The sequence below is a fragment of the Oncorhynchus tshawytscha genome, linkage group LG20 (genome assembly GCF_018296145.1).
Source record: "Oncorhynchus tshawytscha isolate Ot180627B linkage group LG20, Otsh_v2.0, whole genome shotgun sequence".
NCBI classification, from domain to species: domain Eukaryota; kingdom Metazoa; phylum Chordata; class Actinopteri; order Salmoniformes; family Salmonidae; genus Oncorhynchus; species Oncorhynchus tshawytscha.
Window position 1 is genome coordinate 41380199 of NC_056448.1, and position 144179 is coordinate 41524377.

Below are 144179 nucleotides of genomic sequence, written 5' to 3' on the forward strand. Positions count from 1 at the left end.
CTGGATAGAACGGGCCCATGTTATGACTTGAGCGGGGGGGGTTGGACACAGCCCGACTTCTTGGATAGATATGGGCCCATGCCCTCCAATCCAACACCAGACGAAGATCAGAGCGTTCCTAGCACCATTAACTTCATTACCAGATCATAATACACCAAGCTTGGCATGGGATTTCATATTACAGGGATGACAAAAAATAGCCAATGAAATATGATCATTTGATCCCGTTAACATGCAGAGAGTGCCCTGTCTCCATAGGGCTTAGTGTTAGCCTTGAAAAGGAGTGTGGCCAAGGGGGGCTTGGCAGAGAGACAGAGAGGCAGGGATACAGAGCTGAAGTGGCAGAGGGAGGCTCGGCAGAGAGAGAGGCAGGAATAGAGCGCTGTAGTGGCAGAGGGAGGCTCGGCAGAAAGAGAGGCAGGGATAGAGCGCTGTAGTGGCAGAGGGAGGCTCGGCAGAAAGAGAGGCAGGAATAGAGCGCTGTAGTGGCAGAGGGAGGCTCGGCAGAGAGAGAGGCAGGGATAGAGCGCTGTAGTGGCAGAGGGAGGCTCGGCAGAGAGAGAGGCAGGAATAGAGCGCTGTAGTGGCAGAGGGAGGCTCGGCAGAGAGAGAGGCAGGAATAGAGCGCTGTAGTGGCAGAGGGAGGCTCGGCAGAGAGAGAGGCAGGGATAGAGCGCTGAAGTGGCCGAGGGAAGCCCGGCAGAGACAGAGAGCCGAAGCTCTTGCCACACAACAGGGGATCCTTTTCACAAAAGATAACCTTTGATTGCGGATGACATTTAGCAATTATACACACATGAAGTTGTGATGAATGTTTGTTTGATTTGTCACTGACACCGACACATAGACTAGTTGACAGGCTTCCCCCTCGAGGATTGACACAGCTAACCAGTGCCACTGTGTGAACACACATTCTGGAGCTTTCCAAAGGGTTTCATATCAAGCTGCACAGCAGTGGAGTAGGATAGTGTAGGGGTGGAAATTACACATTCTTGAGGACATGAAACCTTGAGCTTCAGAATGCCTCTGTTTGAAGACCGTATGCACCTACCAGGCTCCAAAAGTAGTGGGTGGGGCATTGGGGGGCTAGGGTCCCACAAACAAAAGCTATTCCCACACTCCCCACCCCAACTGAATCTGACAGATTCTGGGCCAGGGTCCCAAACCCGGTCGGACAGATGCCGCATCCACATGCAAGAGCTTAATACGCCCAGCGTGAGTTGTTCCTTGGGACAGAATAATTGGGATTTGGATTTTATGGGGAATCAGTGCATAGTTGAACATGACCAGAAAGCATTCATCAAGAGGCCATCACGCAAATTGAGTGCATTTGACACACAGAGGTTAAAGACATTTGTGTGGTTGTCAGGCCAGCGCACTGGTGTGAAATCAATGCCAAATCACATGGAATGAGTGGCATGTCTTTAGGGAAAAGCCGTTGCTCAACACAATGAAAATGGTGAAACATTTTTTGGGACATTGGCATTGGGTTTGGTGTTTCTCAGAGAAGGGCGATGACGGGGTGTCGGCTGTTGCCCGGTATAGAACTTCAATTACTTTCTGAACCCCAAATAAACCTCAATGTCACCAGAGAAAGGAGGAGAAATGTATCATGAAGCTATAAAGAATTTTCTGATGATGTACAATGCGTGACACAGGGTCTGCAAAATGTATATAGCTACTGCGCTAATAGCATTTTCCCACCAAAAACCAATGTACACCAAAGTAGCTGCAGCATTCTTTACATTTCAGGCTGGGAGTAGACAGACCTACATTGATTTTCATTGGTTTTCGGCTAGAAAATACAAATATTTAGAGTTGGTGACAGCTTAGATAATAGATAAACAAACTCAAAGTGTGGAGATTGCAATCTCTATTTTTACATAGACTGTGTTCAAGCTAAGGAAACATTCAAAATGTATTTTGAAATTTGGGTGAACTATCCCTTTAAATAAATTATTATCTGCATTGAATCTTGATTGGTCTAAATTCGTTCAGTCATACTGTGTGTAGTGTAAACACAAATGTCACTTGACAGTTGTGCAATTTACCTTTTATGAACATGTTCCTAAACTTTAATATTTGATGGTATATTAGTTACAGGAAACAAACCTGACAAAGGAAGGTAGAGAATGCAGGATCTCAAACAGTCCCACAAACCTTCCAACTGTATGCCAGCTATGTGGTAGTAGTGGGGTTTTGCCCCACCTCAGGACAATGTGGTCGCGTTCATTAGTCACCAAATGGAAGAAAGTGGACTAAAATAGGCAAGGACCGCCTGGATTTGCAATGTTTGTTTTCCACTGCAAATCAAATTTGATCAAATCTCACTTGTCACATGCGCCGAATACAACAGGCGTAGACCTTAAAGTGAAATGCTGAATACAACAGGCGTAGACCTTAAAGTGAAATGCTGAATACAACAGGCGTAGACCTTGAAGTGAAATGCTTACTTACAAGCCCTTGCAGTATTTAGAAAAATAAGTGTTAAGTAAAAAATAATAATAAATTAAAGAGGAGCAGTAAAATAACAGTAGTGAGGCTATATACAGGGGGTACCGATACAGAGTCAATGTGGAGACTATATACAGGGGGTACCGGTACAGAGTCAATGTTGGAGACTATATACAGGGGGTACCAATACAGAGTCAATGTGGAGACTAGATACAGGGGGTACCAATACAGAGTCAATGTTGGAGACTGTATACAGGGGGTACCGATACAGAGTCAATGTGGAGACTATATACAGGGGGTACCGATACAGAGTCAATGTGGAGACTATATACAGGGGGTACCGATACAGAGTCAATGTGTGGGGGCACTGGTTAGTCGAGGAAATTGAGGTGACATGTAGGTAGAGTTAAAGTGACCATGCGTAGACAATAAACAAAGAGTTGCAGCAGCGTAAAAGAGGGGCCTGGGCAGATGGCCATTTGATTAGCTGTTCAGGAGTCTTATGGCTTGGGGATAGAAGCTGTTAAGAAGCCTTTTGGACCTAGACTTGGCGCTCCAGTACCGCTTGCCATGCGGTAGTAGAGAAAACAGTCTATGACTAGGGTGGCTGGAGTCTTTGACAATTTTTAGGGCCTTCCTCTGACACCGCCTGGTATAGAGGTACTGGCAGGAAGCTTAGCCCCAGTTAAGTACTGGGCCATACGCACTACCCTCTGTAGTGCCTTGCAGTCGGAGGCCGAGCAGTTGCCATTCTAGGCAGTGATGCAACCATACTCTCGATGGTGCAGCTGTAGAACTTTTTAAGGATCTGATGACCCATGACAAATCTTTTCAGTCTTCTGAGGGGGAATAGGTTTTGTCGTGCTCTCTTCACGACTGTCTTAGTGTGTTTGGACCATGATAGTGTGTTGGTGATGTGGACAACAAGGAACTTGAAGCTCTCAACCTGCTCCACTACAGCCTCGGTCCTCCTTTTCCTGTAGTCCATAATGATCTCCTTTGTCTTGATCATGTTGAGGGAGAGGTTGTTATCCAGGCACCACACGGCCAGGTCTCTGACCTCCTCCCTATATGCTGTCTCATTGTTGTCGGTGATCAGGCCTACCACTGCTGTGTCGTCTGCAAACTTAATGATGGTGTTGGAGTCGTGCCTGGCCATGCAGTCATGGGTGAACAGGGAGTACAGGAGGGGACTGAGCATGCACCCCTGAGAGGCCCTGTGTTGAGGATCAGGGTAGCAGATGTATTGTTACCTACCATCACCACATGGGGGTGGCCCATCGGGAAGTCCAGTATCCAGTTGCAGAGGTTGGTGTTTAGTCCCAGGGTCCTTAGCTTAGTGATGAATGCTGACCTGTAGTCAGTGAATAACATTCTCACGTAGCTGGGAAAGGACAGTGTGGTGTGCAATAGAGATTGCATCATCTGTGGATCTATTGGGGTGGTATGCAAATTGGAGTGGGTCTAGGGTTTCTGGGATAATGGTGTTGATGTGAGCCATGACCAGCCTTTCAAAGCACTTCATGGCTACAGACGTTAGTGCTACGGGTCGGTAGTCATTTAGGCAGGTTACCTTAGTGTTCTTGGGCACAGGGACTATGGTGGTCTGGTTAAAACATGGTGGTGTTACAGACTCAATCAGGGACATGTTGAGAATGTCAGTGAAGACACCTGCCAGTTGGTCAGCGCATGCTCGGAGTACATGTCCTGGTAATCCGTCTGGCCCTGCGGCCTTGTGAATGTTGACCTGTTTAAAGGTCTTACTCACATCGGCTACGGAGAGCGTGATCACACAGTCATCTGGAACAGCTGATGCTCTCATGCATGCTTCAGTGTTGCTTGCCTCGAAGCGAGCATAGAAGTAATTTAGCTCGTCTGATAGGCTCGTGTCACTGGGCAGCTTGTGGCTTTGCTTCCCTTTGTCGTCTGTAATAGTTTGCAAGCCCTGCCACATCCGATGAGCGTCGGAGCCGGTGTAGAACAATTCAGTCTGAGTCCTGTATTGACGCTTTGCCTGTTTGATGGTTCGTCGGAGGGCATAGTGGGATTTCTTATAAGCGTCCGGGTTAGAGTCCCGCTCCTTGAAAGCACAGCTGTACCCTTTAGCTCAGTGTGGATGTTACCTGTAATCCATGGCTTCTGGCTGGGGTATGTACGTACAGTCACTGTGGGGACGACATCATCGATGCACTTATTGATGAAGCCAGTGGCTGATGTGGTGTAATCCTCAATGCCCTCAGAAGTATCCCGGAACATATTCCAGTCTGTGCTAGCAAAACAGTCCTTCCTGTAGTTTAGCATCTGCTTCATCTGACCACTACTTCAACTGACCACTTTTGCTTGTAAGCAGGAATCAGGAGGATAGGATTATGGTCAGATTTGCCAAATGGAGGGCGAGGGAGAGCTTTGTATGCGTCTCTGTGTGTGGAGTAAAGCTGGTCTAGAGGTTTTATCCTCTGGTTGCACATTTAACATGCTGGTAGAAATGAGGTAAAACGGATTTAAGTTTCCCTGCAGTAATATCCCCAGCCACTAGGAGCGCCGCCTCTGGATGAGTGTTTTCCTGTTTGCTTATGGCCTTATATAGCTTATTGACTGCGGTCTTAGTGCCAGCATCGGTTTGTGTTGGTAAATAGACAGCTACGAAAAATATAGACAAAAACTCTCTTGATAAATAGTGTGGTCTACATCTTATCATGAGATACTCTACCTCAGGCGAGCAAAACCTTGAGACTTCCTTAATATTAGATTTCGTGCACCAGCTGTTGTTTACAAATATACACAGACCACTACCCCTTGTATTACCGGAGGCGGCTGTTCTATCTTGCCGATGCAGCGTAAAACCCGCCAGCTGTATGTTATCCATGTCATCGATCAGCCTCGACTTGTTGAAGCATAAGATATTACAGTTTTTAATGTCCCCTTGGTAGGATATTCGTGATCGTAACTTGTCTATTTTCTTATCCAATGATTGTACGTTGGCTAATAGGACTGATGGTCGAGGCAGTCTGATCCTTACAACGCACCCCGACCTACGTCCCCTTTGTCTCCGTCTCTTTCTCATGCGAATGACGGGATTTGGGCCTTGTCGGATGTCTGAAGTAAATCCTTCGCGTCCGACTCGTTAAAGAAAAATTATTTGTCCAGTACGAGGTGAGTTATCGATGTCCTGATTTCCAGAAGCTCTTTTCGGTCATAAGAGACAGTGGCAGAAATATTATGTAGAAAATAAGTTACAAATAACGCGAAAAAAAACACACACAATAGCACAACTGGTTGTGAGCCTGTAAAACAGCAGCCATCTCCTCAGGCGCCATCCATTTTCTGTTGCGTGCCCTAATGAACATGACTGTCTTGTTTGCGCTTGGAAACCTTTGGCTTGACTACACCCCAAAGTATTTGGTCCCAGATTGAAGCAGCAACCGTGGGACTGAAGAAGATACAGTATGTGTGGTTGGTGATATGGTGTGACAAACTAATAGACAAAACCTGTTGCATTTGTACCTTATGTGAACCACTGGCTGATGAAGAATGACAGTGAGGGTGACCACGGTCGCTGTGGCCCAGTCTTTTTTTAATACAAGTAATTTGTCGCTTAAGGATGCCAAGTCAGTGTTTAATCTGGTTCTCCCCTAACTGAACCAACATTGTACTGTACCTGTAGCTTGGTCCTTATCCAGTAGGATGAAAACGTTCTGAAGCGGGAGGCTACATCAACTTGTCAAAAAAAAAACAACAACACAGATTTCTGCTTTATGCTGTGTGTTGAGTGAGTTGTTACATTCCAGGGCCTGGTATTAATACCATACCCAACCGTAGTGAGAAAGGTAATTGTGAGGCATTTCACAGGTTTTACAAATGTCCAGGGCCCGGTTTCTCAAAAGCAGTTTAAGGGTACATTCGTCATTAGAACCATAGGATCCGATATGGCTCTAAAATGAGCGTAGCCTTAAGATACTTTTTCTTGAGTTTGTACTTCAGACTAGAAAAGCCTTTGTCATTTGAGGGTTGTTGTTAGTAATTGTCTGAGGGTACAGTTTTACAGTTATTTTTCAAATCGCATCTGACAATATAATGGTAAACATCAAAATTCCATTTATAGAAAAGTTAGCGGCCATACGCACATCCTTAATTATGTGCTGGTGAAAAATATGGTTAGGGTTGTAGAGAATCGAAGGACCATGAATGTAATAAGAAACCTTAGGTGCTGGCTAAAGGCTGGTAGCAACCACTACAGAATGTCTGCTCAGAAGAAGGATGAGGCGGTTGTCCAGATTAGGGGGAGTTTAATTGAAGAAGATGTCCACATTCACACATCACACACACATCTGGCCACTCACGGTTCAGATAACTGAGAGTCATGCCCAGTGAGAACTGACATTAACTATGGTTCTGAAAGGAAAGAGGAGAAAGAAAACTATAGCACTGCTATATTATGAATGACATGGCTGTATAAACTAGCACAGGTAAGTATATAACAGCAAGGGCTATATACTACAGCAGGTATGTAAAAGGCCTAGTCACATGGTATCATGTTTCAGATAAGACCCAAAAGCAGACTGTTTTGAAGTAACAATGCATATTACAGCAACAGGGGCAGGCAAATGACAGGTCAAGGCAGGCAGGGGTCGATAATCCAGAGTAGTGGAGCAAAGGTACAAGACGACAGGCAGACTCAGGTCAGACAGAGGTTGGTAATCCAGAGTAGTGGGGCAAAGGTACAGGACGTCAGGCAGGCAGGCTCAGGGTCAGGGCGGGCAGAAAAGGTCAGAACTGAGAAAAACAGGAAGAATCAATAGACAGGGAAAAGCGCTGGTAGGCTTGACAAAACAAAACCAACTGGCAACATACAAACAGAGAACACAGGTATAAGTACACAGGGGATAATGGAGGAATGGGTGACAGCTGGAGGGGGGTGGAGACAAGCACAAGGACAGGCGAAACAGATCAGGGCGTGACACATGGCAATAGACTGAACAGCCTACTGGACTTCTAAACCTGAAACTCAGGCAAATGTGCTCAAATAAACATTACAGTAATGTTAAAATATATACATAATATAATTACAATGAGCATGAGTGATATATATATATATATATATATATATATATATATATATATATATATAGATATATATATATATACAGTGCCTTGCGAAAGTATTCGGCCCCCTTGAACTTTGCAACCTTTTGCCACATTTCAGGCTTCAAACATAAAGATATAAAACTGTATTTTTTTGTGAAGAATCAACAACAAGTGGGACACAATCATGAAGTGGAACGACATTTATTGGATATTTCAAACTTTTTTAACAAATCAAAAACTGAAAAATTGGGCGTGCAAAATTATTCAGCCCCTTTACTTTCAGTGCAGCAAACTCTCTCCAGAAGTTCAGTGAGGATCTCTGAATGATCCAATGTTGACCTAAATGACTAATGATGATAAATACAATCCACCTGTGTGTAATCAAGTCTCCGTATAAATGCACCTGCACTGTGATAGTCTCAGAGGTCCGTTAAAAGCGCAGAGAGCATCATGAAGGACAAGGAACACACCAGGCAGGTCCGAGATACTGTCGTGAAGAAGTTTAAAGCCGGATTTGGATACAAAAAGATTTCCCAAGCTTTAAACATCCCAAGGAGCACTGTGCAAGCGATAATATTGAAATGGAAGGAGTATCAGACCACTGCAAATCTACCAAGACCTGGCCGTCCCTCTAAACTTTCAGCTCATACAAGGAGAAGACTGATCAGAGATGCAGCCAAGAGGCCCATGATCACTCTGGATGAACTGCAGAGATCTACAGCTGAGGTGGGAGACTCTGTCCATACGACAACAATCAGTCGTATATTGCACAAATCTGGCCTTTGTGGAAGAGTGGCAAGAAGAAAGCCATTTCTTAAAGATATCCATAAAAAGTGTTGTTTAAAGTTTGCCACAAGCCACCTGGGAGACACACCAAACATGTGGAAGAAGGTGCTCTGGTCAGATGAAATTTTTGGCAACAATGCAAAACGTTATGTTTGGCGTAAAAGCAACACAGCTCATCACCCAGAACACACCATCCCCACTGTCAAACATGGTGGTGGCAGCATCATGGTTTGGGCCTGCTTTTCTTCAGCAGGGACAGGGAAGATGGTTAAAATTGATGGGAAGATGGATGGAGCCAAATACAGGACCATTCTGGAAGAGAACCTAATGGAGTCTGCAAAAGACCTGAGACTGGGACGGAGATTTGTCTTCCAACAAGACAATGATCCAAAACATAAAGCAAAATCTACAATGGAATGGTTCAAAAATAAACATATCCAGGTGTTAGAATGGCCAAGTCAAAGTCCAGACCTGAATCCAATCGAGAATCTGTGGAAAGAACTGAAAACTGCTGTTCACAAATGCTCTCCATCCAACCTCACTGAGCTCGAGCTGTTTTGCAAGGAGGAATGGGAAAAAATTTCAGTCTCTCGATGTGCAAAACTGATAGAGACATACCCCAAGTGACTTACAGCTGTAATCACAGCAAAAGGTGGCGCTACAAAGTATTAACTTAAGGAGGCTGAATAATTTTGCACGCCCAATTTTTCAGTTTTTGATATGTTAAAAAAGTTTGAAATATTCAATAAATGTCGTTCCACTTCATGATTGTGTCCCACTTGTTGTTGATTCTTCACAAAAAAATACAGTTTTATATCTTTAATGTTTGAAGCCTGAAATGTGGCAAAAGGTCGCAAAGTTCAAGGGGGCCGAATACTTTCGCAAGGCACTGTATATACACATATATATATATATATATATATATATATATAGAATAGGAAACAGCCTAGCACCATAAATGAGCAATGCTTAGAATATGGTAATCGCTGACAGTCATTCTAAAATGCTCATGCATTCCAATGCAAAATGCTAACGGTACTGCTAACGCTAGTCGGAGTGCGAGCTAGCTAACAAGCTATAAAATAAACCACAAAACTTAGCTCCACTTAACATGACAGAGATCTCAAAGCACTTACGTTTAGATGCACGCACAATTTAACATGAGACATACAGGGATTCAGTCCACAGGAGGAAAAGTTCAGCAGGAGGGAAAACTGTGGAAGTGTCACGCACTGACCTTAGAGAGCCTTTTTATGTATCTATTTGGTTTGGTCAGGGTGTTATTTGGGGTGGGCATTCTATGTTTTGTTTTCTATGATTTTGTGTTTCTATGTTTTGGCCGGGTATGGTTCTCAATCAGGGACAGCTGTCTAAATCAAATCAAATCAAATTTATTTATATAACCCTTCGTACATCAGCTGATATCTCAAAGTGCTGTACAGAAACCCAGCCTAAAACCACAAACAGCAAGCAATGCAGGTGTAGAAGCATGGTGGCTAGGAACAACTCCCTAGAAAGGCCAAAACCTAGGAAGAAACCTAGAGAGGAACCAGGCTATGTGGGGTGGCCAGTCCTCTTCTGGCTGTGCCGGGTGGAGATTATAACAGAACAGAACATGGCCAAGATGTTCAAATGTTCATAAATGACCAGCATGGTCAAATAATAATAATCACAGGCAGAACAGTTGAAACTGGAGCAGCAGCACGGCCAGGTGGACTGGGGACAGCAAGGAGTCATCATGTCAGGTAGTCCTGAGGCATGGTCTGAGGGCTCAGGTCCTCCGAGAGAGAGAAAGAAAGAGAGAAAGAGAGAATTAGATAATTTAAATTCACAGGACACCAGATAGGACAGGAGAAGTACTCCAGATATAACAAACTGACCCTAGCCCCCCGACACATAAACTACTGCAGCATAAATACTGGAGGCTGAGACAGGAGGGGTCAGGAGACACTGTGGCCCCATCCGATGATGGGACGGGGCCAAACAGGAAGGATATAACCCCACCCACTTTGCCAAAGCACAGCCTCCACACCACTAGAGGGATATCTTCAACCACCAACTTACCATCCTGAGACAAGGCCGAGTATAGCCCACAAAGATCTCCGCCACGGCACAATCCAAGGGGGTCGCCAACCCAGACAGGAAGATCACATCAGTGACTCAACCCACTCAAGTGACGCACCCCTCCTAGGGACGGTATGAAAGAGCCCTAGTAAGCCAGTGACTCAGCCCCTGTAATAGGGTTAGAGGCAGAGAATCCCAGTGGAAAGAGGGGAACCGGCCAGGCAGTTGTCTCTGATTGGGAACCATACTTAGGTAGCCCTTTTTCCCTCCTTTCGTTGTGGGTAGTTAACTTTGTTTGTGGCACTAATACCCTGTAAGCGTCACGGTTGTTTTTTTCTTTGTTGTTTTGTTGCCGACATTTTGAAATAAAAAGGAATATGTATGCTCACCACGCTGCACCTTGGTCTACTTTCAGCAACGGCCGTGACAGAACTACCCACCACCAAAGGACCAAGCAGCGTGATAAAGAGGACTCCTGGACATGGGAGGAGATCCTGGACGGAAAGGGACCTTGGACGCAGGCCGGGGAGTCTCGCCGTCCGAGGGAGGAGATGCGGGCAGCTAAGGCGGAGCGGCGGCGATATGAGGAGGCAAGTCAGCGAAGCAGGCACGAGAGGCAGCCCCCAATTTTTGGGGGGGCACACGGGAAGATTGGCATAGTCGGAGGTTAGACCTGAACCAACTCCCTGTGCTTACTGTGGGGAGCATGTGACGGGTCAGGCACTGTGTTATGGGGTGATGCGCACGGTGTCTCGAGTGAGCATTCACAGGCCGGTGTGCTCTGTGCCAACGTCCCGCATTTGCAAGTGGGCATCCAGCCAGAACAGGTTGTGCCAGCTCTGCGCTCGAGACTGCCAGTGAGCCTTCACGGCCCAGTGTATCTGATGCCCGCCCCACACACCAGTCCTCCTGTGTGTCTCTCCAGCCCGGTGAGTCCTGTGCCTGCGCCCAGGTAGAAGCCTCTAGTGATGATCCATGGCAAGAAGCCTCCAGTGATGATCCATGGCACAAAGCCTCCAGTGATGATCCATGGCAAGAATCCTCCAGTGATGATCCATGGCACGAAGCCTCCAGTGATGATCCAGGGCACGAAGCCTCCAGTGAGGAGTCATGGCACAAAGCCTCCAACGATGGCCTCCAGTCCGGAGCCTCCAGCGAGGGTGCCCAGTCTGGGGCCCGCAGCGAGGGTGCCCAGACCGGGACCCGCAACGAGGGTCCCCGCACCAGAGGTGCCACCAAAGTGGGGTGAGCCAGTGGTGGAGCGGGGTCTGCGTCCCGCACCTGAGCCGCCACCGCGGATAGATGCCCACCCAGACCCTCCCTTATAGGTTCAGGTTTTGCAGCCGGAGTCTGCACTTTTTTGGGGGGGGTTACTGTCACTCCCTGACCTTAGAGAGCCTTTGTCTCTATTTGGTTTGGTCAGGGTGTGATATGGGGTGGGCATTCTATGTTTTGTTTTCTATGATTTTGTGTTTCTATGTTTTGGCTGGGTATGGTTCTCAATCAGGGACAGCTGTCTATCATTGTCTCTGATTGGGAACCATACTTAGGTAGCCCTTTTTCCCTCCTTTCGTTGTGGGTAGTTAACTTTGTTTGTGGCACTAATGCCCTGTAAGCTTCACTGTTGTTTTTTGTTGTTTTGTTGACGACATTTTGAAGTAAAAAGGAAAATGTACGCTCACCACGCTGCACCTTGGTCTTCTTCCAGCAGCGGCCGTGACAGGAAGTACTCATCAGGATGGGGAAAGCACGTTTCTGACCACACAGCGTGCTTTGAAATCAACAACAAAGGGCAGCAAGGGTAGACGGTCACTGAGAGGAATGACGTGAATACATGTGGTCCTCCAGATAGGAATAAATGTAGAACAGAAGGCCTGTCTTTTGGTTTACCAGCCGCCCCGCCACAAAAGGTGCTTGAGGTCACCAGATCAAAGCGAATGATACTGTGGAGGCCAGTTCAGGCTGTGAAGCAGCGCTGGATGAGGGGAGCCAACAAGATGCGGTGGTGGATCCGGTGACGGCTGCCCCCTCTGCCTAGGAACAGGCAACAGTAGTACCTCAATGGTGAAGGCTTTTAAGACCCCCAGGGGAGGAGCAGGAGTCCTATTGACCCCTGGCAAGGTGTCAGCTGAAGACACCCGGACTGAAGACTGCAGAGCCACAGTGGCAGATATCATTACAGTGACCTAAACATCGATATTACGAAATTCATTATTATGTTTCTCATAAACATATAAGTTAAATTGTCATGTTTATTTAGTATGTTCACTATATAAAGTTCTTAAGAAGTTGAAGCACCTGTTGAATAAATTAAAATAAAGGTAAATGAACACAAATGCATCAAGGTAACCTGCCTAAATTAATATCGCCCGTAGCACTCACATCATTCATTCTAAGGTATTAACATGGTCCACACAGTTGTGAAAAAGGCATGACAACGCCTAGACTGTTCTCTCTGCTACCGCACAGCAAGCGGTACCAGTGCACCAGGTCTGGAACCAACAGGACCCTGAAAAGATACACCCCAAGCCATAAGACTGCTACCGCTTACACATGGACTGGTACCCACACACATAACATGCTCACACACACACACACACACACACACACACACACACACACACACACACACACACACTCACTTTCACACTCACCACATACACTGCTGCCACAGCTCAGTCTATTGTCTATCCTGTTGCCTAGTCACTTTACCCCTACCTACATGTACATAGCTACCTCAATGACCTCGTACCCCTGCACATCGACACAGTACCGGTACTCCCTGTATATAGCCATGTTACTTTAACTCGTTATTGTTATTCATGATTTATTGTGTATTTATTCCTCATGTGACTATTTATATTTTATATGTTTTCTCTTTAACTCTGCATTGCTGGAAAAGGACCCGTAAGTAAGCATTTCATTGTTAATCAACACCTGTTGTTTACAAAGCATGTGACAAATAATGTTTCATTTGATTCTACCCTGTCAATGATCAAACGATGACACCTTTGTAAGCCTCAATGACCAAAGCAACCCTGGTATAAATTATCATGAGTGAGGAGGTGTGTGGGCATGTTTCATGTGTTCAGGCCCACGTGAGCAGGACGTGTAGAAGCTACAGGAAGACTGAGTGGCTATGAATAGCGCTTGGTGATGGATTGAATCCACATTGACAGGAAATTGTTTTCTCCCCAGTGCTCAAAGATCCACTCTGCTCTCTGTTTTTTAGAAAGAAAATAACCTGCTTGCCCAACTACCGGTTTCTGGGAAAACAAACTTTTTTTTGCTGAGTTTGCAGTCTGAAATCACAGTCTGAAATGGTCCATATTCAAGAGTTTCTGATTGTTATATAAAGATAGCTCGGCATTGACTTTCATGTTTGTGGAGATAATGTTTTGGGGGGGAATTTGATACAGAATTTTATACAACAGAACACTGAATAAGGAGTACTCATCTATGTGATGTATTTGACACCAATCCCTGAATACCATGCACTACAGGTCATAATAGCACATACTATTCATACATAAAATCATTTGGTGTAACCTACATGTAATGCATTCTGAATCAAGAAGAACAATCCCTTTATATCAAGAGGAAAACCATATCAACGGTTTCATTTGAGGGCTGATATTTTCAACAATGTACATGACATGAATACAGTGTTGGGAAAAATACTGTATTTCCAAATAAGAATGTACTTCACATGATGTTGGTCTGTGTTGAAGCCTTCAAGCCCAATCGTTATTGGCTGTTAGGATCTTAAACTCAATTGTGCCATTATATAACTTGAATAACAAAAGATAGATTCAGGGGGACATGCAATTTGCAGGTTCACAAAGCTGACACTCTGCCCAGACCAACGGTTGCCCTAGAAAAAGAGGAACACACTGAACTGGTTGGTCATGGCCAGAGACCTCCCTAGTGCTTTGGGACAATCTCTGCAGTTTATACTGATAAGTAAATATCAGAACAGAATACTAATGTATTCAAAAGATAAGTAATTATTTTACTAGTTATAAGTTCTGTTTTTTTTGTTCATTTATGTAGGCCTTACCATATAACAACAATAAGAATCCTATCCATCTTTATTCAAAGTATTTATGTATTCAATGTAGACCTATGTTTGTTTTACTCAGTCATTTATGAAACTTCCAGTTAGTAGGCCTAATTTCCCATCCGTTTACAACCTTTACAAGCACGTGTTCATTAAGTGTTTCTTGTTTTCTATTGGTTGAGATTATTGGTGGCCAATAGACATGTGTTGTTATTGCGCCAAATAGCTAATTTTAAATAGAGCCGTGTTGTTTAAACAGGCAGCACAATTCTGATATTTTGCCTAATTTTTGGCAAAAGAGCAGATCTGATTAGTCAAAAGACCAATTAGTGCAAAAACGCTCAGAATTGAGTTGCCTGTGTAAATGCAGCATTCTTGTGTCAGTTTTGTGTTGTGTTTCATGTATTTTAACCTGAGTGTTCCCTGGGTGTGTTTTCAGCTACCAATGGTTTGTAGTAATGTATGGTTTAACTTTCTCTGCAGTTTTTTAAATACATCTAAAATAAAACTAATAACTTTATTCTGAATCATAATTTTACGCGTTTTGAGGTGGTATCACATGCTGCCTGTAACAGGAGTCACGTATAATTTATTGTCAATCTTATTTTGAGAGATTTGGAACTTGCGTAAAGTTGCGCAAAATACGCCAACTGAAGCGCCTTTTACGGTCGAATGTAAACACCACGATTCTCTCGCTCCTCCCTCCCGACCATCCCCCAATGCCCTCCACTCCCTCTTCATAGAACCTAATAAGTGATAAACTCCGGGACTGAAAATGGCGACGGCGGGGAGCCGGACCTCGTCGTCGGGAATATACGAGTCGAATAACAGCACAAACGTTGAAAGCTGTCTTCAAGGAAATTCAAGCACCCCTAGTCTTCCAAGCAGTCACGGTAAGGCGAAGAGTAGTACAGGGGAAAACTCACAATGGAGACGTAAAGATCTACGCAAAGTCCGAAGTGTGGATCTGGATAAACCTGAGTCGCTGCTCCTATCTCCTGAGACTGGGACGGCTCCGATATCCGCGCAGCTTCACTTCTTGTCCATTTCCTCGCCTGGTGCGGTCCAGGCTACTTTATTACAGAAAACACCCCACATTCAGCAGAGCAACTCACTAACTGATCACCCTCTCTCGGATAAAACGACTAATAGTTTGTCTACAGCCGCTCAGGAATTGTTGAAAACTTCTTACAAAAACAGCAGCGACCATCTCAGTCCGGATAATGGTGCAACCGTAACTTCAATAGAAGTTAATACTACACAAAATAGGTAAGCTGTACATACAAGATTGACTCTCACTGCATGGATTGTTTGATAATCGTTATACTTTTTATCTTGTTGGTTGGATTCTGTCAGTTGCAGAGTTCTATATTAATTTGTGAGATTTCCTCATCTTGGCGCACGTTTCTATCAGTTTTTGAAACTTGCAATAGCGATTTATGAAATGCAAGTGCGTGTTTACTGTAAGCATTGTTTTTATGACAATACAACGTTTTTATTGGTTTATAAATAATTAATTAATAATGGTTCTGGGTCTTTTATGTAGGCTTTTTCAAAAGCATATGTCAAAATATCAAAGACAAGAAAATTCAAGGTCGGTAATTGTCCAACTTGTATCAAATTGTAATTGTCACATGCTCCGAATACAACAGGTGTAGTAGACCTTACCGTGAAATGCTTACTTACAAGCTCTCATGTAGAAGGACCATTTGTGTAGGCTATGTGTATTTTGGAAGTAGAGGCTAAAGTGTCTATTTACAGATGTGCCACGGTCAGCAGCACTAGGTTGCACTACCAATAGGTTTTCTGAGAGTAAGACATTTCAATGTCATCACGGTACACACAGAAAAACAGCTTATGTTTTAACGGAATTGTTTATTATTAAAAAGTTAATTGTGAAAGAAATTCTGTGTGACAACCTTTACAGTAGGTCAAGTGCTTTAAGCAGGTATCCCGTTCTGCTGTTTTTCCATTTATAGAACATCCTTTGTTATGCAATGTTCTACAATTCAAATGAATTTGTCCTGTGTACTGTGATCACACACACTTCTGTGATGGTTGCTATTAAAAATCAGCCAACTTCTATACATTTCCTTTTGTGAGTAGTGTTTAACAATCAACATCTTAGTGTCCATTATTTTTATTTAACTAGGCAAGTCAGTTAAGAACAAATTATTATTTACAATGACGGTCTACCGGGAAACAGTGGGTTAACTGCCTTGTTCAGGGGCAGAACGACAGATTTTTACCTTGTCAGCTCAGGGATTCGATCCACCAACCCACCAACCTTCTAACCGCAAGGCTACCTGGTTCATGGTGGGGTTGGTGTTCTCCTAAACTAACATGGAATTGTTTTAAGATGGTCATACCATGGATCATTTGGCTATTTGATTTATAATTTTAGGACCCCTGTAAGTATCAAACAAAATATTTAAAATGCTTTTGATAAAATATTGCATTTGGCCTTTATTGCTATAGCCCATAGAAACAAATTGAATAGCACATTCATAAATGGCAAAACAGACACAAGGATTTGAAGTGTCTGTCCTATGTCTAGGAGATATAAGAAAGCTAAGCAAATATTTTAGTTTTTTGGACACTCATTTTACCACCATCGTGTTTGTGAGAGTCTTCCCTTTCCATAGTGGAGTCATATTAGTTTGGACACTACAGACAGGAGATCACATGTTGGCGGTACCAACTTCAGACAAGTCCTGTGGGGTTTGTGGGGGTTGTAGAGCAGAATGGAGGACACCATCGTGGTGGTCATAGTTAGTAGGCCAAACCATTCAGATGTTAGACATTTTTCATGATGACCCCTGGTCTGACAAACAGTGTTGTTAAAACTAGCAGATTTTGATGGAGATTTTTGTATTATGCTAAATAGATTGCTGCACGGGTGCGTCAATAGACTCTTAAGGGTTAATGAGTGACATAGGCGTATTAACAGGCAGCCAAATTCTGATATTTTCAGATCTTTTCACATCAGCTCTTTTTCAGAGCTGAACTGATTGGTCAAAAGACCTATTAGTGAAAAAAATATATCAGACTTGGGCTTCCTTTCTCAACACAGCCATATAACGTAAAGATCAACCCGGGATGAATGACAGCTTTTTAGAAAGGAAAGATTGTGAGATGAGAATTTGTTGCAACATGAGACATTGGCTTTTGGAACGGTACAGATAATGAAAGATGAATAGGACGTTGAAAGCTAAAGAAATGGATGGAAAGAGAGCTGGATCCCATTGTGGTGTTTCTTGTCCAGGATAATGGGCTAAGGCAAACCATCAGTATCCCCTCACCGCACAAAGGTAAAATTCCAACAAACTCAACTCCACTGTTGGACCTCAGAGGCCCAAGCCCTTTTCTGCACACAATAGTTTCCCGGTTGAACTTTAGTCCTCTCTCTACTGATCCTTGGGCCAATGAAATATAGAGACAATAATGAATGTTAAGTATATATTATACCCTTTTTTTTCGTTTAGTAGAGCAAGACATCACAAGCCAAACCCATAATTGGCATGTTTTATTTAGTGAGGCATCATTGTGTCAATAGCTTGCAGGGACTTGCATTACAGAATGCATAGCAGTAAACACAATCCCATATCAGATATTTTATTACACTTAAGCTGAAGAAGTTGAGGGAAATATCTTAGTCATGGGTTTGTCAGAGTTTGCATAGATATGCACTACATGACCAAAAGTGTGTGGACATCTGTTCATTGAACATCTCATTACGAAATCATGGGCATTAATATGGAGTTGGTTCCCCATTGCTGTTATAACAGCCTCCACTCCTCTGGGAAGGCTTTCCACTAGATGTTGGAACATTGCTGTGGGGACTTGCTTCCTTTCAGCCACAAGAGCATTAGTGAGTTTGGGCACTGATGTTGTGTGATTAGGCCTGGCTCGCAGTCAGCGTTCCAATTCATCCCAAAGGTGTTCGATGGGCTCTGTGCAGGACAGTCAAGTTCTTCCACACCGATCTCGACAAACCATTTCTGTATGAACCTCGCTTTGTGCACAGGAGCATTGTCATGCTGAAACAGGAAAGGGAGTTCCCCAAACTGTTGCCATAAAGTTGGAAGCACAGAATCGCCTAGAATGTCATTGTATGCGGTAGCGTTCAGATTTCCCTCCACTGGAACTAAGGGGCCTAGCCCGAACAATGGAAAAACAGCCCCAGACCAATATTCCTCCTCCACCAAACTTTACACTTGGCACAATGCATTACTGTAAGTAGTGTTCTCTTGGCATCTGCCAAACCCAGATTCGTCTGTCGAACTCGGCAATGGAAAACAATTTCATGAACCTCCTGACGAACAGTTCTTGTGCTGACGTTGCTTCCAGAGGCAGTTTGGAACTCGGTAGTGAGTGTTGCAGCTGAGGACAGACAATTTATTTTGGCGTCCCGTTCTGTGAGCTTGTGTGGCCTACCTCTTCACAGCTGAGCCGTTCTTGCTCCTAGACCCTTCCACTTCACAATAACAGCGCTTACAGTTTACCGAGGTAGCTCTAGCAGGGCAGAAATTTGACTGACTTGCTGGAAAGGGGCCATCCTATGACGGTGACACATTGAAAGTCACTGAGCTCTTCAGTAAGGCCATTCTACTACGAATGTTTGTCTATGGAGATTGCATATATGTGTGCTTGAATTTTATACACCTGTCAGCAACGGGTGTGGCTGAATCCACTAATTTGAAGGGGTGTTCACATACTTTTGTGTATATAGTGTAGTTTCAATATTAGACATAATTAGGCTAATGCTCAGGCAAATGCCTTTAGGCTTCCACATCCTATTGAAATGCTCTAGCTGGACATGTTGTGTGCTTTCAAGGACGGCTGGTGTGTTGTACTCCACCCCAGCACTCACATATTGTAGAATCTACATCGTGATTTTGAGTCAGATAAAGCGAAACGCCTCGGTTTGCGTCTGCAAACTGAATCACTCACTGACATGTTGCCTCAGGAATATCAAAGAGTGTCGTGGAGATATTCATAGCTGTGTTGTCCTCCCTGAACAACCCTTGCTGGTAGAAGATGAGCCATCCGACAGGTGTTGCCGATGTTTCAAAAAAGCAGGTGTGTTAAGTCAGAACCTCTGACTACTCGTAAACTACAGTTGTCTTACTGATGAGCGATCAAAAGAGAATTTAGTCAAATGTCTCTTTCTCCTCTGGCTGACACAGTTTCTTAGGATTTAAATAATTCAAAGGCCTGGATTGCTTCTTCCCTTGCTATCTACAGTGACGGTTACACATTAAGGTCAGGTGTTTCTTTGAACTCTATTTGTATGCTTCACACTTACTACAGGGAAGACTCGATTGGGCACACTTGAATGTCTCATGTCTCGCAAGGTCCCTTATTTAAAGATGCACTATGCAGAAATCGCTCCGCCATTTCCTGGTTGCAAAAATTCTAATAGTTAACTTAATTTCAGTTTGTGACAAAACCAAGCAATATTTAGTGTAGAGAATCATTGTACCATCTAAACCACTGTGAAGTATAATTTCCATAACCAAAACTGTTGTTTTTCAGCTATTTGAAGCTGGTGTACAAGAAGCAAAAACAAAACTTAAGAACCGAAGCATAGAAATAGTGCACATAGAACATATCTACCGCTTCTTAGACTTGCTTTCAATGAGACTGAATGATCTATAACTCACATTTCTATGTGAGTTTTGGTCGAGTCACCCCAAAAAGTTCCAAATTGCAGCTTTAATTCATAGAGGTCTAATCAAAGTTAGTATTTGAGGGAGATGATGTAATGGTAGGTACGATACATTATGTGGCCCACCCTTTTTGGAGAAGTTTCATGGCTTCACAGTGTATGTTGATTTATTTATCCAGTTGGTGCCCTACATATCCTGTCTACATTGTGAGGTTGAGGTCTAATGGAAGAGAGAAGCTATCACTTGCACTGCCTCGGGCCAGAACATCCCCCAACCACGTCCTCAACCGGTCACTCAAACAAGAAAAGCTGCACCTTCATTGGCCTTTCGTCCATATTTTCTCTGCTTGGCCATTTTTACGTTATTGGAGCTCTTGCTTGGCTCTGTGGTATGTTTACAATGAAACTGGACACAATTGACCAGGGCCTTCACCTCAACTGACCAGTTGGCACTTGAAAGGCTGATCGTAGTGGAACCTGACTATTGTGCTTTTTGCTTCTGAAGGACAGAAGTTTCCTTTGGAAAAGAAGCTGGTATGTGGCCAATGGGTGTTCCCTACCCACGGGGTCGCAATTAATTTGTTTGCATTTCCAGCGGATGTGGCAGGAGTTCTGACGTTGTGGTTTACAGTAGACCGACAGTCTGATGCAGGATAAGATATGTCCTCCCCTGGAAAAGTGTATGCCCTACCATCATGTGTCCAAGCACTCTGCGTTGCGTCGTGCATAAGGACTTAAATATACCACGGCTGTCATCCAGTCAGCATTCAGGGATCGACTAACCCAGTTTATAAAGTAGCCTATATCTTGTACTGTGGTCGTTTGTACACCTCGTTTAAACTCCCCATAACCTTGGCTGGTAGCTTGTATTCTTAACTGCACAAACCCCTTGCTATTATCGGCAGTCTCATCAGACCAGAGGTAATTTGTGAAGTACACTTCCTTTGGACTACACCCCTTCCAAAAATCACCAAGTAGACATTTCTGGAAAAAAAAGACAAAGTCCCCTCTGCACATTGCTTAGGATCCATAATTGAGAGTTTCCTGAAGTAATTTCATCTCACATTTTATTTAGCTGATGCTGTTCAGGGCTTAGGTTTCAAACACAGCTTGACTCAATTGTCAAGCTGGTGGCGATGTTGAAGATTTCAAGAAATATTTGGGCTTAAGTCATGTTTGTCTTCAGTCGTTTTCAGCCTGGGGGAATCATATCATTAACATCTTGTTATCCTGTCATCGTGATAGAATGAGTCATCGTGGCTCCAACACTGGGATGGTCACTGAACAGCTGGGGGGAGCAGCTGTTTTGGAGTCAGATTAGTAGCTGGTTAACATCTGGATGCCCAATGACTCCATGGGTGAAGAGGGAAAGCCTATGAAGAACAAACCCCATGGCCCTTCAAAGAGTATGCCCTCACGTCATCTCAAAGACTGTGGGTGTCAGTGAAGTCATATGGAAAAATGATACCAGCATGGGTGTGATTTCTAGAAAGAGCTGCAAATGTTCACTTCAGACAGAAAGTCAGGTCAATGCTCATCAACCAAAGTTCTAGATAGGGCTGGGATGGTACCAGTGTTGCGATATGTTATCCATGTCCGAAATGAAAACACGAAGCAGATCCAGCTCTTTGGTCCTTTAAAAACCTGCTGTATGTAAAATATTGTGTGTTTATAGCTTGAAAAATAAATACATGTGACTCAGGATGACAACACAATGATGTTTGTTTCCAACGTCAGGACTGTTTTCCTAAAGAAGTTACATCCGCTTCATGTTTTGTTTCCTTGCCACAATACTAAGGAGTGTATGGTGATACTGGTGTCGTCCCGGTGCTAGTTCTAGATCTTCCAAAGTCGTGGAGAGTGGTCCTATGGATCAGTTTCTTATGTATCATATGTTGTTAACGTCAGCTCCTTTGACATTGAGGGGAGAGGGGACCAGACCAGAGGATCTTCTCTGTACTCGCTTACTGTCCAGTGTTCAATGCAGGGTCTGCAAGTAGCGTTTGAGTGTAAAATGAGGCACTTTACTTCTCGGGGATAGTATGGAGCCGTTGGAGTCAAGGGGAGCCACCGATCTCCTCCCACCGAATCACATGACTACTGCTGAGTGCTTTGATCTGGTCATCCAGAACTGGTTTGACCGCAGCCCCTATGTCCTCTGCCAACTCCACCATCAAGGTATGTTAAAAGGCGCTATGTTTATGTTTTGTGGAGGAGATGGCCGCAGACAGATCGGTTTTCAATGACTCAGCGTAGCTTTCAACATTTTTTTGTTTTTACTGAATCATTTTAATCCAAGGATTGGGATTTTCCAGACAGATTTTTTTGCAGAGAGGATTGGTTTTTACTAGTATTTCTTTGACAAATATTCACATTCAATATATTGCCCTGTTTACACTTCTTCTTCTAGTATCTAGTGGGAAACACGTCTGTTTTTCAGGGTTTGATTCAGAGCTGTTCTAACTTCTACATTTTATAGTGATGGACGTGAATTTTTTTTAAATCACACAACGCAACTTTGAGTCAGACACTGTTATTGAAAAGTAGATCTCACCGTTATCCATTCCATAAAACTCCTGGCCAAGGTTCAAGACTTGCCTGGGTAAATGCAAAGCTTTTATAAAGACATGGCAATGTTTATAACGAGCAGTCACTTCAAGACTGGAGCAGCCCGAAGCATCTGAAATGCACTGTTGCTAGGCAGACCAGGGGCTGGAATGCTCTCAAATTCTATTCTTCACATATGTGGGGGGGGTCAGAAGCCAGCTTTTGTCCTTCTCCACTCTCCAACTCGTTCTGAAAAAGCCTAATGCTATTTGTGATAATTGGTATATGATTTAAGACTGGGGAGCCAATACTACTGTGTTCACTGAAAACACATGTCTCACGCTTGACGTGTGCGGCGCTACAGCATCATCAGCATGAACGACGATTGCTGGATAATGTTTGACTGTGGTTTTGGAACAGAAGGGATGTTCTTAGAAGCCCATGTTAATGTATCATCTTTTAAATGGATTTGGGGGCAAATGTCTTTCATTTTAATGGCTGTCTTTTAATTAAGACCTGATAGCTGTTGGGTTTCCGATGGTAATGTGTTGTTGAGAGAGAGGCCTAGTTGTAGGTCTGTTTTCTATGGCCCTGCCCCAGTGGGTTGTGGGTTGGCCCTGGACTCCAGAGGGTTGGAGGCTGAGTTTGACTGTTTTGTCTAACCAGCCTGCCTGGGCCTCTCCACGTTCACCAGAACTGGCTGTTTAAAGCCCGGGGTTAGCTCAACACTCAGAGCTGGAGGCCGCTAACAAAAGGCCCGGATATTTCCATCCCCATTAGGCGTGTGAGCAGGCCTAGGGGTCCCCTCCCAGATTCTGTTTAGTTAGCAGCAGGACGAGGCAAGCTGGAGATTACATGTGAAAAGTAAACACATGGGTCCCTGCCTAATCAGGGCCAGATTACCAGTTAAAACAACGGGTCTCCTGCAGGCCCTCATATATGCATTCAACACACAGCCAACATACACACAGACATCGATGTGTACATACACACACACACACACACACTTTCACATGACATGTTCTGAAAACAGACCTCCAAAAATCATATGTCGCTAACACTACACACGACTTCAAAGTTGAAGCAGCAAGTAAGTATACACTGATATGATATAAACTGAACAACAAATATAAACGCAAAACTATTGGTCCCATGTTTCATTAACTGAAATAAAGGTCCCAGAAATTGTCCACACGCACAAAGCTTATTTCGCTACAGTTTTGTGCACAAATTTGTTTACATCCCTGTTAGTGAGCATTTTCTCCTTTGCCAAGATAATCCATCCACCTCACAGGTCTGGCATATCAAGAAGCTGATTAAACAGCATGACCAGTACACAGGTGCACCTTGTGCTGGGGACAAAAGGCCACTCTAAAATGTACAGTTTTGTCACACCACACAATGCCACAGATGTCTTAAGTTTTGAGGGAGCGTGCAACTGGCATGGTGACTGCAGGAATGTTCACCAGATTTGTTGCCAGAGAATGTTAATTTCTTTACCATGAGTATTTCTGTCTGTAATAAAGCTTTAAAACATTTTGATTGGTTAGATCAGGGCCTAATTTATTTATTTCAATAAACTGATTTCCTTCTATGAGCCGTAACTCTGTAAAGTTGTTGAAATTGTTGCATGATGTGTTATATTATTGGTGTGTTCTAGAGGCTTACAGGGGGGAGAAGGGTAATCTTGAATGCTGATAAAGAATGCATGGCTTGTAGTTTTGGTTTAATATTTTCCAGAAGGTGGGGTCAAGGACAGCTAAATATTGACCAGTGCCTCTGACAATTAGCTGCCAAGCTCCTAACAACATTCTGTTCATGTATTGCTCCACTTCTTTCTTCTGCTGATGTGCTAATGTATAGTGGCAGAGAAACAAACAAGTTGTGCAATCTCTGTTTCTCCCAAAGCAGTTTATATGTCCATTTTATTCGTTGTATGAGGACCTTGCTTTGAATTTGCTGTGTTAAAATAACGTCCCCTGGCTGGCGTGTTCATCTCGAGCGGCCCTCCCATTTGTTACAGTCAAAGCTGTTTTTGGAAGGGCTTAGAAATGTTTACTTAGCCACGCCTTTCTTCCACCGTGCCTTCATCCGGGCAGCTGCCTTGGCCTCCACACACTCCCCTAGGGTCACTGTTCCACACTTGTTTTCCTTTTTTGTCTTTTTGTGCTTTTCAGGTCAAGTTGTTTTTGTTTCAAGCCATGTTTCCTCAAGCAGCTGAAAACGCTGGCTTGTGATTGGCTGAATGCAGCCGTATGCACCTTTTCTGCCCTCATCGGAGTATCCCTGCCCTTCGACCACAGAGATGGTAGCACTTTTCTTCAACTATCCACGAGCCAGTTTGAATGAGTCTCGGAAGAGATTACGTCAGTGGAGGCTGCTGAGGGGGAGGACGGAACTGAGCGAATGGACTGGCATCAAACACATGGAAACCATGGAAACCATGTGTTTGGTGCATTTGATACCATTCCACAGATTCCGCTCCAGCCTTAACCATGTGCCTATTCTCCCCAATTAAGGTGTCACCAACCTCCTGTGGACTACATGTGTTGTCGGAGGCTCTTGTTAGCATCTCGCGATCTTGAAGGTCAGGAACCTGTCTGACCCCCCCTGTGACGGTCAGGAACCTGTCTGACCCCCCCCTGTGACGGACAGGAACCTGTCTGACCCCCTCCTGTGACGGACAGGAACCTGTCTGACCCCCTCCTGTGACGGACAGGAACCTGTCTGACCCCCTCCTGTGACGGACAGGAACCTGTCTGACCCCCTCCTGTGACGGACAGGAACCTGTCTGACCCCCTCCTGTGACGGTCAGGAACCTGTCTGACCCCCTCCTGTGACGGACAGGAACCTGTCTGACCCCCTCCTGTGACGGACAGGAACCTGTCTGACCCCCTCCTGTGACGGACAGGAACCTGTCTGACCCCCTCCTGTGACGGTCAGGAACCTGTCTGACCCCCGTGACGGTCAGCTCCACAGTTGTGGCCGTGCCAAAGCTCACCTTTCCTGGAACTAACTGTCAAAATGCCAATGCTGAAAGCGACGTCCAACTGATATTTTGCAATGATGTTCTTAGTTAGGCACAAGGGCTATTTGATCACCGAATAAAAATACTTCAGCGCCGTGTATCTATAAAAGTATGAGCTAAATGTGATTGCATGAAAATATCCAAGGCAGGAATAGCCAGATGCACTTTCTAGTGGCCTAGACGTAGCCAAGAAACATAATGGATGGAGAGAACTAGGCAGTTCTACTACAGTGCCAACTTTGCATATTTCTTGCGTGCGCTCTCTCTCTCTCTCTCTCCTTCACTCCCTACCTGTCAGTGGTGCACGAGGAGAGGCCATGCATGTGATTCTCTGGACAGATTTGGACTCTAGTCGCTTTCACATGTGACTGGGGAGGGCCCGCAGAAACCCTGTGAATTGCGCTGTTGCCTCTGCTCACAGCGGGGACGGATGAGTTGAGCAAGAGAGAACGTAAGAAAGAGGGATATTTAGAGGGGTGGGGGGGGGGTGCAGACCCCTGCCACCCTTGACCTGAGAGGGGCTCCCATGGGCTTCTAGCTTTTGTGTTAAGAATTATATTTTTAGAGGGAGAGGTGCTTTCATCGTGTACCCACTATGGGCCGTGTGATTCATGGTATTACCCCCCCGTGGGTCCGTGTGATTCATGGTGTACCCCCCTGTGGGTCCGTGTGATTCATGGTGTACCCCCCGTGGGTCCGTGTGATTCATGGTGTACCCCCCCCGTGGGTCCGTGTGATTCATGGTGTACCCCCCCCGTGGGTCCGTGTGATCATGGTGTACCCCCCCGTGGGTCCGTGTGATCATGGTGTACCCCCCCCGTGGGTCCGTGTGATCATGGTGTACCCCCCCCCGTGGGTCCGTGTGATCATGGTGTACCCCCCCCCGTGGGTCCGTGTGATCATGGTGTACCCCCCTCCCCGTGGGTCCGTGTGATCATGGTGTACCCCCCTCCCCGTGGGTCCATGTACCCCCCCGTGGGTCCGTGTGATCATGGTATACCCCCCCGTGGGTCCGTGTGGTTTAAGGTGTCAGCTTGCATCGCCAGTGAAAGATCCTGCTGTGTACGAAGACAGCGGCTCCAAACATCTCTGATCTCTGCTCATGACTGCAGCAGCCAGTATCTCAGGCAAAGTCATGGACAGTTCATGAACTATATTCTACAGACTCCCATGCTAGCTACACTGCTGTCCATCTCCAGCCTAAGAGTACTCTAACTGTAATATCCTAGGCAACAGTGTCCTAGGCAACAGGAACAGTGTCCTAGAGAGCAGTGCTGGGGCTGGAAAGGGCACCACCTTGGTTTAACTTGCTGAGACTGTGATACTACCACACTTGGATGTGAAGGTTGTAAACGGTCGACGCATGGGCTCTTTTTACGGTATGAGCAATGTGTCATTTTGAGTTGGACTGGAAATGTTCTGCAAACTGTAAACCTGATATAACAGCTGGCCAGATGGTTGGAGAGTTACGGTCAAAGTCGGACCATTAAACACAAAAGTCCAATAAGAAAACGGCAATAAAAAACCTCCTTTGATATTCGCTGAACACTGCATGTGTTTTTACGAACTTTGTTCCACTTGTGTCTGGTGAAAATATTGATTAACTTGGGTAAATCACATGTGTCTAAGTTTCCACTCAGCTCTATGTTCTGAGACAGCAGAGTGAATATTTAACACCTTCCTCTGCCTACTTCAACCCCAGTGGGAAAGAGCGATACCCCAGTCAGTTGTACAACCTGAAATGTGTCTTCCTCCATTTAACCCAACCCCTTTGAATCAGAGAGGTTTGGGGGGTCTTCTTCGGTGCCCGGAGACTCGCAGCAGAGGAAGCTATGATGCTTAATTTAAAGACAATTTCACAAACAAAAATTAACACCTAAATGCATAAATACATTGTTTTTGAACACTTTAGACCAAGGTTGGCCTCCAGTACAGGTTTCTATGGTGGTTGTGTTTATCTTTGTCTAGAATGTTCCGGAGACCTTGAGATTTGGAATCTTTTAGCATCGGAGAAGTAACATCAGTTGAGAGATCTGATGGTGTCATGGCTCATAGTTGTCAGATGCTTGGGTTTCTGTGTATTCTATGTCATCAGGAGACTCATTGAATGATTTTCCAGGGAATGGCTACTTTTCATAGAACCTCTCTTCGCGGCTGCCGTAGGGATGTGTTCCATACCTGCGTTTGACAAGTGCGTTGGGATTGGCCAAGCCACGGTTGAAAAGGGAGAGCGATATTAAGCTCACCGCTCCTCCTAAAACCAGTGTTCATCCTGCCTCACCGCTCCTCCTAAAACCAGTGTTCATCCTGTCTCACCGCTCCTCCTAAAACCAGTGTTCATCCTGCCTCATGATTCCCCCTTTTCTCCTCCTCCCCGGAGGCCATGCTCCACTTCCAGCATGTTGGCCAGTGGGACATTAATGGAGTGTCTGCTCGTTGGGGCACTGTGCACAATCGCACTGACATGCTGGGGGGGGGAGGGAGAGACACCTCATCCACATCAATTCTCACCAAGCAACCAAGCCTTTTCAGCTCCATGATGATTCATGCTGCAGAAGTTAAGCTTTTTTTTTTTTCCTCCCTGAAAGTTATTTTATCATCACTGAAAGTAGTCTGGTTTGGGATGAGGACGTGGTGTGTGTGTGAGAGGCACCAGCAGTACTATTGGTCTGGTTTGTGGCTTGATGAGAGAGCTGAGGGCTCCCGGGAGAGGTTAATGGGGCTTCCCCTGCTCAGAGGGAAGATGGGGAGATGGTGGGGTCCTGACCTCTTCCAAATACCCCCATCACAGTGGGGGCCAAGCGCTCTGAATAACTCTGGGTGGGAGGAATTTCTCTGCATTCCATCTACATTCCATAGCCAAGCAGTGGGCACTGAACTAAATGACACGCACACACATTGTTCACACACATGCACACAACACTCCCACTTGCCATCAGCAACTGCTATAGTGGTATGAAACAAACTGATTGTGTAGCTACTTTTGTGACTTTAAATTGTTTATCAGACATGTATATAGCAGGCGAGACCATGGTATGTTGCCTCTACTAGCACTAGGCCTAAATTCAGCACTAGGCCTAAATTCAGCACTAGGCCTAAATTCAGCACTAGGCCTATATTTAGAAGCTGGCTGCACTAAAACGACGGCTTCAGATGACCTGCGAAATAAGCTCTCTATTCAGACATGTCCTGTTTTGGAAGGTATCCGGTAAGATTCATTTGAATGAGTTGACTCGAGCAGCATGCCATTAGAGGTGAAGAAAATGTTATGCTAATGCAGGAAGACGGGTTCGAACATGTTTAAACGAGTCTTCCTCCATAGGCCAAAATTCTAATGTGGAGAATGTGAATACCTAGTGCGTTTAGTTAGTCAGCGGCCTACATCCTGTATGTGATCATCACACGTTATTATGAACTAGATAGACATTTCAAAGTCAGGGCATCCCAGCTTTAGTCCGTTTGATACATTTCTACACTTTTATTTGTTTAAAATAAAAGCTAGAGAACTTTGCTACCAAAATGTTGGCAAACGAACTTAATTGCTATTAAATTGGTAGACCTGTCATTGTTCAAATGTAATTGGGCATAAAACTCTCAACTGTGAATTGAACATGTTTTCTTGTCCAATGACGCGATACTGAAGTTTTCCATCTAGGGATGTTCAATTGCCGTAAACTATTTCCCAGAAATGACCTTATTGGACAGAGTCACACCTCCCAAAAGGGCGCTCTGAATGGTACACCAGAGTCCAGTTTCCTGTGTTGCGTAACATTCGTCATGAACTTTTATCTCTTACATGGTGACCCAGTTATCCTCCAATCAGGAATGGGATTTGGACCTAAACCTCTTCAGGCAAGCAAACCAAACAGCAGGTTGGAGAGGGACAAAGCGAGAGTCTGTGCAGATGTCCCGCCACACAGGTCCCGTGTAACTCAGTTGGGAGAGCATGGCACCAGGGTTGCGGGTTCAATTCCCATGGGGGGGGACCAGTACGAAAATGAATGCACTCATTACTGTAAGTCGCTCTGGAAAAGAGTTTCTGCTAAATGTCTCGAATGTTAAATATAATGTCCAACTGACTCTCTGATCCGACATCATCTTTATGGTTAGGGTCTTCATAGTGGTGGCTGTGTTTGTTACCTTTTTAGAAATCAACTCATGTGACTACCAATGGTAATTCTACCCAATGACACCACCACTGTCTGTGGTTTAACAAAAAAAAGCTCACAGTCAGAGAAAGCTGATTTCCTTTCTTTGCATCGGGCTGCTATTGAGGCTCTGATATAGTCTTTCCTCTTCCTTTCTGACCAACCCTTTATCTGAATTGACAGGTGGAGGTGGATGGTTTCAAACCGCCAACCTGCGAAATGCATATTTTCTAAATCTTGCGAAACAACATCCCAGGTCGTGCTGTTGTTTTATTCCCCCCCCCTCGCCTGCCCACATGATCTGAAACCGAAATGGGGAACTTCTCCTCTTGGTGGACCAGTTTCCGTCCGTCCGGCACATGTGGCGGATATCCGCTCGGAATCTAATTTCTCCTCTCCGACCATAAGCTGCTGGCTTGCCTGAGAGGAAGTTCACGCCAAAGACGCAGAAACTTCAACACAACTAGTGATGTGTCCCTTCAGCTCAGGTTTATTACAGCGGATGATAATTCTCATGTTCGTCTAGGTCAGGTGGGCCGTTTTTGTTTCTGTTGGAATGAATAAGAATGATAGGGCTTCCTTTTCCCCTCCCATTTTTCTTTTTAATCAATATGTCAATGAGATTGTTCCCTGGCCCTCTTGTTTCCCTAGAGAAAGTGATGGATACTCCCCTTCCACCCCACACACAGTCCCAGGCAGCTCTAGATGGTGCTGAATGTGTCAGCACTGGGCAAGGCTACCTGATGCTGAAGCTAACAGTCAGTGTAGGGCCGGGGCAATACCAGTATCGCCATACTCCTTAGTATCGTGGCAAGGAAACAAAACGTGAAGTGGATTTGACTTCTTTAGGAAAACATCCCTAATGTTGAAAACGCGTATAATTTATGTTTTCATCAAAATTCACATTTATTTTCTATAGCACACAATATTTAACATTCAGCAGGGTTTACAAAGGACCAAAGAGGGTAGTCTGCTTCATGTTATCATTTTTGCAGTGGAAAAATTATTGCGGTACTGGTATTGTCACAGCCCTAATTTAGAGCAGAAGAATTCCCCCCTCAATGTTTCAGTGGGTACTGTCTCCTCTCCGGCCCCATGTTTCTATTGGGAGTACTGCAGCACTTTGTCTAAATAGTTCTTCCATGGTTGGTTCTCTCATAGAGGGAAACATTGGGCAGAATCTTGCTTTGAAACATTTGATTTCTCTGGCTGTTTACAGGCAGCATTGACTGCACTTTGAATCCGCATTAATACGACTAAGGGGTTTCAAAGCTGCCAGATTCATCAGGCAAATGGCTTAAATAACATTGATTTGAAAGAGCTCATTTAAAACGTCATTCCCATTTCATTTACACTTAAAATTTCTCCATCAGGTTGCTTAGTCTCATGACTTGGCAAGTTGTTGTGAGGATTGCCCTTTTCACTTCTGTGTCTGCATTCTAACCGGTTCACTTCTGTTCGTTGCTAATAGTAGAACTATTGTCTCAAATCTCTGGTCAACTTTTATTGGTCTGTCGAGGAGATTTCTCCCGGGATTAGTTGACCATCGGTTGTTGGCTCAGGGGGTCTCTCAGGGGGTCTCTCGGGTCCGTGGAGTTAGATCATCAAACTCATGGTCATGATGCAAGCCGGTTGTAATAAGGTTTCAGTTAAGCTACCCCCTTCCCTCCAAGGCACTGGGGGGCTGAGCCAGAGAGTTACAGCGATATGGCCCTCACAGCATTTAGTGATGGTTATTAGTTTCATGTCAGCATTAGATTCCACTCACTATGAAGAGGTGCTGAATCTCATTGTGTCATTGATTAATTTGTTTACAGAGAGCCGGCTCTTTCCATATGTTAGTCAGAGCAGTTGACCTTTTGTTTTGTTGGTTTAGTCATGTGGATATGTTTCTTTCCCTTTTTAAATGTTAATGTTTATTTTGTCAGGAGAAATTCAACTGCTGCCTTTTTGTATTGCCTGAAAGGTTAGCAATGCTGTGTCTGTTTTTGAAGTTGTTTATGGTTGTTGTTGAGTCTGCTCAGCCTTGTTTCGACCAGAAACACCAGGCTCCGTCTGTCATTATACACTGTTGAGCAGCCCTGGCTCCTCTGTTCCCTCCAGCAGAGGCAGGGATTGTGTGAACCGGTAACCTGAGTTTTTGGGAGCATTGAAGCCCATGAGAAAGGGTGTGTGCCCAGCGAGCTTGGCTGTGTGTGTGTGTGTGACGCAGTCTCTGCTTACGTGGAGGTTTGAAATGGACTCCCAGCCTGCCGGCCCTTCCAGGTCCCACCTGCACAGCCCCACAATGCCCTTTTGTTCCCAGCCCACGGCCCTGTGGGATAGCTGTTATTTAAGAGGCGAGGGGACTGCAACACCACTGACTCTTTATTCAGAGGAAAGATGGTAAACTCCTATCTGGTTCCATTGTCAGTGGGGACTGAATAGGCGGCCTCGGTCTCTGGCAGTGGGGACTGAATAGACGGCCTCGGACTCTGCCAGTGGGGACTGAATAGGCGGCCTCGGACTCTGCCAGTGGGGACTGAATAGACGGCCTCGGACTCTGCCAGTGGGGACTGAATAGACGGCCTCGGACTCTGCCAGTGGGGACTGAATGGGCGGCCGCTCCAGTTGTTTTTAACTGACTTTCACACTGCTCATTGACACAAGTCTATTTTGGAAGGTTTGAGATCTGTAAAAATTAAGGAGTTGGGCTACATTGACTTCTCTTTTCATTTGCTGGCTTGACAGAACATGGCGTGTAGCTAGGAGCTATGGTGCCCAAATTTGTATATTTCTTCTCCTTAGTGAAGCTGAAGGCACTTGCGCTATGCTAACGATCACTTATACAGTACAAGGACATTTTGGAGACATGCACTGTGATCATTTTCAAAGAGCATGCCGCAGAACAGCATTGCTATCAGAGTTAATCACAGACAGTTTAAACTTTAAGGAAAATCTACTGAAGGATGTATATGTAACATTTTAAGTTAATTCTCAGAAAATAACTTGTTTTGAGAGTACTCCTAATGAACAACAAGACCGCCCACTAGCCCTCCCACTAGCCCATAGGAAGCACACTTGAGCCCCCCTCTGTTTGCACCCAACACATCATCCACAGATAAAGTCTAAACACATGGTAGCTAAGCTGACACATGAAGTATTTTATTTTACCAGGTAAGTTGACTGAGAACACATTCTCAGTTACAGCAACGGCCTGGGGAATAGTTACAGGGGAGAGGAATGAGCCAATTGGAAGCTGGGGATGATTTGGTGTCCATGACGGTATGAGGGGCAGTTTGGGAATTTAACCAGGACACTGGGCTAAACACCTCTACTCTTACGATAAGTGCCATGGATCTTTAGTGACCACAGAGAGTCAGGACAGCCGATTTGACGTCCCATCTGAAAGACGACAATACAGGGCAATGGTCCCAATCACAGTAAGTCATTCCACCAACGATTACAAAGCATCAACCCCACATAAACGTTACCCTGTAATGTTGACTTAAACCCCAGTCTACTTCCTAGTTGCTACATCTTCCGCTTCAAATGTTTCTACCCCCTTCGGTGCTCAGAACAGGAAGACTCCTCTCTTCCTGTTCCCCCAACCAACCCAACCGCTTGTTATTGTCGAACTGACAGCGTTCGTTAGCCGCAGAAAGTCTCCTATTCAATCGACCAACGGAAAAGGCCTGAAGGGGGTAGAAGCATTGATCACAGCATCAATTAAAAATGGCTGGTTTCCACAGCTGGCCCTGGCCTGCATGTGACTCCCATCGGCCCGCCGGGTGAGTTCTTTTCAGGCCCGTATATAGGGAACAGGGTGCCATTTGGGATGCAGTGAGGTCTGCTAAACAACTATATATCCAGTAGAGGAATCTTTCCTCTCAGAGGTTGATATAATTGTTGTAAGGAGGTCTTTCACCCTCCGACTTTAATCTTCTGACTGACGACCATAAGGGCACAGACACACCAATAGCTTTTGCTGGTCGAGAGTATCTAGCCCCTCTGAACGTACTTTGCGAACTGAGTGCCCACTGACTTTTTACATGTAGAATCTAGTGAAAAATGTCAACAGTCAGACATCAACAGTGGGTGGTCCCTAAAACAGAGCACGCTGAATGATCAGCAGGCATGCTAAATCCACATTTGATGTGACGTGTGCAATTCTTAAGAGAGGTTTTGTCTGAGACTTTTTGAAGTTCAGTTCAGCTCCCGGTTGTGTTCGCATGATGTTTAAGCTAGTTGTGGTATTTTTTGTTGTTGTCTGAAGATATTGATATTGTAGTCTTCAGATCTTTGTAAGTTGGAGGTCTTGAATGGTAACCAAAGTTATTTTGTTTGTTCAAGGACTTTGTAGTTCTATGGACTTTATAGTCCTTTTTCACTTTTTCTATGACTCATCAAACTGAGAATATACCTTTTTATTGAAGTGTAAGATTTGTGAAAATAGTTAATGAACTCTATCCTTTGATAAGAGCAAGCTTCATGCACAGTTGACTGGTGAGCAGCCCCCACCTCCAAGTCCAGCCAATGGAAAAAGACTCCAAGGTTGTTGTAGTGAAGCGATGAATTGACCTGACCACAGCACTCTGAGGTCTGACTAGAGGGGTTTGTAGGCAAAACATTTTTTTTAAAGGCAAAGTGTTTGGGAGCTGAAAGGAGAGGCTCATTCACAAAGCAGCATTGGGAGGGCAGCGAACAAGGCTGTCAGTTCCCATTTGTATGATGTACTGGAACTCTAACGGGCTCAGACTGCTGCCTCCTTATCATAACATCCTCTCGTGTGAGGCGGAATATTTGTTCTGAAGCACTCTGATCCGACAGCCTTAAACACAGACTGGCCAGGGGTGGGAGGAGGATTTGTTTGCTCTCGGTTGTATGGTGCAGTATACAGAAGATCACATAATACTAGGAGCCCCAGAGATCACAAGATCCATGTTTAAATGCTCTTCAGATTTCCTATGAATTAAATAATGTGCAGATTGTCAATATATGAAGTGTAAATAATATGGTTGTTTGTATGATTTCTAAATACTGTTCAAATTTCCTATGAATTAAATAAAAATGCCACTTGTGTCTATCACCTACAATACAGTCCTAATATGTGAATTGCCATTAAATATGGAGAAAAACATCATGGTGATGTATTGGCTTTTGAGTGGCGCAGTGGTCTAAGGTGCTGCATCTCAGTGCTAGAAATGACACTACAGACCCCGGTTCTGTATTACAACCGGCTGTGATTGGGAGTCCCATAGGACGGCGCACAATTGGCCCAGCCTCGTCCGGTTTAGGGTTTAGCCGGGGTAGGCCGTCATTTTGTAAATAATAATTTGCTCTTAACTGACTTGCCTTGTCCTTTAAGTGTTCTGTAGACCTGTTAGACGAGGTGAAATGTATATTGCGTGAACATCAATGGAATATTATGTTCAACCTAAAACCGATATGCTATGAATGTCATGAAAACATCCTTTTTTCATTCTTACCACATTAAGGGAATGTCCTGTGCAACCTAACATAAACATTGCCTGAATGACATCACAACTGAGCATATTTTGTGTTTTGGGAACTTCTCTTTTAATGTACTCACACTGTTCCCACAACCTAATTATAGTTAAAGTCGGAAGTTTACATACACCTTAGCCAAAAACATTTAAACTCAGTTTTTCACAATTCCTAACATTTGATCCTAGTAAAAGCTCCCTGTCTTAGGTCAGTTAGGATCACCACTTTATTTTAAGAATGTGAAATGTCAGAATAATAGTAGAGAAGTATTTCTTTCAGCTTTTATTTATTTCATCACATTCCCAGTGGGTCAGAAGTTTACATACACTCAATTAGTATTTGGTAGCATTGCTTTTAAATTGTTTAACTTGGGTCAAATGTTTCAGGAAGCCTTCCACAAGCTTCCAACAATAAGTTGGGTGAGGTTTTGGCCCATTCCTCCTGACAGAGCTGGTGTAACGGAGTCAGGTTTGTAGGCCTCCTTGCTCGCACACGCTTTTTCAGTTCTGCTCACAAATCTATAGGATTGAGGTCAGGGCTTTGTGATGGCCACTCCAGTACCTTGGCTTTGTTGTCCTTAAGCCATTTTGCCACAACTTTGGAAGTATGCTTGGGGTCATTATCCATTTAGAAGACCCATTTGTGACGAGCTTTAACTTCCTGACTGACTTGAGATGTTGCTTCAATATATCCAAATAATTTTCCTACCTCATGAAGCTCTCTATTTTGTGAAGTGCACCAGTCTCTCCTGCAGCAAAGCACCCCCACAACATGATGCTGCCACCCCCATGCTTCACGGTTGGGATGGTGTTCTTCGGCTTGCAAGCCCCCTCTTTTCCTCCAACCATAACGCTGGTCATTATGGCCAAACAGTTCTATTTTTGTTTCATCAGACCAGAGGACATTTCTCCAAAATGTACGATCTTTGTCCCCATGTGTAATTGCAAACCGTAGTGTGGCTTTTTTATGGCGGTTTTGGAGCAGTGGCTTCTTCCTTGCTGAGTGGCCTTTCAGGTTATGTCGATATAGGACTAGTTTTACTGTGGATATAAATACTATAGTAGATTTTTCTTCCAGCATCTTCACAAGGCTGTTGTTCTGGGATTGATTTGCATTTTTCGCACGAGTAGGTTAATTGCTAGGAGACAGAACGCGTCTCCTTCCTGAGCGGTATGACGGCTGCATGGTCCCATGGTGTTTATACTTGTGTACTATTGTTTGTACAGATGAATGTGGTACCTTCAGGCGTTTGGAAATTGCTCCCAAGGATGAACCAGACTTGTGGAGGTCTACCATTTTTTTTTTCTGATGTCTTGGCTGATTTCTTTTGATTTTCCCATGATGTCAAGCAAAGAGGCACTGAGTTTGAAGGTATGCCTTGAAATACATCCTCCAATTGACTCATGATGTCAATTAGCCTATCAGAAGCTTCAAAAGCCATGACATAATTTTCTGGAATTTTCCAAGCTGTTTAAAGGCACAGTCAACTTAGTGTATGTAAACTTCTGACCCACTGGAATTGTGATACAGTGAATTACAAGTTAAATAATCTCTCTGTAAACAATTATTACTTGTCATGCACAAAGTAGATAGATGTCCTTAACCGACTTGCCTAAACTATAGTTTGTTAACAAGAAATTTGTGGAGAGGTAAACTTCCGACTTCAACTGTACATATTTTGGGAGTTAGAAAAGGCCGTTATGTGGCCTCCCGGGTGGCGCAGTGGTCTAGGGCACTGCATCGCCTGGGTTCGCGCCCAGGCTCTGTCGCAGCCGGCCGCGACCGGGAGGTCCATGGGGCGACGCACAATTGGCCTAGCATTGTCCGCGCAAGGGAGGGTTTGGCCGGTAGGGATATCCTTGTCTCATCGCGCACCAGCGACTCCTGTGGCGGGCCGGGCGCAGTGCACGCTAACCAGGTCGTCAGGTGCACGGTGTTTCCTCCGACACATTGGTGCGGCTGGCTTCTGGGTTGGATGCGCGCTGTGTTAACCTCTCTGGCCAAAAGCCAGAGAAAATGCAGAGCGCCAACTTCAAATAAATTACTATAAAAATCAAACTTCCATGAAATCACACGTAAGATACCAAATTAAAGCTACACGTGTTGTGATCCAGCCAATCCAGCCAACATGTCAGATTTCAAAAAAGCTTTTTGGCAAAAACCAATGATGCTATTATCTGAGTAGCACCTCTGTAAACAAAGAGAGAACATATTTCAACCCTGCAGGTGCGACACAAAACGCAGAAATAAACATATAAATCATGCCTTAACTTTGAGCTTCTTCTGTTGGCACTCCAATATGTCCCATAAACATCACAAATGGTCCTTTTGTTCGATTAATTTCTTAGAAATCTGGGTTCCCAATGAAAACCCATTGAAATGAGTGACCTAAAATAATAATATATGAATGGTTTTTCCTCAGGGTTTCACCTGCTTAATAAGTTCTGTTACACTCACAGACATGATTGAAGTTTCTAAAACTGTTTGAGAGTGTTTTCTATTCACATCTACTAGTAATATGCGTATCTTATCTTCTGGGGATGAGTAGCAGGCAGTTGAATTTGGGCATGCATTTCATCCGGACGTGAAAATACTGCCCCCTGTCACCAAGAAGTTAAGAAGCAGTGCGGTTGGGTTGTGTTTCAGAGGACGCATGGCTTTCGACCTTCGTCTCTCCCAAACCCATACGGGAGTTGTAGCAATGAGACAAGATAGTAACTACTAACAATTGGATACCATGAAATTGGGGAGAAAAGGGGGTAAAATTCAAGAAAGAAAGAAAAGGCTGTTCTGTTAACATTTTTGCAACATCAGAGGAATATTTTGTGCATCCTGATACAAACATTTTTTCTGAATGTCAGCACAATTGGACATATTCTGTGTTTTGGGAACATGCAATATCTCTTGTCATTTCCCCACAATGTTACCACAACCGAATGAAATGTTCTGGGAGCCTTTTTAAAGGACAGACGATGTGTTCTGGGAACATTCTTGGAACATCAGGTGAATGTTTTTTGCACTCTTTGTCTCATCTGCACAACTGGACAGTTTTTGTATTTTGGGAACGTACACTACCGGTCAAAAGTTTTAGAACACCTACTCATTCAAGGGATGTTCTTTATTTTTATTTTTTTCTATGTTGTAGAATAATAGTGAAGACATCAAAACTATGAAATAACACATATGGAATCATGTTGTAACCAAAAAAGTGTTAAACAAATAAAAATATATTTGAGATTCTTCAAATAGCCACCCTTTGACTTGATGACAGCTTTGTACACGCTTGGCATTCTCTAAACCAGCTTCACCTGGAATGCTTTTCCAACAGTCTTGAATGAGTTCCCACATATGCTAAGCACTTATTGGCTACTTTTCCTTCTCTGTGGCCCGACTCATCCCAAACCATCTCAATTGGGTTGAGGTCGGGTGATTGTGGAGGCCAGGTAATCTGTTGCAGCACTCCATCACTCTCCTTCTTGGTCAAATAGCCCTTACACGGCCTGTAGGTGTTGGGTCATTGTCCTGTTGAAAACAAATGAGCGTACCACTAAGCAAAAACCAGATGGGATGGCGTATCGCTGCAGAATGCTGTGGTAGCGATGCTGGTTAAGTGTGCCTTGAATTGTAAATAAATCACGACCGTGTCACCAGCAAAGCACCCCCACACCATAACACCCCCCCCTCCATGCTTCACGGTGGGAAATATACATGCCGAGATCATCCATTCACCCACACCACGTCTCACAAAGACACAGTTGGAACCAAAAATCTCCAATTTGGACTCATCAGCCCAAAGGACACATTTCCATCGGTCTAATGTTCATTGCCCGAGCAAGTCTCTTTTTCTTATTGATGTCCTTCTTAGTAGTGGTTTCGTTGCAGAAATTCGACCATGAAGGCCTGATTCACACGGTCTCCTGAACAGTTGTTGTTAAGATGTGTCTGAGGTAAAATGGCGCCAGAAGAAATGGCAGCAGTTTTACGGGCGCCCAACCAATTGTGCTATTATTGTTTTGTTTTTTCGTGTTATTTGTAACATATTTTGTACATAATGTTTATGCAACCGTAACTTATGGCAAAAAAGAGCTTCTGGATATCAGGACAGCGATCACTCACCTCGGGTTAGACAAAGATTTTTTTATTCAACAAGCAGGACGCACAGGACATTCTCCGAACACCTGACAAGGCCAACATCCCAGTTATTTGCAAGAGGAAGAGACGCAGGTACAGAGGACACAGAGCGGGGTGCCTCGTAAGGATACGCAGAGGGCTAGTGGGAAAGCTGCCGTTACCGTCAATATTACTCGCAGTAGAGTATCTTGTGATAAAATGCAGACCACACAATTTGCCTAGAGTTCTCAGCTATACTTTTCGTGGCTGTTTTTTTTACCACCACAGACGGATGCCCGCACTAAGACCGCACTCAGTTAGCTGTATAAGGAAATAAGCAAACAGGGAACCGCTCACCCAGAGGTGGCGCTCCTAGTGGCCGGAGACTTTAATGCAGGGAACTTAAAATCAGTTCTACCTAATTTCTATCAACATGTTAAATGTATAACCAGAGGGTAAAAAATTCTAGATCACCTGTACTCCACACACAGAGACGCGTAAAGAACTCTCCCTCGCCCTCCATTTAGTAAATCCGACCACAATGATATCCTCCTCATTCCTGCTTACAAGCAAAAATTAAAGCAGGAAGCACCAGTGACTCGCTCTAAAAAAAGTGGTCAGGTGAAGCAGATGCTAAACCTCAGGACTGTTTTGCTATCAGACTGGAACATGTTCCGTGATTCTTCCCATTGCATTGAGGAATACACCACATCACTCACTGGCTTTATCAATAAGTGCATCGAGGACGTCGCCCCCACAGTGACTGTACGTGCAGACCCAAACCAGAAGCCATGGATTACAGGCAACATTCACACTGAGATAAAGGGTAGAGCTGCCGCTTTCAAGGTGCGGGACTCTAACCAGGAAACTTATAAGAAATCCTGCTATGCCTTCTGACGAACCATCAAACAGGCAAACTCGTCAATACAGGGCCAAGATTGAATCGTACTACACCGGCTCTGACGCTCGTCTTATGTGGCAAAGGGAAGCACAGCCGCAAGCTGCCCAGTGACACGAGCCTATCAGACGAGCTATGCTCGCGGCTATCTGCATAGCTAACCAGGCTATCTGCATTGTGTCCCGCTACCCGCCAACCCCTTTTTTACGCTACTGCTACTCTTTGTTCATCATATATGCATAGTCACTTTAACCTTATCTACATGTACATACTACCTCAATCAGCCTGACTAACCGGTGTCATTTTTACTGTTGTTTTTATTTCTTTACTTACTTATTGTTCACCTAATACCTTTTTTGCACTGTTGGTTAGAGTCTAAGTAAGCATTTCATTTCACCTGTTGTATTCGGGGCACGTGACATATAAAATTAGATTTGATTACTTGAATTCTGAAGCATTTTATTTGGACTGCTATTTCTGAGGCTGGTAACTCTAATGAACTTATTGTCTCCAGCAGAGGTAACTCTGGGTCTTCCATTCCTGTGGCTGTCCTCATGAGAGCCAGTTTCATCATAGCACTTGGATGGTTTTTGCAACTGCACTTGAAGAAACTTTCAAAGGTCTTGAAATGTTCCGTATTTACTGACCTTCATGTCTTAAAGTAATTGCCATATTTGGACTTGGTCTTTTACCAAGTAAGGCCATTTTCTGTATACCACCCCTACCTTGTCACAACACAAATGATTGGCTCAAATGCATTAAGAAGGAAAGAAATTCCACTAACTTTAAACAAGGCACACCTGTTAATTGAAATGCATTCCAGGTGACTACCTCCATGAAGCTGGTTGAGAGAATTCCAAGCGTGTGCAAAGCAGTCATCAAGGCAAAGGGTGGCTATTTGAAGAATCTCAAATATAAAATACATTTGGATTTGTTTAACACTTTTGGTTACTAAATTATTCCATATGTGTTATTTCATAGTTTTGATGTCTTCACTAATATTCTACAATGTAGTAAAAATAAAAACCCTTGACTGTGTAGGTGTTCTAAAACTTTTGACCGGTAGGGTATCTTTTGTCATGTCCCCACAATGTTCTCACCAGACTGGTCCCACAACCTTATGAAACATCCTGGTAACCTTTTTAAAATGTTTTATAGTAACATTTTTGCAACAATATCAAATATTTTATACAAACCTTCTATAATCATCACCAGGAATGTGTGTTGTGAGAACATTTGCCGTGAGCTAAAGAATGTTCTGGGAACTTTCACAGAACCAATTTTGGTTTGCTGGGAAAACATTACTGGTACATTATTATTATTACATTACCTGGAAACCCAATGATAACTTTTGGGGGAATGTTCTGTGGTGGTTTTTATAATGTTGTGCACAATATTTTAGTGAATGTTAAACATAAAGATGTTATTAAAAACATCCTCTGAATGTTTATCAACCTAATGTAAGAGAGAACCCTAACTAGAACATCATGGGAATCTTGGATAATGTTCTGGGAATGTTTCTAGTTTGCTGGGTATTGTCAACCAAATCTACAGTTTTAGACAAAGTGAAACGTTTACTGATGGGCCCTTCCCAACAATGCAGAGAAATATTAGAAAAATAATAACACGAGGAATAAATACACAATGATTAACTTGGCTATATGGCAGGGTGAACACACGCCACCTGCCAAGTATGAGCACATTTACAGCTAAATAAATGCTGCAGTAGCTGTTTTCAATGTGTTTCTGTTGTTTTGGTTCATAGCTTGTAGCTAATCACACAAAGAACTAGGACTTATATATCTATCCATCCCGTGACACACAGCAACACCTGGCTGGGGAGCTGTACACACTGAGATGGAAGTCATTTTGGAAGTGCTGCGCACAGGCAGTAAAGTTTGTCTAATTTACTCAAGTCTACTAAAGTGAGACTTTGTCCTTCTGTGTCTTGACTATTTACATTGTTTTGTTCACGAGCTAGGTTGTTTTTCAATGTTTGATTTTTTGCTTCAACTGAAGGCACCGGCTACTAGTCAGATTCTGTGTCACTAACAACTTGAGCAGCTAGTGCCCCCATTGCCATGGTAACCTCCCGCCCTTGAAGGGAGTAGCTGAACATTTGTCTCAGTAATATTTTGGTTCAAATGTAAACATTTAGCAATCTACCACTTACTAGTAATACATTTGTTTTAGAAACATTACAAAGCATGCTCATCTGTTAAAAAAAAAACGTAAAAAAAAAAAGTGTTTGGTGTAATTATGGCAACAATCATGGTGGACCAAAGAGTTTCATGCCCTGTACACGGGTTACCAGTTCCGAGTCTGTGCAGGGGTACTTAAGGTAGATATATATGTACATACACTGAACAAAAATATCAATTCAACAATTTCTAAGGTTTTACTGAGTTAAAGCTAATATAAGGAAATCAGTCAATTTAAATAAATTAATTAGACCTTAATCTATGGATTTTACATGACTAGGCAGGGGTGCAGCCAGGCCCAGCCAATCAGGGCTTACTACAGACAAATACTCCTCAGCACCCCCCACCCCAGACAATCCCGCAGGTGAAGAAGCCCGATGTGGAGGTCCTGGGCTGGCATGGTTACACATGGTCTGCGGTTGTGAGGCTGGTTGGACTTACTGCCAAATTCTCTAAAATGATGTTGGAGGCAGCTTATGGTAGGGAAATTAACATTCAATTTTCTGGCAATAGCTCTGGTGGACATTCCTGCAGTTAGCATGCCAATTTCACACTCCCTCAACTTGAGACATCGGTGGCAATATGTTGCACATTTTAAAGTGGCCTTTTATTGTCCCCAGCACAAGGTGCACGTGTAATGATCATGCTGTTTAATCAGCCTGTTGATATGTTTCCTTTGAAACCGCCTGGTATAGAGATCCTGGATGTCGGGTAGCTTAGCCCCAGTGATGTACTGGGCCGTAAGCACTATCCTTTGTAGTGCCTTGCGGTCAGATGCCAAGCAGTTGCCATTGTCTAACTCCTCCCCCTCTGTGGTTTCTCTGTAGTCGCGACATGGAGAGTAAGGATACCCTGCGGGGTCTGCAGAAGATGGAAGACCGGCCCGAGGAGCGGATGATCCGGGAGAAGCTCAAGGCCACCTGCATGCCCACCTGGAAGCACGAGTGGCTGGAGAGACGTAGCAGGAGGGGCCCGGTGGTGAGCTGCTGCAGCCTGACACACATGGACACAGAAACAAACACGTGCACACACGGCTATAATACTACATAAACATGTAGGTCTATACATACACACACACAGAGAACACCACGTGTGTGTACTTAGCTTACTGTGCCACGCTTAACATTTATAGATCCAAGCAACTCTTAAATATTCACTACTCTAAAGATTGATTTGATACTGTTAATGCTTTGAAATAAAGGTTGTTTTCATGTCTGAAATCGAGCAGAATTGGACATGTCCAACCCTGGGCATTGCACCATTATGTTGCACCTAGTCTTTCACAGCACACACACATGCTGACCTCAAGCCCCCTGACCTCTAGCCCCCGACCTCTAGTCTTGGCACTCTTCTGAGAGGATTAGATGGATATATGTATTATGGTAATATAGCTATATCATGCCTTCCGATTGGCTGCGTGGAAATGTCAATGCTTCCACCAGATCTACAGACCCGTGTTCAGTTGACCAACGTCGCAGATAGAAATGCCATGGATAGAGCTGATACGATTCCTTGTTCTACATGTCAGAGAAGCATGCTTGTTCTACATAACAAATGTCTGTCTGAACGTTCCACTGTAAAGGGACTCTACTGTCATTTAGGCCTCATTTGGCCTACCCCAACCGCATATTAACCCCCTCTCCTTCTCTCCGTCAGGTGGTGAAGCCCGTCCCCCTGCGACCGGACGGGAGCGAGGCGGGCTGCAAAGGGGCAGAGGTCGGAGCCGATGCACCCACCAGCTCCTCCCCCCAGCAGAGCAGAGGCCGCCGCAGCCCCTCCCCTGGACCCCCCTCTTCCTCCTCCTCTTCCTCTGGCAGGGCCGGTGGGAAGCCTGAGTCCCCCGGGGTGCGCAGGAAGAGGGCCTCACCTGTGCCGGTGATTAGCCACACACAGACGTAGCGCGCACACAATGCACAGGCATAAAAACATTTTGATGATAATATAACATTGATCAAGCCTCTTCACTTGGGGTTTAAAGAACTGTAAAAACTATCATAGTAATATAAAGTCCTAAGTGACTATTTGGTGACAGTATAATATACCCATGTAACTATTGTTCTGAAGCTGTCTTGATCTGATGTTGTGTAGTTTCAGAGTGGCAGGGTGACGCCCCCTCGCCGGGCGCCCTCCCCAGACGGCTTCTCCCCCTACAGTCCTGAGGAGACCAGTCGCCGCGTCAACAAGGTCATGAGGGCTCGCCTCTACCTACTGCAGCAGATAGGCCCCAACTCCTTTCTGATTGGAGGAGACAGCCCCGACAACAAATACAGGGTGTTCATTGGTCCACAGGTAGGAAGTGCTGGAAGTCCACTCAGACCAATGAAGATTTAAACAGAATCAAGACTAATTTTCAAATCGACTCCCTCTACCCTCTATGTATTTGTGTAGATATTAAAAGGATTAGATGGGTGTTATCAGCTATTATACCGATACAGACATTTCAAACATATACAAGTGTCTAGACTTGGGGTCGATTGGGAATTGATTAAGCTGATGGAAGATTGTCAGATTCCAACTGGCAGGCTAGATTGAGGCTTGGCTGCCACAACGGCTCCAGCTTTTACCAAATTGTGTTTACAGCAATGGGGGTAGAGTAACTGTTCATTTGAAAATCTCACTTTTAAAAGTTTGTATTATGTTCACTCATACCCAAATAATGTTGTTGACTCATCTTATACTCGTATGTGTGGCCAAAGCATAAATTGGAGAAATAACAGGGCTGGGAATTGCCAGGGACCTCACGATACGATATTGTCATGATACTTAGGGGCCGATTATGTGTTGCAATTTGATACTGTGATTTTATTGCGATTCAATTTTCTTCCCCTACAGTCCTGAGGAGACCAGTGCAGAAAAAATATTACAATATTGTCAAAACGATATAATACTATATATCATCAAAAAATAATATCCCCATATGTAGTTGTACTTGTAGTTGAAAAAAAAACTGTTAAAAAACCACACCTCAAACTTGTATCTCAACAAGAACGCTTGCTATTTTCTCAGAGTATGACATCATACTCCTGAAGAGGATGAGCTGGCCAATCAGCGGTCTAAAGGAGGATGAGCTGGCCAATCAGCGGTCTACTCGCATTAATATTTTTATGACCAATATATGCCCACACTATTCTGTTGCTTTTTAACATACAGAACCTAATTACCATTTTTTTTGGAAGGAAAACCATTTTACTCGTATTGTAAGTAATTATAGGTCATATTTCATCAATCTGGAAACACTGGACAGTTACTTTAACAATTTGCTTCACTTGTACATTGGCAGGCTCTTTTTGTTTACCCAGCCATTTGCTACTGTAGCGATGGAGTGATTACCCAGCCATTTACTACTGGAGCGTTACCCAGCCATTTACTACTGGAGCGTTACCCGGCCATTTACTACTGGAGCGATTTATCGTTTGTAAATGGCTGGGTAATCGCACAATCGCTACAGTAGCAAATGGCCGGGTAATCGCTACAGTAGCAAATGGCCGGGTAATCGCTACAGTAGCAAATGGCCGGGTAATCGCTACAGTAGCAAATGGCTGGGTAAATGCTCCATCGCTAATGTAGAGATGGAGCGATGTAGAGCTTCCTCTTACTAAAGGCTTGCGTCCCAAATGGCACTACTTTTGACCAGAGCATTGTCCAATGTGGGGGAATAGGGTACTATTTGGGACAGATGGATCAGCAGGTCTGTATCGGTCTGTGTGACCATTTATGGCCATCTGTGTGTGTCTGCGCGTGTGTTTGTGAGTGCGGTGTTGGTATGTAGATACACACACACACACACACACACACGTGAGTAACCCCCCGGTCTGCTGTCCTTCTCTCCATTCACTGTAGACCTGTAGCTGTGGCCGAGGGGCGTTCTGTATCCACGTCCTCTTCGTCATGCTCCGTGTCTTCCAGCTGGAGCCCTCAGACCCCCTGCTCTGGAGGAAAACCCTCAAAAACTTTGAGGTAACCTTCCAGCAACCAACCGACATGCCCTGTAACCAATCTGTGTAATTCCCCTTTCTCCCTACTGAGCTGAGCAAACTGAGCTGTACCGTGCTTGCCTGTTTAAGGATCCACCATAGTTGCTGAAACCAGGACAATGTGAAAATGGGGATATCCGAAACCAGCACAGTATGCTTCAGGTCGAAACAATAGTTTGAGAAGGGCATACATGATTAACTAAACCCATTTTGTAATGACCAATTTCCAAAGAAACTTCAAAGCTAGAATATTTCTAATTTATGTTAACTTAACCATCTTGAATGCACGTTAGATATGCACTTGAATACGTAGATACTTTACCATTTACCACTAGTAGAGAGAATGCTAATCTGACCCAAGATCAGCGTCTAGGGCAAATTTCTCCCTACAACTGCTAACTGTGGCACTGTCTCCAGGTGGAGAGCTTGTTCCAGAAGTACCACAATCGCCGCAGCTCGCGCATCAAGGCGCCGTCGCGCAACACCATTCAGAAGTTTGTGTCGCGCATGTCCAACCCCCACACGTCCTGTCCGTCCAGCAACTCTGGCGCCTCGAGCAATGACAGCAGGTAGTGTACACACACACACACAGGGTACAGATGTTGTATTGTAAAACATTATGCAAGAAGGCCCTTGAATACCACCAAGTTGTATAAACATAAGTGGTGTCAAATTTTTTATTTGGATGTGATAGAGGGTCAAGCATTGGTTTAACACATTGGTCCAACATCCATTCCTCTTTCCCTTTCTGCCCTGGCCGTTATTTTTATATATACAGTGGGGAGATCAAGTATTTGATACACGGCCGATTTTACAGGTTTTCCTACTTACAAAGCATGTAGAGGTCTGTAATTTTTATCATAGGTACACTTCAACTGTGAGAGACGGAATCTAAAACAAAAATCCAGAAAATCACATTGTATGGTTAAGTAATTAATTTGCATTTTATTGCATGACATAAGTATTTGATACATCAGAAAAGCAGAACTTAATATTTGGTACAGAAACCTTTGTTTACAATTACAGAGATCATACATTTCCTGTAGTTCTTGAACAGGTTTGCACACACTGCAAGCAGGGATTATGGCCCACTCCTCCATACAGACCTTCTCCAGATCCTTCAGGTTTCGGGGCTGTCGCTGGGCAATACGGACTTTAAGCTCCCTCCAAAGATTTTCTATTGGGTTCAGGTCTGGAGACTGGCTAGGCCACTCCAGGACCTTGAGATGCTTCTTACGGAGGCACTTCTTAGTTGCCTTGGCTGTGTGTTTCGGGTCGTTGTCATGCTGGAAGACCCAGCCACGACCCATCTTCAATGCTCTTACTGAGGGAAGGAGGTTGTTGGCCAATCTGCCAATGACCTCCAGCAGGCCACAAATGTGCATGTGTCTGCTCAAACGGTCAGAAACAGACTCCATGAGGGCCCGACGTCCACAGGTGGGGGTTGTGCTTACAGCCCAACACCGTGCAGGACGTTTGGCATTTGCCAGAGAACACCAAGATTGGCAAATTCGCCACTGGCGCCCTGTGCTCTTCACAGATGAAATCAGGTTCACACTGAGCACATGTGACAGAGTCTGGAGACGCCGTGGAGAATGTTCTGCTGCCTGCAACATCCTCCAGCATGACCGGTTTGGTGGTGGGTCAGTCATGGTGTGGGGTGGCATTTCTTTGGGGGGCCGCACAGCCCTCCATGTGCTCGCCAGAGGTAGCCTGACTGCTATTAGGTACCGAGATGAGATCCTCAGACCCCTTGTGAGACTATATGCTGGTGCGGTTGGCTCTGGGTTTCTCCTAATGCAAGACAATGCTAGACCTCATGTGGCTGGAGTGTGTCAGCAGTTCCTGCAAGAGGAAGGCATTGATGCTATGGACTGGCCCGCCCATTCCCAGACCTGAATCTAATTGAGCACATCTGGGACATCATGTCTCGCTCCATCCACCAACGCCACGTTGCACCACAGACTGTCCAGGAGTTGGCGGATGCTTTAGTCCAGGTCTGGGAGGAGATCCCTCAGGAGACCATCCTCCACCTCATCAGGAGCATGCCCAGGCATTGTAGGGAGGTCATACAGGCACGTGGAGGCCACACACACTACTGAGCCTCATTTCAACTTGTTTTAAGGACATTACATCCAAGTTGGATCAGCCTGTAGTGTGGTTTTCCACTTTAATTTTGAGTGTGACTCCAAATCCAGACCCCCATGGTTTGATAAATTTGATTTCCATTGATCATTTTTGTGTGATTTTGTTGTCAGCACATTCAACTATGTAAAGAAAAAAGTATTTAATAAGAATATTTCATTCATTCAGATCTAGGATGTGTTATTTTAGTGTTCCCTTTATTTTTTTTAGCTGTGTGTGTGTGTATAGGTATATGTCCTTTATTTTTCTCTTTCCCATCTCTCTCTGCATCCCCCTCTGTGTGTCTCTTTCTCTCTCTCACACCCCCTCTGTCTCTCTCTGTCAGTAGTCTGAAGGATGAAGAGGAGCAGATGTGTCCTATCTGTCTGTTGGACATGCTGGATGAGGAGAGTCTGACTGTGTGTGAGGAAGGCTGCAGGAACAAGCTGCACCACCACTGCATGTCTATCTGTGAGTACTACGGTTCGCTATCAAAAGACTGCATATCTGTGAGTACTACAGTACGCTAACAAAAGACTGCATATCTGTGAGTACTACAGTACGCTATCAAAAGACTGCATATCTGTGAGTACTACAGTACGCTATCAAAAGACTGCATATCTGTGAGTACTACAGTACGCTATCAAAAGACTGCATATCTGTGAGTACTACAGTACGCTATCAAAAGACTGCATATCTGTGAGTACTACAGTACGCTATCAAAAGACTGCATATCTGTGAGTACTACAGTACGCTATCAAAAGACTGCATATCTGTGAGTACTACAGTACGCTATCAAAAGACTGCATATCTGTGAGTACTACAGTACGCTATCAAAAGACTGCATGTCTGTGAGTACTACAGTACGCTATCAAAAGACTGCATGTCTGTGAGTACTACAGTACACTATCAGAAGTTCAACTAAACTTTTGACATGTGTACAGTGTAATATTGTTCCTGTCATCTAAGCCAAGGTGAGCTCTGACATAGTCAAAATAGTTTTACCCCAGTAACACTTAGGGTTAGTTCATAAGGCGGGTATTGAAATCTGACTCTACGAGGTCCTGAGTACTGCTGGTTTTCTGTTCTACCAGATAATTAATTGCACTCACCTGGTGTCCCAGGTCTAAATCTGTCCCTGATTTAGAGGGGAAGAATACTTTTTTAAAAAGCAGTTAAACTGGCATCAAGGTCCAGATTTTTCTATTTGAGGGGCATATGGTATTCTGTTGTAGTTGCTTTTAGGAACACTATGCACATATATATCCATTATGGCACTACCACTGTACACCAACTACTTCAACTGGTAAAGAAAAGCACTAAGTGAAAACAAGACTTTCAGAGCTTCTACTCTGTCTATTTTAGTGCCATTTCACTGTATCAGCTTCTCTCAAAATACATGTTTATTCACCCCACACCTCGTCAAACAGAGGCTGACTCTGTGAAGGGGCATCTTCTAATAGGCTCCGAGCCGTTAGCGACCTCCCCTAACATCGACCGACTGACTGCTTAAGACCTGGGTCTCTGTGGCCCGGCCTCAGACATGGACTCGTCTGACATTTAGTGACTCCATGCAGTCATCCATGAAGGTTTTATAGTCCAGCAAGCACCACCACACGCCACTCCACTTACTCCCATTAAACACACAGCCCTATACAGCCCTCTCGATAGTCTGTCACGTTCGTGCCCAGGCCCTAGCCCTCTTCTCTCTCTCAACTCCAGTCTAATTGTTGCTCCATTTTATTGGCGCATTGACTTCCTTGACAGCCAGTCAGTGCATTGTCCTTTTTTCTAAACTGGGGGAGAGCTAATTCTGTTGGACCGTCTGTCTGTCTCGCAGGGGCTGAGGAATGCCGGCGGAACCACGAGACGCTCATCTGCCCCCTCTGTAGAGCCAAGTGGAAGTCCCATGATTTTTACAGGTAATTTTAACATGTGTTTGTGTGGGCTAGGAACTAGTAACTCCTGGAAAGACTCCTGGGATGGGGGAGGGGGAATGATTTGACAGCGCACCAGCTGGTATCTGGTATTGTTGTGTGAAAGACGGGGGAAGCGGCTTCACTATATTTGTGTCTGAGAGGAAAGGAAACACCTGCCTCGTCTGAGATGACAGAACAGCTGTGGAGCTTCACAAATCTCATGCAAGCTGAATGCGAGTTATGGTTAACTAACAGTTAGCTAACAATTGAATGGTTTATAAGCTGTTTATAAGCTCATAAAGTGTTAGGGATTTGGAACTGCACAATGAGTCTGTGGATTCATTGCAGGCTACGTCAGTGACACAGTAGCCCAGAGACACGTAAGAACCTTGAGTGTTAGCGGTGAGCTACGCTACAGTGCATTCGGAAAGTATTCAGGCCCTTTCCCCTTTTCCACATTTTGTTAGGTTACTGCCTTATTTTAAAATTGATTAAATCGTATTTCCCCCTCAATCTACCCACAATACCCCATAATGGCAAAACAAAAACAGTTTTTTAGACATTTAAAAAATAAAAAACTGATGTTACATTTCCATAACTATTCAGTACCTTTACTCAGTACTTTGCTGAAGCACCTTTGGCAGCGATTACAGCCTCAAGTCTTCTTGGGTATGACACTACAAGCTTGGCACACATGTCTTTGGGGAGTTTCTCCCATTCTTCTCTGCAGATCCCCTCAAGCTCAGTCAGGTTTGATGGCGAGCGTTGCTGCACAGCTATTTTCAGGTCTCTCCAGAGATCGGATTCAATTCCGGGCTCTGGCTGGGCCACTCAAGGACTTGTCCCGAAGCCACTCCTGTGTTGTCTTGGCTGTGTGCTTAGGGTCGTTGTCCTGTTGGAAGGTCAACCTTCTGAGATCCTGAGCACTCTGGAGCAGGTTTTCATCAAGAATCTCTCTGTACTTTGCTCCGTTCATCTTTGCCTTGATCCTGACTAGTCTCCCATTAGCATGTTAGTGGTGCTATATCATTCTAGGTCAAACAGGGCTATGCTAACGCAGTGTGCCAGAGCCATCACATTAGCGGTGCGCTAGGCTATATCATTCTAGGTCAAACGGGGCTACGCTAACGCAGTGTGCCAGAACATCACATTAGCATGTTAGTGGTGCTATATCATTCTAGGTCAAACAGGGCTACGCTAACGCAGTGTGCCAGAGCCATCACATTAGCGGTGCGCTAGGCTATATCATTCTAGGTCAAACAGGGCTACGCTAACGCAGTGTGCCAGAACATCACATTAGCATGTTAGTGGTGCGCTAGGCTATATCATGCTAGGTCAAACAGGGCTACGCTAACGCAGTGTGCCAGAGGAATTCCACTTAAAGCTTAATAGAAGCCAACAACTCAGCCCAGGTTGGGAGTTCAGGAATACCAGTGTCAACAACCCCATCATATATACCCCCCCACACATCACCATTCGAGACTCACCCCCCACACATCACCGTTCCCTTAGCTCTCAACCCTTACAACCAGCCCACTGTAAAACATTATAGAACTAAAAGCTATAGACATTTTAATGTCTCCACAATGTTTATCTGAATGCTCTAGTGCTGTATAATGTTACGTACCCCTGAATGAGCCCATGTCCTACCATAAGTACATGCTAAATACACTAGCCTCAAGAACTTCTTTGAACTTGGTGCCATGTGTGTGTGTGTGAGTATGCACACGTATGTTAGTGTGCGCACCTGTGTTAGTGTGTGTGTGTTCGTAGGTTTGTCGTGAGCTCGATCCCCTCCACAGTGCGGTTATGTGAGCCAGACAGCCAGGCACCAGCCCTTGTTTTGTGCGTCTGCCTGGGAATGAAATGATAGCTGTTGTTGTTTTCCCCCCCTTAAGACATGAATACTGTCAGAAAGTATCTGTTACCCCCTCCGCCCTGAAATTGTACCCAGTTGTTTTTCTACGTTTTTTTGTTGTTTGTTTGCAATTATGATGACCCGCTATCTAATTTTCCAGTTTTGCTGGGTTGATTCCTGGTGTCTTTAGAATATGATTCCCCCCACCTCCCCCTATTGACAATCCCCCCCCCCATTTCATTATATTCTGAAAGTGTACTCCTGAATCCTGACCAAGCCTGAATCAGCAAATTCGTGGCCATTCTTGATTGTAATATCAAATGCTCAGAACTACAATTCAAACTTAGTCTAGTTACCTGTCTACCACCACCATTTTGAGTCCCCCAAAAGTCGCTAAAAGCTCAGACTGACTTTGGCTTCTTTCTCGGCAGCCATGACCCCTCATCTGTCTCCATGGAGAATGCGGCAGCGTCATCGTCTCACAGTGAAGGGGGTTCAAGAGGGGGGTCATCGTCCCAGGAGGGGGACTTCACCCTGCCCCAATACGGGGTCCAGCAGATCCCCCAGACCTACAAAGAACTTGCTGAGCCTTGGATAAAGGTGAGAGGGGTGGGAAGATGGACGTGGGGGTCTATAATGTAGGGATCCTGTCTTATACTTTCAAATTCTTGAATAACCTTTTGAGCTTGCATTTTTGGGACTATTCCTTTCCCTTTGCCTACAAAGAGGGGTTTACGTGTACTTGTGTCTCTATCCGATCAGTGCCATATTCCTTTCAGACTAATTTACTGTCTCTGTCCTCCCAAGGTGTTTGGCATGGAGGTGGTGGGTTGTCTGTTCTCCAGGAACTGGAACATCAGGGAGATGGCCCTGCGGCGGCTGTCGCATGACGTCAGCGGCGCACTCCTCCTGGCCAATGGCGAACGCTCCTGGCCGGGGGCGGGGCTAGGGGCCGGGGCGGGCTGCTCTGAGGTGTCAGGTGACGTGGTGGTGGAGTCATGCTGTAGTGTCCTCTCCATGGTGTGTGCTGACCCTGTCTACAAGGTCTACGTGGCTGCACTGGTGAGACTCAACATTTAGTCATTTAGCAGATGGTCCAGAGCCACTTAACAGTTCCTGCATTCATCTTAAGTTAGCTAGGTGGGACAACCACATATCACAGTCATAGCTGATAATTAAATAGTTATCAGCGAAGTTGGTGCTAGTAAAAAAGAGCAGTGTGAGTGTTTTTAGTTCCTTATTTTCTTAAATATGACTACCATACTCCAGCTGTCAAGGAAAGCATTTTGGACCCATAAAGTCTGAAGCCCCGACCATAAACAGCGCTTCCAAAATGTTTGTCTTCCAGGAATCACCATCACTTCAAAGACAAATGATACACTGTACTGCATGTACACAGTGATTGCAATGCATAGAGGGTCAAGTAACTTCAGCTCATTGCCATGAACCCGGTGCTGAACACATGAAACGTATTGTTATCGGTACTCAGGAATTGATTAGTTGGCCCTACCCGATCTCCGCTTTCACCCCTTGGCCTGTCTCTCTCACACCACAGGTCTTGAATTGTCCTAAAGTCCACTTCAACAACAAGCTAGCCTGGCTAATCCTGAAGTCAAACCAGCAGGGATTCTCCAGGGACAGACTGAGCGTCTCTTTTTTTTCACTCCTCCAAGCTGAATTTCTTCTACTTCGTCTCTTTTAGAGAACAATATTTATTGGTGGCTTTAAAAAAAAACTGCAGAACCTCTGGGGAGCTTGACATTTCCCCCCGCGGCACTTTGCTTCAGCAGAGCTGCGGTTATGGAAAACAAAAAGAGTTCTGTCTCCTCTGGGGGCTTTCCAGCGTGTTTAACAGCAGACAGACTTTTGGCGTCTGTTTTATTCTTCATTTAAGACAAAGCAGGGGATGTTGGTAATGGCGGGGAGTGGACTAAAAATACCATGGGCACAACCAGAGTTGGAAGAGTGGGACAAAAATCAACTTAAATTGCCGTTTTGAAAAGCCTTAGAAAGTGTGCTCAGAGTCGTTGGCTACGTGCACACTACCTAGGACCTTGTAACGAGTGAAAATGCCAGAGCCACCATTACAATAACTTTGATGGGGGTCCTATTTTCTTGCCTTGTCATACCATGTGACGTGGCTTCCCCTTTGGAAGTTTTGTTTGTTTTGCTAAAATGCTTGTTTATTGATATGATCCGTCTCTCCTGAGAGTAGAGGAGGCTGTGGAGAATGTAGTAATGGAGGTTGAGGGAGAGGGAGCGACTGCGTGCGTGTATGTAGTCCTGTGTTTGAGTGATTTGTGAGTGAGTGGGATGAGGTGGTTGGAGGAAGGAGTAGCCTTGTCTGCCTGAGGGGGAGAAAGAGTCTGAGTCCCTTTCTCTCTATCGGTCTCTGGGCAGCATTCCAATGCAATGCTCTATCAGTCACCACTCCCCACACCTCTTCTCTCTCTGGGAGTAAGGGTCAGGCTGCACCGCCTGTAACCCAGCACCTCTACCCCTCTCCTGGGGGGAGCACCACCAAGTGCCCTCCACCTCCAGCCGAGGCCACAGAGGGTCTCTTATGACCTTGTGGTCAGGCCCAGGTGGACATATTCTCACAGGAATAGACGGGGTTGTAACTCGACTGGGTCAAAAGCGCAATTTCCCCAACCAGTGTTACATTTGGGCTCCAAGAGGTCTTGTGTTGCGCATTTATTTTTTAATTTGAATTGTTTTTACGCAACTTTCCGTGTCAGCATTTCCCGTGTTTGGTTTAGTCATGTAGGGCAAATTATTATTATTTTTTTTTTTTGGGGGCTTTATATAAAGTATTTAAAACTCATAGTTGACAGTAAGTTATTATACTTTAGACGGGACAATATTGTTGTCACATTCACTATCACTGTTCTTGTCTTTACCCATGTTCCACACACAGGACTAGGGATAGTGTTTGTAGTACTGACTGTATGTTTGAAGTGTTAATGTGAACCCTGGCCTCTCACCCCCTTGTTGTAGAAAACCTTGCGGGCCATGCTGGTGTACACGCCCTGCCACTCCGTGTCTGAACGCTCGCGCCTGCAGCAGCTGCTCCGGTCCGTGGTGGAGACCATCCTGGTCAAATGTGCCGACGCCAACAGGTAAAGTCGGTCTGAAACTTCAGAGTGGGATAGATATGGGAGCCTGACGACAACTGCTTGTAGCTAGTGCCCTCAGGTGGAGAATACAGGACTTGTTAGGTTTCTCCCAGTATGATCAGTGGTGAGTTCTATCGGGGATATTCACATCTGAGCCTGAAGGTCTGGAGCGCTGCTGGTTTTCTGTTCTACCTGATAACTAATTGCACCCACTTGGTGTCCCAGGTCTAAATCAGTCACTGATCAGAGGGGAACAATGAAAATCAGCAGTGGAAATGGCTTCCAGGTCCAGATATGAATTTCCATGATATACTGTATATCTCCAAGAACGGACTCAAATATGGGAACCTTTACTTGTGGTATGATAATACTGTTAGTCAACAGATTTCCATGATTCCTGTCTCATTTCAGTAGGTCTATGTTGCACACTGTATAATGTCGTTTAAGGCAGAACTAAAATGTTGCTTAATTTGGTCAGAATGTTAACGTAGTCTGTCCACAAGAGATAACATGTATAAAAGTATGAGTATGAATGATGGCCATTAGCAGTCTAGCATGGACATTCATTCTGTGTGTCGTTCCTCTTTGTCGATTCTGTGTCGTGTCCAGTCGTACCAGCCAGCTGTCGGTGTCCACACTACTGGAGCTGTGTAAAGGCCAGCTGGGAGAGCTGGCTGTAGGTAGAGAGATCCTCAAAGCAGGTAAGAGCTACAAATACCATGCAGCCTCTCTGGGGTATCAGTGGAAATGTAGTCCTCTCCCCATATCACATACTCACCAGAATTTATATATGCGACTTTGACTGTTTTTTTTCCCCCTTCTCAACAACAGTAAATATGCCACTTGTTTAATACTCAATATCCATCTGGCCATTAATACCCAGGTGCCTCGGTTCTCGACATCCAACTGGCAACTCACTGTAAGCATCTCTCCCTATCCATCTCTCTCAGGGTCCATTGGTATTGGAGGGGTGGACTATGTCCTGAACTGCATCCTGGGGCCCCAGACGGAGGCCAATAACTGGCAGGCCCTGCTGGGCCGTCTGTGTCTGATTGACAGGCTCCTGCTGGAGTTCCCTGCTGAGTTCTACCCACACATCGTCTCCGGAGGGGACTGGCACCAGTCTCAGACCTTGGGGGATAGGTACGCAATCTTATCGACTTGTTCTTGTATAGCCTGATTCACCTAGCTGCTGACTCGAGTCTGACTCCCTGGGAGAGGTAGAGGAGTGCCACAGGGATGAGTGTTGTGCCCAGTGATATTTCCCTGACTTAGTAGTTTAGATCTTGTAGTCACGTAGCCTTGAGCTCACAGCATTGAGATGGTGACCTTGTCCTGGTATAGCCTCGATCACCTAGACAAAGTTAAAACCTTGTATGTTTGAGTGCGCAGCCTTGGATACATAACGAAGGTTGAGTGCCAGGCCCATTACTCTGAATGCTTGGGAAGTTCATTAAGGCGCCTAATGTGCTATTATGGATTCTTTGGACATTGCTATTAATAAACACTACAAACTTTATTAAAATGGTGTTCTGGTTTGTAGCTTGTAATTCAGTAGTTTGGTCTGTTTTTTAGTTTTTTTACCTCCTTTTTCTCCCCAATTTTGTGGTATCCAATTGTTAGTTGTTACTGTCGTGTCTCATTGCTACAACTCCCGCACGGACTCAGGAGAGGCGAAGGTCGAGAGACATGCGTCATCCAAAACACAACCCAACCAAGCCGCACTGATTCTTAACACAGCGTGCATCCAACCTGGAAGCCAGCCGCACCAATGTGTCGGATGTTTTCACTGTACACCTAGCGACCTGGTCAGCGTACACTGCGCCTGGCCCGCCACAGGAGTTGCTAGTGCGTGATGAGACAATCCCTGCCAGCCAAACCCTCCCTAACCCGGACGATGCTAGGCCAATTGTGCGCCGCCCCATGGGCCTTCCGGTCGTGGCCGGCTCTGACAGAGGCTGGGCTCGAACCCAGAGTCCCTGGTGGCAATGCAGTGCCTTAGACCACTGCGCCACCCGGGAGTTTGGTCTGTTTTTAATGTTGATGATATTATGGTAATTAAAATATGGAGACTCGTGATGACCACACTCTGGTCTGGATAACACTTCCTTGAATCATGTCTTTATCTCACACAGTGATTTTATTGCAAGAGAGTGTACTATAGGGAATAGGAAGCTACAGCCTTTTAAGTTGTCCTTCTCATGTTCCTCTATCCAGGTATCAAAAGCTGCTCCCCCTACTGAGCTTCTCGCTGCAGTCCATCGACAACTCCCACTCTATGGTGGGCAAGCTGTCTCGCCGCGTGTTCCTGAGTGCCGCGCGCATGGTGGCCCGCGTGCCGCACGTCTTCGTCAAGCTCCTGGACATGCTAAGCGTCACCAGCTCCACGCACTATGCCCGCATGCGCCGCCGCCTGCTCGCCATCGCCGAGGAGATGGACATCCTGGACGCCATCAACCTGGGCCTGGAGAGCATGGAGCACAGCGCCAGTGAGGCGCACCAACGGGCCAACGCCGCCTTCCTTGAGCCCTCCGCACCTCAGAACTCGCCCAACATGACCGAGAGCAACACCCCGACGCATACGGTCCAGATGACCAGCGGGAAGGGAGGGAGAGGTTTCTCGGGCAATGTGGGAGCGAGTCCTGAGGATATAAGTGAGAGGTTAGCGGCCATCTCCACTAGCGCTGGGCGTCCCAATATGGCCACTTCCACGTGCGGTGGGGCCCTGGCCGAGCACCAAAAGCCCCCCGTTCAGGCACGTAACCGCCCCCTCAGCCAGTGCCTGAACTCTACGCCTACCAGCCAAGCCCCCAGCCTCCCCTCGCCCTCCGCCTCCCACCCTCCCCCCTCCTTCCCAGGACCTGACAGCAGTACCAAACCCCGGCCCCAGAGCTTCGTCCCCAGCAAGCTAGCGACAACTGCCCCCTCTGCTTCCTCCTGCTCTCCAGGCTCCCAGCGCAGGTTTCCCCAGCAGAAGCCCTTCAGCAACAAGGACCCAGAGAAGCAGCTCCCCTCCCCCTGTTTCACCCAGGCCCGACCCCTCCCCTCCAGCCAGATCCACAGACCAAAGCCCTCCCGACCCACCCCCTCCGAGGGGGCCAAGACCCTCTGCACCTCGCCCACTCCAAGAGCCTCCAAGATGGGCATGAAGCTGGACCTCCAAGGGGAAAAGCCCAGCCTCTCCACCAGCGCCTCCGGAGGTGAGGGCCCCTCCACAGGGGGCCACATGGGGGGTGCCACCACCCTCATCAGCAGCGAGGACAGCTGCTTCACCCCTGTGGAAGAGAAGTTCCGTGGACTGGACGCCTCTGCTGAGCTCAACTCCTCCATGGAAGACCTCCTGGAAGCATCTTTGCCCGTTGCCGGCGACACCACCACCGTCACGTTCCAGTCGGAGGTGGCCGTGCTGTCGCCGGAGCGGGCTGGGGACGGGCCGGGAGGAGGTGGAGAGGTGGGAATGTATAGCGAGGACGTGACGCAACACCAGAAGTGCAAGGAGAAGATGGAGGCGGAGGAGGAGGCGGCGCTGGCTGTAGTTATGGCCATGTCCGAGTCGCAGGATGCGCTGCCCGTCATCCCCCAGCTGCAGGTGGATAAAGACCAGGACATCATCATCATCCAGGCAGATGTGAGTCAACGTGCACCTTCAGGAACATATGTCCCTACAAGACTTTAGACATCCTCAGTGTTTCCTAAACAAAAGGGCAGTTTCCCAGACACAGACGAAGCCTTATGTTTCTCCATTAGGCTTCCCTTTTCTCCAGGACTAGGCTTAATTTGTGCCCAGGAAACTGCCCCAGTAACTGGCTTAATAACTAACATATAAGTAGAGAACATTGTCACACCCAAGGTCAGAGAATACATGGGAATAATCATTCATATCAACCTGCCAATGTTGACTGAAGCCCTAAATGTAACCCACAGTGTGTGTGTGGTACCAGGTCTATTGCTTATACACATGCTGGCTGTGGGAAGCCTACCACTTCATGGCTGAGCCGTTGTTGCTCCTAGACGTTTCCACTTCACAATAACAGCACTTACAGTTGACCGGGGCAGCACTAGTAGGGCAGAAATTGACGGTGCCACGTTGAAAGTCACTTATCTCTTCAGTAAGGCCATTTTACTGCCAATGTTTGTCTATGGAGATTGCATGGCTGTGTGCTTGATTTTATACACCTGTCAGCAACGGTGTGGCTGAAATAGTCGAATCCACTCATTTGAAGGGGTGTCCACATACACGTGTGTGTGTGTACAGTTGAAGTCGGAAGTTTACATACACTTAGGTTGGAGTCATTAAAACTCGTTGTTCAACCACTGCACAAATTTCTTGTTACAAACTATAGTTTTGGCAAGTCGTGTGTGTGTGTGTGTGTGTCATACTGACATGTTGTCATCCCATGCTTCCCCAGACTCCAGAGACTCTGCCTGGCCATACCAAAGCCAAGCAGCCCTACAGGGAGGGCCAGGAGTGGTTGAAGGGCCAGCAGATCGGCCTGGGGGCCTTCTCCTCCTGCTACCAGGCCCAGGACGTGGGCACTGGCACCCTGATGGCAGTCAAACAGGTGAGAAGACCGACGCATGGCAACCACAGATGTCTGCCCTGATACACACCTGTTGATGTCAGAGAAATAGATGGTTATAAAAATGAGTCCTAGCCAGTCAGAGCTCTTACCATAGTGCATATACCTATTCAATGCTTTCCCATCTACAGGAGTGTTTAGGGAATAAGGGCTAGGTGTTGTTGCTAGGTGGGGCCTATGGGTCTCTTGTGTCCCCTGGTGCAGAAACTCTGGGGATTCCATGTCAGTTGTGACTTCATTTTAGCTAGTGACCTCAAACTGAGATATTGCCCTTAAAGAGAATGTCCAGCTCTCTTCCCCTGATAACCCTGTGTATGCATGTCCTCCCCGACTATAGGTGACCTATGTCAGGAACACATCGTCGGAGCAAGAGGAGGTGGTGACTGCTCTGAGGGAGGAGATCCGGATGATGGCCCACCTCAACCACCCCAACATCATCCGTATGCTGGGGGCCACCTGCGAGAAGAGCAACTATAACCTGATGGTGGAGTGGATGGCAGGTAAGGACCACTCCTCTACTGCTGATGATGATGATATCCCACATTGAAAAAGCCTTAATTGACTTTTGGATGTTTGTTTTTTTGTTTCCTGCTTTCCTCATTTGTTCAATTTAATTTGGATTTTTTTTTTATACAAAAAACTAATGAAATTTGATAATAGTTTTCTTGCTTATATTTGGTGTGATAATTCATTATTTTGTATTTATTGAACTTTTCAGAACTGGGTACATAAAATAGTATTACTTGAACCTTTAATGAGTTAATATGTATCAGTTAACTTCCTGTATGTAAATAAGACAAGTCATGTCCAATTGGAACTAACCAGAAGATGAACTTGATAGTAGATATTGTAACACTTGACCCCATCCCTACTATAAACTATTGTCCTTCCTCCTATAACAATCACATATGTTGCCCCTGTAGAAATAGAAGAACTGGGTGTATTATTAGTAGGATAAATAGTCATTATTTCATGGGTTGATCCTCTCTGTTGTGTCCAGGTGGCAGTGTGTCCCATCTCCTGAACAAGTATGGGGCCTTCAAGGAGGCTGTGATCATCAACTACACGGAGCAGCTGCTCCGAGGCCTGGCCTACCTCCACGAGAATCAGATCATCCACAGAGACATCAAAGGTGAGGGCAAACGCATACACGCCCTCTAGCGCACAGGAAGTCCCTGCTGCTATTGAGCTGCCTGTCACAGGGTTCAAGGTGGGCTCTCAGGGAAACACTCATTCGACGTGTTTCACCTTTTAGGGGTGGAACTTTGGAGACTGTGAGTGGTAACGAACTGCTGCTGCACTAATTGTAAGACGCTCTGCAGAAGAGCGTCTGCTAAATGACAAATGTAGTGTAACAATAAGAAACTATAATAAGGGCTTGTGATTTGTACTGGACAGGTCAGGAATAATTAACTAGAGACTAACTACTCGGTTTGTACTGGACAGGTCAGGAATAACTAACTAGAGACTGACTACTGGGTGACTAGTCAGAACACACCTCACCCTACCTCACCTGTTATGGCATACAATAACTCACCTTCTCTCCCCCTGTCTCCTCCAGGTGCCAACCTGCTGATTGACAGCACAGGTCAGAGGCTGAGGATAGCTGACTTCGGTGCTGCAGCCAGACTGGCCTCCAAGGGCACTGGAGCAGGGGAGTTCCAGGGCCAGCTCCTGGGAACCATTGCCTTCATGGCCCCAGAGGTACGCCTGGATGAAAGGGAGAGAGAGTAAATCTGTGTTTAGAATTAGCGTTCTGTACCTGGCCTTTATAGTGCAATCCTTTTGACTGGAGCCATTTCAGACACAGCCTAACACACACACACACACACACTGCGTACAAGTGATGGCTCGCATAAAACTAGTAAATTCCGCCACTTAAACCTATGTCCTAAGATCAAAACCCCCCAGTCCTCTGTATCCTCTTTGTGGAGAGGGTCTGAAAGAGGAAGGAGCCGAAGCATTAGCCTTCTGTGGGGGCTGTTCGTTTTGAAGAGAGCCCTGATCATGCTGGTATTAAACTGGGCTGTCATGCTGTGGGAGGCCTGGGCAGTTGAACTCCTTCCTAATTAAACAAGGTTTTTGGAACCACTACAATAACAAGACATTAAGGGGTCGGCCTCCATTGTGGGGGTCTTCTCATTCAAAGGGGATTAAAATGCTCTTACATTTGGGAGTTACTGAGAAATCTAAATCCACTTTAATTCAGTTCTGTAGCGAACACGTGACTCTGAATGACCAGCATAATGGCGGTTGGGTTTCACTGCCGGGAAAAAAGCTTTGTCGGAAGCAAACAATATTTTAAATGGCCTTCCCCCAAATGTACGTAAGCAAGATTTGGCCTGGGAATAAATTGAAGCCATAGTCATGTGACAAATGTAGAAACAGGGCAACTAAATAGACACAAAACATAATGGCAGTCTATGGGAGGATCCGTAATACATTGAACTCCTTTTGGTTTGATGTTGTGTCCACCCACCAAAAAGTGGTCTGCTGTGTAACTATGCCACTCCTCAACAACACCCAGGCAAGTGCTATAAAATAATGACTTGCTATTTCAATCATTGCTGCTGCTATTTGCAAATGCTAGACTATGAATGGAGTAGAGTTAAGTATGTGTAGTGGGAGCGTGCAGTAAAGGCTTAAATTCAATAAACGTCACGCAGTTGTCCATATGTTGATACCTTTTTGTGTACGGTTGACTCTGTAGGTGCTGCGTGGACAGCAGTACGGCCGGAGCTGTGACGTGTGGAGTGTGGGCTGTGCCATCATCGAGATGTCGTGTGCCAAGCCCCCCTGGAACGCAGAGAAACACTCCAACCACCTCGCTCTCATATTCAAGGTGCCACCAATACAAGCACAGCCACAAAGTTAGATTATTAAGGAAACCATGTCTATTCCGTTAGATATGTGATAAATACATTTTATAAAAAAATGTGATCAATGTGTCTTCACGACCAGAAATATCCTATACCTAGAAATGTTATTAGTACTCTTTACCATTACCGTTGAATATGTGACCCACTAAAAACCACAGTCACTGTTTTACATCACTCGATAGAATTGGCACAACACTTACTGTTTTAGGATTGATGTACACGTATAGCTATAAAATACATATACCTGAAAAAGCACCCTATTGGCCTGTTTCATCCAAAGGTTGATTGGGTTTCAACAGTAGCATGACCTCACCCTCCCTCCCCCAGATTGCGAGTGCCACCACGGCGCCCTCCATCCCTCCCCAACTGACCCCTGGCCTGAGGGACGTCACCCTGCGCTGCCTTGAGCTCCAACCTGCCGACCGGCCCCCATCCAGGGAACTCCTCAAGCACCCCGTCTTCCGCCTCAACTGGTAGTCCCCAACATCCTCCCACAGTCCCCAACATCCTCCCACAGTCCCCAACATCCTCCCACAGTCCCCTAGCCTCCCTATCCCATAGTGTCTACTACTGAAGGCCCAGCCAGCCTGCCTACTTTTCTCTCTTCCTCCCACCGCTGACAATCAGACCAGCCTCCATAACACAAGACCAGCCTACCTAACCCTAGACCGACCTCCATCCACCACCGACCAGCCTCCCTAACCCTAGACCGCCCTCCATCCACCCTAGACCGCCCTCCATCCACCTTAGACCACCCTCCATCCACCCTAGACCAGCCTCCCTAACCCCAGACCAGCCTCCCTAACCCCAGACCAGCCTCCCTAACCCCAGACCAGCCTCCCTAACCCCAGACCAGCCTCCATCTACCCCAGACCAGCCTCCATCTACCCCAGACCAGCCTCCATCTACCCCAGACCAGCCTCCATCTACCCCAGACCAGCCTCCATCTACCCCAGACCAGCCTCCATCTACCCCAGACCAGCCTCCATCTACCCCAGACCAGCCTCCATCTACCCCAGACCAGCCTCCATCTACCCCAGACCAGCCTCCATCTACCCCAGACCAGTCTCCATCTACCCCAGACCAGACCCCAGACCAGCCTCCATCTACCCCAGACCAGCCTCCATCTACCCCAGACCAGCCTCCATCTAACCCCAGACCAGCCTCCCTAACCCCAGACCAGCCTCCCTAACCCCAGACCAGCCTCCCTAACCCCAGACCAGCCTCCCTAACCCCAGACCAGCCTCCCTAACCCCAGACTGCCCTCCATCCACACCAAGCTGCCCCCAGTCATGAGCGGAGGGCCTGGGATGGATGGGATACCTGGGTAATACCCTCCCGTTCCACTACTATGGCCTCAAACTGCTGTACCTTTAGCACAAAATGCAAAAAGCGAGTCGCAAAAGTTCTACTACGAAAACGGTGCTTTCTTAGTTAGTGCCATGTTGGTATACTGTAGTCTGTATTGCTCTGTTTTATCAAGCCTCTGTTCTGGTAAAGAAATGGTTCCTTTAGCACTTTGGTAGCCATTTTGCAATGGTTTCGAGAAGTTCCTCTTCCCATTTTAACCCCCCGTGAGTCAACAAATAAGTCCTTAGAACCGCAATCTGGAGACGACGGAGTAAAATGGTTTTTATCACTGTTATGTTGTAACGTCGGGTCATAAGTTTCCGACTCGGTTTTTGTTTTTAGAGTATCCTATGTGTAGAAGAAAGGCATAATGAAGCTGTTTTAATCGATTGAATTTGTTCATAACTGCATTTCTATAAAGATGCTTTTAAGATGTGCATTTTACTGTTGGGCCATAAAGCTTAGTCGAATAATCATGAAGATTACTTAAGTATTTCAGGGAGCGGTGATTTATCTACCAGAAACATTGCTAGTTTGGCTAGCATAACGCTGAATGTGAACACTTATGATGCCCGCATTGTCTCAAATGTTATTTTGTTCTTTGATTATTTTATTTTTTTGAGATAAAGATCCCATGTATGAAGTTATGATTTTTTTTATATATATATATATATATACAATAACACCCCAAAAAGATATGAATATCTTTTTTTGGTGTTATTGTATATTCAAAGCTATCCTTAAGAGATTGAGACATTTATTGTGTATGGGCGTAAGTTTGCCAAACAACACTTTGATGTCGTACCACACTGTTAAAATGAAAACACCCTGTTGGTCTCTTAACTCTCGCTGTTACAATTGAGCCATGTGCATCGCACATATTTTAGCCTTTTTTAATAATTTTATGAGCCCTAAATGCTGTGTCCATACATTCAAAACCGCTATATTCAATATTGATCTACCATTCTTCTGGTGCTGTTCCTTTGTAGAATGTCACGCTACAATTCAACAATTAAATTTTTTATTCTTTTTTATCTTGGCTCTATTTTTAAAACAAATTGTTATAAAATCCATGTACATCTGAGGTTTTCTATGACTCTTCTATTTTCCATTGTGGATACTCTATATAATGAATATAAATGCTGTACAATTTTTATTTTTGGTGGAGGGATATTTCTGATTTAAGGCTGACTTTTCTGCTTAAATGTTTTACCATCTCTTTTTGATTAGAATTCTCAAACATGTTCCTAAATGGTGTTAATTTATGAACTATAACTCTCCAAGCGGTGGTGTTCTGGTTGTAATCCATTAAAGTAAAAGGATGATAATTAAGATGTGGAATGTTTCCAAAGTCAACCTTTTTTTAAAATGGGGAATATGCATTTAATTGCTATTTTTATTTGGAATCCCTTAATGGCAAGGGTTTGAGACAATTAAAAATATATATATAATTAAGCAGAAAATGTAATCTATTTAAAACAAATCCTATTCTTTACATGGAGTACAAGCTGATCAAGCTTGAAGAGTTAAATGTAAATACATGTGAAGTTTGGTAGCTAAAATGATTGTACTTGACTGTATTTTTATACTACACTCTTCCATTTTATTTTTTTGTTCCTGCTTCGGGTTATTTTTCTTATGCCTTTTTAAAAGCTTTAAAGTTATGCACTCTGGTCTTTTTTATATACTGGAAGAAAAATCTGTTTCTGTCATTCATAAAAGCTAATCAGTATTACTTCAATTTGTCATGTCTATAGTTCTTACCAATCTCTTAATGCCTTCTGAATCCTCTTGTCCACCTGTGTCTCAGCCAGCTTGCTGGTCTTTATCTATTTTGTCTTATTTTATGCTGATGTGATGTAATCTTATGTGCTTTTTTTGGATCTAAGCTGGACTGAAATTTGTGTGAAATTGTTTCCTGTTTCCTGTGTCACTTGGTGGTACTTTTTTTATTTGTAAAGAACATCTTGCTGTTTTATTCCAGTCTCTACTACCTCAGGTGTCCTATAGTCTCTTCTACCAAAGTTCACTTTCTCTCTCTCTCTCTCTATATATATATATATATATCTATATATCTATATATCTATATATATATATATATATATATATATATATATATATATATATCCTTTTTTTGACTTTGTTTTTTTTTTTTCAAAGATTTTCAGGGCTTAAGGGCTAACTTATATTAGCACCTTTACTGTGCAAATAAACTCATGAAATCTCTGGATTAATAAAAAAAAATGGCTTAAGCTGTATCCTGTAAGTTAAAATGTATCAAGATATTTTAATTATTACAATTTTTACCCCATTCTAAGCATTTTATTGCATAAATTGGAACTTATTTTGGTGTCTGTCTTTATGGTAAATAAACAAAAAATTGGGAAAAAGGTTTCTTGTTCCTCCTGTCAATTCTTTGTCAAAGCCTCAGAACCACAACTACTGTGTTCAATTTATCAATGGGCATACAGACGAGTATCATTGACTTTACTACGAGTTAGAACAACCTCTACTTCAGAATGCCGGTGCTGTTCAGGCCAACTTGTGTCTTCCCTTTTAAAATATAGGTTAACTAAACCCTGGTCATCTGAGATGGATCCTTAACAGGTAGCCTAGTGGTTAGAGCGTTGGACTAGTAACTGAAAGGTTGCAGGATCGAATCCCCAAGCTGACAAGGTGAAAAAAATCTGTCGTTCTGCCCCTGAACAAGGCAGTTAACCCACTGTTCCTAGGCCCTCATTGAAAATGATTTGTTCTTAACTGACTTGCCTAGTTAAATAAAGGTCAAATAAATAACTAGTCAGTACAGGACAAAGCTGTGCATAACTCTTAGGTGAAGGCCTATCAAAACCATGAACATTTTCCTTGAGTACAGCGTCCGAAGCATCATGTGGTAGGACTTGTTCTGGAGGATAGAGCTAGCACAATTACCGCGGAACCGCCGGTTATGGAGGAAGACCGTCATGAAAAGAAAATAACCAGACGTTGAACTGAAGACGTTTGTGCGGTTGAGTCGGTTTTTGCTGTAACATGGACTCTTAACGTGATTAAACTTTGTTGCTCCTTGCTGAAAAGAGTGTTTGTGGAATGGGGACACTCGTTGTCTTCATTCTGTTTCTATGGCAGCACACATTCACGAGGAGAACATGCCAGTTAAGATCATCCAGAATTCCAGACTGACACAGCCCTACTGGTGGTTGTGTTGGAGATGGACCTGTCAGTTGGTTCAGTACAAGTCACTCAGTGGAATACTGGCCTAAAAGTCTATTCAACCAAGACATGCTTTGTCTGACTTCAATAATAATATATATTTTTAATTGTAACACGCTTTTGAAAAACCCAAAGTGCCACCAAAAAATGTGTATATATATATATATAAAAGTGTAAGAGCTGTTTGAAAAGACCTGAAATGTCAACCTGTTTTGTTGGGATTGAGTTTATGCCTGCCCGATGACATCACCAGGCAGTAAATGAGTTAATAGAATAAATAAGAAAAGACCGTTCCTAACCCCTCTGCCAATAACAGCTAGTTTTCAGTTTTACCACTCTGACTGTCCTAGCTAAATTCTTGCTTGAGAAATTGCTCTTTACTAAGAAGCTATTTTTGTTTCATTTCAATCTACACAACACCCCATAATGACAAAGTAGAAAGGTTTTAGAAATGTTTGGTAGTTAATAAAAAAATTAACTGAAATCATATTTACGTAAGTATTTGTATTCAGACCCTTTTCTCAGTACTTTGTTGAAGCACCTTTGGCAGCGATTATAGCCTCAAGTCTTCTTGGGTATGATGCTATAAGCTTGGCACACCTGTATTTGGGGAGTTTCTCCCATTCCTCTCTGCAGATCCTCTCAAGCTCTGTAAGGTTGGATGGGGAGCGTTGCTGCCCAGCTATTTTCAGGTCTCTTCAGAGATGGCAAATGTCCGGGGTCTGGCTGGGAAACTCAAGGAGTTGTCCCAAAGCCACTCCTGCGTTGTCTTGGCTGTGTGCTTAGGGTCGGTGAACCTGGATCAGGTTTTCATTAAGGATCTCTCTGTACTTTGTTCTGTTCATCTTTCCCTCTATCCTGACTAGTCTCCCAGACCCTGGTTGTCCTTCTGGAAGGTTCTCCCATCTCCACACATGATGCACCTGAGCTCAATTGCGAATCTCATAGCAAAGGGTCTGAATACTTATGTAAATAAGGTATTTCTGTTTTTTATTTTCAATACATTTGCAGAAATGTCTTAACTGTTTTTGCTTTGTCATTATAGGGTATTGTGTGTAGATTGCTGAGGCTGAAATGTGACAGCGGAAAGTTAAAAAAAAATAAAAAATTTGCAAATGTATTTACATAAGTATTCAGACCCTTTGCTATGAGACTCAAAATGAATCTCCGGTGCATCCTGTTTCCATTGATGATCCTTTAGATGATTTTCACAACTTGATTGGAGTCCACCTGTGGTAAATTCAATTGATTGGACATGATTTGGAAAGGCCTGTCTATATAAGGTCCCACAGTTGACAGTGAATGTCAAAGCAAAAAAAAGCCACGAGGTTGAAGAAATTGTCTGTAGAGCACCGAGACAGGATTGTTTCAAGGCACAGATCTGGGGAAGGGTACCAAAAAATGTCTGCATCATTGAAGGTCCCCAAGAACACATTGGCCTCCATCATTCTTAAATGGAAGAGGTTTGGAACTACCAAGACTCTTCCTAAAGCTGTCCGGCTGGCCAAACTGAGCAATCGGGGGAGAAGGGCCTTGGTCAGGGATGTGACCAAGAACCCGATGGTCACTCTGACAGAGCTCCAGAGTTCCTCTGTGTAGATGGCAGAACCTTCCAGAAGGACAACCATCTCTGCAGCACTCCACAAATCAGGCATTTATTGTAGAGTGGCCAGAAGGAAGCCACTCCTCAGTAAAAGGCACATGACAGCCTGCTTTGAGTTTGCCAAAAGGCACCTAAAGGACTCTTGGACCATGAGAAACAAGATTCCTTGGTCTGGTGAAACGAAGATTCAACTATTTGGCCTGAATGCCAAGCGTCACGTCTGGATGGAGACTAGTCTTGATCGAGGGAAAGATAAACGGAGCAAAGTACAGCGAGATCCTTGTTGAAAACCTGCTCCAGAGTGCGCAGGATTTCAGACTGGGGTGAAGGTTCACCTTCCAACAGGACAACGACCCTAAGCAGCAAAAACAACGCAGGTGTGGCTTCGGGACAAGTCTCTGAATGTCCTTGAGTGTCCCAGCTAGAGCCCGGACTTGAACCCGATCTAACATCTCTAGAGAGACCTGAAAATAGCTGTGCAGCAACGCTCCCCATCCATCTGACAGAGCTTGAGAGGATCTGCAGAGAAACTCCCCAAATACAGGTGTGCCAAGCTTGTAGCGTCAAACACAAGAAGACTCAAGGCTGTAATCGCTGGCAAAGGTGCTTCAATAAAGTACTGAATAAAGGGTCTGAATACTTATGTAAATGTCATATTTCAATTTTTAATGTTTAATACATTTGCCAAAAATTCTAAAAACCAGTTTTTTCTTTGTCATGTGTATTGTGTGTAGATTGATGAGGGAAAAATAACTATTGAATCTATTTTAGAATAAGGCTGTAACGTAACAAAATGTGGAAAAAGTTCAGGGGTCTGAATACTTTCTGAATGCACTCTATATACAGGGAGTACCAGTACCAGATCAATATGCAGCTATATACAGGGTGTACCAGTACCAGATCAATATGCAGCTATATACAGGGAGTACCAGTACCAGATCAATATGCAGCTATATACAGGGAGTACCAGTACCAGATCAATATGCAGCTATATACAGGGAGTACCAGATCAATATGCAGCTATATACAGGGAGTACCAGTACTAGATCAATATGCAGCTATATACAGGGAGTACCAGATCAATGTGAGGCTATATACAGGGAGTACCAGTACTAGATAAATGTGCAGATATATACAGGGAGTACCAGATCAATGTGAGGCTATATACAGGGAGTACCAGATCAATATGCAGCTATATACAGGGAGTACCAGTACCAGATCAATGTGGACCTATATACAGGGAGTACCAGTATCAGATCAATGTGCAGCTATATACAGGGAGTACCAGTACCAGATCAATATGCAGCTATATACAGGGAGCACCAGATCAATATGCAGCTATATACAGGGAGTACCAGTACTAGATCAATGTGGACCTATATACAGGAAGTACCAGTACCAGATCAATGTGAGGCTATATACAGGGAGTACCAGATCAATGTGAGGCTATATACAGGGAGTACCAGATCAATGTGATGCTATATACAGGGAGTACCAGATCAATGTGCAGCTATATACAGGGATTACCAGTACCAGATCAATGTGCAGAGGTAAGGGGTATTTGAGTTAGATATGTACATGAAGGTGGGGTAAAGTGACTCGGCACCAGAATAGATAATAATAAGCAGCTATTTATGAATGTAAAAGTGTGTTTGTGCATTTGTGTTGTTGGTATGTGAGTATGTAGTTTATGTGAATATGTGTGGGAGTGTCAATGTAGTGTGTGAGTGTGTATATATATAGTCTAATGAGTGTGCGTAGGGTCCCATTAATTGACTATATAGCAGTCATGTGGCTTGGGGGTAGAAGCTGTCTCTGAGCCTGTTGGTCCAAGAGCCGACGCTCCGGTACCATTTGCCGCACAGTAGCAGAGTGAACAGTCTATGGCTGGAGTCTTTGGCAATTTTTCGGGCTTTCCTCTGATACCGCCTGATATAGAGGTCCTGCATGGCAGGGAGCTCGGCACCATTGATGTGCTGGGTTGTCCTCACCACCCTCTGTAGCGCTTTGTGTTCGAGGGTGCTGCATTTGCCAAACCAGGCAGTGATGCAGCCAGTCAAGATGCTCTCGATGGTGCAGCTGTAGAACTTTTTGAGGATCTGATGGCCCATACCAAATCTTTTCAGCCTCCCGAGGGGGAAGAGGTGCTGCCGTGCCTTTTTCACGACTGTGGGTGTGTGTGGACCATCTTAAGTCCTTTGTGATGTGGGTGCCAATGTAACAGTATAACTTTAGACCGTCCCCTCGCCCATACCCGGGCGCGAACCAGGGATCCTCTGCACACATCAGTCACCCACGAAGCATTGTTACCCATCGCTCCACAAAAGCCGCGGCCTTTGCAGAGCAAGGGGAACCACTACTTCAAGGTCTCAGAGCAAGTGACGTCACCGATTGAAATGCCTACTAGCTAGCCATTTCACATCCGTTACACCAAATAACTTGAAGGTCTCGACCCGCTCCACTACAGCCCCGTTGATGTGGATGGGTGCGTGCTCTCCCCTCTTTCTCCTATATAGTCCACGATCAGCTACTTGGTCTTACTGACGTTGATGGAGAGGTTGTTGTCTTGGCACCACACTGCTATATCTCTGACCTCCTCGCCATAGGCTGTCTCATTGCTGTCAGTGATCAGGCCTATCCCCGTAGTGTCTTCAGCAAACTTGATGATGATGTTGAAGTGTCATGACCAGCCTTTCAAAGCACTTCATAATTACAGATGTGAGTGCTACAGAGCGATAGTCATTTAGGAAGGTTACCTTGAAGCTCCTGTTAACAGGGACAATAGTGGTCAACTTGAAACAGACTGGGACAAGGAACATGTCGGTGAAGACACTTGCCAGCTGATCTGTGCCTGCTTTGAGAACACAGCCTTGTGATCGTTAACCTGTTTCTAATGTTTCGCTCACATCGGCCACGGAAAGCGAGATCACACAGTCATGCGGAAAACGAGGGCATTCACGGAAGGCACAGTGGTATATTCATTAAAGCGAGCATAAAAGCCATTTATTTAGCTCGTTCCAGAGTTCTGCATTGCTGGGCAACTCACGACTGGGTTTCCCTTTGTAATCCGTTATTATCTGCAAGCATTGCCACATACGACGAGCGTAGGAGCCGGTGTAATAGGTTTCCACCTTCCTTTCATATTGTCCTTTTGGATGTTTGATGTCTCGTCGGAGGTCGTAGCGGGATTTCTTGTATGTGTCCATATCCGTGTCCCGTTCCTTGTAAGCTGTAGCTCAAATCACCACTGACTTTTGGACTTACAGGATCTCAAAGTGTGTGATGGTGTAAAGATTTTAGGGGTAATGGTACAGAAGGATAAAGTGCAACAGAAAACATTTTTCTCCTTCGCTGCCTTAAAAGGTTCCATGTTGCACAGGAAGACCTGGTGAGCACTTACACCAGCTACATAACCCCCCACACGATGGAGTATGTCGCTCCTGCTTGGCACAGCTCACTAACCCAGGGCCAGTCTGATGGCCTGGAGCGTATTCAGAAGAGAGCATGCCTCACCATCCTAGGAGGATACTCCGGTTATACTGAAGCCCTTCAGATCCTGTCCCTAGGACACCCCAGTTATACAGAGGACCTTCAGATCCTGTCCCTAGGACACCCCCATTGTACTGAGGACCTTCAGATCCTGTCCCTAGGACACCCCAGTTGTACTGAGGACCTTCCAACCCTGACCCTACTCCAGCTTCATGGAAGACGGACACAACTCTGTACTGACTTCGCTGTCAGCCTCCTAAAATCTCAATTCAGAGACTTGAATCAAAGTGTCAGGCAGGAACTCCCGCAGCCAAAACCCACTGACTATACCGAAGTCTGGAATGGTACATGAGGTCACCAACCCATATTTCTGCTCATTGATTGAGTCACTTTAAAGAATGCAGAACATTACTGTTTTACATTTTTTTTAAATTAGTTGTTTTTATCCATGAATATGTTGTATGCTCATGGATTTCACTTTGTAGTGACTGCCACATGAGTGTAATAAATACAACTTGAAAAGATTATTTCATTCTGTGCTGCTGAGCTAATGTCATGTCGTGGAATTCCTGGAACCTCATTTGTTATGACATAAGTAATGTTCTATCAAAATGTAATTCTTTATTACATCATAGTTTGATATAGTAATTATTCAATTTGATAGACGCAGTAAAGGGGTCAATGGAACTCAACCAAAACAATGGAAATACCATGGAAACGTGTTGGGGAAAGATCCCAAATCTCCTGATTGCCCCTCAGCAAAATGATCCTACATTTAGGGTAATATAGTGTGAAATACACATATACTCTGGTTTTACCTCAAAATAATGCTTGTATGGATGTTAAACCCAATATATGTTTATGTCATAGTGACCAATCAGCTGCATTAGTTAAAAACAACTGACTACCACCACAGCTAGCTATGCTACCAGCTTAAATTATACGAACGGGAGTTAGCATTTAGCAGTCACTTCTTCTAAACCTGAAAACGGACTACTTCTAAATGTTATGCAGCTAAAACAGCCAGATATATCCAAATCTGACTTTAGTAACTACATTGTGGGCCTGTTAAAATACACCAATCATGACCGATTTGATGACTATTCACGTTGTTAAATCAGATTTGTTTACTGTGCACCAATCTGCCGTCCTTCTATCCCCCACGGTCTGTGTTCCATTGACCTCTTTACCGCATCTATAGGCCTTTATTTTCTTTCAGTAGAAAATCACTACTTGAGACTTGATTACACTGTTAAATATGATTTATTTCAGATAAACAGAACAAAAGAAATAGACATTTTTCAAATAGATTTTTTTGTCCTCTGTGACGTCACATCAAGTGTCGTGTAATACCAAAATAATGTTCCTATTGCTAAATCTATTTAAGTTTCCCTGGACAGTTCAACGCTTCCATTTGGTCAGCCATTTTTATTCACAACACAGTTAATCAAATTGCACTCACCAGATAGCATCTGAGATGGACATGGACACAGTCCTGTTACATTAATTCATCCCTAACCCAGAACTAAAATCTTACGTAATTGTAGAAATGGAACATCTGTTAACGAGAGATTAATTAATCCCCAGAGGAGAAATGTGATGTCACCAGCAAAGACAACAACCAGAGTACTAGTGACTGATGAAACAAGTACAACTTCATGATGTTCATAAGAGACTCTGTATAATACAGTCTATAAGAGCCAAAAGATTCACTGGAATAGACTAAATCCAATAGAATCAATGGAAAAGTGTGCATCCATTGATATGTAGGCTGCGTGTACATTTTAAAAAATGCATGTAGTTCTGTCCTTGTCTAATGGCGTTCTTGTATTGTTTCATGTTTTGTGTGTGTAACAGTATAGCTTCCGTCATTCCACAAGCCCCTAGTTTTGCTGTCCTGCAGCTGACATTCCATTCCACAAGCCCCTAGTTTTGCTGTCCTGCAGCTGACATTCCATTCCACAAGCCCCTAGTTTTGCTATCCTGCAGCTGACATTCCACAAGCCCCTAGTTTTGCTGTCCTGCAGCTGACATTCCATTCCACAAGCCCCTAGTTTTGCTATCCTGCAGCTGACATTCCACAAGCCCCTAGTTTTGCTATCCTGCAGCTGACATTCCAGTTAGAGTGTAACTGGAACTACACAGAGGAGAGGGAACGTCTGTGGGCCTACATCCAACAGATAGTGCTCCTCCACCCAGCCGGCTCTCTGGAACCCTCTGGTTTCACAAGGCCTCAAAACAGGACTTGAAAGGAGCCTCTGGCCCGCTCCACCGGACAAAGCGGAATAGGAACATCCACTCTCCATGGTAATCAATGCAGATTCTGCTTTTTGGAACATTTCTGGCACTCGTGAGTGAATGCAGGACTCGTGTCTGAATGCAGGACTCGTATCTGAATGCAGGACTCGTGTCCGAATGCAGGACTTAATTATATGTGAAAGTATGCATCTTAGAAATCGTTTTCACTTTATAAACTCAGAATCTTCATTTTCAAAATCCCATCTAAACAACTGTAGCAGGTTCTCTCTCCCACCACAATTTTAAGGTGCGCTCCTTTCAAGTCTCACTCTGTTGCATAGTGTATCAGGCTCTTGCCTATATGCGGTGGAAATTGAGCCTGGGAACTTCTCATTCGGTATCTATGACACAAAGTCACTGAAGAGTTGTTTGTAATATTAAACCCTGGGTAGAGGGGCTCAGTGAATTTGGTATGGAATGTGTACAGGTGTGTCAACGTGTTAGAAGAAGAGATGCTATAGAAGGACAAACTGCCATCCGACCAAATCAGAGACACTCCTACTCTGTTGGAGCGAGAGGAGACAGATATGGCAGTGTCCTCATCATTGTGCCAGGCAGTGTATTGGTTACCATCACAATCTAGACACCAGGATTTGTCATTGTGTCCCAAAACACAGTCATCTATCTGTCCTCTTCTGCTGATTCCTTTATATGTCATACCTATTTCAACCCTATTCCCACTCCACTCGACCTCCCAGTAGCAGCGGCCAGTCAGACCCTCTCTACACAGCACCTGTGCATAGTCGTGAAATCTCTCAGGGTGATCAGGGTATGGCTGCTTCGTGGTCACCCATGTCACCTTCCTGTTCTCCTCAGACAAAGATAGATTTCTGAATGTTGTGTTTGGGTCCAGTGTGAGGTTACAGGCATCTGGTCGGGGAATGAAGGAAAAAAAGTTATCAATATTCACGTAACGACGTAAAGTGTAAGCAAGTAATTTAAACTGTGCTCTATTAAAATGCATACTGATACAGTGGACATTAATCATTAGTCTTCAAGGGGCAATCTGGAATTGGTACATCCATTTTTGGACTTAATAATTGTACAAAAGTATTAAGTCCATAATTAGTAATTGTACAAAATAAATCAAATAAAAACACGATAGCTTCAAAACATGGTTAATTAAAATGATCATTTTGATCTCATGGACGGTCAATCCTTTAATCCATATCTCCGGTCTATTTGAGAGTGGTTTCTCCAGCCCCATCCCGTAGCTGTTTCACCCCCCCAAAAAGATGCCGGACAGCCGTTTGGTTGTTTTTTGAATTACGGACTGCACATTTAAAACAACAGTCTGGGATTGGAAAAACAACAAAACAGTAGCCCCACCACCTGTTTCAGTCAAGGGATGGCGCTAGGGAAATGTAACCTTTAAAGTAAAGAACTGTCCACTTCATTGTGTTGCAACTAAATCAAGCCAATTGAGAACTTAAATATTAGGCATATCTATTTTATCAAACGAGATTGTAGTCCTATGAATTATTAACATAAATTGCCTAACTAAATGGACATTTAAGATGAAAAATTAATTTATACTGAACAAAAATATAAACGCAACACGCAACAATTTTTCTGAGTTACAGTTCATATAAGGAAATCAGTCAATTGAAATGAATTCATTAGGCCCTAATCTATGGATTTCACATGACTGGGAATACAGATATGCATCTGTTGGTCACAGATACCTTTAAAAAAGTAGGGGCCAGTCAGTATCTGGTGTGAGCATCATTTGCCTAATGCCGCGTGGCACATCTCCTTTGTATAGAGTTGATCCGGCTGTTGATTGTGGCCTGTGGAATGTTGTCTCACTCCTCTTCAAAGGCTGTGCAAAGTTGCTGGATATTGGCGGGAACTGTAACATGCTGTCGTACATGTCAATCCAGAGCCACCCAAACATGCTCAATGGGTGACATATCTGGTGAGTATGCAGGTCATGGAAGAACTAGGACAGGTTCAGCTTCCAGGAATTGGAATTGCATTATCATGTGAGGCCGGTTGGACGTATTGCCAAATTATTGTAGGGAAATGAACATTCAATTATCTGGCAACAGCTCTGGTGGACATTCCTGCAGTCAGCATGCCAATTGCACGCTCCCTCAAAACTGGAGACATCTGTGGCATTATGTGGTGTAACAAAACTGCAGATTTTAGAGTGGCCTTTTATTCTCTCCAGCACAAGGTGCACCTGTGTAATGATCATGCTGTTTAATCAGCTTCTTGATATGCCACACCTGTCAACTGGATGGATTATCTTGGCAAAGGAGAAATGCTTTAACAGAGATGTAAACAACTTTGTGCACAAAATTTGAGAGAAATAAGCTTTTTGTGCGTATGGGACATGTCTGGGATCTTTTATTTCAGCTCATGAAACATGGGACCAACACTTTACATGTTGTGTTTATATTTCTGTTCACTGAGTATACAAAACATTAAGGACACCTGCCCTTTCCATGACAGACTGACCAGGTGAATGCTATTGATGTCACTTGTTAAATCCACTTCAATCCGTGTAGATGAAGGGGAGGAGACAGGTTAAAGAAGGATTTTTAAGCCTTAAGACACCTGAGACATGGATTGTGTATGTGTGCCATTCAGAGGGTGAATGGGCAAGACAAAATATTTAAGTGTCTTTGAACAGGGTAGTAGGTTCCAGGCGCACTGGTTTGTGTCAAGAACTGCAACGCTGCTGGGTTTTTCACGCTCAATAGTTTTCCGTGTGTATCAAGAATGGTCCACCACCCAAAGGACATCCAGCCAACTGACAACTGGGGGAAGCATTGGAGTCAACATGGGCCAGTGTGTTGACACCTTGTAGAGTCCATGCATTGACAAATTGAGACTGTTATGAGGGCAAATGGGGAGGGTGCAACTCCATATTAGGAAGGTGTTCCTAATGTTTATGTAGCTTTTTCGATGTAATCAAGCACAGAGCTCTTTCTTAGTATCGTTTTAATCCAGCGCTAACATGCAGACTGAGAGCAAAGTCACCAACACACTTACATCTAACGCTGAACCAGTATTCTCCCCCAGGGTGAAAACTAGTAAGAGAAGAGCAGAATTAAGATTTTGTAATATTAGTGTTTATCACCCATTTCACAGTATGCATTGTTGTGACCCACCTGACTATATGTTGTCCAGCAGAGAGCAGCTTTACTCCTGAATCTCCTGGGTGATTGTAGCTCAGGTCCAACTCTTTCAGGTGGGAGGGGTTTGACCTCAGAGCTGTAGCCAGATAAGCACAGCCTTTCTCGGTGACTCCGCAGAGCGACAACCTGTGGAAACAGTTGCTATCATCAAATCTTCCAAAAACTCTTCTTCAGTTCACAGGTATAAACCAAAGGCTTGATAACGTTTTATTCAAGCCTACATTGAGAACACTCATACATTATAATAGCTACAGACATTAGCTAGAAGGTCTGAGAAAATTGCCCCATATAACCCAAAGCAACTGACCCCAGTGTCTCCAGTTTACATTGTGGATCATTCAGTCTATCAGAAAGCTTCTGGACCCCTGAGTCTTGTAGATTGTTGTCACTCAGGTCCAGCTTCCTTAGGTGTGAGGTGTTTGACCTCGGAGTCAGAGCTGAGGCCAATGCTACACAGCAGTTCTTTGTGAGGTTACATCTATTCAGTCTAAAAAATAAATAAAAGAACAAAGAAAGCACAATTGAACAAATAAACAGAGCCCAATTCAAGTCTAGAAATATTCACCTTAGTGTCTCCAGTTTGCAGATTGGACTCCTCAGCCCAGCAGAGAGTAGTTTCACTCCTGAATCCTGTAGGTCATTGTCACTCAGGTCCAGCTCTCTCATGTAAGAGGAGTTTGAGCCGATAGCTTTTGCCAACATTTCACAGCATCTTGCTGTAAGGTTACAGCTATCTAGTCTGGAGAATAATGTTTTTCACAGAATGACACACATGTTAAATTGCATAACTCTTTCTCATAGTGTATGCATTAAATGGTCCAATGCAGCAGTTTTGACCTCATTATCAAATCATTTCTGGGTAACAATTAAGTACCTTACTGTGATTGTTTTCAATCAAAATGTTCAAAAATAAACTAATAGCTTCTTAGCAAAAGCAATTTCTCAAGCAAGAATTTAGAATTTTGCTAGGACTGTCTGGGAGTGGTCTGAGTGGGGAGGGGGACACTGAAGCAGAATGAAACGTTTATTTCAACAATGCTATACATCAAATCACATGGCAGTATTGGCTCCTCTATTATCAACTATTTTGTGTTTAAAACATCTTATATGGTCGTTGTATCCCTCTCTGATCTATCCCTCTCTGATGGAGGTGTCTTGTATTTAAGTGATGATGCCAGAGAAGCCGGTGTTGCGGGGACATATTGGCACGAGTGTTGTTAGGCCAACCGTGCCAATATATCCTCCAAACATCGGCTTCAAGGGCATTATCACTTATATACAACGGGTTACCAACATATTCAAATAATGATTTACATATTTTCATTAAAAACGTTATTTTGATATATTTATTAATACTATTTCATCCTTCCACGAGATATAGTCGAAACACAAAATCTAGGGTTGCTACCTGAGCCGGCTGGTCGTTCGTTCTATCGGTTTGGTTGCAAGAGACGCGACCCAGCCGATCAGTCTTTATGTTCTGTATCTATGGACGCGACCCAGCCAATCAGTCTTTATGTTCTGTATCTATGGATGCGACCCAGCCAATCAGTCTTTATGTTCTGTATCTATGGATGCGACCCAGCCAATAAGTCTTTATGCTCCATTGCCATACTGGCTGACAATGTCCTTATCCTTTGCTTGCCAGCCAGCCAACTACTGCTAACATACAGTCACGTCAAACAGTTCAGCCAGAATAACAACAGTAGCAGCATTTGCATTTGTTTAACTGTTTTCTTGAGACATTTATTTGGATACATCCATAACAATGAGCTAATGATGCACGATTTCACCTGGCACAGAAAATGTGTGCTCGCATCAGGACACTGTTGTTAAGAGGAGCTAGCCAACAACATAACTAACGTAAAATCGTACATCGCCTTGGTCCGTACAATTGCCCTTATTTTAGCGCCCCAAAAACGTAATACTTCCAGATCAACTGTAATGTCAATACCATTGTAAAGCACAATTTCTCCCCTTTCCAGCAGAATCAATTACATGACCTAAACGCTGCCCGTTTCTGCATAATTCAAGCAGGCAATGAGCCTCGTCGGGTCTTTTTAAAACTGGCGGGTGGGGAAGCGAAACTAATGCGTGATAGTGAGAAGGAGAGATGTTGTGTGGGAAAATTGCTTTTTTTTCACTCGATATGTCCAACTTATAACCTTATCACCTCTAAAATGTTGTTTTTAAAGGATGAGAGAAGTGCTACACCTGGTGGAGAGAGATTGTAAGCTAGAAATAGTTGCTTTATGCGTGCTGTACGTTACGACATGACACGTTAAGATGTAACGGAGGGTCAGTTTTTTCAACTTTTCTCCAATACTTTTCTCCAATATTCACTGGCAGACTCCCCGATCTCCAATACTATAGAGCTATTACCATGTTGATCAACGCTGCACTTCGTTTCGTCTTACCTGTTTTCTATTGACATTTCCTCGTAAATGTTATATATGATGCTATATGACGTAAATGTTAAAAATGATGCTAATTCGTGATTTCAACTACCTGGGAAAAGATGCTTGCCTGTCTGTCTCGTCCCGACACATTCATTACTATGGGACAGCTGGAGATCGAATTTCAATATTGAAACAATGTTGCAAATGTCAGAGAGACAGACCGCAAGTGTTTTACAAATCTCCGCTACTGAAAACCAATTGCTAGTCTAAAAGAAATGGGAGATCAAGTTTATACTTGTCTGGTTGAGCTGATGAGACAGTGGATTGCGCAGTGAGATGGAACAGAGTAAATAGGCATTTTAACGTCATAGTTTTAGCCGGTGATAACTTCTGGTATAGACACTGGCTGGAATGCGGTTTTAACCAATCAGCGTGCAAGATTAGACCCAACCGTTGTATAAAGTAGTAGTATCCCTCCCAGATCTATCACTCTCCCTGCCTCTTCCACCTATCCATTTGTTTTTTTTATGGACAGAAAAGAGCAGAACTCTGAGCTGTCCGATCAGGTCCATTGTCTACTGAGGATCTATCACTCTCTCTGATGGAGGTGTCTGCTTTAGATGTTTACATTTTGAATGGCACATCCATGTCATTACCCGTCTGGTGGCAAGCACTTGAAATTAGCAAGGATGGTGCAATTCAATCAAACGTGAAAATGTTACTTTAACTCTACCTACATGTACTGTACATATTATCACAATTACCTTGACTAACTGGTGCCCCAGCACATTGACTCTGTACCGGTACCCCCTGTATATAGTCTCCACATTGACTCTGTACCGGTACCCCCTGTATATAGTCTCCACATTGACTCTGTACCGGTACCCCCTGTATATAGCCTCGCTATTGTTATTTTACTGCTGCTCTTTAATTATTTTTACTTTAAAAAAACATTTTATTTATTTTTATTTATTTACTTAAAACTGCATTGTTGGTTAGGGTCTTGTAAGTAAGCATTTCACTGTAAGGTCTACCTACACCTGTTGTATTTGGCGCATGTGACAAATACGATTTGATGATTTTACGGAGACCAAAATATAACTTCTGTCCCTGGGATATACAAAGATCAACTTTAACTTTAGTAGCCTACTTACAGAGCACACCTGCAGGAGGTGATGACTGCCAACAGCTTCAGGAGGCCCTCCTCTGATCTGATGTATTTCTTCAGGTCAAACACCTCTTGTGTTTCCTCAGATGTCATTAACACAAAGGTAAGTGCTGACCACTGTGTAGGTGACAGGTTATTCACTGGCAGACTCCCCGATCTCAGATAGCTCTGGATCTCCAGCACCAGAGACTCATCCTTCAGCTCACTCAGACAGTGGAACAGGTTGATGCTCTTCTCTGGAGAAAGGTCCTCTCGGATTTTCTCCTTGATGTAGCTGACTGTTTTCTCAATGTCCTCTCTGTCCTTTGTCTCTGGTAGGATTCCACTCAGGAGTCTCTGATTGGACTCCAGTGAAAGACCAAGCAGGAAGCGGAGAAAAAGGTCCAAGTGTCCATTCTGGCTCTCTAAGGCTTTGTCGATTGCCGTCTTATGTAAGTCAAACACAGATTTACAAGACTGTGGAATACAATCAAAACAAAATATTGAATGTTTCCTTGTCAGCTTTGGGAGAAGTACATTGTTGTTGTCTGTTGTGTGACAGTGGTAAGCATATAGAGCTGCAAGGAACTCTTGAACACTCAGATGCACAAAACTAAAAACTTTCTCCTCCTCCAGAAATATTTCAGTGCACACACCCGAGTACACTATAGCCACCTCAATGTCAATACCACTCTCTCGCAGGTCTTTCTCATAGAAAATCAATTGTCCTTTTTGCAGTTGACAGAATGCTAGTTTTGCTAGTTGAAGGACAGCGTTTTTACTACCTGTGGGATACTTCTGTTCTGTCATTTTATCAGTCTGGCAGAGCAGGAAGTGTTCGTACATTTTAGTCAGAGTCTTTGGCATCTCTCCACTCTTTGTTTTACCCAGGATATCATTCAGAACAGTGGCTGAAATCCAACAAAACACTGGTATGTGACACATAATGTGGAGGCTCCTTGAAGACTTTATATGGTTGATGATTCTGTAGGCCTGGTCATCATTACAGAATCTCTTCCTGAAGTACTCCTCCTTCTGAGGGTCATTGAAACCTCGTATCTCGGTCCACTGGTGGATGTAGTTTCGATCAATCTGATTGGCTGCTGCAGGTCGGGAGGTTATCCAGATGAGAGCAGAAGGGAGGAGCTGTCCTGTGATGAGGTTTGTGATCAGGACGTCCAGCGGAGCTGTTTTTGTGTCTTTAGCCACATCTTTATTATGATTAAGGGCCAGAGGGAGCCGACTCTCATCCAGACCATCAAAGATGAACAGAACCTTAAAACCTTCCTCCAGAGTATTGATTGGTTCCATGAAGGGGAAGAACTGATGAAGCAGGTCAATCAGACTGCAGTCTTCTTCTCTTATTTTATTGATTTGGCGAAAAGGAAGTGGAATGATGAAGTCAATGTCCTGGTTCTCCTTTCCTTCTGTCCAGTCAAGAATAAACTTCTGTACAGAGACAGTTTTTCCCACGCCAGCGATGCCCAGTGAAAGCACTGTTCTGATTCGTTTCTTCTGATCAGGCTGGGGTTTGAATATTTCACTGAGCTTAACGGTCTCTTCTGTGGCTGGTGTTCTGGAATCCAGACATCTGACCTCATGATCACCACTGACCCCTCCCATGGCCCCATCTATCACGTAAAGCTCAGTGTAGATCTTGTTTAGATAGACAAAATCCCCTTTCTTTGATGTCCCCTCATATATTTGGTCATACTTCTTCTTTAGGTACGATTTCAGTTCATCTTCAATTGCAAGGGAAAACAAAGATAGATTCAGTTTATTCTTTACACTTTTAGTCTATAATAAAACACATGCATCTTTGATCACATTTGCAGACCAACACCAGATAAATTCCAGACAGTAGGCTAATAAGTAGCCTCGGCTAGATTTGGTTTCCAAAACTGATAAGCCTGTAGTGTAGATAATATGTTCTAGGCCAATATGGGAAATGGCCCAGGTAAAAGCTAGGACTCATCAACATAACCTGTGGTAACTCCCATGTGCCATCCAAACGAAGCCCAAAGATCCGATTTCAGGACTTTTCTGAGCTACCGCAACTCGGCACAAGAAAAGCTTTTCTACAGATTCTACACACCTGTGATAGTATGGGAGGCAGTCGCTTTTGCAACAAAATTATTTTAATGTGCCAGGTCTCACACAGACTATTGGTCACACAAGGTGTCCACCTGAGGATTTCAAATGAGTAGCCTAACAATTCTTTACATGGTCACAGTTGCATTTGCAACAAAATAATTGTCTATGACAATTGAATAGCTCAACACATGATCATAAGCAAAATAATCATTACATTTCAAATAGACAGGAAGTTGACCATAGTTTATTTATTATTTATTTATTATTATTTTTTTAAACCTTTATTTAACTAGGCAAGTCAGTTAAGAACATATTCTTATTTTCAATGACGGCCTAGGAACAGTGGGTTAACTGCCTTGTTCAGGGGCAGAACGACAGATTTGTATCTGGTCAGCTCGGGGATTTGAACTTGCAACCTTTCGGTTACTAGTCCAACGCTCCAGCCACTAGGCTACGCTGCCGCCCCAGTGTAGCCTAGTGGACGGGTTATTGAGTTAAAGATTCTGTGGTAATTTCAGTCATATTTATTTATTTTTTATGGTTACAGTCATCAGATGAAATTGCATGGAATTGCATTAATCAGATGACTGACTGCCCGCAGGGCACAGTGCCACTAGTTATTTATATAATGGTCATGATAACTGCATGTGTTTGACTTGTTGAATTGAATTGTTGTATGAAAAGTAGCAACTTTGCAGTATTCTTCCTAGGATGTTTTGATTTTGTCATGAAAAAAATAAGACGTCTTATCTGGTTCTCAACCAGAAAACCACTTCACAGAATATGACGTGCCACGTGTCAAACGTAGTCGTTGTGTTCATTTGTATTGCTCACCTCTGACTTTCTGAACCACTGCTGGACTACTCCGGGCTGAGAAAGAGAGAGGGGAGAGAGAGGCTGTGTGATTCATGGTGGTTTTAGCATGGCTTTAAGCACGTGCTGAGGTCATATATAAAAAGGCGCTATCCAAGTAGTACCATCGACCATCACAGCCGTGCTAAAATTACAATGGAGCACCAACCCCAAACCTTTATTAAAACAAAATGTACGTACATTGATACCATGAATTTTGGCAATACATTCTGAACACATTAACTGTATGGCATCATAATATTGTCATGAACATCACATACGCTAATGGGTATAACTTATAGTTCTTGAACAGGCCAGAGCCAGACCATAGCCATTTCAATACTAACACAATATGACTATCTATTATCCCTTTATATGTTTTTAAATCATCTAACCTGCTGGTTCTGTCCACATATTAGTGAGATCAATCAGCTTCATCTTCTTCAGGACCTCCAGTGTGATCATCTTTGCGCCCTCAAGGCCGTAAGTCTCCACCATCTTATCCACAGTGTCCTGGTGGTCGGCTTTGTCCAGCCGGGCCTTTGGGATGTGTTGAGGGAAACCTTTTACACCCTGGACCAGGTGCCATTTGAATTTCTTGAGTTTTTTTTCACACAGGTTGTCCTCTAGAGTGGCCAGCAGCAGCTCAGGGACAGGTGTCTCCATTGTTGATCAGGGAGTTGTAAACATGACCCACTTGGCAAAAACTGTTTGAATCAAAATAGTCTGTGTGTTTGCTTCCACGTCATTTCAACCCCCACAAAAAGCAATGTGATGACGTTGAATCAATGTGAAAAACGGATTAGATTTGCAAAAAGTTACCAATGTAAGGGCATTTAGTCTTTTTTCATCCAACTTCTAACCTCAATCCAATGACATGGTGAAAATGTGTTGTTGATTTCACGTTGAATTCAAGGTTCGTTGATAACTCAATCAAATGTTAATCCAAAGTAGACGTAGAACTGACGTCTGTGCCTAGTGAGGAGATGGTTCGGTAGGAAATGGTGAAAGATTCTTATTGTTAAGCCAAGACAGTTCAGATGGGCTTTTACAATGGGTATTATTGTTGTGCAGAGCAAGCATGAGGCTGCGAGATCCTATTGTCACGTTTTAGCATGTAATTGCATATTTCACTTAGGGAACAATCACTCTGAAGGTCGAGTGTACAATAACTTTAATTTTCTGGTTTGATCTTTACCGTTAGTCTTTGACCCCCTTCACAGCTGCTGACACGGTGAACTGGTCTGGAAAGTTATCTTCTGTCTCACGACTAACTCAGGTCTGCTGCTCCTGTCCGGAGGTGATTGGCCTTCTCTTACTGGTTTACTAGAATAGAGTGTGATATTGCAATAACTAGACGTTAGTTACTAATTAACATGGGCATTTATTCTAGTTCACCTGCTCACATACCATACATTCTATAACAGCGTATCCTCTTCCTTCCCTTTCTACAAGACACCGGCTCCTGCAAACCCACTGTAATAGAACATCACATAGAGTCAATGAGGTTTCCAATGAGAAAACTGCAACATGAAGTTTTGCTGGAGGCAGAAACCAGTTGTGATATTATGTTATCTGTCATTTTCAAATAAACCCCTACAGCCCTATTCCTACCCCTTTTATTGGCACTTGTAGAAATCTAAGACGATTGGAGAGAAGTTTCTTGTTCCTTGTTCCTCCTGTGATTTTGTCAATGTGCTGACTCTGAACATTATTTTGTGCTGACTCTGAACATTATACATGGTTACATTTTCATTCATCAGTATTATTCACTTTACTATGAACTACTGGAGCAACTTGCGTTCAGACTGAGGGTCCTATTCAATCAAGACTAGTCAACGGAGTTTCCATGAATAGGAAGAAAAAAAAACCGTTTAATTTGTGCACTACAAATATGGATATAAATATGTACATAAACTATGACTTCTCACAACCATTTGAAACCTACGAGTCAGGACAGAGATCATTTGCGGCGCGGTCAGACTGAGAAGACGGGTGAAAATGTTTTTGTTGTCCCGCAGATTATTGGGAAACGGGCATCTCTGCTTTGTGTGCTGTTAGCCTAGGTCTACCTAGTGTGTTAAAAACACGTCTTTGTCGCATTATGCACTCAGAATTCGCTGCTTCAATTTCAGTAGCCTACTCTCCCAGCTGGCCGTGCGAGATCAAGTGCGCCTAGTAGCCTATGTGTGGTTTCAATGAAATAGTCGACCTAAGCATGTGGGGAATAACGTGGCAGTTACCTTAACAATTAAATTCATTTCAATATGATTAGACTATAGTTTACCACAGTGTCTGAAAAATAAATACTGATAATGGAAAGTGGAGGGCGCTCAAACAACGTGAGTCAAAGTGCAATCAAAAAAATTGATAATCATTGAAAAAAACGCGCGCACAGGCTACCATGGTGAGTGAGTCTTGCACATTTTATTACTCAATAAACATTGACTATCCATTTGTTTTGTCTCTGCCTACAAATCGTCCTCCTAAAAGTGTCGGCTGTTGTCATTCTTGTTGCTTCAAGTTCAGTAGCCATACATGTCGTGCGAAAGTGGTCTCAATTAAGTAGAGTCGGCTAGCTTATGCAAGGGCGGAGAAACACCGGGCAGTTGTCTTTACTAAATATGATTAGGCTATAGTTTACTACATTGCCTATAAATAAATACTAACACCCATATTTTTCTCGTCCCAGTCCTAAAAGATAGGCTATACAACGTAGTAGTTTAAGAGAGTGCATTGCTTGCTGTTTGGAGTTTCTGTATAGCACGTTGTGACATCTGATGTAAAAAGGGCTTTATAAATCAATGTTATTGATTGAATGAAGAGAAAGTAAAAGTCTCTCCAACTGCTCTCTTCAAACTATGTCTAGTACTACCGGAAGCCTAACATAAAGGGCCATGTGAGAATCTCTGGTAATTTAACCCATTTCTTAGCAGATTTTTTGTGTATTTTGATATTGCCTATAGGGCGCATAATTGCTGGGACCATGGCTGGCAAGTGAGCTGCGTCACATATGCCTAAACGTTGCGGGACAGGTTGGGTTTGGGACGAGTTCCTGCGGTAACAGTTGAGAGTCGGACAGAACGCCAGCGATTTCGGTATGAATAGCTGTAGGTGACGAAATCGGTGCCACGTAGACTTACCTCTACACCTCATCAGTAACAACACTTGCCCACACTATCTGAAGCGTCAGGTGGTATTATTAGTTCTGGTGGGTCTTGTTACTAGAAATGGACGTGTAAATTGGTTCAGCACACTACTGAAGTCCCCTAGGAGTGAAATACTGCTCTGCTCATTTTAACCATAAGAACTAAAACGTCCTTTATCCATTGTTTAACAGTTGATGCTATCTAGGACTCTACCCTTCATTTCACAATCCTCCATCTTATTTTGCATTTTCGATTGTCCCTGAATCCGTTCCAAAAACGTAGTAAATATCAAGGTTGCCAACAAACAACGCATACAAAGTCGTATAGCGGTAGAATGAGAGCCCACTTCATACCCAGTATGTAAATGCGTTTTTCACTCACCACGTTTATTCGGAAAAATGTCTCTTCATTCTGATAGCCTCCACCATTTCTCGTTCGTTGGTTTAGTTATTTCCGGTATTCGCCAGTGAACTCTATTGCGCCTCAATTAGGCAATCGCTATGATTGAAATGTAACTAGCTAGCCCCAGTATTTTATTAGCTAGGTGGCTTGTACATAATTGTTACCGATGATACTGTATATACCAGCCTACTCGTACTACAACAAACATACATTGTATTTTGCCAAGATCTCTCTGTGTTAATCCTGTTTCCCAAATATAGTAGGTAACTTGTGTCTGTGTCAAATCACATTTGTTTATATAGCCCTTTTTACATCAGTTGATATGTCAAAGTGCTGTACAGAAACCCAGCCTAAAACCCCAAACGGCAAGCAATGCAGGTGTAGTAGCATAGTGGCAAGGAAAAACTCCCTAGAAAGGCCAAAACATAGGAAGAAACCTTGAGAGGAACCAGGCTATGAGGGGTGGTCAGTCCTCTTCTGGCTGTGCCGGGTGGAGATTATAACAGAACATGGCCAAGATGTTCAAATGTTCATAAATGACCAGCATGGTCAAACAATAATAATCACAGTAGTTGTCGAGGGTGCAGCAAGTCAGCACCTCAGGAGTAAATATCAGTTGGCTTTTCATAGCCGATCATTGGGAGTATCTCTACCGCTCCTGCTGTCTCTAGAGAGTTGAAAACAGCAGGTCTGGGACAGGTAGCACGTCCGGTGAACAGGTCAGGGTTCCATAGCCGCAGGCAGAACAGTTGAAACTGGAGCAGCAGCACGGCCAGGTGGGCTGGGGACAGCAAGGAGTCATCATGCCAGGTAGTTGTTTGAACGTTAAATGACGAGACAGAGGCATTGATGCGAGTAACCAGTCTTGTTCAGTACATCACAATCCATCGGGGTATGTCAAGCACACCGGTAAAACACATGATTTGCAGTAATGAACATTTGCCAACAGATGCTACTGTCTCTATTGTAATATGACAGACCAGCTATATCTACTGTCTCTATTGTAATATGACAGACCAGCTAGATCTACTGTCTCTGTTATAATATGACAGACCAGCTAAATCTACTGTCTCTATTACATTATGACAGACCATCTAGATCTACTGTCTCTATTATATAATGACATACCATCTAGATCTCTGTCTCTATTATATTTTTACAGACCAGCTATATCTACTGTCTCTATTATATTTTTACAGACCAGCTAGATCTACTGTCTCTTTTATAATATGACAGACGAGATAGATCTACTGTCTCTATTATAATATGACAGACCAGCTAGATCTACTGTCTCTATTATATTATGACAGTCCAGCTAGATCTACTGTCTCTATTATATAATGACATACCATCTAGATCTACTGTCTCTATTATATTTTGACAGACCAGCTAGATCTACTGTCTCTATTATATTATGACAGACCAGCCAGATCTACTGTCGCTATTATAATATGACAGACCAGCTAGATCTACTGTCTCTATTATAATATGACAGACCAGCTATATCTACTGTCTCTATTGTAATATGACAGACCAGCTAGATCTACTGTCTCTATTATACTGTCTCTATTATATGACAGACCAGCTAGATCTACTGTCTCATATTATGACAGACCAGCTATATTATCTACTGTCTCTATTATATTATGACAGACCAGCTAGATCTACTGTCTCTCCTTATATACATGACAGACCAGCTAGATCTACTGTCTCTATTATATTATGACAGACAGCTAGATCTACTGTCTCTATTATATATATGACAGACCAGCTAGATCTACTGTCTCTTTATTATATGACAGACATAGATCTACTGTCTCTTTTATAATATGACAGACCAGCTAGATCTACTGTCTCTATTACTGTCTCTATATAATATGACAGACCACTAGATCTACTGTCTCTATTATAATATGACAGACCAGCTAGATCTACTGTCTCTATTATATATGACAGAATATGATTGACAGACCAGCTAGATCTACTGTCTCTATTATATTATGACAGACCAGCTAGATCTACTGTCTCTATTATATTATGACAGACCAGCTAGATCTACTGTCTCTTTTATATATGACAGACCAGCTAGATCTACTGTCTCTATTATAATATGACAGACCAGCTAGATCTACTGTTTCTATCATATCATGAAAGACCAACTAGATATACTGTCTCTATTATAATATGACAGACCAGATAGATCTACTGTCTCTATTATAATATGACAGACCAGCTAAATCTACTGTCTCTATTATGTTATTACAGACCAGCTAGATCTACTGTCTATTTTATAAGATGACAGACCAGCTAGATCTACTGTCTCTATTATATTATGACAGACCAGCTAGATCTACTGTCTCTATTATAATATGACAGACCAGCTAGATCTACTGTCTCTATTATATTATGACAGACCAGCTAGATCTACTGTCTCTTTTATATTATGACAGACCAGCTAGATCTACTGTCTCTATTATAATATGACAGACCAGCTAGATCTACTGTCTCTATTATATTATGACAGACCAGCTAGATCTACTGTCTCTATTATATTATGACAGACCAGCTAGATCTACTGTCTCTATTATAATATGACAGACCAGCTAGATCTACTGTTTCTATTATATCATGAAAGACCAGCTAGATATACTGTCTCTATTATAATATGACAGACAAGATAGATCTACTGTCTCTATTATATTATGACAGACCAGCTAGATCTACTGTTTCTATTATATCATGAAAGACCAGCTAGATATACTGTCTCTATTATAATATGACAAACCAGCTATATCTACTGTCTCTATTATATTATGACAGACCAGCTAGATCTACTGTCTCTATTATATTATGACAGACCAGCTAGATCTACTGTTTCTATTATATCATGAAAGACCAGCTAGATATACTGTCTCTATTATAATATGACAGACAAGATAGATCTACTGTCTCTATTATAATATGACAGACCAGCTAAATCTACTGTCTCTATTATGTTATTACAGACCAGCTAGATCTACTGTCTCTTTTATATTATGACAGACCAGCTAGATCTACTGTCTCTATTATATTATGACAGACCAGCTAGATCTACTGTCTCTATTATAATATGACAGACCAGCTAGATCTACTGTCTCTATTATATTATGACAGACCAGCTAGATCTACTGTCTCTATTATAATATGACAGACCAGCTAGATCTACTGTCTCTATTATAATTATGACAGACCAGCTAGATCTACTGTCTCTATTATATTATGACAGACCAGCTAGATCTACTGTCTCTATTATATTATGACAGACCAGCTAGATCTACTGTCTCTATTATAATATGACAGACCAGCTAGATCTACTGTCTCTATTATATTATGACAGACCAGCTAGATCTACTGTCTCTATTATAATATGACAGACCAGCTAGATCTACTGTCTCTATTATATTATGACAGACCAGCTAGATCTACTGTCTCTATTATATTATGACAGACCAGCTAGATCTACTGTCTCTATTATATTATGACAGACCAGCTAGATCTACTGTCTCTATTATATTATGACAGACCAGCTAGATCTACTGTCTCTATTATAATATGATAGACCAGCTAGATCTACTGTCTCTATTATATTATGACAGACCAGCTAGATCTACTGTCTATTATATAATGACAGACCAGCTAGATCTACTGTCTCTATTATATTATGACAGACCAGCCAGATCTACTGTCGCTATTATAATATGACAGACCAGCTAGATCTACTGTCTCTATTATAATATGACAGACCAGCTATATCTACTGTCTCTATTGTAATATGACAGACCAGCTAGATCTACTGTCTCTAATATATTATGACAGTCCAGCTAGATCTACTGTCTCTGTTATAATATGACAGACCAGCTATATCTACTGTCTCTATTATATGATGACTGGCCAGCTAGATCTACTGTCTCTATTATATATGACAGACCAGCTAGATCTACTGTCTCTATTATAATATGACAGACCAGCTAGATCTACTGTCTCTATTATAATATGACAGACCAGCTAGATCTACTGTCTCTATTATATTATGACAGACCAGCTAGATCTACTGTCTCTTTTATTATGACAGACCAGCTAGATCTACTGTCTCTATTATATTATGACAGACCAGCTAGATCTACTGTCTCTATTATAATATGACAGACCAGCTAGATCTACTGTCTCTATTATATTATGACAGACCAGCTAGATCTACTGTCTCTATTATATTATGACAGACCAGCTAGATCTACTGTCTCTATTATAATATGACAGACCAGCTAGATCTACTGTCTCTATTATATTATGACAGACCAGCTAGATCTACTGTCTCTATTATATTATGACAGACCAGCTAGATCTACTGTCTCTATTATAATATGACAGACCAGCTAGATCTACTGTCTCTATTATATTATGACAGACCAGCTAGATCTACTGTCTCTATTATAATATGACAGACCAGCTAGATCTACTGTCTCTATTATTATAATATGACAGACCAGCTAGATCTACTGTCTCTATTATATTATGACAGACCAGCTAGATCTACTGTCTCTATTATATTATGACAGACCAGCTAGATCTACTGTCTCTATTATATTATGACAGACCAGCTAGATCTACTGTCTCTATTATATTATGACAGACCAGCTAGATCTACTGTCTCTATTATATTATGACAGACCAGCTAGATCTACTGTCTCTATTATAATATGACAGACCAGCTAGATCTACTGTCTCTATTATAATATGACAGACCAGCTAGATCTACTGTCTCTATTATATTATGACAGACCAGCTAGATCTACTGTCTCTATTATATTATGACAGACCAGCTAGATCTACTGTCTCTATTATATTATGACAGACCAGCTAGATCTACTGTCTCTATTATAATATGACAGACCAGCTAGATCTACTGTCTCTATTATATTATGACAGACCAGCTAGATCTACTCTCTATTATTATGACAGACCAGCTAGATCTACTGTCTCTATTATAATATGACAGACCAGCTAGATCTACTGTCTCTATTATATTATGACAGACCAGCTAGATCTACTGTCTCTATTATATTATGACAGACCAGCTAGATCTACTGTCTCTATTATATTATGACAGACCAGCTAGATCTACTGTCTCTATTATAATATGACAGACCAGCTAGATCTACTGTCTCTATTATATTATGACAGACCAGCTAGATCTACTGTCTCTATTATAATATGACAGACCAGCTAGATCTACTGTCTCTATTATAATATGACAGACCAGCTAGATCTACTGTCTCTATTATATTATGACAGACCAGCTAGATCTACTGTCTCTATTATATTATGACAGACCAGCTAGATCTACTGTCTCTATTATATTATGACAGACCAGCTAGATCTACTGTCTCTATTATATATTATGACAGACCAGCTAGATCTACTGTCTCTATTATATTATGACAGACCAGCTAGATCTACTGTCTCTATTATATTATGACAGACCAGCTAGATCTACTGTCTCTATTATATTATGACAGACCAGCTAGATCTACTGTCTCTATTATATTATGACAGACCAGCTAGATCTACTGTCTCTATTATAATATGACAGACCAGCTAGATCTACTGTCTCTATTATATTATGACAGACCAGCTAGATCTACTGTCTCTATTATATTATGACAGACCAGCTAGATCTACTGTCTCTATTATAATATGACAGACCAGCTAGATCTACTGTCTCTATTATAATATGACAGACCAGCTAGATCTACTGTCTCTATTATATATGAGAGACAGCTAGATCTACTGTCTCTATTATATTATGACAGACCAGCTAGATCTACTGTCTCTATTATAATATGACAGACCAGCTAGATCTACTGTCTCTATTATATTATGACAGACCAGCTAGATCTACTGTCTCTATTATATTATGACAGACCAGCTAGATCTACTGTCTCTATTATATTATGACAGACCAGCTAGATCTACTGTCTCTATTATATTATGACAGACCAGCTAGATCTACTGTCTCTATTATATTATGACAGACCAGCTAGATCTACTGTCTCTATTATATTATGACAGACCAGCTAGATCTACTGTCTCTATTATATTATGACAGACCAGCTAGATCTACTGTCTCTATTATATTATGACAGACCAGCTAGATCTACTGTCTCTATTATATTATGACAGACCAGCTAGATCTACTGTCTCTATTATATTATGACAGACCAGCTAGATCTACTGTCTCTATTATAATATGACAGACCAGCTAGATCTACTGTCTCTATTATATTATGACAGACCAGCTAGATCTACTGTCTCTATTATATTATGACAGACCAGCTAGATCTACTGTCTCTATCTATTATATATGACAGACCAGCTAGATCTACTGTCTCTATTATATATGACAGACCAGCTAGATCTACTGTCTCTATTATAATATGACAGACCAGCTAGATCTACTGTCTCTATTATATTATGACAGACCAGCTAGATCTACTGTCTCTATTATATTATGACAGACCAGCTAGATCTACTGTCTCTATTATATTATGACAGACCAGCTAGATCTACTGTCTCTATTATATATGACAGACCAGCTAGATCTACTGTCTCTATTATAATATGACAGACCAGCTAGATCTACTGTCTCTATTATATTATGACAGACCAGCTAGATCTACTGTCTCTATTATAATATGACAGACCAGCTAGATCTACTGTCTCTATTATATTATGACAGACCAGCTAGATCTACTGTCTCTATTATAATATGACAGACCAGCTAGATCTACTGTCTCTATTATAATATGACAGACCAGCTAGATCTACTGTCTCTATTATAATATGACAGACCAGCTAGATCTACTGTCTCTATTATATTATGACAGACCAGCTAGATCTACTGTCTCTATTATATTATGACAGACCAGCTAGATCTACTGTCTCTATTATATTATGACAGACCAGCTAGATCTACTGTCTCTATTATAATATGACAGACCAGCTAGATCTACTGTCTCTATTATATATATGACAGACCAGCTAGATCTACTGTCTCTATTATATATGACAGACCAGCTAGATCTACTGTCTCTATTATATTATGACAGACCAGCTAGATCTACTGTCTCTATTATATTATGACAGACCAGCTAGATCTACTGTCTCTATTATAATATGACAGACCAGCTAGATCTACTGTCTCTATTATAATATGACAGACCAGCTAGATCTACTGTCTCTATTATATTATGACAGACCAGCTAGATCTACTGTCTCTATTATATTATGACAGACCAGCTAGATCTACTGTCTCTATTATATTATGACAGACCAGCTAGATCTACTGTCTCTATTATATTATGACAGACCAGCTAGATCTACTGTCTCTATTATAATATGACAGACCAGCTAGATCTACTGTCTCTATTATAATATGACAGACCAGCTAGATCTACTGTCTCTATTATATTATGACAGACCAGCTAGATCTACTGTCTCTATTATAATATGACAGACCAGCTAGATCTACTGTCTCTATATATATATGACAGACCAGCTAGATCTACTGTCTCTATTATATTATGACAGACCAGCTAGATCTACTGTCTCTATTATATTATGACAGACCAGCTAGATCTACTGTCTCTATTATATATATGACAGACCAGCTAGATCTACTGTCTCTATTATATTATGACAGACCAGCTAGATCTACTGTCTCTATTATATATGACAGACCAGCTAGATCTACTGTCTCTATTATATATGACAGACCAGCTAGATCTACTGTCTCTATTATATTATGACAGACCAGCTAGATCTACTGTCTCTATTATATTATGACAGACCAGCTAGATCTACTGTCTCTATTATATTATGACAGACCAGCTAGATCTACTGTCTCTATTATATATGACAGACCAGCTAGATCTACTGTCTCTATTATATTATGACAGACCAGCTAGATCTACTGTCTCTATTATAATATGACAGACCAGCTAGATCTACTGTCTCTATTATATTATGACAGACCAGCTAGATCTACTGTCTCTATTATATATGACAGACCAGCTAGATCTACTGTCTCTATTATATTATGACAGACCAGCTAGATCTACTGTCTCTATTATATTATGACAGACCAGCTAGATCTACTGTCTCTATTATAATATGACAGACCAGCTAGATCTACTGTCTCTATTATATATGACAGACCAGCTAGATCTACTGTCTCTATTATATTATGACAGACCAGCTAGATCTACTGTCTCTATTATATTATGACAGACCAGCTAGATCTACTGTCTCTATTATATTATGACAGACCAGCTAGATCTACTGTCTCTATTATTATATTATGACAGACCAGCTAGATCTACTGTCTCTATTATATTATGACAGACCAGCTAGATCTACTGTCTCTATTATATTATGACAGACCAGCTAGATCTACTGTCTCTATTATAATATGACAGACCAGCTAGATCTACTGTCTCTATTATAATATGACAGACAGACCAGCTAGATCTACTGTCTCTATTATATTATGACAGACCAGCTAGATCTACTGTCTCTATTATAATATGACAGACCAGCTAGATCTACTGTCTCTATTATATTATGACAGACCAGCTAGATCTACTGTCTCTATTATATTATGACAGACCAGCTAGATCTACTGTCTCTATTATAATATGACAGACCAGCTAGATCTACTGTCTCTATTATAATATGACAGACCAGCTAGATCTACTGTCTCTCTATTATATATGACAGACCAGCTAGATCTACTGTCTCTATTATAATATGACAGACCAGCTAGATCTACTGTCTCTATTATATATGACAGACCAGCTAGATCTACTGTCTCTATTATATATGACAGACCAGCTAGATCTACTGTCTCTATTATATTATGACAGACCAGCTAGATCTACTGTCTCTATTATATTATGACAGACCAGCTAGATCTACTGTCTCTATTATATTATGACAGACCAGCTAGATCTACTGTCTCTATTATATTATGACAGACCAGCTAGATCTACTGTCTCTATTATATTATGACAGACCAGCTAGATCTACTGTCTCTATTATATATATGACAGACCAGCTAGATCTACTGTCTCTATTATATTATGACAGACCAGCTAGATCTACTGTCTCTATTATATTATGACAGACCAGCTAGATCTACTGTCTCTATTATATTATGACAGACCAGCTAGATCTACTGTCTCTATTATATTATGACAGACCAGCCATCTATCTACTGTCTCTATTATATTATGACAGACCAGCTAGATCTACTGTCTCTATTATATTATGACAGACCAGCTAGATCTACTGTCTCTATTATAATATGACAGACCAGCTAGATCTACTGTCTCTATTATATATATGACAGACCAGCTAGATCTACTGTCTCTATTATATATGACAGACCAGCTAGATCTACTGTCTCTATTATATTATGACAGACCAGCTAGATCTACTGTCTCTATTATATTATGACAGACCAGCTAGATCTACTGTCTCTATTATATTATGACAGACCAGCTAGATCTACTGTCTCTATTATATTATGACAGACCAGCTAGATCTACTGTCTCTATTATATTATGACAGACCAGCTAGATCTACTGTCTCTATTATATTATGACAGACCAGCTAGATCTACTGTCTCTATTATATTATGACAGACCAGCTAGATCTACTGTCTCTATTATTATGACAGACCAGCTAGATCTACTGTCTCTATTATATATGACAGACCTAGATCTACTGTCTCTCTAGCTCTCTCTTTATTATGACAGACCAGCTAGATCAGTCTCTATCAGACCAGCTGTCTCTATTATATATGACAGACCAGCTAGATACTGATCTACTGTCTATTATATTATGACAGACCAGCTAGATCTACTGTCTCTATTATAATATGACAGACCAGCTAGATATACTACTACTGTCTCTATATTATATATGACAGACCAGATCTACTGATCTATTATATATGACAGACCAGCTACTGTCTCTATTATATATGACAGACCAGCTAGATCTACTGTCTCTATTATATTATGACAGACCAGCTAGATCTACTGTCTCTATTATATTATGACAGACCAGCTAGATCTACTGTCTCTATTATATTATGACAGACCAGCTAGATCTACTGTCTCTATTATATATCTAGATCTACTGTCTCTATTATATTATGACAGACCAGACAGACCAGCTATTAGATCTGACAGACCAGTCTACTGTCTCTATTATATATGACAGACCAGCTAGATCTACTGTCTCTATTATAATATGACAGACCAGCTAGATCTACTGTCTCTATTATATTATGACAGACCAGCTAGATCTACTGTCTCTATTATATTATGACAGACCAGCTAGATCTACTGTCTCTATTATAATATGACAGACCAGCTAGATCTACTGTCTCTATTATATATGACAGACCAGCTAGATCTACTGTCTCTATTATAATATGACAGACCAGCTAGATCTACTGTCTCTATTATATATGACAGACCAGCTAGATCTACTGTCTCTATTATATTATGACAGACCAGCTAGATCTACTGTCTCTATTATAATATGACAGACCAGCTAGATCTACTGTCTCTATTATATATGACAGACCAGCTAGATCTACTGTCTCTATTATAATATGACAGACCAGCTAGATCTACTGTCTCTATTATATTATGACAGACCAGCTAGATCTACTGTCTCTATTATATTATGACAGACCAGCTAGATCTACTGTCTCTATTATATTATGACAGACCAGCTAGATCTACTGTCTCTATTATATTATGACAGACCAGCTAGATCTACTGTCTCTATTATATTATGACAGACCAGCTAGATCTACTGTCTCTATTATAATATGACAGACCAGCTAGATCTACTGTCTCTATTATATTATGACAGACCAGCTAGATCTACTGTCTCTATTATAATATGACAGACCAGCTAGATCTACTGTCTCTATTATATATGACAGACCAGCTAGATCTACTGTCTCTATTATATTATGACAGACCAGCTAGATCTACTGTCTCTATTATATTATGACAGACCAGCTAGATCTACTGTCTCTATTATATTATGACAGACCAGCTAGATCTACTGTCTCTATTATAATATGACAGACCAGCTAGATCTACTGTCTCTATTATATATGACAGACCAGCTAGATCTACTGTCTCTATTATAATATGACAGACCAGCTAGATCTACTGTCTCTATTATAATATGACAGACCAGCTAGATCTACTGTCTCTATTATATTATGACAGACCAGCTAGATCTACTGTCTCTATTATATTATGACAGACCAGCTAGATCTACTGTCTCTATTATATTATGACAGACCAGCTAGATCTACTGTCTCTATTATAATATGACAGACCAGCTAGATCTACTGTCTGTCTCTATTATACAGACCAGCTATGACAGACAGACCAGCTAGATCTACTGTCTCTATTATATTATGACAGACCAGCTAGATCTACTGTCTCTATTATATTATGACAGACCAGCTAGATCTACTGTCTCTATTATATTATGACAGACCAGCTAGATCTACTGTCTCTATTATATTATGACAGACCAGCTAGATCTACTGTCTCTATTATAATATGACAGACCAGCTAGATCTACTGTCTCTATTATATTATGACAGACCAGCTAGATCTACTGTCTCTATTATAATATGACAGACCAGCTAGATCTACTGTCTCTATTATATTATGACAGACCAGCTAGATCTACTGTCTCTATTATATTATGACAGACCAGCTAGATCTACTGTCTCTATTATATTATGACAGACCAGCTAGATCTACTGTCTCTATTATATTATGACAGACCAGCTACTATCTACTGTCTCTATTATAATATGACAGACCAGCTAGATCTACTGTCTCTATTATATTATGACAGACCAGCTAGATCTACTGTCTCTATTATATTATGACAGACCAGCTAGATCTACTGTCTCTATTATATTATGACAGACCAGCTAGATCTACTGTCTCTATTATATTATGACAGACCAGCTAGATCTACTGTCTCTATTATAATATGACAGACCAGCTAGATCTACTGTCTCTATTATAATATGACAGACCAGCTAGATCTACTGTCTCTATTATAATATGACAGACCAGCTAGATCTACTGTCTCTATTATATTATGACAGACCAGCTAGATCTACTGTCTCTATTTATAATATGACAGACCAGCTAGATCTACTGTCTCTATTATATATGACAGACCAGCTAGATCTACTGTCTCTATTATATTATGACAGACCAGCTAGATCTACTGTCTCTATTATAATATGACAGACCAGCTAGATCTACTGTCTCTATTATATATGACAGACCAGCTGTCTCTATTATATTATGACAGACCAGCTAGATCTGTCTCTATTATATTATGACAGACCAGCTAGATCTACTGTCTCTATTATATGACAGACCAGCTAGATCTACTGTCTCTATTATATTATGACAGACCAGCTAGATCTACTGTCTCTATTATATTATGACAGACCAGCTAGATCTACTGTCTCTATTATATTATGACAGACCAGCTAGATCTACTGTCTCTATTATATTATGACAGACCAGCTAGATCTACTGTCTCTATTATATTATGACAGACCAGCTAGATCTACTGTCTCTATTATATTATGACAGACCAGCTAGATCTACTGTCTCTATTATATTATGACAGACCAGCTAGATCTACTGTCTCTATTATATTATGACAGACCAGCTAGATCTACTGTCTCTATTATAATATGACAGACCAGCTAGATCTACTGTCTCTATTATATTATGACAGACCAGCTAGATCTACTGTCTCTATTATATTATGACAGACCAGCTAGTCTACTACTGTCTCTATTATATTATGACAGACCAGCTAGATCTACTGTCTCTATTATAATATGACAGACCAGCTAGATCTACTGTCTCTATTATAATATGACAGACCAGCTAGATCTACTGTCTCTATTATATTATGACAGACCAGCTAGATCTACTGTCTCTATTATATTATGACAGACCAGCTAGATCTACTGTCTCTATTATATTATGACAGACCAGCTAGATCTACTGTCTCTATTATATATGACAGACCAGCTAGATCTACTGTCTCTATTATAATATGACAGACCAGCTAGATCTACTGTCTCTATTATATTATGACAGACCAGCTAGATCTACTGTCTCTATTATATTATGACAGACCAGCTAGATCTACTGTCTCTATTATATTATGACAGACCAGCTAGATCTACTGTCTCTATTATATATGACAGACCAGCTAGATCTACTGTCTCTATTATAATATGACAGACCAGCTAGATCTACTGTCTCTATTATATTATGACAGACCAGCTAGATCTACTGTCTCTATTATATTATGACAGACCAGCTAGATCTACTGTCTCTATTATATATGACAGACCAGCTAGATCTACTGTCTCTATTATATTATGACAGACCAGCTAGATCTACTGTCTCTATTATATTGACAGACCAGCTAGATCTACTGTCTCTATTATATATATGACAGACCAGCTAGATCTACTGTCTCTATTATATTATGACAGACCAGCTAGATCTACTGTCTCTATTATATATGACAGACCAGCTAGATCTACTGTCTCTATTATATTATGACAGACCAGCTAGATCTACTGTCTCTATTATATATGACAGACCAGCTAGATCTACTGTCTCTATTATAATATGACAGACCAGCTAGATCTACTGTCTCTATTATAATATGACAGACCAGCTAGATCTACTGTCTCTATTATATTATGACAGACCAGCTAGATCTACTGTCTCTATTATATTATGACAGACCAGCTAGATCTACTGTCTCTATTATATTATGACAGACCAGCTAGATCTATATTATGACAGTCTCTATCTACTGTATATATATGACAGACCAGCTAGATCTACTGTCTCTATTATAATATGACAGACCAGCTAGATCTACTGTCTCTATTATATTATGACAGACCAGCTAGATCTACTGTCTCTATTATAATATGACAGACCAGCTAGATCTACTGTCTCTATTATAATATGACAGACCAGCTAGATCTACTGTCTCTATTATATTATGACAGACCAGCTAGATCTACTGTCTCTATTATTATGACAGACCAGCTAGATCTACTGTCTCTATTATATTATGACAGACCAGCTAGATCTACTGTCTCTATTATATTATGACAGACCAGCTAGATCTACTGTCTCTATTATATATGACAGACCAGCTAGATCTACTGTCTCTATTATAATATGACAGACCAGCTAGATCTACTGTCTCTATTATAATATGACAGACCAGCTAGATCTACTGTCTCTATTATATTATGACAGACCAGCTAGATCTACTGTCTATTATTATAATATGACAGACCAGCTAGATCTACTGTCTCTATTATTAAGACCAGCTGATCTACAGACCAGCTAGATCTACTGTCTCTCTATTATATTATGACAGACCAGCTAGATCTACTGTCTCTATTATATTATGACAGACCAGCTAGATCTACTGTCTCTATTATATATATGACAGACCAGCTAGATCTACTGTCTCTATTATATTATGACAGACCAGCTAGATCTACTGTCTCTATTATATATATGACAGACCAGCTAGATCTACTGTCTCTATATATATATGACAGACCAGCTAGATCTACTGTCTCTATTATATTATGACAGACCAGCTAGATCTACTGTCTCTATTATAATATGACAGACCAGCTAGATCTACTGTCTCTATTATAATATGACAGACCAGCTAGATCTACTGTCTCTATTATATTATGACAGACCAGCTAGATCTACTCTCTCTATTATATATGACAGACCAGCTAGATCTACTGTCTCTATTATATTATGACAGACCAGCTAGATCTACTGTCTCTATTATAATATGACAGACCAGCTAGATCTACTGTCTCTATTATAATATGACAGACCAGCTAGATCTACTGTCTGACAGACCAGCTAGATCTATTATATTATGACAGACCAGCTAGATCTACTGTCTCTATTATATTATGACAGACCAGCTAGATCTACTGTCTCTATTATATTATGACAGACCAGCTAGATCTACTGTCTATTATAATATGACAGACCAGCTAGATCTACTGTCTCTATTATATATGACAGACCAGCTAGATCTACTGTCTCTATTATATTATGACAGACCAGCTATTATATATGACAGACCAGATCTACTGTCTCTATTATATATGACAGACCAGCTAGATCTACTGTCTCTATTATATTATGACAGACCAGCTAGATCTACTGTCTCTATTATATTATGACAGACCAGCTAGATCTACTGTCTCTATTATAATATGACAGACCAGCTAGATCTACTGTCTCTATTATATATGACAGACCAGCTAGATCTACTGTCTCTATTATATTATGACAGACCAGCTAGATCTACTGTGTCTATTATAATATGACAGAGCAGCTAGATCTACTGTCTCTATATAATGACAGACCAGCTAGATCTACTGTCTCTATTATATTATGACAGACCAGCTAGATCTACTGTCTCTATTATATTATGACAGACCAGCTAGATCTACTGTCTCTATTATATTATGACAGACCAGCTAGATCTACTGTCTCTATTATATTATGACAGACCAGCTAGATCTACTGTCTCTATTATAATATGACAGACCAGATAGATCTACTGTCTCTGTAATATGACAAACCAGCTAGATCTACTGTCTCTATTATATTATGACAGACCAGCTAGATCTACTGTCTCTATTATATTATGACAGACCAGCTAGATCTACTGTCTCTATTATATTATGACAGACCAGCTAGATCTACTGTCTCTATTATATTATGACAGACCAGCTAGATCTACTGTCTCTATTATATTATGACAGACCAGCTAGATCTACTGTCTCTATTATATTATGACAGACCAGCTAGATCTACTGTCTCTATTATATATGACAGACCAGCTAGATCTACTGTCTCTATTATATTATGACAGACCAGCTAGATCTACTGTCTCTATTATATTTATGACAGACCAGCTAGATCTACTGTCTCTATTATATTATGACAGACCAGCTAGATCTACTGTCTCTATTATATTATGACAGACCAGCTAGATCTACTGTCTCTATTATATTATGACAGACCAGCTAGATCTACTGTCTCTATTATATATATGACAGACCAGCTAGATCTACTGTCTCTATTATATTATGACAGACCAGCTAGATCTACTGTCTCTATTATATTATGACAGACCAGCTAGATCTACTGTCTCTATTATATATTATGACAGACCAGCTAGATCTACTGTCTCTATTATAATATGACAGACCAGCTAGATCTACTGTCTCTATTATATTATGACAGACCAGCTAGATCTACTGTCTCTATTATAATATGACAGACCAGCTAGATCTACTGTCTCTATTATATTATGACAGACCAGCTAGATCTACTGTCTCTATTATATTATGACAGACAGCTAGATCTACTGTCTCTATTATATTATGACAGACCAGCTAGATCTACTGTCTCTATTATATTATGACAGACCAGCTAGATCTACTGTCTCTATTATATTATGACAGACCAGCTAGATCTACTTTCTCTATTATAATATGACAGACCAGCTAGATCTACTGTCTCTATTATAATATGACAGACCAGCTAGATCTACTGTCTCTATTATATCTATATGACAGACCAGCTAGATCTACTGTCTCTATTATATTATGACAGACCAGCTAGATCTACTGTCTCTATTATAATATGACAGACCAGCTAGATCTACTGTCTCTATTATATTATGACAGACCAGCTAGATCTACTGTCTCTATTATATTATGACAGACCAGCTAGATCTACTGTCTCTATTATATATGACAGACCAGCTAGATCTACTGTCTCTATTATATTATGACAGACCAGCTAGATCTACTGTCTCTATTATATTATGACAGACCAGCTAGATCTACTGTCTCTATTATATTATGACAGACCAGCTAGATCTACTGTCTCTATTATTATATATGACAGACCAGCTAGATCTACTGTCTCTATTATATTATGACAGACCAGCTAGATCTACTGTCTCTATTATATTATGACAGACCAGCTAGATCTACTGTCTCTATTATATTATGACAGACCAGCTAGATCTACTGTCTCTATTATATTATGACAGACCAGCTAGATCTACTGTCTCTATTATATTATGACAGACCAGCTAGATCTACTGTCTCTATTATAATATGACAGACCAGCTAGATCTACTGTCTCTATTATATTATGACAGACCAGCTAGATCTACTGTCTCTATTATAATATGACAGACCAGCTAGATCTACTGTCTCTATTTATATATGACAGACCAGCTAGATCTACTGTCTCTATTATATTATGACAGACCAGCTAGATCTACTGTCTCTATTATAATATGACAGACCAGCTAGATCTACTGTCTCTATTATATTATGACAGACCAGCTAGATCTACTGTCTCTATTATATTATGACAGACCAGCTAGATCTACTGTCTCTATTATATTATGACAGACCAGCTAGATCTACTGTCTCTAATATGACAGACCAGCTATATATATGACAGACCAGCTAGATCTACTGTCTCTATTATATTATGACAGACCAGCTAGATCTACTGTCTCTATTATATATGACAGACCAGCTAGATCTACTGTCTCTATTATATTATGACAGACCAGCTAGATCTACTGTCTCTATTATATTATGACAGACCAGCTAGATCTACTGTCTCTATTATATTATGACAGACCAGCTAGATCTACTGTCTCTATTATATTATGACAGACCAGCTAGATCTACTGTCTCTATTATATTATGACAGACCAGCTAGATCTACTGTCTCTATTATATTATGACAGACCAGCTAGATCTACTGTCTCTCTATTATAATATGACAGACCAGCTAGATCTACTGTCTCTATTATATATGACAGACCAGCTAGATCTACTGTCTCTATTATATAACAGACCAGCTAGATCTACTGTCTCTATTATATTATGACAGACCAGCTAGATCTACTGTCTCTATTATATTATGACAGACCAGCTAGATCTACTGTCTCTATTATATTATGACAGACCAGCTAGATCTACTGTCTCTATTATAATATGACAGACCAGCTAGATCTACTGTCTCTATTATATTATGACAGACCAGCTAGATCTACTCTCTCTATCATATTATGACAGACCAGCTAGATCTACTGTCTCTTTTATATTATGACAGACCAGCTAGATCTACTGTCTCTATTATATTATGAAAGACCAGCTAGATCTACTGTCTCAATTATAATACGACAGACCAGCTAGATCGACTGTCTCTATTATATTAGGACAGACCAGCTAGATCTACTGTCTCTATTATAATATGACAGACCAGCTAGATCTACTGTCTCTATTATATAATAACAGACCAGCTAGATCTACTGCCTCTATTATGTAATGACAGACAAGCTATATCTACTGTCTCAATTATGATATGACAGACCAGCTAGATCTAATGTCTCTATTATATTATGACAGACCAGCTAGATCTACTGTCTCTATTATATTATGACAGACCAGCTAGATCTACTGTCTCTTTTATATTATGACAGACCAGCTAGATCTACTGTCTCTATTATATTATGACAGACCAGCTAGATCTACTGTCTCTATTATAATATGACAGACCAGCTAGATCTACTGTCTCTATTATATTATGACAGACCAGCTAGATCTACTGTCTCTATTATAATATGACAGACCAGCTAGATCTACTGTCTCTATTATATTATGACAGACCAGCTAGATCTACTGTCTCTATTATATTATGACAGACCAGCTAGATCTACTGTCTCTATTATATTATGACAGACCAGCTAGATCTACTGTCTCTATTATATTATGACAGACCAGCTAGATCTACTGTCTCTATTATATATGACAGACCAGCTAGATCTACTGTCTCTATTATATTATGCAGACCAGACCAGCTAGATCTACTGTCTCTATTATATTATGACAGACCAGCTAGATCTACTGTCTCTATTATATTATGACAGACCAGCTAGATCTACTGTCTCTATTATATTATGACAGACCAGCTAGATCTACTGTCTCTATTATATATGACAGACCAGCTAGATCTACTGTCTCTATTATATTATGACAGACCAGCTAGATCTACTGTCTCTATTATATTATGACAGACCAGCTAGATCTACTGTCTCTATTATATTATGACAGACCAGCTAGATCTACTGTCTCTATTATATTATGACAGACCAGCTAGATCTACTGTCTCTATTATATTATGACAGACCAGCTAGATCTACTGTCTCTATTATATTATGACAGACCAGCTAGATCTACTGTCTCTATTATATTATGACAGACCAGCTAGATCTACTGTCTCTATTATATATATGACAGACCAGCTAGATCTACTGTCTCTATTATAATATGACAGACCAGCTAGATCTACTGTCTTATTATTATACAGACCAGCTAGATCTAGTCTCTATTATAATATGACAGATCTACTGTCTCTATTATAATATGACAGACCAGCTAGATCTACTGTCTCTATTATATTATGACAGACCAGCTAGATCTACTGTCTCTATTATATTATGACAGACCAGCTAGATCTACTGTCTCTATTATATTATGACAGACCAGCTAGATCTACTGTCTCTATTATATTATGACAGACCAGCTAGATCTACTGTCTCTATTATATTATGACAGACCAGCTAGATCTACTGTCTCTATTATATTATGACAGACCAGCTAGATCTACTGTCTCTATTATATTATGACAGACCAGCTAGATCTACTGTCTCTATTATATTATGACAGACCAGCTAGATCTACTGTCTCTATTATATTATGACAGACCAGCTAGATCTACTGTCTCTATTATATTATGACAGACCAGCTAGATCTACTCTCTGTAAATTGACAAACTAGCTAGATCTACTGTCTCTATTATAATATTACAGACCAGCTAGATCTACTGTCTCTATTATATTATGACAGACCAGCTAGATCTACTGTCTCTATTATATTATGACAGACCAGCTAGATCTACTGTCTCTATTATATTATGACAGACCAGCTAGATCTACTGTCTCTATTATATTATGACAGACCAGCTAGATCTACTGTCTCTATTATATTATGACAGACCAGCTAGATCTACTGTCTCTATTATATTATGACAGACCAGCTAGATCTACTGTCTCTATTATATTATGACAGACCAGCTAGACCTACTGTCTCTATTATATTATGACAGACCAGCTAGATCTACTGTCTCTATTATATTATGACAGACCAGCTAGATCTACTGTCTCTATTATATTATGACAGACCAGCTAGATCTACTGTCTCTATTATATTATGACAGACCAGCTAGATCTACTGTCTCTATTATATTATGACAGACCAGCTAGATCTACTGTCTCTATTATATTATGACAGACCAGCTAGATCTACTCTCTCTATTATAATATGACAGACCAGCTAGATCTACTGTCTCTATTATATTATGACAGACCAGCTAGATCTACTGTCTCTATTATATTATGACAGACCAGCTAGATCTACTGTCTCTATTATATTATGACAGACCAGCTAGATCTACTGTCTCTATTATATTATGACAGACCAGCTAGATCTACTGTCTCTATTATATTATGACAGACCAGCTAGATCTACTGTCTCTATTATATTATGACAGACCAGCTAGATCTACTGTCTCTATTATATTATGACAGACCAGCTAGATCTACTGTCTCTCTATTATAATATGACAGACCAGCTAGATCAACTGTCTCTATTATATTATGACAGACCAGCTAGATCTACTGTCTCTATTATATTATGACAGACCAGCTAGATCTACTGTCTCTATTATATTATGACAGACCAGCTAGATCTACTGTCTCTATTATATTATGACAGACCAGCTAGATCTACTGTCTCTATTATATTATGACAGACCAGCTAGTCTACTGTCTCTATTATATTATGACAGACCAGCTAGATCTACTGTCTCTATTATATATGACAGACCAGCTAGATCTACTGTCTCTATTATATTATGACAGACCAGCTAGATCTACTGTCTCTATTATATTATGACAGACCAGCTAGATCTACTGTCTCTATTATATTATGACAGACCAGCTAGATCTACTGTCTCTATTATATTATGACAGACCAGCTAGATCTACTGCCTATTATAATATGACAGGCCAGCTAGATCTACTGTCTCTATTATATTATGACAGACCAGCTAGATCTACTGTCTCTATTATATTATGACAGACCAGCTAGATCTACTGTCTCTCTCTATTATATTATGACAGACCAGCTAGATCTACTGTCTCTATTATATTGTGACAGACCAGCTAGATCTACTGTCTCTATTATATTATGACAGACCAGCTAGATCTACTGTCTCTATTATATTATGACAGACCAGCTAGATCTACTGTCCCTATTATAAATTGACAGACCAGCTAGATCTACTGTTTCTATTATATTGTGACAGACCAGCTAGATGTAATGTCTCTATATTATGACAGACCAGCTAGATCTACTGTCTCTATTATATTATGACAGACCAGCTAGATCTACTGTCTCTCTATTATATAGACTACTGTCTCTATTATATGACAGACCAGCTAGATCTACTGTCTCTATTATATTATGACAGACCAGCTAGATCTACTGTCTCTATTATATTATGACAGACCAGCTAGATCTACTGTCTCTATTATATATGACAGACCAGCTAGATCTACTGTCTCTATTATATTATGACAGACCAGCTAGATCTACTGTCTCTATTATTATGACAGACCAGCTAGATCTACTGTCTCTATTATATATGACAGACCAGCTAGATCTACTGTCTCTATTATATTATGACAGACCAGCTAGATCTACTGTCTCTATTATATTATGACAGACCAGCTAGATCTACTGTCTCTATTATATTATGACAGACCAGCTAGATCTACTGTCTCTATTATATTATGACAGACCAGCTAGATCTACTGTCTCTATTATATTATGACAGACCAGCTAGATCTACTGTCTCTATTATATTATGACAGACCAGCTAGATCTACTGTCTCTATTATATTATGACAGACCAGCTAGATCTACTGTCTCTATTATATTATGACAGACCAGCTAGATCTACTGTCTCTATTATATTATGACAGACCAGCTAGATCTACTGTCTCTATTATATTATGACAGACCAGCTAGATCTACTGTCTCTATTATATTATGACAGACCAGCTAGATCTACTGTCTCTATTATATTATGACAGACCAGCTAGATCTACTGTCTCTATTATATTATGACAGACCAGCTAGATCTACTGTCTCTATTATATTATGACAGACCAGCTAGATCTACTGTCTCTATTATATTATGACAGACCAGCTAGATCTACTGTCTCTATTATATTATGACAGACCAGCTAGATCTACTGTCTCTCTATTATATATGACAGACCAGCTAGATCTACTGTCTATTATCTACTGTCTCTATTATATTATGACAGACCAGCTAGATCTACTGTCTCTATTATATTATGACAGACCAGCTAGATCTACTGTCTCTATTATATTATGACAGACCAGCTAGATCTACTGTCTCTATTATATTATGACAGACCAGCTAGATCTACTGTCTCTATTATATTATGACAGACCAGCTAGATCTACTGTCTCTATTATATTATGACAGACCAGCTAGATCTACTGTCTCTATTATAATATGACAGACCAGCTAGATCTACTGTCTCTATTATATTATGACAGACCAGCTAGATCTACTGTCTCTATTATATTATGACAGACCAGCTAGATCTACTGTCTACTGTCTCTATTATATTATGACAGACCAGCTAGATCTACTGTCTCTATTATATATGACAGACCAGCTAGATCTACTGTCTCTATTATATTATGACAGACCAGCTAGATCTACTGACAGACCAGCTAGATCTACTGTCTCTATTATATTATGACAGACCAGCTAGATCTACTGTCTCTATTATATTATGACAGACCAGCTAGATCTACTGTCTCTATTATATTATGACAGACCAGCTAGATCTACTGTCTCTATTATATTATGACAGACCAGCTAGATCTACTCTCTCTACTGTCTCTACTGTATTATATTATATTATGACAGACCAGCTAGATCTACTGTCTCTATTATATTATGACAGACCAGCTAGATCTACTGTCTCTATTATATTATGACAGACCAGCTAGATCTACTGTCTCTATTATATTATGACAGACCAGCTAGATCTACTGTCTCTATTATATTATGACAGACCAGCTAGATCTACTGTCTCTATTATAATATGACAGACCAGCTAGATCTACTGTCTCTATTATATTATGACAGACCAGCTAGATCTACTGTCTCTATTATATTATGACAGACCAGCTAGATCTACTGTCTCTATTATATTATGACAGACCAGCTAGATCTACTGTCTCTATTATATTATGACAGACCAGCTAGATCTACTGTCTCTATTATATTATGACAGACCAGCTAGATCTACTGTCTCTATTATATTATGACAGACCAGCTAGATCTACTGTCTCTATTATAATATGACAGACCAGCTAGATCTACTGTCTCTATTATATTATGACAGACCAGCTAGATCTACTGTCTCTATTATATTATGACAGACCAGCTAGATCTACTGTCTCTATTATATTATGACAGACCAGCTAGATCTACTGTCTCTATTATATTATGACAGACCAGCTAGATCTACTGTCTCTATTATATTATGACAGACCAGCTAGATCTACTGTCTCTATTATATTATGACAGACCAGCTAGATCTACTGTCTCTATTATATTATGACAGACCAGCTAGATCTACTGTCTCTATTATATTATGACAGACCAGCTAGATCTACTGTCTCTATTATATTATGACAGACCAGCTAGATCTACTGTCTCTATTATATTATGACAGACCAGCTAGATCTACTGTCTCTATTATATTATGACAGACCAGCTAGATCTACTGTCTCTATTATATTATGACAGACCAGCTAGATCTACTGTCTCTATTATATTAGACAGACCAGCTAGATCTACTGTCTCTATTATATTATGACAGACCAGCTAGATCTACTGTCTCTATTATATTATGACAGACCAGCTAGATCTACTGTCTCTATTATATTATGACAGACCAGCTAGATCTACTGTCTCTATTATATTATGACAGACCAGCTAGATCTACTGTCTCTATTATATTATGACAGACCAGCTAGATCTACTGTCTCTATTATATTATGACAGACCAGCTAGATCTACTGTCTCTATTATATTATGACAGACCAGCTAGATCTACTGTCTCTATTATATTATGACAGACCAGCTAGATCTACTGTCTCTATTATATTATGACAGACCAGCTAGATCTACTGTCTCTATTATATTATGACAGACCAGCTAGATCTACTGTCTCTATTATATTATGACAGACCAGGTAGATATACTGTCTCTATTATATTATGAAAGACCAGCTAGATCCACTGTCTCTATTATATTATGACAGACCAGCTAGATCTACTGTCTCTATTATATTATGACAGACCAGCTAGATCTACTGTCTCTATTATATTATGACAGACCAGCTAGATCTACTGTCTCTATTATATAGATCTACTGTCTCTATTATATTATGACAGACCAGCTAGATCTACTGTCTCTATTCTACTATGACAGACCAGCTAGGTCTACTGTCTCTATTATATTATAACAGACCAGCTAGATCTACTGTCTCTATTATATTATGACAGACCAGCTAGATCTACTGTCTCTATTATAATATGACAGACCAGCTAGATCTACTGTCTCTATTATATTATGACAGACCAGCTAGATCTACTGTCTCTATTATATTATGACAGACCAGCTAGATCTACTGTCTCTATTATATTATGACAGACCAGCTAGATCTACTGTCTCTATTATATATGACAGACCAGCTAGATCTACTGTCTCTATTATAATATGACAGACCAGCTAGATCTACTGTCTCTATTATATATGACAGACCAGCTAGATCTACTGTCTCTATTATATTATGACAGACCAGCTAGATCTACTGTCTCTATTATAATATGACAGACCAGCTAGATCTACTGTCTCTATTATATTATGACAGACCAGCTAGATCTACTGTCTCTATTATATTATGACAGACCAGCTAGATCTACTGTCTCTATTATATTATGACAGACCAGCTAGATCTACTGTCTCTATTATATTATGACAGACCAGCTAGATCTACTGTCTCTATTATATTATGACAGACCAGCTAGATCTACTGTCTCTATTATATTATGACAGACCAGCTAGATCTACTATGACAGACCAGCTAGATCTACTATTCTCTATTTATATTATGACAGACCAGCTAGATCTACTGTCTCTATTATAATATGACAGACCAGCTAGATCTACTGTCTCTATTATATTATGACAGACCAGCTAGATCTACTGTCTCTATTATATTATGACAGACCAGCTAGATCTACTGTCTCTATTATATATGACAGACCAGCTAGATCTACTGTCTCTATTATATTATGACAGACCAGCTAGATCTACTGTCTCTATTATATTATGACAGACCAGCTAGATCTACTGTCTCTATTATATTATGACAGACCAGCTAGATCTACTGTCTCTATTATATTATGACAGACCAGCTAGATCTACTGTCTCTATTATATATGACAGACCAGCTAGATCTACTGTCTCTATTATATATATGACAGACCAGCTAGATCTACTGTCTCTATTATATATGACAGACCAGCTAGATCTACTGTCTCTATTATATTATGACAGACCAGCTAGATCTACTGTCTCTATTATATTATGACAGACCAGCTAGATCTACTGTCTCTATTATATTATATGACAGACCAGCTAGATCTACTGTCTCTATTATATTATGACAGACCAGCTAGATCTACTGTCTCTATTATATTATGACAGACCAGCTAGATCTACTGTCTCTATTATATTATGACAGACCAGCTAGATCTACTGTCTCTATTATATTATGACAGACCAGCTAGATCTACTGTCTCTATTATATATGACAGACCAGCTAGATCTACTGTCTCTATTATATTATGACAGACCAGCTAGATCTACTGTCTCTATTATATTATGACAGACCAGCTAGATCTACTGTCTCTATTATATTATGACAGACCAGCTAGATCTACTGTCTCTATTATAATATGACAGACCAGCTAGATCTACTGTCTCTATTATATTATGACAGACCAGCTAGATCTACTGTCTCTATTATATTATGACAGACCAGCTAGATCTACTGTCTCTATTATATTATGACAGACCAGCTAGATCTACTGTCTCTATTATATTATGACAGACCAGCTAGATCTACTGTCTCTATTATATTATGACAGACCAGCTAGATCTACTGTCTCTATATATATTATGACAGACCAGCTAGATCTACTGTCTCTATTATATTATGACAGACCAGCTAGATCTACTGTCTCTATTATAATATGACAGACCAGCTAGATCTACTGTCTCTATTATATTATGACAGACCAGCTAGATCTACTGTCTCTATTATATATGACAGACCAGCTAGATCTACTGTCTCTATTATATTATGACAGACCAGCTAGATCTACTGTCTCTATTATATTATGACAGACCAGCTAGATCTACTGTCTCTATTATAATATGACAGACCAGCTAGATCTACTGTCTCTACTGTCTTATAATATGACAGACCAGCTAGATCTACTGTCTCTATTATAATATGACAGACCAGCTAGATCTACTGTCTCTATTATATTATGACAGACCAGCTAGATCTACTGTCTCTATTATAATATGACAGACCAGCTAGATCTACTGTCTCTATTATATTATGACAGACCAGCTAGATCTACTGTCTCTATTATATTATGACAGACCAGCTAGATCTACTGTCTCTATTATATTATGACAGACCAGCTAGATCTACTGTCTCTATTATATTATGACAGACCAGCTAGATCTACTGTCTCTATTATATTATGACAGACCAGCTAGATCTACTGTCTCTATTATATTATGACAGACCAGCTAGATCTACTGTCTCTATTATATTATGACAGACCAGCTAGATCTACTGTCTCTATTATATTATGACAGACCAGCTAGATCTACTGTCTCTATTATATTATGACAGACCAGCTAGATCTACTGTCTCTATTATATTATGACAGACCAGCTAGATCTACTGTCTCTATTATATTATGACAGACCAGCTAGATCTACTGTCTCTATTATATTATGACAGACCAGCTAGATCTACTGTCTCTATTATATTATGACAGACCAGCTAGATCTACTGTCTCTATTATATATGACAGACCAGCTAGATCTACTGTCTCTATTATATTATGACAGACCAGCTAGATCTACTGTCTCTATTATATTATGACAGACCAGCTAGATCTACTGTCTCTATTATATTATGACAGACCAGCTAGATCTACTGTCTCTATTATATTATGACAGACCAGCTAGATCTACTGTCTCTATTATATTATGACAGACCAGCTAGATCTACTGTCTCTATTATATTATGACAGACCAGCTAGATCTACTGTCTCTATTATATTATGACAGACCAGCTAGATCTACTGTCTCTATTATATTATGACAGACCAGCTAGATCTACTGTCTCTATTATATTATGACAGACCAGCTAGATCTACTGTCTCTATTATATTATGACAGACCAGCTAGATCTACTGTCTCTATTATATTATGACAGACCAGCTAGATCTACTGTCTCTATTATATTATGACAGACCAGCTAGATCTACTGTCTCTATTATATTATGACAGACCAGCTAGATCTACTGTCTCTATTATAATATGACAGACCAGCTAGATCTACTGTCTCTATTGTATTATGACAGACCAGCAAGATCTACTGTCTCTATTATAATATGACAGACCAGCTAGATCTACTGTCTCTATTATAATATGACAGACCAGCTAGATCTACTCTCTCTATTATATTATGACAGACCAGCTAGATCTATTCTCTCTATTGTATTATGACAGACCAGCTAGATCTACTGTCTCTATTATAATATGACAGACCAGCTAGATCTACTGTCTCTATTATATTATGACAGACCAGCTAGATCTACTGTCTCTATTATATTGTGACAGACCAGCTAGATCTACTGTCTCTATTATAATATGACAGACCAGCTAGATCTACTGTCTCTATTATATTATGACAGACCAGCTAGATCTACTGTCTCTATTATATTATGACAGACCAGCTAGATCTACTGTCTCTATTATATTATGACAGACCAGCTAGATCTACTGTCTCTATTATAATATGACAGACCAGCTAGATCTACTGTCTCTATTATATTATGACAGACCAGCTAGATCTACTGTCTCTATTATATTATGACAGACCAGCTAGATCTACTGTCTCTATTATAATATGACAGACCAGCTAGATCTACTGTCTCTATTATATTATGACAGACCAGCTAGATCTACTGTCTCTATTATATTATGACAGACCAGCTAGATCTACTGTCTCTATTATATTATGACAGACCAGCTAGATCTACTGTCTCTATTATAATATGACAGACCAGCTAGATCTACTGTCTCTATTATATTATGACAGACCAGCTAGATCTACTGTCTCTATTATATTATGACAGACCAGCTAGATCTACTGTCTCTATTATATTATGACAGACCAGCTAGATCTACTGTCTCTATTATATTATGACAGACCAGCTAGATCTACTGTCTCTATTATATTATGACAGACCAGCTAGATCTACTGTCTCTATTATATTATGACAGACCAGCTAGATCTACTGTCTCTATTATATTATGACAGACCAGCTAGATCTACTGTCTCTATTATATTATGACAGACCAGCTAGATCTACTGTCTCTATTATATTATGACAGACCAGCTAGATCTACTGTCTCTATTATAATATGACAGACCAGCTAGATCTACTGTCTCTATTATATTATGACAGACCAGCTAGATCTACTGTCTCTATTATAATATGACAGACCAGCTAGATCTACTGTCTCTATTATATTATGACAGACCAGCTAGATCTACTGTCTCTATTATATTATGACAGACCAGCTAGATCTACTGTCTCTATTATATTATGACAGACCAGCTAGATCTACTGTCTCTATTATATATTATGACAGACCAGCTAGATCTACTGTCTCTATTATATTATGACAGACCAGCTAGATCTACTGTCTCTATTATAATATGACAGACCAGCTAGATCTACTGTCTCTATTATATTATGACAGACCAGCTAGATCTACTGTCTCTATTATATTATGACAGACCAGCTAGATCTACTGTCTCTATTATAATATGACAGACCAGCTAGATCTACTGTCTCTATTATATTATGACAGACCAGCTAGATCTACTGTCTCTATTATATTATGACAGACCAGCTAGATCTACTGTCTCTATTATAATATGACAGACCAGCTAGATCTACTGTCTCTATTATAATATGACAGACCAGCTAGATCTACTGTCTCTATTATATTATGACAGACCAGCTAGATCTACTGTCTCTATTATATTATGACAGACCAGCTAGATCTACTGTCTCTATTTATATTATGACAGACCAGCTAGATCTACTGTCTCTATTATATTATGACAGACCAGCTAGATCTACTGTCTCTATTATATTATGACAGACCAGCTAGATCTACTGTCTCTATTATATTATGACAGACCAGCTAGATCTACTGTCTCTATTATAATATGACAGACCAGCTAGATCTACTGTCTCTATTATAATATGACAGACCAGCTAGATCTACTGTCTCTATTATATTATGACAGACCAGCTAGATCTACTGTCTCTATTATATTATGACAGACCAGCTAGATCTACTGTCTCTATTATAATATGACAGACCAGCTAGATCTACTGTCTCTATTATATTATGACAGACCAGCTAGATCTACTGTCTCTATTATATTATGACAGACCAGCTAGATCTACTGTCTCTATTATAATATGACAGACCAGCTAGATCTACTGTCTCTATTATAATATGACAGACCAGCTAGATCTACTGTCTCTATTATATTATGACAGACCAGCTAGATCTACTGTCTCTATTATAATATGACAGACCAGCTAGATCTACTGTCTCTATTATATTATGACAGACCAGCTAGATCTACTGTCTCTATTATATATGACAGACCAGCTAGATCTACTGTCTCTATTATATTATGACAGACCAGCTAGATCTACTGTCTCTATTATATTATGACAGACCAGCTAGATCTACTGTCTCTATTATATTATGACAGACCAGCTAGATCTACTGTCTCTATTATATTATGACAGACCAGCTAGATCTACTGTCTCTATTATAATATGACAGACCAGCTAGATCTACTGTCTCTATTATATTATGACAGACCAGCTAGATCTACTGTCTCTATTATATTATGACAGACCAGCTAGATCTACTGTCTCTATTATATTATGACAGACCAGCTAGATCTACTGTCTCTATTATATTATGACAGACCAGCTAGATCTACTGTCTCTATTATATTATGACAGACCAGCTAGATCTACTGTCTCTATTATAATATGACAGACCAGCTAGATCTACTGTCTCTATTATAATATGACAGACCAGCTAGATCTACTGTCTCTATTATATATATGACAGACCAGCTAGATCTACTGTCTCTATTATAATATGACAGACCAGCTAGATCTACTGTCTCTATTATATTATGACAGACCAGCTAGATCTACTGTCTCTATTATATTATGACAGACCAGCTAGATCTACTGTCTCTATTATAATATGACAGACCAGCTAGATCTACTGTCTCTATTATATTATGACAGACCAGCTAGATCTACTGTCTCTATTATAATATGACAGACCAGCTAGATCTACTGTCTCTATTATATTATGACAGACCAGCTAGATCTACTGTCTCTATTATATTATGACAGACCAGCTAGATCTACTGTCTCTATTATATTATGACAGACCAGCTAGATCTACTGTCTCTATTATAATATGACAGACCAGCTAGATCTACTGTCTCTATTATATTATGACAGACCAGCTAGATCTACTGTCTCTATTATATATGACAGACCAGCTAGATCTACTGTCTCTATTATATTATGACAGACCAGCTAGATCTACTGTCTCTATTATAATATGACAGACCAGCTAGATCTACTGTCTCTATTATATTATGACAGACCAGCTAGATCTACTGTCTCTTTTATAATTATGACAGACCAGCTAGATCTACTGTCTCTATTATATTATGACAGACCAGCTAGATCTACTGTCTCTATTATATATGACAGACCAGCTAGATCTACTGTCTCTATTATATTATGACAGACCAGCTAGATCTACTGTCTCTATTATATTATGACAGACCAGCTAGATCTACTGTCTCTATTATAATATGACAGACCAGCTAGATCTACTGTCTCTATTATAATATGACAGACCAGCTAGATCTACTGTCTCTATTATATTATGACAGACCAGCTAGATCTACTGTCTCTATTATAATATGACAGACCAGCTAGATCTACTGTCTCTATTATATTATGACAGACCAGCTAGATCTACTGTCTCTATTATAATATGACAGACCAGCTAGATCTACTGTCTCTATTATAATATGACAGACCAGCTAGATCTACTGTCTCTATTATATTATGACAGACCAGCTAGATCTACTGTCTCTATTATATTATGACAGACCAGCTAGATCTACTGTCTCTATTATAATATGACAGACCAGCTAGATCTACTGTCTCTATTATAATATGACAGACCAGCTAGATCTACTGTCTCTATTATATTATGACAGACCAGCTAGATCTACTGTCTCTATTATATTATGACAGACCAGCTAGATCTACTGTCTCTATTATATTATGACAGACCAGCTAGATCTACTGTCTCTATTATATTATGACAGACCAGCTAGATCTACTGTCTCTATTATATTATGACAGACCAGCTAGATCTACTGTCTCTATTATATTATGACAGACCAGCTAGATCTACTGTCTCTATTATATTATGACAGACCAGCTAGATCTACTGTCTCTATTATAATATGACAGACCAGCTAGATCTACTGTCTCTATTATATTATGACAGACCAGCTAGATCTACTGTCTCTATTATATTATGACAGACCAGCTAGATCTACTGTCTCTATTATATTATGACAGACCAGCTAGATCTACTGTCTCTATTATATTATGACAGACCAGCTAGATCTACTGTCTCTATTATATTATGACAGACCAGCTAGATCTACTGTCTCTATTATATTATGACAGACCAGCTAGATCTACTGTCTCTATTATAATATGACAGACCAGCTAGATCTACTGTCTCTATTATAATATGACAGACCAGCTAGATCTACTGTCTCTATTATGTTATGACAGACCAGCTAGATCTACTGTCTCTATTATAATATGACAGACCAGCTAGATCTACTGTCTCTATTATATTATGACAGACCAGCTAGATCTACTGTCTCTATTATATTATGACAGACCAGCTAGATCTACTGTCTCTATTATATTATGACAGACCAGCTAGATCTACTGTCTCTATTATATTATGACAGACCAGCTAGATCTACTGTCTCTATTATATTATGACAGACCAGCTAGATCTACTGTCTCTATTATAATATGACAGACCAGCTAGATCTACTGTCTCTATTATATAATATGACAGACCAGCTAGATCTACTGTCTCTATTATAATATGACAGACCAGCTAGATCTACTGTCTCTATTATATTATGACAGACCAGCTAGATCTACTGTCTCTATTATAATATGACAGACCAGCTAGATCTACTGTCTCTATTATAATATGACAGACCAGCTAGATCTACTGTCTCTATTATATTATGACAGACCAGCTAGATCTACTGTCTCTATTATATCATGACAGACCAGCTAGATCTACTGTCTCTATTATAATATGACAGACCAGCTAGATCTACTGTCTCTATTATAATATGACAGACCAGCTAGTTATGACAGACCAGCTAGATCTCTCTATTATATTATGACAGACCAGCTAGATCTACTGTCTCTATTATATTATGACAGACCAGCTAGATCTACTGTCTCTATTATATTATGACAGACCAGCTAGATCTACTGTCTCTATTATAATATGACAGACCAGCTAGATCTACTGTCTCTATTATAATATGACAGACCAGCTAGATCTACTGTCTCTATTATATTATGACAGACCAGCTAGATCTACTGTCTCTATTATAATATGACAGACCAGCTAGATCTACTGTCTCTATTATATTATGACAGACCAGCTAGATCTACTGTCTCTATTATAATATGACAGACCAGCTAGATCTACTGTCTCTATTATATTATGACAGACCAGCTAGATCTACTGTCTCTATTATATTATGACAGACCAGCTAGATCTACTGTCTCTATTATATTATGACAGACCAGCTAGATCTACTGTCTCTATTATATTATGACAGACCAGCTAGATCTACTGTCTCTATTATATTATGACAGACCAGCTAGATCTACTGTCTCTATTATATTATGACAGACCAGCTAGATCTACTGTCTCTATTATATTATGACAGACCAGCCAGATCTACTGTCTCTATTATAATATGACAGACCAGCTAGATCTACTGTCTCTATTATATTATTACAGACCAAATAGATCTACTGTCTCTTTTATATTATTACAGACCAGCTAGATCTACTGTCTCTATTATATTATGACAGACCAGCTAGATCTACTGTTTCTATTATATCATGAAAGACCAGCTAGATATACTGTCTCTATTATAATATGACAGACAAGATAGATCTACTGTCTCTATTATAATATGACAGACCAGCTAAATCTACTGTCTCTATTATGTTATTACAGACCAGCTAGATCTACTGTCTATTTTATAAGATGACAGACCACCTAGATCTACTGTCTCTATTATGTTATGGTAGACCAGCTAGATCTACTGTCTCTATTATATAATGGCAGACAGGCTAGATCTACTGTCTCTATTATATTATGACAGACCAGCTAGATCTACTGTCTCTATTATAATATGACAGACCAGCTAGATTTACTGTCTCTATTATATTATGACAGACCAGCTATATCTACTGTCTCTATTATAACATGACAGACAAGCTAGAACTACTGTCTCTATTATAATATGACAGATCAGCTATATCTACTGTCTCTATTATAATATGACAGACCAGCTAGATCTACTGTCTCTATTATAATATGACAAACCAGCTATATCTACTGTCTCTATTATATTATGACAGACCAGCTAGATCTACTGTCTCTTTTATAATATGACAGACCAGCTAGATCTACTGTCTCTATTATAATATGATAGACCAGCTAGATCTACTGTTTCTATTATATCATGAAAGACCAGCTAGATATACTGTCTCTATTATAACATGACAGACAAGATAGATCTACTGTCTCTATTATAATATGACAGACCAGCTAAATCCACTGTCTCTATGATGTTATTACAAACCAGCTAGATCTATTTTCTCTGTTATATTATGACAGACCAGCTAAATCCACTGTCTCTATTATATTATGACAGACCAGCTAGATTTACTATCTCTATTATAATATGACAGACCAGATAGATCTACTGTCTCTATTATAATATGACAGACCAGCTAAATCTACTCTCTCTATTATGTTATTACAGACCAGCTAGATCTACTGTCTATTTTATAAGATGACAGACCAGCTAGATCTACTGTCTCTATTGTATAATGACAGACCAGCTAGATCTACTGTGTCTATTATAATATGACAGACCAGCTAGATCTACTGTCTCTATTATATTATGACAGACCAGCTAGATCTACTGTCTCTATTATATAATGGCAGACCAGCTAGATCTACTGTCTCTATTATATTATTACAGACCAGCTAGATCTATTGTCTCTATTATATTATGGCAGACCAGCTAGATCTACTGTCTCTATTATAATATGACAGACCATCTAGATCTACTGTCTCTATTATATTTTGACAGACCAGCTAGATCTACTGTCTCTATTATATTTTGACAGACCAGGTAGATCTACTGTCTCTATTATATTATGACAGACCAGCCAGATCTACTGTCTCTATTATAATATGACAGACCAGCTAGATCTACTGTCTCTATTATAATATTATAGACCAGCTAGATCTACTGTCTCTTATATATATATGACAGACCAGCTAGATCTACTGTCTCTATTATATTATGACAGACCAGCTAGATCTACTGTCTCTATTATAATATGACAGACCAGCTAGATCTACTGTCTCTATTATAATATGACAGACCAGCTAGATCTACTGTCTCTATTATAATATGACAGACCAGCTAGATCTACTGTCTCTATTATATTATGACAGACCAGCTAGATCTACTGTCTCTATTATATTATGACAGACCAGCTAGATCTACTGTCTCTATTATATTATGACAGACCAGCTAGATCTACTGTCTCTATTATATTATGACAGACCAGCTAGATCTACTGTCTCTATTATATTATGACAGACCAGCTAGATCTACTGTCTCTATTATAATATGACAGACCAGCTAGATCTACTGTCTCTATTATATTATGACAGACCAGCTAGATCAACTGTCTCTATTATATTATGACAGACCAGCTAAATCTACTGTCTCTATTATAATATGACAGACCAGCTAGATCTACTGTCTCTATTGTTTTATGACAGACCAGCTAGATCTACTGTGTCTATTATATTATGAAAGACCAGCTCGATCTACTGTCTCTATTATATTATGACGGACCAGCTAGATCTACTGTCTCTATTATATTATGACAGACCACCTAGATCAACTGTCTCTATTATATTATGACAGACCAGCTAGATCTACTGTCTCTATTATAATATGACAGACCAGCTAGATCTACTGTCTCTCTATTATAATATGACAGACCAGCTAGATCTACTGTCTCTATTATATTATGACAGACCAGCTAGATCTACTGTCTCTATTATATTATGACAGACCAGCTAGATCTACTGTCTCTATTATAATATGACAGACCAGCTAAATCTACTGTCTCTATTATGTTATTACAGACCAGCTAGATCTACTGTCTATTTTATAAGATGACAGACCAGCTAGATCTACTGTCTCTATTATGTTATGGCAGACCAGCTAGATCTACTGTCTCTATTATATTATGACAGACCAGCTAGATCTACTGTCTCTATTATATTATGACAGACCAGCTATATCTACTGTCTCTTTCATAACATGACAGACCAGCTAGATCTACTGTCTCTATTATATTATGACAGACCAGCTATATCTACTGTCTCTTTTATAACATGTCAGACCAGCTCGATCTACTGTCTCTATTATAATATGACAGACCAGCTATATCTACTGTCTCTATTATATTATGACAGACCAGCTAGATCTACTGTCTCTATTATAATATGACAGACCAGCTATATCTACTGTCTCTATTGTAATATGACAGACCAGCTAGATCTACTGTCTCTATTATAATATGACAGACCAGCTATATCTACTGTCTCTATTACATTATGACAGACCATCTAGATCAACTGTCTCTATTATATAATGACAGACCAGCTAGATCTACTGTCTCTATTATAATATGACATACCAGCTAGATCTACTGTCTCTATTATATAATGACAGACCAGCTAGATCTACTGTCTCTATTATAATATGACAGACCAGCTAGATATACTGTCTCTATTATATTATGACAGACCAGCTAGATCTACTGTCTATTTTATAGTATGACAGACCAGCTAGATCTACTGTCTATTTTATAGTATGACAGACCAGCTAGATCTACTGTCTCTATTATATTATTACAGAGGACTGCGGGTTCCCGCACAGGCGTGTCACCTGACTGTCTAAGGGGAGTATTGATGGGCGAGGGAGCGGCCGACCTGTGATCCCCTGGCTCTTCCCCCAGTGCCTCAGGCCCCATGTGACTTGCTGGGGTTCCGTCTTTTGTCATGCGACCCCTTTGACCATCAGGGTTCTGAGTAGGTGCTGGCTCAGCAATCCGAAGATCAACCCTGTTACGACGGTACAGTGATCCATTCACTTCGACCAAGTAGGAGCGTGGTGCCATCTGGCTGGCCATAGCGGGCAAACTGAGCCTTGCAGTGTTTGATCGTTGTCTCTGCTGCGAGGTCGGGGAAGAGGTCAATCTCCCAAAAGTTTGAGTAATGATCGACTACCAGCAGAAAGTCTTTGCCACTGTGCTGGAAGAGATCTAGACTTACTATCTGCCAGGGGCGCATCGTTAGCTCGTGGGACATCATCGTCTCTCTCTGTTGCTCAATGGCATATTCATTGCAGATTGTGCATTTACTGACATAGTCTTTGACTTCACTCTGAATTCCTGGTCAATACAGTGTGTCACGTGCTTGTCTGTAACAGGCCTCACCTCCTATGTGACTTGAGTGCCCGAGCGCAAACATCTCAGGGTGCTGGGACCGGGGAATAACGACTCTCTGATCGACACTTGAATATTACTCCGTTTTGAACACTGAGCTCCTCTTTGACTGGCTAATATTATCTGACGGCTAAAGCAGTTTCTTCCCTACAGTCGGGCCAGCCCATCAGAATCACAGACCTCAATGCCTGGAGTTGCCCATCCCTGACTGTGTGCTGTCTAATTTGTATAAGGCGCTGGTCCGTAACATTGAAGTAGTCAGCCTGGTTGATGTGTTCAACATCCACTTGCTCTGTTTGTAAACTGCACACTGCGTGTTGTTCATGCATGGAGCGTGTGTGAGTGCCTGATGCAGTAGCCCTGCTGAGCGTGTCACTCACATACATCTCTGGCCCTGGCTTATACACCACCTTGAGGTTGTAGTTTTGTAGGGCCAGTAGCATGCTCTGCAGTCATTTTGGGGCATTCAGAAGAGGCTTTCTTAATATAGCAATAAGGGGCTTGTGAGCTGTCTCTGCGGTAATATTGTCGCTCCCGTATAGGTAGTGGTGGAAGCGTTGGCATGCAAACACAATACTGAGGCACTCCTTCTCTATCTGGGGATAGTTCTGCTCTGTTGGGGTGAGAGCCCTAGAGGCGAATGCCACAGGCTGGCCCTCCTGCATGAGGCAACAGCCAAGTCCATACTGGCTTGAGTCACTCTGAATCGTGACAGGTTTTGACTCATTGTAGTATCGCAGTACAGGTGTCTGGGTGACCAGTTGTTTTATTTCCCTCACCGCTGCATCATGTTTTGGGAGCCAATGCCAGATGGTGTCCTTGTCCATGAGCCTCCTTAGTGGCTCACACACTTCAGAGAGCCGCAGTAGGAAGCGCTGCACTCCCTTCACGTCAGATGGGTGGGGCATTTCCAAGACAGCCTTCACTTTTTCAGGATTCGCCGTCAATCCGGTGGAGGACAAGATGTGCCCATGAAAGCGGACCTCTGGCACTTTAAACTGAAGCTTTTTTATGCTTAGCCTTAGCTTGACCTGTCTGCATCTGACCATCAGGGCCAGCAGGTTGGCGTCATTGTCCCATTCTGCCTCATCACTGTCCCCACAGCCCACTACGAGGATGTCATCTGCTATGGGTTCCACGCCACTGAGTCCCATCAACAGCTCATGCTGTTTCCGCTGATACACCTCTGGAGCCACGGAGACACCAAACGGAAGCTTCAACCACCTCTTCCTGCCCCAGGGTGTCCAAAAGGTGGTCATGTAGCTGCTGGGCTCATCGAGCTTGTACTGCAGGAAGGCATCTCTGGCATCCACGAGCGTGAAGACTCTGGTCTTTGGGAGCTTGTAAAGAACATCCTCCAACGTGGGCATAATGTAATGTGAACGTCGCAGAGCCCGGTTGAGGTGTTTAGGATCAATGCATATCCGTAGCTTGTCTGGTTTCTTGACGATAACCATATTACTTATCCAGTCTGTAGGCTCCGTGACGGATATGATGTGGCTATCTGCTTGTCACACCGCTCAGGAAGGAGACACTTTCTGTCTCCTACCATGAATGTACTTTGGTGCAAAAAGTGCAAATCAATCCCAGAACAACAGCAGAGGACCTTGCGAAGATGCTGGAGGAAACCGGTACAAAAGCATCTATATCCACAGTAAAACGAGTCCTATACTGACATAACCTGAAAGGCCGCTCAGCAAGGAAGAAGCCACTGCTCCAAAACTGCCATAAAAAAGCCAGACTATGATTTTCAACTGCACATGGGGGACAAATATCGTACTTTTGGGAGAAATGTCCTCTGGTCTGATGAAACAAAAATAGAACTGTTTGGCCATAATGACCATCGTTATGTTTGGAGGGTAAAGGGGGAGGCTTGCAAGCTGAAGAACATCATCCCAACCGTGAAGCCCGGGGCTGGCAGCATCATGTTGTGGGGGTGATTTGCTGCAGGAGGGGCTATTGCAGGAGGGACTGGTACTGTATGACTACAGCCAAGATCTGTGTAAAATTTGGTAAATATGTCTTATAGAATATGTCTTATATGTCTTATGGAAAAACCCTTTAATCTATCTAGAGTAAAATGAAACAAATCTACATTCAAAAAAATGATTTACAGATTTGATATTTACTGTTGGTCTTTGACCCCCCTTCAATAGCTGTTGACATGGTGAACTGGTCTGAAAGATCTCTTCTGTCTCATGAATAACTCTGGTCTGCTGCTCCTGTCTGGAGGTGATGTCCTTCTCATTCATATTGATTTAGTAAGGAAGGAAAGTAGCTATTGGCTGTCCTAAAAGTCGCTAAATGGCGTCATCACCTAATTTCCATAATTGGCCATGTAATTGTGATGGACGCTGTAGGAGAGAGAGGAATAACGTCGTGGGAGAGACAAAAAGTGAGTAAAAAAAACACCCTAAATATGTTTAGAACTACAAACAAACTTTCTTCTGTCAATTCATGTTTTTTTTTAATGTCACAATTCCTACAATCCTCCTTTATCCGGGCTTGGGACCGGCAAAAGAGACACTGGCGGAGTTACTTCGTTTTTTTTGTGGTTTTTTTAACTTTAGTTTTCTTAATTAGTTCTGTTTTTTGACCTTATGGTCCACTTAGGAGCCTACAACAAGTCACAGTAAAACATGAACATTTTTAACCATAACATTTTTTACACTTTTTTTGTATACAATCTACATTAAGAATCTAAATGGACCAAAAAGAGACAATAGAAAAAACCGTCAATGGCAATGTGAGAAAATTATGGTAACTAGTCTGGCCCTAATTCAGGTTAATTGTTTTCACGGCAGCACCCGCTGCTCATTGAGAAGAGTAAGAACGATACAAGCATGTCAGAGTCTCGAATAACACCAGACTAAAGAGTCGCTAGATTTGTCGCTTTTTTGAAAATGTGTCGCTAGAGGGGTCTGAATACTCGCTAAATATGGAGACAAAGTCGCTAAGTTGGCAACACTGAGGCGATGACCTTTCAATTGCAACATCAAATCAAATTTTATTTGTCACATACACATGGTTAGCAGATGTTAATGCGAGTGTAGCGAAATGCTTGTGCTTCTAGTTCTGACAATGCAGTAATAACCAACGAGTAATCTAACCTAACAATTCCACAACTACTACTTTATACACACAAGTGTAAAGGGATAAATAATATGTACATAAAGATATATGAATGAGTGATGGTACAGAACGGCATAGGTAAGATGCAGTAGATGGTATCGAGTACAGTATATACATATACATATGAGATGAGTAATGTAGGGTATGTAAACATAAAAGTGGCATAGTTTAAAGTGGTTAGTGATACATGTATTACATAAAGATGGCAAGATGCAGTAGATGATATAGTGGCTAGTGATACATTTTTGTACATCAATTTCCATTATTAAAGTGGCTGGAGTTGAGTCAGTATGTTAGTGGTGGCTGTTTAACAGTCTGATATGGCCTTGAGATAGAAGCTGTTTTTCAGTCTTTCGGTCCCTACTTTGATGCACCTGTGCTGACCTTGCCTTCTGGATGATAGCGGGGTGAACAGGCAGTGGCTCGGGTGGTTGTTGTCCTTGATGATCTTTATGGCCTTCCTGTTACATCGGGTGGTGTAGGTGTCCTGGAGGGCAGGTTGTTTGCCCCCGGTGATGCGTTGTGCAGACCTCACTACCCTCTGGAGAGCCTTACGGTTGTAAGCGGAGGTTGTAAGCGGAGCAGTTGCCGTACCAGGCGGCGATACAGCCCGACAGGATGCTCTCTATTGTGCATCTGTAGAAGTTTGAGTGTTTTTGGTGACAAGCCGAATTTCTTCAGCCTCCTGAGGTTGAAGAGGCGCTGCTGCGTCTTCTTCACAATGCTGTCTGTGTGGATGGACCAATTCAGTTTGTCTGTGATGTGTACGCCGAGGAACTTAAAACTTACTACCCTCTCCACTACTGTCCCGTCGATGTGGATAGGGGGGTGCTCCCTCTGCTGTTTCCTGAAGTCCACAATCATCTCCTTTGTTTTGTTGACATTGAGTGTGAGGTTATTTTCCTGACAACACACTCCGAGGGCCCTCACCTCCTCCCTATAGGCCGTCTCGTCGTTGTTGGTAATCAAGCCTACCACTGTAGTGTCGTCCGCAAACTGGATGATTGAGTTGGAGGCGTGCATGGCCACGCAGTCATGGGTGAACAGGGAGTACAGGAGAGGGCTCAGAACGCACCCTTGTGGGGCCCCAGTGTTGAGGATCAGCGGGGTGGAGATGTTGTTACCTGCCCTCACCACCTGGGGGCGACCCATCAGGAAGTCCAGTACCCAGTTGCACAGGGCAGGGTCGAGACCCAGGGTCTCGAGCTTGATGATGAGTTTGGAGGGTACTATGGTGTTAAATGCTGAGCTGTAGTCTATGAACAGCATTCTCACATAGGTATTCCTCTTGTCCAGATGGGTTAGGGCAGTGTGGTTGCGATTGCGTCATCTTTGGACCTATTGGGGCGGTAAGCAAATTGGAGTGGGTCTAGGGTGTCAGGTAGGGTGGAAGTGATATGGTCCTTGACTAGTCTCTCAAAGCACTTTGTGATGACGGAAGTGAGTGCTACGGGGCGGTAGTAGTTTAGTTCAGTTACCTTAGCTTTTCTTGGGAACAGGAACAATGGTGGCCATCTTGAAGCATGTGGGAACAGCAGACTGGGATAAGGATTGATTTGAATATGTCCGTAAACACACCAGTCAGCTGGTCTGCGCATGCTCTGAGGATGCGGCTGGGGATGCTGTCTGGGCCTGCAGCCCTGCAAGGGTTAACACATTTAAATGTTTTACTCACTTCGGCTGCAGTGAAGGAGAGTCCGCAGGTTTTGGTAGCGGGCCGTGTCAGTGGCACTGTATTGTCCTCAAAGCGAGCAAAGAAGTTATTTAGTCTGTCTGGGAGCAAGACATCCTGGTCCGCGACGGGGCTGGTTTTCTTTTTGTAATCCGTGATTGACTGTAGACCCTGCCACATACCTCTTGTGTCTGAGCCGTTGAATTGTGACTCTACTTTTTGAAGTATTTCTGAGCATGTCTTTTAGAAAGGACTCACAGAACTTGTTTTCTTCCACTCACAGCAGTTACCCAGTATTAGTTATGAAGATTATATGTTAACCAAATGAAAGTGCCTTGAGGTGACTGGGACAGGCAATGTAACAACGTTTTTGTAAAACATGCGCCTTAAATCGTATCGTAATAACATATTTTCTTTGTAAAGCTAACTTTCATAATTGGTTTCTCTCTTTTCATTATATGATATCAGTAACATCCTAACAGTTGTGGATGTAATGGATGTATCATGGATAATGGATATGGATGTATCATGGATAATGGATATTGATGTATAATGGATATTGATGGATCATGGATAATAGATATTGATGGATCATGGATATTGGTGGATAATGGATATTGATGGATAATGGATAATGGATATTGATGGATAATGGATATTGATGGATAATGGATATTTTTGTTTCATGGATAATGGATATTGATGGATCATGGATATTGATGGATAATGGATAATGGATATTGATGGATAATGGATATTGATGAATCATGGATATTGATGGATAATAGATATTGATGGATCATGGATATTGATGGATAATGGATAATGGATATTGATGGATAATAGATATTGATGGATCATGGATATTGATGGATAATGGATAATGGATATTGATGGATAATGGATATTGATGTATCATGGATATTTTTGTGTCATGGATAATATATTTTATTTTACCTTTATTTAACTAGGCAAGTCAGTTAAGAACAAATTCTTATTTTCAATGCCGGCCTTAGGAACAGTGATGTGATGGATATTTTTGTATCACGGATAATGAATATTGATGTATCGTGGATAATGGATATTGATGTATCGTGGATAATAGATATTGATGTATAATGGATATTTTTGTTTCATGGATAATGGATATCGATGGATAATGGATATCGATGGATAATGGATATCGATGTATAATGGATATTTTTGTTTCATGGATAATGGATATTGATGGATAATGGATATTGATGAATCATGGATATTGATGGATCATGGATATTGATGGATCATGGATATTGATGGATCATGGATATTGATGGATCATGGATAATAGATATTGATGTATAATGGATATTTTTGTATCATGGATAATGATGTATCATGGATAATGGATATTGATGTATCATGGATTCTGATGTATCGTGGATAATGGATATTGATGTATCATGTATTTTGATGTATAATGGATATTGATGTGCACGTATATTGTCTAAATTGCATATTTTGTTACAATATTTCAGAAAGATAGTAATACAACAACAAAAAATTACATTCAACTGGTAAAGGTACATTTTGATATAAAAAAAAATATATATATATATATATATATATATATATATATATATATAGGTGTTTCACGTATCAGTTAACCACATCACAATGATGTAGCAATTGGCAAGTTCCTATGCTTAGACATGGCTGACGCCTGACAGATCTTACAATGCCTGGATAGGTATTTTATGTATCAGCTAATCACGTCATATGTTATAGCCATTTGTCAGTTGATGACACAGTTGATGACTTGGCATGCGACCATTGGTTGTTGCATCGCCTCGCATTAGCTATGGAACACGCCCAATCTGATGCCGACTGCACAGATGATGATGTAGCACGCAGCCATTGGTTGCCGTGTGCAGCTTGACTGCAATAAAACCGTCCTGGAACGTGAGGGAGCTGGCCTGTGGTCTAACTGTTGCCATCAGCTTGCTGCAGTGACATGACTCGGCAACGAACAACCAACTGACATTTAAATCACAGACTAGCCCTCCAATAAATCACACCCTCCACCAAATAGAGTTACTTTGGTGGCCAATCTCATGAACAAGTGGGTGGTTAGGAATGTGACAACACCTGTCTAACCAGTTTCACCTATTGTTCACCTAAGTGTGAGACTCATCTGGCCGCTTCCTCAGACACAGACATAGCCACGGGAAACTGGGGTGCTGAGGGTGCGGCAGCACCGCCTGAAAAATCACAATATAAAAAAATATATCACAAAAGTTGTGCACTGGGCCTTTAATAGTCCTGTATTAGTGGACTGATATAGCCCTCTGCAGCATGGGCAAAACTTTTTTCCCAAAAAAGTGCCTTCCTTTTGGAATAAACAGCGCGCGCCAGAGATCTTTCCCAGGGAGATGAGCAAGCTCCTGAGAGGACACGAGGGCACAGTCGTCGTGATGGATGACATGCTGGTCTACGGTGATAAGGAAGAACGTGACAGGAATCTGAGCAAAGTGCTACAGACCATCAAAGAGTCAGGACCAAAGCTGAACAGAGACAAGTGCCACTTTGCGAAGTCGGCGATCCTGTACTTGGATGAGATAAATCCGGATGACAGCATTGTGAAAGCCGTCTCCGAGATGCCCAGTCCACAAACATCACTGAGCTTCGCCAACTGCTGGGACTGGTGAACTACTTGGGGAAATTCTTTCCAGGCCTGTCATCAGTGTACACACCCCATCACTGAGCTGTTGAAAAAAGAGACAGAGCGGATGTGGGGAAACCCACAGGACCAGGCCTTTAACATAGCCTTGATCTTGTGGGTGTCAACAAACGTAGTAGCGTACTACGACGGCAAACCAACTGTGGTCAGTGTGGACGTAAGCAGCTATGGCCTCAGAGCTACCCTCCTACAGGAACAAGAAGGTGGCGAGCTCCGTCCAGTTGCATTTTGTTCACGTTCACTAACAGATACGTGCAAATTGAAAAAGAGTGCCTGGCAGGTATATGGTCATGTGAACGGTTTGACTGCTACCTGCAGGGCACGGGCAGCTTTGTCTTAGTCAGACCATAAGCCACTCGTTCCATTGATCAACACGTACGACCTGGACAAAGCACCACTCGTGTCAGCGACTGCTCATGCGCCTCAGACGTTTCAATGTGAAAGCAGTGTTTCTTGGGGAGCAGTTAGTGGTGGCTGACACACTGTCAAGAAACTCATTGAAAGAAAACATGTCAGACACAGAAGAAGTCAAAGCATATGTGGAAGCTGTGGGGGAGAGCAGACTAGTGTCTGCACACAGGCTGGATGACATCAGAGAGGTGACACCAACGATGCCCACCTCCAAATGGTCACGGGCTACATCTGAAAAGGCTGGTCGCAGAGAATGACGCAGTTACCCTACTCGCTACAGACATCTATCAGATCGGGACAGACTTGTGCTATATCAAGACAGGATTGTCATCCCAACTTCACAGAGAGAAGTTCTACAACAGATACACAAAGGTCACATGAGGCTGACAAAGGGCAAAGAAAGAGCCGTAATGTCGGTGTGGTAGCCGGGCATCAGCACCTACATCGCAAGAAACGTGATGCAGGTTCTGTACAGAGAACAAACCAACTCAGAAGAGAGAACCCCTTGTCATGACACCTTCACCTAAGGGTCCATGACAGAAGATCCCAGCTGACCTGTGTGAGCTAGAGGGCAAGAAATACCTCCTAGTGGTGGACTACTATAGTAGGGACATAGAAATAGCTCACTTGCCCACTAGCCAGCAGGTCATCACCCACCTCAAAGGTATGTTTGTAAGATGGCTGATACCTACCGAGCTTGTTAGCGACAACGCTACTCAGTTTGTCTGCATTGAGTTCAAGGAGTTGCGATAGTATGGTTTGGCTCATACCACCTGCGGTGCCCATTGCCCACAGGCAAATGGAGCAGCGGAGAGAGCTGTACAGACAGCTAATGCGAATTCTTAAACAACCGAGCCACGCCCCCATCAGCGCAACAGGAGCAAACACCGCACCACTCATGACTGGACGTCAGATCCGGACGTCAGTCCCCGTGCTGGATGGGAATATACATCCAAAACGTATCAGCCACAACAGTGTTCAACAGAAGGACCAGAAAGCCAAACAAGCTTACCAGTTCTTCTATATCAGGAGGCATTCAGTGCGCCCCCTACCGTTATTACACCTTGAACAGAGTGTCAGTCAAGCTGGACTGAGAGACAGGATGGAAAACACCAGCAGTTGTCATCAGCAAATCTCCAGAGCAGAGATCCTACGTTGTGGAAACTGAACACTGCACCATCGCTCGGAGAAACGGGCCACACCTTCAGGCTTTTTTAGAGTCACCTACTCCAGAGAGACAGCAGCAGATCAACGAAAGAGCCATCCAGTCTACCCGTGAGGGAGCCAGCCAACTCTCATCTCCTCACTCAGTCCACCACCTCAGCCAGCCTCACCACAACTGGTGAGAATGACCTCCAGAGGTCGAGAGGTAAAACTACCACTGAGCTTCAGAGACACATGAGAAAAAAGAGAGAAAGAAAGAAAGAAGGAGGTGTATAAACAGCAACTGTTTCAGGGCAGAATAATCCTTATGTTGCTGTGGACAAAGGGCTGTCTACCCCCATGTCCTACTTGACACAGTTATGTGTATTGTCAGGGTGAATATTTGTATTAGGTACAGAGGATGTTAATTTATTTCTCTCAGAAAAGGGGAGAGGTAGTGATGTCTGAAAGATATCGGTTATGTGTGTCATCGTCATAACCGGATATGACTAACCTAGCAATGAGGACTAGCAGATAGTAGCTTGTGGACTGCATGTTAATTGTCTGATTTAAGAGTTATTAAACATAACTAAGCCAGATAATTCACTGCTGGGTCTTCATCATGACAATTGGGAAGTCAGATAAATGAAAAACTGTGAAAATAACAGATTCCTTCTCATTACACCACGTGCTTAATTACTTCATTTTTGTTTTGAGATGACTTCGCCGTGGGGTTGAACGGGCACCTGGCTCACGCCCGGGAGGCAGCCCGGGTCCTAAACAAACCCAATCGAATTTCAGCTGGTGCAAAACCCACCTATAGGGGCAAGACTAATCAAACCCCTCATTGCCTCCTGGTTTCCACCAATCAGCATGCCAGAATGCACATTTGGACTCTGACCCCTTCCACTCTATCAAATTATACCCATTGATGCTCGCCATCTTTGATTTGGTCCTTTTGGCTGTTTCTTGTGTGTGGGGTACAACCGTTGTTTACAACTGTAGCAGTGTAACTAAGCCTAACCCTTTTGCTAACCTGCCACGCTAATTCACATAACCTGCCACGTTAATTATCTTAACCTGTTATGTAAACAAATCCCCTGTGTCGAGAAACCATTAGTCTGATAAAACCGGAACTGACCGATGGCAGGTATCAATGGGCGTTTCCTGATATCACATTGACTGACCCGCATGATGGATGGAGTGAGGAAACCCACTCCATCTCCCCTGAGAACCAGACTCTTCAGCTAACATTCCACTCCATCTCCCCTGAGTACCAGACTCTTCAGCTAACATTCCACTCCATCTCCCCTGAGTACCAGACTCTTTAGCTAACATTCCACTCCATCTCCCCTGAGTACCAGACTCTTTAGCTAACATTTCACTCCATCTCCCCTGAATACCAGACTCTTTAGCTAACATTTCACTCCATCTCCCCTGAGTACCAGACTCTTTAGCTAACATTCCACTCCATCTTCCCTGAGTACCAGACTCTTTAGCTAACATTCCACTCCATCTCCCCTGAGTACCAGACTCTTTAGCTAACATTTCACTCCATCTCCCCTGAGTACCAGACTCTTTAGCTAACATTTCACTCCATCTCCCCTGAGTACCAGACTCTTTAGCTAACATTTCACTCCATCTCCCCTGAGTACCAGACTCTTTAGCTAACATTCCACTCCATCTTCCCTGAGTACCAGACTCTTTAGCTTACATTCCACTCCATCTCCCCTGAGTACCAGACTCTTTAGCTAACATTCCACTCCATCAATCACAACCTTCAATATGCAGCCGGGTTTATGACGCAATTGCTGATTGGTAGTTGGAAGCAACATTCATATTTTTACATGACAATGTTATGTAACACGTGTGCAAAAAAAAAGGTAAAATTTAGATGAACAATTTAGAACAACAAACAATACCATTACAACATGCTGTGGTAATTCCCTTGTGAGAAGACCGTGTCAATTCAAGATCATGTTGTTCAAAGTGGCTAGAGAGGACTCCATAATGAGAGAGAAATACTGATACAGAAAATATTAGCCTGCAAGATTCAATCGAGCTACGTTTACTTAAGTTGCATCCCATTAATGAGTTGAAAGAAATGCTAAACTGGCACCTGTCATCATTCCTCGCACATACAGTTTGCTGATCATCATGACTTGCTTACATTTTCACAATTTGTTATGCTCATTTCAGTTTGGCCTATGTTATTTGTCCCTCCTCTCTTATTAAGTAATGGAGTCCAGACAGGCTGCTTTAGGAAACTTTCTGAATTAGTGAACTCACACACACACACACACGCACACACACACACACACGCCCTAAAAGGACATGTTATAGAAATTTGTACCAGGGATACCTGAAGTCAATATTAAATTAATAATTCTTTATTATCAGCAAGTTCCAACAAACTTAATGCCACAAGTAGTACACGTCTGTCAGTTGCTCTTTGGGGGCAGTCCTGTTAGCTCTCTTATATAAACGGCTATTTTTAAACAAGTAATAGAAGCATGATTTACACTATTCATCATTAACTTTGGTTCCTTCACGTGACTGACCAAAACCTCATGAGGATTCTTCTCTCCAAGCTGAGACCTTGTAACTGAGATACCCCCCTTTTGTTTTCAAAGCAATTTTATGGGCGTACTGCCAGATTGCTTATACTGATAGTGAGGATTCCTCCCATGCACAATCAATCAATCACTTGCATGAACCCAGTCGAATTGGTTATTAGAAAAGCAGCATTTATGCTCAAACATACGATCTGTGTACAATCTGATACACACAAACGTAAAATGTTCCCTCACAGACCCATCAATCAAAGCCACCAGTGCACTTCTGTCACATTTCTCCTTAAACACGTATTCAAAACCTATAGGCTCAGCTTCAAATCTTGCCTGTGGTCTATCAGAAAGTAGGCCTGGGCTACATTATAGCATAATGCTGAAATAATGTTGCCTATCAAATTCATTGACAAGGAAAGTTTGACGAGGGAGAGAGACAGCTATATTATTACTTGATGTTGGTTATGTAATTAGTATCCAAGCAGGTGCCTTATTTGTCTAAACAGCCCCCTGTAGGCCTAATGAAAAAATGTCATTTGTTGACTCTTATGAAGGCTGGTGATTTTTTTTTAGTTTTAGGTGAAGATATTTCAACATGGCTATTCAATAAAAAGCTACATTGATCACTCCTGCTTGGCTGCCAAATGTATAGGTGTCCCCATAGGTCTAATATATATATATTTTTTAACCATTTTCTACTATGACCTGTTCTAATTTTTGGTACTGTTCGAAGCAAATCAGAATGAGACCGTAATTGATATTTATTTACTGACCTGACTAAAAAAGAACAGAGAAAATGGCATTTTACCCAATATGGCCTTATAAATCAGTGTATACCAGTGTTTAAGCCTATGCAAGGTCAATAAAGACCAGCTAACAGCGCTGTAGAGATCACAATGATGTGTTAGACGTTTCTGATTTGTAATGAACCTGAGGGCTGCATGATACAAGGCAGTTAACCCACTGTTCCTAGGCCATCATCGCCTAAATCCACTGTAGTAGGCTAGCATAAAAATGGTGGCTTAATAGCCCAGTGATTTAATTAACTTCTAATTTACACATCTGTGTTCAACTTTCCATTCTTGCGCAATTTATGCATCTCCACTGGCATCTCCACTGGCCTCTCTCCCTCTTCACCATTAGTTTAGTAGAAGAAGAAACGCACGGGGTGCGGTCTGCAATCACACCATATTCAATCTACAATTACACCATATTAGATTAAGATGAAAATTTGGCTGTCGACCAATACAGTGTGTATTCTAGAAGTGCATCTGCAATGTAAATTGGGGGCTTATATTTTTATGGGATTGTTTACTATAATTACTGCTTGCTTCTGAGAATTTTTTAGAGTTATCTTGTTACATCTGTAACTTATTTGTTCTGTTAGCTGGTATAATTGTTTATCTGTTGGCTAAGGCAAGATGTACTCTTACTCCTCTTAAGGATCGGACTTTTTTTTTTTTCATTTGTTTTTTTCAATTTCCACCTAAAATGACATACCCAAATCTAACTGCCTGTAGCTCAGGACCTGAAGCAAGGATATACATATTATTGATACCAATTGAAAGGAAACACTTTGAAGTTTGTGGAAATGTGAAATTAATGTAGGAGAATCTAACACATTAAATCTGGTAAAAGATAATACAAACAAAAGTGTTTTTAATTTGTTTTGCATCTTTGAAACGCATAAGAAAGGACAGATACTTATTAGGATTATAGTTGTAATTTAGATTATGTCCACAAGATGGCAGTGAATGTGCAAAGTTTCAGACTGATCCACAATATTTCCTATTAAGCCTGCCAGGAGTTTGCCCAAATGTGCCAAATTGGTAAATGTATACATTTTCAAGTACATAACTATAGAGAGCATACACAAATGCTATGGTAATACAAATTTAAGTTTACACACTCCCAGGAATGTCATACATGATGGACCATTAGCTTCCCTACAGAAAAGACACTAACCTTCACACATCTAGATGGCAGGGCGGGTTGGGTGTGATGCCAGAGACAGCAAACTGTGGAACCCAGTTCCTACATTTGAATATAAATATTTATTTTATCAAACAAAACTATGCTACAGTTTTTCTCTGGGACCCTCAGGATGACAAATCAGAGCAAGATTACTGAATGTAAGTACATTATTTACCTTCAGAGGTGAATGTATCAAACTAGTTGCTGTGATAAAAATGTGTTGTTGTTGTGCACTATCCTCCAACAATAGCAGGGTATTTTTTTCGCTGTAATATCTACTGTAAATTGGACACTGCAGTTAAGAGTAAACAATAATTTAAGCATTCTGCCCAAATAAGACATGTCTATTACCTTTTTATTTATTTAACTAGGCAAGTCAGTTAAGAACAAATTCGTATTTTCAATGACGGTCTAAGAACAGTGGGTTGTCCAGGGGCAGAACGAGAGATTTGTATCTTGTCAGCTTGGGGATTCCAACTTGCAACCTTTCGATTACTAGTCCAACACTCTAACCACGAGGCTACCCTGCCGCCGTCTATGTCCCGTAAAGTTGGCTGCTGTTTACAACGTAATTCTAGTCACATTATTGCATGTTGAGCAACAACTGTCCCAGTATAGGGACACCGATCCCTTAGAGGTTTTAATAAGCTCCAAGGATCTTATGTTATTTTCAGAGTTAGACTGACAATCGCAGCCCAAAAACATAAAATACTCCATCTAAATGTGAAACGATTCTCAATTGCGATAAGGTTCTAGAAACATAAAGACCTTTTATTTTAATTTCACGTCAAAATAACTTCACGAATGCTAAATATACACTTACTGAACCCTGTCTTCTGTAAAAACACAGTGACATGGAGACATGTCCTTATGGGAACACTAAAACTAACCTTATAAACGTGTCTCAATTGAACCTTTATTATTATTTCTCGCTGATATGAAAGACCTTTTCACCTTTTTAAGCTTCCAAAACCATACTGAAATTGTTAATATTTAGATTGAGCCTCAGGGTTCTTAACAAAACTCCCCCATACTGAAGACATCCAATGACTCTTATGTGTAATGTAATGGAACTGAGATTGTGTGTGTGTGTGTGTGTGTGTGTGTGTGTGTGTGTGTGTGGTGGTGACAAAGAGCCAATGAAATTCTGGATATGGACACATCTGTCTTGATCTTGCCAGATAGTGTGTAGTTAATATTCTGACTCACTATCAGCATTGGGTACAGGCTATAATGAGTCATAATTTTCACTATCAGCATTGAGTAGTGGGTGAGGGCATTCACAGCCAACCGGTCAGACAAGCTCCAGCTAGTCGTTTGTACACTGAATGAGAGTGACTAACAAAATCAGAGGGGCCCCCCCAGTCGGTAATTCAATTATGATAGATGGCTAGACTAATTTACCAATCTCTCTAAAAATAGTTTGCTGACATGGGCTAATTGAGTGTCCTGTCCGTGACTGGCATAACAATAGAAAAATAGCTGATGCACAACCAAATTTCAAAATTGAAAAACTGGGCCCTGGGGTCAAGGTCCAGAATTGCATGAAATTTTACAATCCATATTTGGATAGGTCTCTAAATAACCCACCCAGTTATATACACTGCTCAAAAAAATAAAGGGAACACTAAAATAACACATCCTAGATCTGAATGAAAGAAATATTCTTATTAAATACTTTTTTTCTTTACATACTTGAATGTGCTGACAACAAAATCAAACAAATTATCAATGGAAATCAAATTTATCAACCCATGGAGGTCTGGATTTGGAGTCACACTCAAAATTAAAGTGGAAAACCACACTACAGGCTGATCCAACTTTGATGTAATGTCCTTAAAACAAGTCAAAATGAGGCTCAGTAGTGTGTGTGGCCTCCACGTGCCTGTATGACCTCCCTACAACGCCTGGGCATGCTCCTGATGAGGTGGCGGATGGTCTCCTGAGGGATCTCCTCCCAGACCTGGACTAAAGCATCCGCCAACTCCTGGACAGTCTGTGGTGCAACGTGGCGTTGGTGGATGGAGCGAGACATGATGTCCCAGATGTGCTCAATTGGATTCAGGTCTGGGGAATGGGCGGGACAGTCCATAGCATCAATGCCTTCCTCTTGCAGGAACTGCTGACACACTCCAGCCACATGAGGTCTAGCATTGTCTTGCATTAGGAGGAACCCAGGGCCAACAACACCAGCATATGGTCTCACAAGTGGTCTGAGGATCTCATCTCGGTACCTAATGGCAGTCAGGCTACCTCTGGCGAGCACATGGAGGACTGTGGGCCACCCCACACCATGACTGACCCACCGCCAAACCGGTCAAGCTGGAGGGTGTTGTAGGCAGCAGAAACCTCTCCATTGCATTTCCAGACTGTCATGTCTGTCACATGTGCTCTGTGTGAACCTGCTTTCATCTGTGAAGAGCACAGGGCGCCAGTGGCGAATTTGCCAATCTTGGTGTTCTCTGGCAAATGCCAAACGTCCTGCACGGTGTTGGGCTGTCATCTGCACAACCCCCACCTGTGGACGTCAGGCCCTCATACCACCCTCATGGAGTCTGTTTCTGACCATTTGAGCAGACACATGCACATTTGTGGCCTGCTGGAGGTCATTTTGCAGGGCTCTGGCAGTGCTCCTCCTTGCACAAAGGCGGCGGTAGCGGTCCTGCTGCTGGGTTGTTGCCCTCCTACAGCCTCCTCCACGTCTCCTGATGTACTGGCCTGTCTCCTGGTAGCGCCTCCATGCTCTGGACACTACGCTGACAGATACAGCAAACCTTCTTGCCACATCTCGCATTGATGTGTCATCCTGGATGAGCTGCACTACCTGAGCCAGTTGTGTGGGTTGTAGATTCCATCTCATGCTACCACTAGAGTGAAAGCACCGCCAGCATTCAAAAGTGACCAAAACATCAGCCAGGAAGCATAGGAACTGAGAAGTGGTCTGTGGTCACCACCTGCAGAACCACTCCTTTATTGGGGGTGTCTTGCTAAATGCCTATAATTTCCACCTGTTGTCTATTCCATTTGCAAAACAGCATGTGAAATGTATTGTCAATCAGTGTTGCTTCCTAAGTGGACAGTTTGATTTCACAGAAGTGTGATTGACTTGGAGTTACATTGTGTTGTTTAAGTGTTCCCTTTATTTTTTTGAGCAGTGTATGTTACAACATTTAGGTTTTCAAAACTTTGTATCTGGATCAGAATGATGCGGATTCTGTAATCCTCTTCTTTGCTATCCAGGATCAGACCAGTCTGGCTGTGTTTGAGACGGTTTTTAAGAAAATAATCGGTTAGGATCATTCTGATCCAGATATCACAGGGTCTGGATTTTCAGTGCTTTGAACAGGCCTACACCTTGCCATCTACTGGACAGACTGTGGTACTACTGCTACACTGTCAAAGGGAAACAGATGAGTAAACTACTGTACATGAATAAAGAGATACCTTGATTGAAAATAATAGAGCCTGCATATCACTTGTAAGTATTTGACACTTTTCAATAACAATTTACCACATACCTATACAGCAGTCAATTTAATATAATGAGCCTTTGGTTTTCAGTTGCTCACTTTCGTTACATAGAAATGTCTAGGTTGTAGGGCCACCCTGAATCCACCCTTCCTGTGGGATCGAGATAATCAAGATTTTTAGGATCAAAACTATCCTAATCACTACTTTTTTTTTTGAGTTTTGAAAAAAGCAAAAACAACATTTAATCCTGATTTAAAGGTGGATTGGATGACCAAATCTGTATCCCTATCTGAAAAAACCCAATTCTAACATTTAATCCTATCCTATTGGGGAAATCCTGCAGGTACCTTTGGAAAAACGGGCCCTGGAGATTGCAAAAACCAGGATGTCACCACAGAACTGCAGTATCACATTATACCAATTGAGGTCACTCTTGCCACAAGAAAAATATGAAAAACAATACATTTTGTGTGAAAGCCACAGAACAGGGACATTTTCTAACCCTGTTACATATAGATACTTAAACAATATGAACATTAAAGGGAGGGTCGTTACTCGTTGGTTATTCTTTGATACATTTGTAAACATTAAAGAGGACAAATATGCATCCTTGAAAAAGTAGGAAAAGATCAAATCAGACAAACATAAAAACAAAGATGTAACTACAATTTAACTCACTAACATCTAAAAACCTAAGACTTTATTGTTATGTTCAACCAACATTTATTGAAAGGTGTCAAGCTTTAGTGGTTTTAGTTTTAACATGATCAATAGGCTACTAAAAGCACACAATCAGAGATTTTCTTTATCTACAAAAACCTAGCTCTTGCATTGCGGTAAAGCATATGAGTGACACCACCTGGTAAACTGTCACTGGTTTGGTTTCAGAGAAAATTATGATCAAGTACACTGGGTTCACTTACAGTGTTACAGTATGTTACTATTTCCCATTGTGAGAGCAATGGCAACCCCACACCAAGCAAGCCATACTATAGAATAATTTTCCAAGACATGCATTCTAAACTGTAATGTTAAAATGCACCATGCAGTCAGAACACTGTCCCAACATACAAGAAA

General features: G+C 41.8%; 2 protein-coding genes across 9 annotated transcripts; one reads left to right on the forward strand and one right to left on the reverse strand.

Annotated features, from left to right (window-relative positions):
- The first annotated feature begins 15189 nt into the window (after window positions 1–15189).
- Window positions 15190–64081, forward strand: map3k1 (mitogen-activated protein kinase kinase kinase 1, E3 ubiquitin protein ligase). 3 transcript variants are annotated; one of them, XM_024381776.2, is made up of 20 exons: window positions 15190–15718; window positions 43367–43517; window positions 44196–44414; window positions 44628–44828; window positions 46380–46496; window positions 46931–47082; window positions 48984–49108; window positions 50478–50559; window positions 52846–53014; window positions 53222–53476; window positions 55412–55533; window positions 56140–56231; window positions 56481–56673; window positions 57748–59158; window positions 59940–60092; window positions 60448–60610; window positions 61111–61242; window positions 61672–61814; window positions 62821–62952; window positions 63317–64081. In XM_024381776.2, exons 1-20 carry the CDS (start codon window positions 15225–15227, stop codon window positions 63464–63466), a joined length of 4656 nt encoding a protein of 1551 aa, XP_024237544.1. In that variant the 5' UTR covers window positions 15190–15224; the 3' UTR covers window positions 63467–64081. The 3 variants fall into 3 exon arrangements, with proteins under 3 accessions (XP_024237544.1, XP_024237545.1, XP_024237546.1); XM_024381777.2 differs by having other exon boundaries at window positions 48987–49108; XM_024381778.2 differs by lacking the exon at window positions 15190–15718 and adding an exon at window positions 33432–33613.
- Window positions 64082–73885: 9804 nt separating this feature from the next.
- LOC112220133 (NACHT, LRR and PYD domains-containing protein 3) lies at window positions 73886–88240 on the reverse strand. 6 transcript variants are annotated; one of them, XM_024381790.2, is made up of 11 exons: window positions 88108–88234; window positions 85776–85903; window positions 85400–85552; window positions 84973–85284; window positions 84560–84595; window positions 81639–83373; window positions 78651–78824; window positions 78393–78572; window positions 78059–78211; window positions 77940–77977; window positions 73886–75809 (listed from the first exon to the last, which is right to left on the reverse strand). In XM_024381790.2, exons 4-11 carry the CDS (start codon window positions 85241–85243, stop codon window positions 75205–75207), a joined length of 3192 nt encoding a protein of 1063 aa, XP_024237558.1. In that variant the 5' UTR covers window positions 85244–85284; window positions 85400–85552; window positions 85776–85903; window positions 88108–88234; the 3' UTR covers window positions 73886–75204. The 6 variants fall into 6 exon arrangements, 5 of the variants coding, with proteins under 5 accessions (XP_024237558.1, XP_024237557.1, XP_024237555.1 ...); XM_024381789.2 differs by adding an exon at window positions 85988–86053 and having other exon boundaries at window positions 84973–85552; XM_024381787.2 differs by having other exon boundaries at window positions 84973–85552.
- Between the last annotated feature and the right edge of the window lie 55939 nt (window positions 88241–144179).

Excerpts from the sequence above, each read along its gene's own strand:
- map3k1 (XM_024381776.2), top strand. The coding sequence starts at position 15,225 with ATGGCGACGGCGGGGAGCCGGACCTCGTCGTCGGGAATATACGAGTCG. Across the intron at positions 56,674-57,747 it reads TCTCAGACCTTGGGGGATAG|GTATCAAAAGCTGCTCCCCC; the intron begins GTACGCAATCTT and ends TCCTCTATCCAG. Across the intron at positions 62,953-63,316 it reads ACCTCGCTCTCATATTCAAG|ATTGCGAGTGCCACCACGGC; the intron begins GTGCCACCAATA and ends TCCCTCCCCCAG.
- LOC112220133 (XM_024381790.2), bottom strand. The coding sequence starts at position 85,243 with ATGGAGACACCTGTCCCTGAGCTGCTGCTGGCCACTCTAGAGGACAAC. Across the intron at positions 84,596-84,972 it reads TATGTGGACAGAACCAGCAG|CCCGGAGTAGTCCAGCAGTG; the intron begins GTTAGATGATTT and ends TCTCTTTCTCAG. Across the intron at positions 83,374-84,559 it reads AGTGGTTCAGAAAGTCAGAG|ATGAACTGAAATCGTACCTA; the intron begins GTGAGCAATACA and ends TTGCAATTGAAG.